The 144,179-nt window shown below is 42.5% G+C and overlaps 1 protein-coding gene across 1 annotated transcript; it reads left to right on the top strand.

Annotated features, from left to right (window-relative positions):
* The first annotated feature begins 26,355 nt into the window (after nucleotides 1-26,355).
* Nucleotides 26,356-142,519, top strand: PAK5 (p21 (RAC1) activated kinase 5). The gene is made up of 8 exons (XM_052651091.1): nucleotides 26,356-26,559; nucleotides 99,903-100,688; nucleotides 118,826-119,317; nucleotides 120,512-120,645; nucleotides 122,922-123,048; nucleotides 137,720-137,845; nucleotides 139,853-139,987; nucleotides 142,364-142,519. The coding sequence occupies exons 1-8, from the start codon at nucleotides 26,356-26,358 to the stop codon at nucleotides 142,517-142,519; spliced, it is 2,160 nt and encodes a 719-aa protein (XP_052507051.1).
* Nucleotides 142,520-144,179: the final 1,660 nt, after the last annotated feature.

Raw genomic sequence — 144,179 nt, 5'->3', positions numbered from 1 at the left:
CTAGACTAAAATCAAGACAGTAAAAAACAAAACATTGCCCCAACCACTGCAGATTTTACTGTTGCAATGTTTTTCCTTTATAGATCTGTGTATTTAAAGAAGCAAAACTGTATCTATATTACAATAGAGTCCATCTTTCAAAATACGCAATAATTTTGTCAACAACATCATTGGGCAGTCTTCCTTGGGATATAAATGCTGAAATTTTGCCAAGTGGTAAATAATCATTGTTGTTACTGTTTCATATTTGTGTGTCATCCTTTGGCACATTAAACATAATGTAAAAATCATACATTAAAAGCCAGAAAAGTTTGACATGGGTCCTATATCTGCTGCCAGCTAGCCAAAGCACTTTAGGCAAGTGATTTCATTCTAATACTCAATTTTTTCCTCTTTGATATGAGGTTAAAGCTATATGCTAACAGCATAGTGTTGATATCAGAGAAAAGTGACATGCATATTATGGCATTGCTCATGATTATTACAGTTAACCCCTGGAATTTCATTCGCTTACCCAATAGAATTTGATTTCTCTCTTGGATGAAGTCAAATGCTGGTGCCCCTGGTCAGCAGGTGGGTCTCCTCCAGGCAATAGCTCAGAGACCCAGACTCCTTCTGCCCTGAAGTGTTACCATCTTCTTGCATGTCATCTTTGTCATCTTTCTCTGCATCCAGCCAAAATGAAAGCTCTCATTGGGAACTGACTGACTGCACTTCTGCACACATTCTATTGGCCAGGATAAATAACATGGTAATATTTAGATACAATGGCCACTGGGAATGTAGTCTGGTAGGCTGGGCACCCACCCCTAGGTGGTGAGCTCCACAGTATAGAGGGGGAGCATGTGAAATCTATACATATTGTGAATCACTTCACAACATAGTGAAGTGACATTTTAGGCACTCTTCTCTGTAGCATCACCATTCTGTTCCAGCATCCCATAGTCAAATGGAATGTCACTGTGTTATTTTAGGAAAGATAACCAAGGAGTCATCCCAGTAAGAAATACAGTTGCTGGTAACACCCAATGCAGGGTTTACACCATTACAACATTTGCTGAGTTAACAGATGGATCCCCATCAGGTAAGGGATTCCCCAAATTAGGTTCAATCTTAAGATTAGGCTCAATCGTTTGTATACAGAAAAATTTCTATGTTGCAGGAATTCAAGAGTTGTGATGAGAGAGACCTGCGACTAAACCCAGGTTTCCTTTGCAGTGTGTTGATATCAGACGAACATCCTTTCTTCTCTGACCTGCCACTGCCCAGAGAGGCTGAAGAGAACCCCTGGGAGGCCATACTAAGAAATCAGACTCTATATAACCATCTCTCTATCGTTCTATTTTGCATTCAGGAAAGTGAATGTACCTAGCATACATCCAACCAGATAAACACATCTTTACCAAAATCAGATATAATTTCAGATCAAGTCACCAAACATTCATTATCACCTCTTATTCTACTCAGATTTTTCTTTAAAGTCCTGCCATGGCAGATGATGCCCTAAATCTTGGCTTCTCAAACTACAGTGTGAATCGGAATCATGTGGAGAATTTGGTAAAACACACAGATTTCTAGGTTCCACCCCTAAGAGTTGCTGGTACAATACGCTTAGGGTGAGGATCCCACATTTTCATTTTAACAAGATAATGCTGATACTGCTGTTCTGGGACACTTCAAGAAGTCTATCCTCCTCATCTCTGTCCTCATGTGTCTCTGTCCCCATTCACGCTTCTCCAGCTTATGAGCCACCTTTTGTCGGTCCACTAAGCATATCTACATGTCCATGCCTTTGCCTCAGACTAGAACCCTTTGCCCCAGACTAGAACCCTTTGCCCAAATGTTCTCATGGTTTCCATCCTTACTGCCTTCAGATTTTTGCCCAAATATCATCTTCTTAGAGACATCTTCTCTTCCTTGAACTGAAATTTAATCTATTTTTTCCTTACTCAGTACTCACTAGCCCCCTTCTCTGCCTTTTTATTTACTCTCAAGCCTTTATTGTTGTTGTTCAGACACTAAATCGTGTCTGACTCTTGGCAACCTCATGGACTGTAGCATACCAGGCTCCTCTGTGCTCCACTGTCTCCCTGAGTTTTCTCAAATACACATCCACTGAAGCAGTAATGCTATCTAACCATTTCATCCTCTGCTACCCTCATTTCCTTTTGCCTCCAACCTTCCCCAGCATCAGGGTCTTTTCCAATGAGTTGGCTCTTCACATCAGGTGGTCAAAGTATTGGAGCTTCAGCATCAGTCCTTCCAATTAACATTCTGGGTTGATATCCTTTAGGATTGACTGGGTTGTTCTTGCAGTCCAAGGGACTCTCAAGAGTCTTCTCCAGCACCACAACTCCAAAGCATCAATTCTTCGGTGCTCAGCTTTCTTTATGGTCCAACTCTCACATCAATACATGACTACTGGACAAATCATACCTTTGACTATATAGACCTTTGTCAGCAAAGTGATGTCTCTACCTTTTAGGTTTAATACACTGTCTAGGTTTTTCTCAAGTCTCACCATAGTCTAAAGCACTAAGTAATGTACTTATTAATCTGTGATTGTTTCTCCCTGCTGACTGGAATGAGTCCCAAGGATCACAGTGGTCTTTGTCTGTTTCTCTCTTAATCTTCCACACCCGTAGCAGTGCCAGCTGTTTTGTAAGTTCGCAATAAAATACTTGTGGAAGAAAAGACAGGGAGGGTGAAGGGAGACAGACTGGAGAAGCAAGTTAAAACAGTCTTATTCAACTATAGATTTGGTCCACCTGGAATACACATCACACCACACCTCAAAAGCACATAGCCCGTTTGCTTGCAGTACCTCTGCTTCCTTGTGTGTTCCCAAAAGCCTTTAGTGCACTGGATACCTTTATGCCCCTGCTGCCAGCATCATCCTCAGGTCTTCTGGGGTTTGAGGGCCTTGGGTGGATGACAGTCATACAATAAGATGCTCTGGACAGTCTCCACTGGGAGTGGGCGCCTTAAGGTTGGGAGGGAGCTGTGGAATCAGAGGCAGGTTATTGATGATGATGGTGATATTATTGAGGCCCCTCGGCTGATCCGACTTGGGCTGCATAAACTAAACCCATCCTGACCCTTGCTCTTCAGTCTGCTTGCTGTCGTGGAGGAGCCAGCATGAGGAGGAGAGCCAGACGGTGCATGTTGTGTCCCAAGGCAGGCGTTTCTATGCATGGAAACCTCAGTTTGAAGCTAACACATCAGTAGGACTATAGCTCCTGTTTATTTAGGATTTTGGATGGCTTGAAGACATAACAATAGTCAGTGATAAACCCAATGGTCTAAAGCAAAAAAAAAAAAAGACCCACCCCCTACCCACCACAAACTCAATGATTCTTTGTCCAGAACTGTACTGTGAGTTTGGAGTATTTAATTAGCAGGGAGACTTCTTTCTTTACCCATAGCAGCAAAATCCCCTTTTGCTGTTTTGACCAATATTCTTCAACAGGGAAGAGTTTCTTACACCCAATACTCTGTGAAACTACACATGATTAAAGACTTTAGAAGTGGACAGCTTGCCAACTTCTTCCCATCAGTTCAGTTCAGTTCAGTTGCTCAGTCATGTCCAACTCTTTGCGACCCCATGGACTGCAGCACACCAGGCCTCCCTGTCCATCATCAACTCCCAGAGCTTACTCAAACTCATGTCCATTGAGTCAGTGATGACATCCAACCACCTCACCCTCTGTCTTTCCCTTCTCCTTCCACTCTCAATCTTTCCCAGCATCAGGGTCTCTTCAAATGAGTCAGCTCTTTGCATCAGGTGGCCAAAGTATTAGAGCTTCAGCTTCAACATCAGTCCTTCCAATGAACACCCAGGACCGATCTCCTTTAGGATGGGCTGGTTGGATCTCCTTGCTGCCCAAGGGACTCTCAAGAGTCTTCTCCATAACCATAGTTCAAAAGCATCAATTCTTCAACACTCAGCTTTCTTTATAGTCCAACTCTCACATCCGTATATAACTACTGGAAAAACCATAGCCTTGACTACATGGATCTTTGTTGGCAAAGTAATGTCTCTGCCTTTTAATATGCTATCTAGGTTGGTCATAACTTTTCTTCCAAGGAGCAAGTGTCTTTTAATTTCATGGCTGCAATCACCATCTGTACTGAATTTGGAGCCCCCCAAAAATAAAACCTGCCACTGTTTCCAATGTTTCCCCATCTATTTGCCGTGAAGTAATGGGACCAGATGCCGTGATCTTAGTTTTCTGAATGTTGAGCTTTAAACCAACTTTTTACTCTCCTCTTTCACTTTCATCAAGAGGCTCTTTAGTTCCTCTTCACTTTCTGCCATAAGGGTGGTATCATCTGCATATCTGAGGTTATTGTTATTTCTCCCAGCAATCTTGATTCCACCTTGTGCTTCATCCAGCCCAGCGTTTCTCATGATGTACTCTGCATATAAATTAAATAAGCGGGGTGATAATATACGGCCTTGACGTACTCCTTTTCCTATTAGGAACCAGTCTTCTTCCCATTAGCTCCAACAGAAGTCCAACTCTATGAGGTTTTTCAAACTTTTGGCAAAAAGGCTAATGACTTATTTTTGAAAATAAGATAGATACCATTACCACTGCCTAGGAAAAGCCCATGTACTCATTGGAGGTGGTATTAGCATCTGACCTCAGATGAGATGGAGCAAAAAAATTAGGCAAGTATTTGTGTAGCACATCTGACCAATCTAAATAAAGAAAAATTAAGGTTATTTTGCTCTATGTGAAATTCTGATACATCAATTTTTGTCTTCTTGGAGACTGAAGGAAAGAAAGCAGTCATTAATATTCCTGAACTTGACAGTGTTTCCAATTATGATTTATAGATCTCTTTTGATTGCCAACCATACACACATAATCCTATCTTCAGTCACCTGGGAAGTTGGAGAATTAGACGATAATGACACGTGCCATTTATTTCATAGTTTCTGTTGCAAAGACCTCTAAAATCTTTGTACCTAATATGGGAATTTGGAGGACTTCATTCCTATTGTTGGGGAATGTAGCTCCCTGCAGTGGACTTTTTAAAGAGAGAACAAGGGTCTTAGTATGCCATCCTGATTGGTGAATGCCAGAAATTGGAGCATTCTGCTGCCAGTTTCCATATTTAGAGGTCACTCTCAGTTCTATGGACTTCACTGGTGGCTCAAATGGTAAAGAATCTGCCTGCACAGCAGGAGACCTGGGTTCACTCCCTGGCTTGAAAAGATCCCCTGAAGGAGGACATGGCAACCCACTCCAGTATTCTTGCTTGCAGAATCCCCATGGAAAGAGGAGCCTGGTGGGGTATAGTCCATGGGGTTCACAAAGAGTTGGACATGATTGAGCAACTAAGCACACACTCAGTGCTATGCTGGAGCTGGCTTACATGACTGTTGAGAGCCAACATGTGCTTCTTTGTTCAACAGTGTCACATGGTAGCTTGGAGTCAGCCATGATGAAACTATTTGCACCACGGAAGCTGGCAAACACAACAATAAGGGCTGTTTGCTCCTTTCTAACCTCCTTGAAAGAGCCAATCATTCACCATTTACCAGTATACCACTGTTATTAACTGTGGTCCTAATTCACTACCTGTCCTGATCGCCACACCCTTTGTAACGTGACTTTACAGTTCTTCTCTTCAGGAGGTAGACTCTGTCTCCTGCACCTGGAACCTGGGCTGGTCCTATGACTTGCACTGATTATAGATTATAACAGAACCAGTGGTATGCCTGTCTCTAGCCTAGGTCTCAAGAGGCCTCACTCTCCTAGAACCCTGATATCATCATAACAAGCCTGTGCTATTCTACTGAAAGAAGAGAGTCCATGTGGCCATCCTAGGCCAGTCAGTGTCTAGCCAGCCACAGTTGACCACAGATCATAGAAGCTAGCGTGGACAAGACCAGAAGTGACACCTAACTGAGCTTAGCACAGATTGCCAGCCCACAGTGTTGTGAGCTAAATAAATGGTTGTCATTTTAAGTCACTAATTATTGGGATTGTTTGTTATGCAAAAAAGCCAACTGATATACTAATTTTGTAATTTACATTAAGTTTTAAACAAATGGGTATATTGCCAGGACTAGCACATCATTCAGTGTCTATTTGGGAATTTCTGCTCCACTTAAAGAATCACTTTGAAAATACTTTCTGTCTTAAGTTTTCCTACCTATTGCCCTCAGAGAAAGTAGACAAGGATATTTGGGCATTAGTATCAATGGAGTAGAATGAAAAAGGAAAGTAGAGAATCTAGAGTTATGTAAATATTGTCTACCTCAAGATGGTGGGCCATGCCATTCCCCCTTCAATCAATACTGCTTCTACTATACAGGCTATTTCAGTTTCCTGAACATGGCAAGTTCTTTTCTCTTTGGGGGCCATTATCTTTAGTCTTCTTTCTTTCTGGACTGTTCTGTCTCAACTTTTCAAGAACTATACCTTCTCATTTATGAAGGCTGAAATCTAAACATTCTTCACCAATATCCACATTACAAGTAGCCACAAAACTACTTCCTTCAAAAGTTACTCTATCACAGTGATAGTCAATAGAAATAAATGAGGTATATTTAATTTTAAATATTCTAGTAACTGTATTTTAAAATGCAAGAAGTGAAATTAACTTAAATGATGTATCTTCCTTAATTCCAAGTATTATTATTTAAATACATGATATAAAAAATTAGTAAGTCTCATGACTACATTAGACCTATGCAGTAATGTTCATACTAGCCTTATTTATAATAGTCAAAAATTGGAGACAATCAAACTGTCAATCAATAGGTAAATGGTTAAACAGATCATAATGGTACAACATATCACAGAATATTACTCCACAATAAAAAGAAACAAACTATTAAAACACAAATCAGCTTGGTGGATCTCAAGGGCATCATGCTGCATGCAAAAAAAAGCCAATCTCAAATGATCATATCTGTGTGATGCCATTAATATAACAGTATCAAAATTACAAATTTATAGAAATAAAAAACAAGATTAGCAGTTGCCAGGGCTGAGGAAGGTAGGTGTGACAGGAGAGAGAGCTTTGTGCAATGCGACAGTTTTGTGTCTTGATTGTGCTAGTGGTTACATGAATCTACACACGTGAATGATGTTGTACAAAGTACACACACTTTACCAATGTCAAATTCCTGGTTTTGATTTTATACTGCTGCTGCTGCTGCTAAGTCGCATCAGTCGTGTCCAACTGTGTGCAACCCCATAAACGGCAGCCTACCAGGCTCTTCTATCCCTGGGATTCTTCAGGCAAGAATACTAGAGTGGGTTGCCATGCTCTCCTCCATGGGATCTTCCCAGTCCAGGGATCGAACCCAGTTCTCCTACATTGCAGGCAAATTCTTTACTGTCTGAGCCACCAGGGAAACTGGAATTGGCAGTCAGATTCTTTACCACAGAGGCAGCAGACGGTTCAGTGGTAAAGAATCTCCCTTTAATGCAGGAGACACAGATTCTGTCCCTGGGTCAGGAAGATCCCCTGGAGAAGGAAATGACAACCCATTGCAGTATTCATGCCGGGAAAATTGCATGAACAGAGGAGCCTGGCAGGCTATAGCCCATGGGGTCACAAAAGAGTCAGATACTACTTTAGCAAATAAATGACAACAGCTCTATTGATGCTATTCTACAAAGCATAATTTTCTTCTTGCTCCTATTTTAACACTATCTATCACTATGGACACTGTGAAAATGATTAGGATTTAAATATTTTCCTCAAAGCATGCCTTTTGTCAGCCCTGGATATTGGATGATAGATAAAATGAGTTGGATGAATTGAAGCCAGGATGGAGAACTGAGTTAGATCAGAGTGGTCTTGCAATGTGGATGGTCTAGACAGTGTGGAGTTGGATAAATAGATATGATAAATCCAACTTCAGTCACAGCCTACAATCAGGACAGTAACCGAAAGGTAAGATGAGAAGGAACCAGCAGATATGTGAGATCCAAACAGCTTGATCAATGAGAGGTACCTGGGCGATTCACACAAAGAAAAAGCAAGGAGTTACAGATGGAGACTGAGTTCAAATTCGAAGGATAAAAATTATAAGTCAGATGCTTCTAAAGAGGTTGAGAGGGAGAGAGTGGGATGATTTGGGAGAATGGCATTGAAACATGTATACAATCATGTAAGAAATGAATCACCAGTCTATGTTCAATACAGGATACAGGATGCTTGGGGCTGTGCACGGGGATGATCCAGAGAGACGATATGGGGTGGGAGGTGGAAGGGGGGTTCGGGATGGGGAACTCATGTACATCCGTGGCTGATTCATGTCAATTTATGGCAAAACCAATACAGTATTGTAAAGCAAAAATAAAGTAAAAATAAAAATTAAAAAAAAATGAAGAGGTTGAGAAGGCAGGTGTTGGATCAGGGAGCAAGTCAGAAGAGTACACAGAGCAGGAGGGGGCATCTGGATTATGAGTATATGTGCATACAAATGAAGGCCAGGTACAAAAATAGTCCCTTTGTTGACACACCATGCTTTGAAACAGTTTTTCTGGAATGGGAAGCACCCAGTAGAACAGTAGGCTGCTCCATGGGTGATGTCCAGGAGACATTCTGCATTAAAAGAATCCAAGGAAAGGAAAGCATGTTATTTACCCCTTTTTGTATATGATATGAAATTTTTTCTTAGGAAACAGCTTTATTTTAGGTGATATTATAAACCCATCCCAAGTATTAATATTTCTTCTGAATCCCAAATTATATACATGTTCTATTTTACCTAAAGCAACTTAATTAAAAGTCTGGTGAATCTTCCATTCCTGAATCTGCAGGTATGCCAAATATGTGTCTGAGCAATGAAATCTCAACAGGGCAATGGTGTGTCTGTGCCATCCCCCTGAAGTGCAGTTTCTCAGACAGCCATCTTTCTTCTACCACTGACAGGCCAGTCATTAAACCTAAATTATCTGAACACAGGTTGGTATTCAGAAGTGCTTAAATATCCATTACTGCATTTACCAATTTCTTCAAATGAGATCTGAGGCTAAAAGGAGAAAATTCTCTTCATGAGGTCAATGAGCAAAGATTCCCTTTTGAGATGTATATCCAAGGCACCATCATTCAATTCTGTGGTTGTCCGGTAGCCATCCAGCTGTCTGTCCAGCTGAAAACCTTAATAGTCCAGTAATTACACTGACTCCTCAGTTCTGCTGTAGGGCCTGAAAACACAGTCTAGGCAGTTGTCAGAGCCAAAGCTTAGACCAATGCCATCTTGATGGTGAGAGAGGTAAGAACAAAAAGATTGTCTAATAAGTTGGCTCTAATAAGTCGGCTCCAGCTCTGCCTTCTTACTGCTGCGTCACTCCATCTTCAACGTGGCCCCTCTCTGCTAACTACTTCCTTGCAGGCCAGAGTTCCTGGAGCATGTCTATACCATTATTACTTATTATTGTTATCATAAAATATATATAACATAAAGTTCACCATTTTTTTCATTCTGCCTTATTTTTATTTTTTATGATTTTTATTTGGGGGAAAATTGCTTTACAATGTTGTGTTGGTTTCTGCTGTACAACAACACAAATCAACCATAATTATACATGCATCACCTCCTGCTTGAGCCTCCATTACCTCCCCAAGTCCCACCCCTGTAGGTCATCAGATGTCAGGCTGGGCTCCCTGTGTTATATAATAACTTTTCACCAGCTATCTATTTTACAAAGGGTAGTGTATATGTTGATGCCACTTCCTCCATTCATCCCACTCTATTCTTCCCCCATTGTGTCCATAAGCCTATTCTCTATAACTAGGTTTCCATTCCTTCCGTGCAAACAGGTTCATCAATACCATTTTTCTAGATTCCATATATATGCATTAATGTATGATATTTGTTTTTCTCTTCCTGACTTGCATCACTCTGTATGACAGGCTCTAGGTTAATCTACCACAGTGGAACTGATTCAAATGCATTATTTTTTATGGCTGAGTAATATTCCAATGCTTACTTCTTGAAAGAAAAGTTATAACCAACCTAGATAGCATATTCAAAAGCAGAGACATTACTTTGCCAACAAAGGTCCATCTAGTCAAGGCTATGGTTTTTCCTGTGGTCATGTATGGATGTGAGAGTAGGACTGTGAAGAAAGCTGAGAGCTGAAGAACTGATGCTTTTGAACTGTGGTGTTGGAGAAGACTCTTGAGAGTCCCTTGGACTGTATGGAGATCCAACCAGTCCATTCTGAAGGAGATCAGCCCTGGAATTTCTTTGGACGGAATGATGCCAAAGCTGAAACTCCAGTACTTTGGCCACCTCATGCGAAGAGTTGACTCATTGGAAAAGATTCTGATGCTGGGAGAGATTGGGGGCAGGAGGAGAAGGGGATGACAGAGGATGAGATGGCTGGATGGCATCACTGACTCGATGGACATGAGTCTGAGTGAACTCCGGGAGTTGGTGATGGACAGGGAGGCCTGGAGTGCTGCGATTCATGGGGTCGCACAGAGTCAAACACGACTGAGTGACTGAACTGACCTGAACTGAATATTCCATTGTGTATACGTGCCACATCTTCTTTATCCATTCATCTGTCAATGGACATCCAGGTTGTTTCCATGTCCTAGCTGTTGTAAATAGTGCTTCAGTGAACATTGGGGTACATATGTCTTTTTCAATTATGGTTTTCTCAGGTCATATGCCCAGTAGAGGGATTTCTGGGTCATATGGTAACTTTATTCCTAATTTTTCAGGAATCTCCATTCTGTTTTTTTCATAGTTATATCAATTTACATTCCCTCCAACTGTGCAAGATGTTTCCTTTTTCTCCACATCCTCACAGAATTTATTGTTTGCAGATTTTTTTTTTTTTTTGATGATGGCCATTCTGATAGGTGTGAGATGATACCTAATTTTATGTGTACAGTTTTAAGGACATGAACATCATTGTGCAACTATCAATACCATCCATCTTCAGAACCTTTTCATTTACTCAAACTCTGTGCCCATTAAATAGTAAGTTCCCATTCTCCCATCTTTCCAGCCCCTGACAACACCATTATAGCCTCTGTCCCTATCAGTTTGTTTCCTTTAGTACCTCATACATGTGAAATCATACAATATTTGGCCCTCTGGGTCTGGCTTATTTCAGTTAATATCTTCAAGGTTTATCCACACTGTTGCATGTGTTTCAAATACTTTTCAATGATTTTGAAAATGCTAGAAAAATAATACTTTGTGAATGTTTATACTGTGGCCCTAACTCAATTCAGAGCACCTTATGAGCATGCCAGTGTTTCGGAAACTACAGGTATTTTACATCAGTATAACACTGCTCTTTTGATTATTCCAACTCTACTTATTAATAAAGAATGGCATAAGTTGCAAAAATATAAAATTACTTAGCATATATAAATATATATATATAAAACAAATCACACTTTGAGCAAGAAAATTAAAATAGAATTCATAGTCCTAAAATGGACTTTTTGAAGCAAAAATATTCAGGAGAATAAAAAAAATGTTAATGGCCAGTAGTTGTGTGTTTTCTAGGCCAGTGGGCATGCTTGCCATCAAATAGAGGTTTAAAATCTATCTACAAGATTACTTCATTTTCTACATAAACAGGAAGAATGTCCTTATAAGTTTTTCCCTACATGCTTGTGATGGTTAACACTATGTGTCAACTTGACTGGGCCAAGGAATGTCCAGATAGTTGGTATATATTGTTTCTGGGAATGTTTCTGGAAGAGATTAGCATTTGAACTGGTGAACTGAATAATGCAGATGACCCTACCCAATGGGGGTAGGCATCATCGAACTTCCAGAGGGCCCCATTGGAACAAAAAGATTGAGGAAGGGTGAACTCACTCTTTCCCAACTTGAGCTGAGACCTCTGTCTTCTCCTGCCCTTGGACATTGGTGCCTCTAGTTATTATGTTTTCATAGTCAGACTGGGTCCTACACAACCAGCCCCTGATTTTCAGGGCTGTTGACATGGACGGAATTACACAGCTAGGTTTCCTGGTTGCCCAGCTTGTAGACAGTGTATCATGGGGCATCCTGGCCAACATAACCACGCTAGCCAATCTATAATATCTCCTCTTATATACATCTATATAAATCCTACTGTTTCTGTTTCTCAGGAGATCTCCTGACTAATACAGTGATTGTTTCATAAGCCAAGAACCTGTGAGCTAAGAGACATTAGAGAGGCTAGAAGTAGGAGGCATTAGTTTTATCTATCATATGTAGTTTCTTAAAATATCTCCACCTGCTCATCCAGTTGTAAATGTTCAATTCAACAGTCAAAAAAAAAATTTCATTCCCAACCTACATGTCACTTTCAGTCGATACTGCTACCACAGAACTGGGTAGCTTTTGCCAATATTCAAAAACTTCAGCAAGTAATGTATTAATAGAACAATAGAAACAAAGGTGAAAGGGCCCAAGGTTATAAATCTACTCATGATTCAAATACCTTGCTGAATACTCCTTCTATAGGAACTGCCACTTCTCGGGCAAGATGAGAATCTAAACACCTGGAACCATTGGGAAGACTAAGTTGTGATTATTTCTCCAAAGGAGAGCAGTTTCTTGAATCACTTGTGAATGGCTGCCCTAGTTATAATTTGAAAATGATGGTCAGTAGCCCTGAACACTGGGGTGCGTGTATCCTTTTGGATCATGTCTTCTTCAGATATATGCCCAAGTATGAAATTATAGTGAGGCTTAAAATTCTCCAAGTGAGGCTTCAGCAATACTTGAACCATGAACCTCCAGATGTTCAAGCTGGTTTTAGAAAAGGCAGAGGAACCATACGTCAAATTGCCAGCATCCACTGAATCATCGAAAAAGCAAGAGCATTCCAGAAAAACATCTATTTCTGCTTTATTGACTATGCCGAAGCCTTTGATTGTGTGGTTCACAATAAACTGTGGAAACTTCTGAAGGAGATGGGAATATCAGACCACCTGACCTGCCTCTTGAGAAACCTGTATGCAAGTCAGGACGCAAACAGTTAGAAGTGGACATGGAACAACAGAAGCTCAACATTCAGGAAACGAAGATCATGGCATCTGGTCCCATCACTTCATGGGAAATAGATGGGGAAACAATGGAAACAGTGGCTGACTTTATTTTGGGGGGCTCCAAAATCACTGCAGATGGTGATTTCAGCCAACCTAGACAACATATTAAAAACCAGAGACATTACTTTGTCAACAAAGGTCCATCTAGTCAAGGCTATGGTTTTCCCAGTGGTCATGTATGGATGTGAGAGTTGGACTGTAACGAAGGCTGAGCGCTGAAGAATTGATGCTTTTGAACTGTGGTGTTGGAGAAGACTCTTGAGAGTCCCTTGGACGGCAAGGAGATCCAGCCAGTCCATCCTAAAAGAGATCAGTCCTAAACTCCAATACTTTGGCCACCTTCATTTGAAAAGACCCTGATGCTGGGAAAGATTGAGGGCAGGAGAAGGGGATGACAGAGGATGAGATGGTTGGATGGCATCATGACTCAGTGGACATGGGTTTGGGTGGACTCTGGTAGTTGGTGATGGACAAGGAGGCCTGGCGTGCTGCGGTTCATCGGGTCGCAAAGAGTCGGATGTGACTGAGAGACTGAACTGAACTGAATTGATGGAATTAAATAGTAATATAGTAGCTCTATTTTTAGTTTTTTAAGGAACCTCCATACCGTTCTCCATAGTGGCCGTACCAATTTACATTCCCACCAATAGTGTAGGAGGGTCCCCTTCTGTCCACACCCTCTTGAGACAGCATTTGCTGTTTTAGGATTTTTTCTTCCCTAGGCGCACTATTTATTAATACAATAGAAAAAATATGGAAGTAGCCTAAATGTCCATTGACTAGATGAATGGGTAAAGAAGATATGGTTCACATATACAATGGAGTATTACTCAGCCATTAAAAAGAATGAAATAATGTCGTTTGCAACACGTGGATGGACCTAGCAATGATCAGATGGTGTTAGTGGTAAAGAACCTGCCTGCCAATACAGGTTAGGCATAAGAGACGCAGGTTCTAACCTTGGGTCAGGAAGATCCCCTGGAGGAGAACATGGCAACCCATTCCAGTATTCTTGCCTGGAGAATACCATGGACAGAGGAGTCTGGCAGGCTGCAGTCCATAGGGTCACAAAGAGTTGGACACGAATGAAGTGACTTAGCATGCATACAGAGATTATCATACTAAGTGAAGTAAGTCAAAGACAAATATCACTTAAGTCAAATATCACTTAAGTATGGATTCTAAAAAAAAAAATGATGCAAATGAACTTATATATAAAACAGAAGTAAACTCAGAGACATAGAAAACAAATTCATGGTTACTAAAGGGGAAAAAGGCAGGGAGGGATAAATTAGGAGTTTGGGATTAACAGACACCACCATGTATAAAACAAACAAGAAGGATCTATGTATAACACAGTGAACTATATTCAACATCCTGCAACAACCTACAGTGGAAAAGAATGCAAAAAGAATATATATATATATACACACACATATGTACACATGTATGTATATATGTAGATGTATACAACTGTGTACGTATGTAGATATATATATTTATATATATACAACTGAATCACCCTGCCATACACCAGAAAATTATACAACATTGTAAATTAGTCATACTCCAATTTTAATTTATAAAAAGCCTGTTTCATGTTGATCTAGAGCAGAGATTTTTTTTTTATGCCTAAGATTTTTTCCCATTTTAACATATATATTTTATTAAAATATAGTTGACTTAACAATGTTTCAGGTGCACAACAAGGTGATTCTGCCATATACATACACATCTATTACTCTTCAGATTGTTTTCCATCACAAGTTACTATAAGACACTGACTATAGCCCTGTGCCATACAGCAAACCTTTGTTGCTTGTTACATATCTATTTTTAAATTAGAAATCTAGCATTCTATTAACACTAAGTCAAACAAGAGGAAGCAAATGTCATAAAGTTTTTAGCTAGGCAAAAATTCATAAGTTTTCTAAAATATATATATTATACACTTTATTTATATATACATAAGTTTTTCTATTATGCTTGGTAGAAGTCTGAGAAAGGACATCAAAAAAGAAAAAAAAGAGATAGAGAAATTGGATAAATAAAATAAATGAAATTGGAGCAGTGAATATGAAATAGAAAAAATGAAATAAACTAGATAAAAGATCATAATATAATCCAGTTGGGGTTTTTTTTTTTTTTTTTATTTTACTTTACAATACTGTATTGCTTTTGCCATACATTGACATGAATCCGCCATGGCTGTACATGAGTTCCCAATCCTGAACCCCCCTCCCACCTCTCTCCCCATATCATCTCTCTGGGTCATCCCTGGTCATCCCAGTGCCCCAGCCCCTAGCATCCTGTATCCTGCATCAAACCTAGACTGGCGGTTCATTTCTTACATGATAGTATACATGTTTCAATGCCATTCTCCCAAATCATTCCACCTGCTCCCTCTCCCACAGAGTCCAAAAGTCTGTTCTATTTTTAAACATGAGTGCTCATTAGAAACATATCTGGTGCTCTGGAGAAAAAAGCAATGCCTGGGCATTTGTATTTTTCAAAACATTCCAAGATAATTTTGATATGCATCTGGATTTTAAGTGATTACAGGTTTTTCTATTAAATGGTAGTTTTTAATGCTCAAAATTCTCCAAGCCAGGCTTCAGCAATATGTGAACCATGAACTTCCAGATGTTCAAGTGTTCAAGCTGGTTTTAGAAAAGACAGAGGAACCAGAGATCAAATTGCCAACATACGCTGGATCATGGAAAAAGCAAGAGAGTTCCAGAAAAACATCTATTTCTGCTTTATTGACTATGCCAAAGCCTTTGACTGTGTGGATCACAATAAACTGTGGAAAATTCTGAAAGAGATGGGAATACCAGACCACCTAACCTGCCTCTTGAGAAATCTGTATGCAGGTAAGGAAGCAACAGTTAGAGCTGGACATGGAACAACAGGCTGGTTCCAAATAGGAAAAGGAGTACGTCAAGGCTGTATATCGTCACCCTGCTTATTTAACTTATATGAGGAGTACATCATGAGAAACGCTGGACTGGAAGAAACACAAGCTGGAATCAAGATTGCCAGGAGAAATATCAATAACCTCAGATATGCAGATGATACCACCCTGATGGCGGAAAGTGAAGAGGAACTAAAAAGCCTCTTGATGAAAGTGAAAGTGGAGAGTGAAAAAGTTGGCTTAAATCTCACATTCAGAAAACAAAGATCATGGCATCTGGTCCCATCACTTGATGGGAAATAGATGGGAAAACAGTGGAAACAGTGTCAGACTTTATGTTTTGGGGCTCCAAAATCACTGCAGATGGTGACTGCAGCCATGAAATTAAAAGACGCTTACTCCTTGGAAGAAAAGTTATGACCAACCTAGATAGCATATTCAAAAGCAGAGACATTACTTTGCCAATTAAGATCCGTCTAGTCAAGGCTATGGTTTTCCCAGTGGTCATGTATGGATGTGAGAGTTGGACTGTGAAGAAGGCTGAATGCCGAAAAATTGATGCTTTTGAACTGTGGTGTTGGAGAAGACTCTTGAGAGTCCCTTGGACTGCAAGGAGATCCAACCAATCCATTCTGAAGGAGATCAGCCCTGGGATTTCTTTGGAAGGAATGATGCTAAAGCTGAAGCTCCAGTACTTTGGACACCTCATGCGAACAGTTGACTCATTGGAAAAGACTCTGATGCTGGGAGGGATTGGGGGCAGGAGGAGAAGGGTATGACAGAGGATGAGATGGCTGGATGGCATCACCGACTTGATGGCCGTGAGTCTGGGTGAACTCCGGGAGATGGTGATAGACAGGTAGGCCTGGCGTGCTGTGATTCATAGAGTCGCAAAGAGTCAGACACGACTGAGTGCCTGAACTGAACTAAACTGCATTTTGGACTCTTTTGTTGACTATGATGGCTGCTCTAACTCTTCTAAAGGATTCTTGCCCACAGTAGTAGACATAATCTGAGTTAAATTCACGCATTCCAGTCCAGTTTTCACTGATTCTTAAAATGCCAATGTTCACTCTTGCCATCTCCTGTTTGACCACTTCAAATTTGCCTTGACTCATGGAAAAAGAAATGCAAAACAGTAAAATGGCTGTCTAAGGAGGCCTTAAAAATAGCTGTGAAAAGAAGAGAAGTGAAAAACAAAGGAGAAAAGGAACGATACACCCATTTGAATGCAGAGTTCCAAAGAATAGCAAGGCGAGATAAGAAAGCCTTTTTCAGTGATCAGTGCAAAGAAATAGAGGAAAACAATAGAATGGGAAAGACTAGAGATCTCTTCAAGGAAATTAGAGATACCAAGGGAATATTTCATTCAAAGATGGGCACAAAAAAGAACAGAAATGTTATGGACCTAAGACAAAAAGAAGATATTAAGAAGAGGTGGTGAGAATACACAGAAGTTCAATTCTTAATAAATATTTGCTGTCCTTATTTTCTAAAAAAAAGAATATACAGAAGAACTGTACAAAAAAGATCTTCATGACCCATTTAATCATGATGGTATGATGACTCACCTAGAGCCAGACATCCTCGAATGTGAAGTCAACTGGGCCTTAGGAAACATCACTATGAACAAAACTAGTGGGGGTGATGAAATTCCAGTTGAACTATTTCAAATCCTAAAAAAATGATGCGGTGAAAGTGCTGCACTCAATATGCCAGCAAATTTGGAAAACTCAGCAGTGGCCACAGGACTGGAAAAGGTCAGTTTTCATTCCAATCCCAAAGAAATGCAATGCCAAAGAATACTCAAACTACTGCACAATTGCACTCATCTCACATGCTAGTAAAGTAATGCTCAAAATTCTGCAAGCCAGGCTTCAGCAATACATGAACTGTGAACTTCCAGATGTTCAAGATAGATTTAGAAAAGGCAGAGGAACCAGAGATCAAATTGCCAACATCCACTGGATCATCAAAAAAGCATGTTCAGTTCAGTTCAGTTCAGATCAGTCGCTCAGTCGTGTCCGACTCTTTGCGACCCCATGAATCACAGCACTCCAGGCCTCCCTGTCCATCACCATCTCCCGGAGGTCACTCAGGCTCACGTCCATCGAGTCCGTGATGCCATCCAGCCATCTCATCCTCGGTCGTCCCCTTCTTCTCCTGCCCTCAATCTCTCCCAGCATCAGAGTCTTTTCCAATGAGTCAACTCTTTGCATGAGGTGGCCAAAGTATTGGAGTTTCAGCTTTAGCATCAATCCTTCCAAAGAAATCCCAGGGCTGATCTCCTTCAGAATGGACTGGTTGGGTCTCCTTGCAGTCCAAGGGACCCTCAAGAGTCTTCTCCAACACCGCAGTTCAAATGCATCAATTCTTCAGCACTCAGCCTTCTTCACAGTCCAACTCTCACATCCATACATGACCACTGGGAAAACCATAGCCTTGACTAGACGGACCTTAGTGGGAAAAGTAATGTCTCTGCTTTTGAATATGCTATCTAGGTTGGTCATAAATTTCTTCCAAAGAGTAAGCGTCTTTTAATTTCATGGCTGCAGTGACCATCTGCAGTGATTTTGGAGCCCCCAAAAATAAAGTCTGACACTGTTTCTACTGTTTCCCCATCTATTTCCCATCAAGTGATGGGACCAGATGCCACGACGTTCGTTTTCTGAATGTTGAGCTTGAAGACAACTTTTTCACTCTCCTCTTTCACTTTCATCAAGAGGCTTTTTAGCTCCTCTTCACTTTCTGCCATAAGGGTGGTGTCATCTGCATATCTGAGGTTATTGATATTTCTCACAGCAATCTTGATTCCAGCTTGTGTTTCTTCCAGTCCAGCGTTTCTCATGATGTACTCTTCATATAAGTTAAATAAGCAGGGTGACGATATACAGCCTTGACGTACTCCTTTTCCTATTAGGAACCAGTCTGTTGTTCCATGTCCAGTTCTAACTGTTGCTTCCTTACCTGCATACAGATTTCTCAAGAGGCAGGTCAGGTGGTCTGGTATTCCCATCTCTTTCAGAATTTTCCCCAGTTTATTGTGATCCACACAGTCAAAGGCTTTGGCATAGTCAGTAAAGCAGAAATAGATGTTTTTCTGGAACTCTCTTGCTTTTTCCATGAGCCAGTGTATGTTGGCAATTTGATGTATGGTTCCTCTGCCTTTTCTAAAACCAGCTTGAACATCAGGGAGTTCACGGTTCACGTATTGCTAAAGCCTGACTTGGAGAATTTTGAGCATTACTTTACTAGCATATGAGATGAGTGCAATTGTGCAGTAGTTTGAGCGTTATTTGGCAAGCAAGAGAGTTCCAGAAAAATATGAGCTCCTAATTTATTGACAATGCCAAAGCCTTTGACTGTGTGGATCACAATAAACTGTGGAAAATTCATCAAAGATGGGAATGCCAAACCAGCGGACCTGCATCTTGAGAAACCTGTATGCAGGTCAGAGTGCAACAGTTAGAACTGGACATGGAACAACAGACTGGTTCCAAATCGGGAAAGGAGTACATCAGTCTGTATTTTGTCACTCTGCTTATTTAACTTATATGCAGAGGACATCATGAGAAATGCTGGGCTTGATGAAGCACAAGCTGGAATCAATATTGCTGGGAGAAATAATAACCTCAGATATGCAGATGACATCGCCCTTATGGCAGAAAGTGAAGAAGAACTAAAGAGCCTGTTTGTGAAAGTGAAAGAGGAGAGTGAAAAGTTGGCTTAAAACAACATTCAGAAAACAAAGATCATGGCATTTGGTCCCATCACTTCATGGCAAATAGATGGGGAAACAGTGGAAACAGTGACAGACTTTATAATGGGGAGCTCAAAAATCTTTGCAGATGGTGACTGCAGCCATGAAATTGAAAGACACTTCTTCCTTGGAAGCAAAGTTATGACCAACCTAGACAGTATATTAAAAAGCAGAGACAGTACTTTGCCAACAAATGTCCATCTAGTCAAAGCTAAGGTTTTTCTAGTAGTCATGTATGGATGTGAAAGTTGGACTATAAAAAAAATCTAAGCATCAAAGAATTGATGCTTTTGAGCTGTGGTGTTGGAAAAGACTCTTTATTTTTTTATTTTTTTTACTGTACAATATTGTATTGGTTTTGCCATACATCAACATGAATCTGCCACGAGTGTACATGTGTTCCCAATCCTGAACCCCCCTCCCGCCTCCCTCCCCATACCATCCCTCTGGGTCATCCCAGTGCACCAGCCCCAAGCATTCTGTTTCCTGCATTGAATCTAGACTGGTGATTCGTTTCTTATATGATATTATACATGTTTCAATACCATTCTCCCAGATCATCCCACCCTCGCCCTCTCCCACAGAGTCCAAAGACTGTTCTATACATCTGTGTCTCTTTTGCTATTTCACATACAGGGTTATCGATACCATCTTTCTAAATTCCATATATATGTGTTAGTATACTGTATTGATGTTTTTCTTTCTGGCTTACTTCACTCTGTATAATCGGCTCCAGAGAGTCCCTTGGAAAGGGACTGCAAGGAGATCCAACCAGTCCATCCTAAAGGAAATTAGCCCTGAATATTCATTTGAAGGACTGATGTTGAAGCTGAAACTCCAGTACTTTGGCCACCTGATGTGAAGAGCTGACTCATTTGAAAAGACCCTGATTTGGGTAAAGTTTGAAGGCGGGATGAGAAGGGGATGACAGAGGATGAGATGGCTGGATGGCATCACCAACTCAGTGGACATGAGTTTGAGTAAACTCCGGGAGTTGGTGATGGACAGGGAGGCCTGGTGGGCTGCAGTCCATGGGGTTGCAAATAGTTGGAGACAACTGAGGGACTGGACTGAACTGAACTGAGTAAACTCCAAATTCTGCTTCTTTGGAGGGCACCATGACATGACATTTCTTTGGTTTCAACAATTTTTTTTTTTCAGTTTTTTCCATATCACCAAAAATATATGTGTGCAACTATGTCAATTTTAGGCATCTCAATACTTTTTCTGCTATGGTAAATAGAATTTAGCTTTATTATACAATCTTTCATCTGATCAAAAGAATGTGCTTTGAGTTTCTGAGTCTCCAGTTTTGTCAATTTCTTACCTCTTAGCTTCTATTTTTTACTTCTGTAGAATAGAGGTATGATGATATCACCCCTTGTGCTATAACACCCCTTATCTGAAGGAGTTCACACAGCAGGCCCAAGACTCTGTCTTTGAGAAACCTAATTACAGGATTGGTCCTTTGCTGGCATCTAGAAACTTGGGTTTTAGGAGAGTTCCCGCTGTTCCCTGATAATAATGGCTCACTGCGACTAAACTGTTTATCCAGACTGTTTTAGTCTCTGCTGAACCCATGTTTCCTTCTGGAGTTTGGAATTTTTGCAGGGACCAGGCAGAGGTGCCCATGTGACAGGTACTGAGTAAAATTCTCAGTCACTGAGTCTTTCCCAAGCTTCCCTGTGTAGACAGCATTTCACGTGTATTGTCACAATTTAGTGCTTAGGGGAACTGGTTACCTCCTACGTGAGTCTGCTGGGAGAGAACTACTGGGGGCTCATGCCTGCAGACGTCGCCCATACTCCTTTCTCCTTTGCTGATTCTGCATTGTGTTCTTTCACTGCAATAATCATCGCCATGTGTATTGCTCTGTGCTGAGTCCTGTGAGTTCTCCTAATATGTCAAACCAAGGGGTAGTCTTGAGGACCCTGCACCAGAGGATTATCGTGCATTTTAAGTGAGCTCAGACACACTGAACAGTTAGCACTTTTTCAGACTAAGCAGGTGCTCATCTGAGAGAAGTCCTTTACCAAGCAGGTCTGGAGTTGAGGAGGATTTCCATACTATCTTTGGCCTGAATGTGAGATTCCTCAGTGCTATCAGGGGAAGGGACATCACTCATGGAGTGTCACTGTACACTTTGGAGATTCCCTCTCTGCTTTTAGTCATGTATGAGCATCACAGGAACATGACTGTAGGGCTTACAGCTTCATTTTCTTTTTAAGTTGTTTCTTCTTTAACTCAAACTTACTAGACAACCTAGAACTATGTTTACTACCATTTAAACTACAGTTGTATCACATGATGAAATGTAGGCAAATTAATTCAGCTGTGGGTGTCCTCTGTCTTATTTTACAACAAGAATAGTATTAGTTCATTAATATTTTCTTTTTTTATATTCTCACTTGAATGCCATAGCAACCAGTGAGAAATTCCCAGTCAGGAAGGAAATAGTAAGACATTTCTATTCTGGTTCTAAAAATGTTTGATCTAACATTCTCAGTTCTTATTCAAGTATGAATATATGCAAATCTTCAAATGATTTTTCTATAACAATTTTCACCTTGTTTCTAAAAATGATCATGAAGTTTTTTTAAAATGTCAAGTGGACTCAGCCAATGCATGACCAAATTATGTTTCAAATTTATTTATATTTTCATAAAATAATACTGAGAGATGGTGTATAGAGTCACTTACTTATTTGGCAAAATTTCTTGGCCATTAAAAACCTTCTAGGCCCTTGACAAACCAGACAATAGCATCACAATTAAGACTCCAATGAGTGGACACAATGTAACAGCTAATATGGTTACCCAGATTGGGCACTGTGCTTGAGACTATGAAGCAACTAAAAGAGAGAAAAGTGATGGGCATCTGAAGAGGCAGGGGATGGGATCATATCAGTTAGCATTTTATGTGCAAAGATCTGCTCCAAAATGTAATGGCTTAAAGCAACAGCCATTTTATTTATGTTCTGATTCTGTAGGTTGATACTGTGGGTCCAGCTCAGCTGTTTGTTTGTTTGTTTTCCTGCTTGTTTTGACTGGGCTCACTAGTGGACAGCTGCCGATCAGCGAGACAGCTGTTTCCAGGGCTCATTGCCTGGACTGATGAGTGTCTTGGTTACATGATCTGTCACCCCCTAACTAGATGGCCTGGCCTCGTTCTCACACTGGCTCTTTCCAAAAGCAGCATGGAGGCATGCCCCCCAGGGGGCAAGCACGTTCCAGGCTTGTGTCATAATTTCTGTAGTCCTTTTGTGGATTACATATCCTAGTCCAGAGTCAGTGCTGGAGAGACCCACCCAAGGGCTGGACACTGGCAGGCACGAGACATCGGGGCCATTCCTGTAACAGTCTACCGCCGCTGCGTCCATTACTTCTTTATGCTCTGCCTGAGATGTTCTCAAATGTTTGAAATCAACTGGCCTGTACTTATTAACCTAATTATGGTAAGGTACTTAAAGAGTTTGTTTTTTTTTTTTAATGTCATTATGTTTTCCAAGACAGACAACGTGCCAAGGTATTTCTGAGCCCTTCCTATCTTTCTTAGTTTTTCATTGTCACCTTATGTGAGTTTGCTAAATGAGTCTGAAGTAACAACCAGGATGGATGCAAAAATGGGTTTTGATAAAGTCAGGGGAGTTAATGCTATGAAGACTCTGATCCCTGTCAAGAGACTATATATGCTGTGCTGTGGTCTGAATGTGTCTCTCCAAAATCCATGTGTGGACATTCTAATCCAAACGTCGTTTAGTCATTAAGTTGTGACTTAATGAGTTGAGTCTTTTGTGACTCCATGGACTGTAACCAGGCTCCTCTGTCCATGGGATTCTCCAGGCAGGAATACTGGAGTGGGCTGCCATTCCCTTCTCCAGGGGATCTTCCCAACTCAGGAATCGAACCTGCATCTTCTGCATTTGCAGGTGAATTCTTTACTGCTGAGCCATCCCCAAAGCCCCAGTGTGATGGCAGTAGGAAGCGAGGCCTTTGGGAGGTGATTGTTGCTTGAGGTCGGAACCTCATGAATGGTATTAGTGCCCTTGGTGGCGCAGAGGTTAAAGCATCTGCCTGCAATGTGGGAGACCTGGGTTCGATCCCTGGGTCGGGAAGATCCCCTGGAGAAGGAAATGGTAACCCACTCCAGTATTCTTGCCTGGAGAATCCCATGGACAGAGGAGCTTGGTGCGCTACAGTCCACGGGTCGCAAAGAGTCGGACATGACTGAGCAACTTCACTTTCTTTCACTTTATTAGAAGAGATCAATGCGAGCTCCTTTGTCCCTTCCAACATGTGAAATTACAGCAAAAAGACAGCCAACCAGAAAGCAGGTTCTCACCAGGCAGTGAAAGAACAGAAGCATTAGAAAACTAGAAGGAAGTCGGAAACCCCTGCTGGCTGAGCAGGGATAAACAGTTAAAAAAAACAACAACAACAGAAGTTCCAAAGGAGGATGAAGGGAAGGGAGGGAGGGAGAGTGAAAAAGACGATGTTAACATCTGTGGAGCTCTAATCCTAAGTGTTCTTCACTAAAAGTTCTGTTCTGGGTGATGTTAGTCTCTCAGCAAATATTTCTTGACCCCTACCATGTGCCAGATATTGGCCAACAGTAATGAACAAGTGGACAGCATCCCTGCTCTTATGGATCTTATATTCTAGAAGGGAAGACAGATAATAAGCATGCCACTGTTTAACTGACAGCAAGTGAATAAGCATGGAGAAAAATATGTACGTGACTGTAGCAATGTATGTATAACCCACCTACTCAAGTCTGAGGGCTGGGACAAGGTTTCCCCCACAAAGTAACATTGAAGTCAATGCACCATGTTTTGTAAAAGGTGCAACAGGGTCCTTGGGATTCCCCAAATGATTGTGATTGTCCTGTTCACAATAAATTCAGAGAGGGAAAAGCAGTCACCTGCAATCACAGTGAATACTAAGTGGCATTCAAGCCCAGGGTACCTTACGTGTTTTCAATAAATGTAAAGCATAACGTGACTATTTTACATATTTTCTATGTGTATCTTTGTCCTTTGTTGTTGTTTAGTGGCAAAGTCATGTCCAACTCTTTTGGAAAGTCATGGCCTGTAGCCCACCAGGCTGTGCTGTCCATGGGATTTCCCAGGCAAGAATACTGGAGTGGGCTGCCCTTTCCTTCTTCAGGGATCTTCCCAACCCAGGGATTGAACCTGTGTTTCCTGTATTGGCAGACAGGTTGTCACTGAGCCACCAGGGAAACCATAGGAGGTTTTAAATAGGTAAACTGCATTGTTTCAAACAAGTGAAATACGTTGTATAAAATTCTAAATATCCAATATAAAGTAGATATTGTTCCCTGCTTCCTCCTGGCTCCCTTCTCTGCAGGCAATACCAGTCAATCTCTGGTCTATTCGTCCAGAGGTATGTTTCATACTTGTAGCACTTGGCACTCACTTTGTGCCAGGTGCTTTTCAGACCTTTTTTTTGCACTTTTTTACTTGTTTAATCCTAATAAAATTTTTGTGGTAAATATAATTATTAACCCCATTCCTCATGTTTACACACATTTTTCCATACACATGTTTTAGATTTTAAGTGCACATCAGACTTTGAGATGCTTCTCCATGTGTGCTAGTCACCTTTTGCTTTGGTAACGCCACATAGCAAACAAATACAAGGTCTTAATGGCTCCATGACAAACATTTATTTCATACTCACAAGTCAGTTGTTGGTCTGACTCCAGGCTGGAGGTCAGATTTGTGTCTGCTTCATGCATCTCTCCTTCCAGAATCTTGGCTGAGGGAGCATCGCCCACTAGAGAGATGTGCATGCCAAGTGGCAGAAGTGTAAGAGGGAAGTGGAAACACAATGCCTTCAAAAACCTCCACCCTGGAGACTTCCCTGGTGGCCCGGTGGCTAAGACTTTGCCTTCCAGTGCAAGGGGTGCAGGTTTGATCCCACCCGCCTTAGGGCCAAGAAAACAAAACAAAACATAACAGAGAAGCAGTTTTGTAACAAATCCAGTAAAGATAATAAAAATTGTCCACATCAAAAAAATCTTAAAACTTTTCCACCTTGAACTGAAGGACTTTTTCTTCCTCCACAGTCCATTAGTTAAAGTGAGTCACATGACCAAACTCAGCGAGTCAGGAAACCTTACTCCACGTGGCAAATATAAGGAAAAAGCAAAATTTCTGAATGAAGTTGCCTCATCTACCGGAGAAGGCAATGGCACCCCACTCCAGTACTCTTGCCTGGAAAATCCCATGGACGGAGGAGCCTGGTGGGCTGCAGTCCATGGGGTCACTAAGAGTAGGACATGACTGAGCAACTTCACTTTCACTTTTCACTTTCATGCATTGGGGAAGGAAATGGCAACCCATTTCAGTGTTCTTTCCTTGAGAATCCCAGGGATGGGGGAGCCTGGTGGGCTGCCATCTATGGGGTCGCACAGAGTCGGACACGACTGAAGCGACTTAGCAGTAGCAGCCTCATCTACAGACTCTGAAAGTACAACTTGCATTGTCTGCAACTAATAGTGGAAAAGCTGAAAAGATAGAATGATGAGTGAATTACTGATTTTCCTGTGTCTTCTGGCTGGCAAGATAATCAACCACTTCCTTTTCTGTTTTCATTTCTCAGGTTTTTGCATCATGTTTGGAAAAAAAAAGAAAAAGATTGAAATATCGGGCCCATCCAACTTTGAACACAGGGTTCACACTGGGTTTGATCCACAGGAACAGAAATTTACTGGCCTCCCACAGCAGTGGCACAGCCTGCTAGCAGACACTGCCAACAGGCCGAAGCCCATGGTGGACCCTTCCTGCATCACGCCCATCCAGCTGGCGCCCATGAAGGTATGGCCAGGACTTGCTCTTTAAGTTGGCTTGAAAAGCGTGACCTCATTTGATGCAGGGTGAGCTCTCAAATGCCTAAATCATGTATTTGTTGTTAAATATCCACATATTATCCACAGTTATTCTTCAGTGATTATAATGTTCACCACTTATTGTAAATTGCAGAACATGAAAAGCAACCTCAACTTTCAGATGTGAGTCATTTTTACTCATATTCATACAATGCAATCACAAAATAGGAAATGTTTATTTCTACTTTAAATGGTGTTTGTGTCAGTAACCTCTGAGTAGATATTATATTAGGCAGCCTTGTGTTGTTATGCATTTGCCCTCAGAATGTCTAAACTTTTATATAAAGTTTAGTAAGAACAGGTTTTAACTATACTAAATGATTTTTATGTATTATACACACATATATACATATGCATATATATTTTGTATATAATAAAATATATTTTAAGTGTATACATACTTATAAATTATACATATATAGTCTTCATAGTCTAAGAGAGAGAGAGATTTCAAATAAAAATGAATTATGAGATTCCTAAAATAAGATATAACTTACCTTAAACAAATAGCTAGTAGATTTTTAAAAGGACTGTTCATCAGGATCATTGCATTAAAGTGGAAATCAGACTCAAAACATTTCAGATAGGTCAAGAGACTACCAAAAACTTAGCCTTTGCAGTTTCCTTCTGTACATCAGGATGATAAGAATTCCCTGGGCCATCACATTGCCCAAAGGCTTCCTATGGGAATTAAACATCACTGAAGCTTATCATCATGTTATCCAATAGGTCAAATTCTGTCTTCACTTCTTATATCAGTAGGCATCTGAGCTATGTAAATACCTTATTCTGTATTAACATGCATATTGAATACACTGGGCTTAAATGATATGTAAAACAACAATGGATGCATTTTTAAAGGGTGTAAAGAAGGAACCTAACTGATAAATTACAAGAAATGCTTGTAAGAGATCACTTGCACTGAGTAACTTGGAATTGTGATTCTGTCATTTATTCATGTCTTATTAGTCAATTTATTCTAGTACTGAACATGTGGGTCTGTCCTGCCCAAAGATTGATACAGAGTGTTTTAATCTTGCATCTTGTAAATTTTATGTTCTGATAAGATTTTGAAACTTTTCAGGCCAGCTGAAATATAAAAAAGAGGTGGATATTCAAGAAGATAAATCTTTAGGGACAAAAAGGAACCTCTCATCTTAAACAGTTATTGATCAACATTTAATAGAAGCTGACCAGTTAACCAACTCTACTTGTTAATATTAGGCAGTATCCTGGACAAGGAGGCCTGGAGTGTTGCAGTCCAAAGGGTCAGACACGACTGAGCAACTGAACTGAACTGAACTGATCCTTCTATTGAAGATGATTTTCTCTGGAAAAAAAGATAAATGCCTCACTAATGACTAAATAATAGGCTGGAACTTATCTAAAAAGAAATTGAGATTGGAAAGAATTTGCTTTATCGTTTCATTATTTTTTGCAATATTCCAAGTTTTTATAAAACCCAGAAAAGGAAGATGAAGTATGCCCCAAAAAGTTGTCTGCTATTGATCATCATGGCAAAGGAGAATGTCCAAATGAAACAAGGGCTATTTGCTTAACTTTAAGAAATTGCCATTTGATGAGGAGTATTCTGGAAGGGAGCTGTTTTAGTGTATCATCCTAGCTAAAGGCCAGGGTGTGCTCTCTTGTCAGGGAGTGTGGAATGTTCTTATTATGGGATGAGGTTAGAGTAACATCTATTGCACCATGGCTTTTCACTTGTGCTAGTCCTAGCAGGTCCTGGCTGGCAGAAAAGTAGGAAGCTCCCATCTCAGTGATAATGCATCATGTGCAGTGGCTGTTGGACATAAGAGAATCTTCTAGCTCATTTCTTCCATCTCCTGGGTGAGCTGGCTACCTTTCTTCTTTGACAGAATTTATCAGCCCCACAGAGAATTGGAGCAAAGTTACCTAACTGAGCCCCATGTTTCTCTTACTCACATAATGGGCTTCCCAACTTGGATGCCAAATGTGTGAGAATCCAGTCTGTATGGGGGAATGTCGGTTATAGACATTTAAATGCTAACAGAGAAATGACTGGAAAATAAATCTCAAGTGTGAATCCAGTCCTGGATTTCTGCACATTTCAGGCACAGTAATGTCTGTGAAAAAAATAAATAAGTACAGACAAGGAACGACAAGAGTCAGTTCAGTTCAGTTCAGTCGCTCATTCATGTCCGACTCTTTGTGACCCCATGAACTGCAGCACGCCAGGCCTCGCTGTCCATCAGTTCAGTTCAGTTCAGTTCAGTTCAGTTCAGTCACTCAGTCGCGATTCTTTGCGACCCCGTGAATCACAGCACTCCAGGCCTCCCTGTCTATCACCAACTCCTGGAGTTCACTCAGACTCATGTCCATCGAGTCAGTGATCCCATCCAGCCATCTCATCCTTGGTTGTTCCCTTCTTCTCCTGCCCTCAATCCCTCCCAGCATCAAAGTCTTTTCCAATGAGTCAACTGTTCGCATGAGGCGGCCAAAAGAGTTTCAGCTTTAGCATCATTCCTTCCAAAGAAATCCCAGGGTTGATCTCCTGCAGAATGGACTGGATGGATCTCTTTGCAATCCAAGGGACCTTCAAGAGTCTTCTCCAACACCGCAGTTCAAAAGCATCAATTCTTCAGCAGTCAGCCTTCTTCACAGTCCAACTCTCACATCCATACCTGACTACTGGAAAAACCATAGCCTTGACTAGGCGGACCTTAGTCGGCAAAGTAATATCTCCGCTTTTCAATATGCTATCTAGGTTGGTATAACTTTTCTTCCAAGGAGTAAGCATCTTTTAATTTCATGGCTGCAATCAGCATCTGCAGTGATTTTGGACCCCCCAAAAATAAAGTCTGACACTGTTTCCACTGTTTCTCCATCTATTTCCCATGGAGTGATGGGACTGGATGCCATGATCTTTGTTTTCTGAATGTTGAGCTTGAAGACAACTTTTTCACTCTCCTCTTTTACTTTCATCAAGAGGCTTTTTAGTTCCTCTTCACTTTCTGCCATAAGGGTGGTGTCATCTGCATATCTGAGCTTATTGATATTTCTCCTGGCAATCTTGATTCCAGCTTGTGCTTCTTCCAGTCCAGCGTTTCTCGTGATGTACTCTGCATACAAGTTAAGTAAGCAGGGTGACAATATACAGCCTTGACGTACTCCTTTTACTATTTGGAACCTGTCTGTTGTTCCATGTCCAGTTCTAACTGTTGCTTCCTGACCTACATACAGAATTCTCAAGAGGCAGGTTAGGTGGTCTGGTATTTCCATCTCTTTCAATATTTTCCACAGTTTATTGTGATCCACACAGTCAAAGGCTTTGGCATAGTCAATAAAGCAGAAATAGATGTTTTTCTGGAACTCTCTTGCTTTTCCATGATCCAGCGTATGTTGGCAATTGGATCTCTGGTTCCTCTGCCTTTTCTAAAACCAGCTTGAACATCAGGAAGTTCACAGTTCACGTATTGCTGAAGCCTGGCTTGGAGAATTTTGAGCATTACTTTACTAGCGTGTGAAATGAGTGCAGTTGTGTGGTAGTTGGATCATTCTTTGGCATTGCCTTTCTTTGGAGTTGGAATGAAAACTGACCTTATCCAGTCCTGTGGCCACTGCTGAGTTTTCCAAATTGGCTGGCATACTGAGTGCAGCACTTTCACAGCATCATCTTTCAGGATTTGAAATAGCTCTACTGGAATTCCATCACCTCCACTAGCTTTGTTCATAGTGATGCTTTCTAAGGCCCACTTCACTTCACATTCCAAGATATCTGGTTCTAGATGAGTGATCACACCATCGTGATTATCCGGGTCATAAAGATCCTTTTTGTACAGTTCTTCTGTGTATTCTTGCCATCTGTTCTTAATGTCTTCTGCTTCTGTTAGGTCCATACCACTTCTGTCCTTTATCGAACCCATCTTTGCATGAAACGTTCCCTTAATATCTCTAATTTTCTTGAAGAGATCTCTAGTCTTTCCCATTCTGTTGTTTTCCTCTATTTCTTTGCAATGATCACTAAAGAAGGCTTTCTTATCTCTTCTTGCTATTCTTTGGAACTCTGCATTCAGATGCTTATATCTTTCCTTTTCTCCTTTGCTTTTCACCTCTCTTCTTTTCACAGCTATTCATAAGGCTTCCCCAGACAGCCATTTTGCTTTTTTGCATTTCTTTTCCATGGGGATGGTCTGTCCATCACGAACTTCCAACTCAAATTCATGTCCATCGAGTTGGTGATGCCATCAAATGATGTCATCCTCTGTCATCCCCATCTCCTCCTGCCCTCAATCTTTCCCAGCATCAGGGTCTTTTCAAATGAGTCAGCTCTTCGCATCAGCTAGCCAAAGTATTGGAGTTTCAGCTTCAACATCAGTCCTTCCAATGAACACCCAGGACTGATCTCCTTTAGAATGGAATGGTTGGATGTCCTTGCAGTCCAAGGGACTCTTAAGAGTTTTTTCCAACATCACAGTTGAAAAGCATCAATTCTTCGGTGCTCAACTTTCTTTATAGTCCAACTCTCACATCCATACATGACCACTGGAAAAATCATAGCCTTGACTAGATGGACCTTGGTTGGTAAAATAATGTCTCTGCTTTTTAATATGCTGTCTAGGTTGGTCACAACTTTCCTTCCAAGGAGAAAGCCTCTTTTAATTTCATGGCTGCAATCACCATCTGCAGTGATTTTGGAGCCCAAAAATAAGGTCAGCCACTGTTTCCACTTTTTCCCCATCTATTTCCCGTGAAGTGATGGGACCAGATGCCATGATCTTAGTTTTCTGAATGTTGACCTTTAAGCCAACTTTTTCACTCTCCTCTTTCACTTTCATCAAGAGGCTCTTTAGTTCTTCTTCACTTTCTGCCATAAGGGTGGTGTCATCTGCATATCTGAGCTTATTGATATTTCTCCTGGCAATCTTGATTCCAGTTTGTGCTTCATCCAGCCCAGTGTTTCTCATGATGTTCTCTGCATATAAGTTAAATAAGCAGGGTGACAATATACAGCCTTAATGTACTCCTTTCCCTATTTGGAACCAGTCTGTTGTTCCATGTCTAGTTCTAACTGTTGCTTCCTTACCTGCATGCAGGTTTCTCAAGAGGCAGGTCAGGTGGTCTGGTATTCCCATCTCTTTCAGAATTTTCCACAGTTTATTGTGATCCACACAGTCAAAGGCTTTGGCATACTCAATAAAGCAGAAATAGATGTTTTTCTGGAACTCTCTTGCCTTTTTGATGATCCAGCAGATGTTGGCAATTTGATCTCTGGTTCCTCTGCCTTTTCTAAAACCAGCTTGAACATCTGGAAGTCTGGGTTGAATTTTCCCCAGAAAGACCAGTTAATTAAATGCTTCCTAACTGAAAGACACCCAAGAAATCCATCCTTCATACTCTCACCAAACCCCTTTAGATGAAGCTTCTCCTTCTTCAGACCCTATGAATGCAGTTGGTGCTGTCAGCACTTTTGTATCATAGTGAATCTGCTGACTGTACCAGCTCCTCAAATTAGGAAAATAATAGGTTCAAGGGGCAAGAGTGCACCACGAAGTTTGAATGATTTCTTTAGATAAGACTCCTCTGGCGAAATCTTGCAAATGACCTGAGAAGGACCAGAGATAAACTATGCAGAATACGTTGCAGAAGTCAGAACAGTCTTTGGAATAAGAAGCCTTGAATGAATTGATAGAAAGTAATGAATAGGTAGAGTTGTACATGTTTAAAGCCCATTTTGGCAAAGTTTTTTTTTTTTTTTTTTTAAAGTAGAACTGACAATTCTAATTTGGAGTCAAATTGTCCTTTAAAATAGACAAAGGAAAATGAGAAAAGAGATTGCGATATAAAAGCAGTAGTGGAAGAGGTATACAGTTCCTTAGGTTGTGGCAAAGTACTATTTCTTCAGAACTGTAAACTTTAGGCTGGCTGGTTTTGAATGTAACTTCACCATTACAACCAACACTGTCTTCTCTGATTGGTTGTGTCAGCTGCTTCGGTCCAAACCTTATTTAAATCACATGTCAAAGTCACTCGGATATACTCTTCTACGTAGATTCTTGCAGATCAGTATTTCTCAAGCTATAGTCCAACAGTATCACTTGGAGGGCTTGATAAGCACAGATTGCCAGGCCTATCCCCAGAGTTTCTGATTGAGCAGGGCTAGGATGGAGCCTGAGAATTTGCAATTCTGAAAAGATTCCAGGTAACACTGATGCTGCTGGTGTGGGGACCTGCTTTGAGAACCTTGATTTAGATCATTGCAAAGGAATTTGTCCACATAATATAGCAGTGCAAGTTTACACCGGCCAACATTTCCAAATCTCAGAAACCAAGAGCCAAAGGTTAGCTTAGAATTGTGTCAAAAGTTAAACTTCAGGTACCCAAGCCAAAGGCCTGTCAGCAAGGTGAGGGTGGGGTGGGGAGCACCCTGTAAAACATAAAACTTTTGGAAAATAACTTTGAGAAACTCCTTTTTTATGTGACATTGTTTTGTCTGCAAGAATGTCATAAGCATGTCATTACCAAAATTCCTGCTGAATTAGATATTTTATATAAAGGGTCTTCATGGTCTGGTGGTTAGGAATGTGCCTTGCTGCTGGCTCAGATGATAAAGAATCTGCCTGCAATTCAGGAGACCTGGGTTCAATCTGTAGGTCAGGAAGAGCCCCTGGAGAAGGAAATGGCAACCTACTCCACTTTTCTTGCCTGGAGAATTCCATGGGCAGAGGAGACTGGTGGGCTATAGTCCATGTGGTCTCTAAGAGTCAGGTATGACTGAGCAGCTAACACTTTCATATAAAGGGCTGGCTAAATGGTCATGTTTGTTCTTGCCTAGTGGTTCTCTTGGACTTTCAGCCGAGTCTCCTAAGGATTTTATTAAATCCAAGATTCCTGGCCCCACCCTGGAGATTCTGATTCACTCATTCTGGGTGGATGGTTTGCCTGTCTAGCAAACTCTCAGATGCTGCTGATGCCACTGATGGGTGGAGGACACACTTTAAGAACCACTCTTTTAGGTGGACTGAAGCTTGAACTTAATGATCACCCTTTTTAATAGCCTAGAAATCATTTTAAAATGTTAATACACACAGAGAGAATAATGTTAAAAAAGCCTTTATATCACAACATTGTAAATCAACTATACTCCAATAAAAAAATAAAAAGAATGGCCATTTTATTTGGGGGGGGTACTTTTTATTTATTTATTTATTTATTTATTTTTAATATAAATTTATTTTAAAAGCATTTAGAAATAGGAAGAGGAGATCCCAGGAGTGAGCACATGATGTGTAAGGCCAAGATCAGCCAACTACAAACTGGGCGGCCTTAGATAAGTCACCTGCCTGCTGCTTTAGACAGGAGTTTCCTTGTCTATAAAAGGAGGGTGCTAGTATTCCCCTTGCGATGCTTCAGTGGCCAGATCCCAACTGTCTAAGGAGCTTTGGTGTATGGAGAATACCTTCTACTATTTGTACTTAGTTTAACAATGTGATAAAAATTATGGATCTCTTAAATATTTTTGAAAAATACCAGTACCTAATATTAAATTAGTAACATTAATCAAACTATGCATTTAAGTATTAAGTAGTCACATGCTCCCAAATATTTCAAGAACATCACAGGTGAAATATTTTAAGTTTTCTTCGCTGGTTCAAACATTAACACAAGAAAGTAAATGTGTTCAAAGAGAAATAGTAAAGACACATCAAATATCATAATTGTCATAATGGCTATAAAATATGTTGTTTCACCAACACTTAACCTCTTACTAAAATATTAATACTTTGGTTATTACAAAAATATTAATAATTTGGTTTTTCTTCCTTTCTTCATTATTTCAATAGACATTATATAATTTCTTGGCTCATGCTGCAGTACTTATTTTTAAACCTTCTTAGGGTTACAAAGTCCTACCAAATCTGAAAGATACCATCTCAGGACTTCCCTGGTGATAAAGAATTTGCCTCACAGTTTATGTCTTCCTATTTACCCAGTCAAAACTTGTTTGTTACCTCAGAGTCAATTCTGAGATCTGTATCTTTAAAACCCCCAGAATGCAGAAAATTTTACATTAATATCACCCATTCATTCAACAGGTATTTACTGGAGCCTCACTCTAGGTGAGTGGGATGTCCATAAGTGCTAGGTCCCTGTCCTGAGGAGCTGTAATCTCACAGAAAGACGACTATGATCTAAATAAACAAACAGCACACCTATGTAGCAATAAATATGATGAAGAAAAGAAAGTATCATCATAATATAAAGTATCTGAGGGTGAAGCCATGCAGAGCCCTTGAGGAGAGTCTTCAAGAAGGTGATGAGGGAACCAGGAAGAAGACCTAGGAGGGGGAGGAATTCAGAGGAGGAAGGAAGAACATGTGCAAAGACCCTGGGGGTGGGAACAGGCATGGGGAATCAGCCTGGGGCCGGGGGAGCTGGGAAAAAGTGGGCAGGGAAGGGGTGGGGAAGTCCATTCAGACACTGGATGGTGGGGCCTTTGTGAGCCACAGTCAGGCCGTTGGTTAAATTCCTGTCCATGAAGGACACAGGTCTCAGATCAAGAAATTGTTCTATTGCAAAATAAATTTATTCATATAAAGGTCAGATTCAATTTTATAATGTGCTGGCAATATTGATTTGATATGCAATCCTGCAGATTTTCAGGGCATGTTAATTAAATGGATATGAACAGTTAAGATTTAGGAAGTCCTTCTGACTCTGAGCTTATCAAAAGATATTTAAGAGAAGCACAAACCTCTTACAGAAGAAGTAATGTGTGTCTTGCAGCAATCATTAATTTTTTTAAAAGAAAAAGTTAATTATAAATGAAATTTTGGGGGCAGATTGCATATATGCCAAAACTTCTCATCAAAAACATCACTTTAAGGTGAAAAGACAGCCTTCAGAATGGGAGAAAATAATAGCAAATGAAGCAACTGACAAACAACTAATCTCAAAAATATACAAGCAACTTATGCAGCTCAATTCCAGAAAAATAAACGACCCAATCAAAAAATGGGCCAAAGAAATAAATAGACATTTCTCCAAAGAAGACATACACATGAAAAGATGCCCAACATCACTCATTATTAGAGAAATGCAAATCTAAACCACAATGAGGTACCACTTCACACCAGTCAGAATGGCTGCAATCCAAAAGTCTGCAAGTAATAAATGCTGGAGAGGGTGTGGAGAAAAGGGAACCCTCTTACACTGTTGGTGGGAATGCACACTAGTACAGCCACTATGGAGAACAGTGTGGAGATTCCTTAAAAAATTGCAAATAGAACTGCCATATGACCCAGCAATCCCACTGCTGGGCATCCACACCGAGGAAACCAGAATAGAAAAAGACACATGTACCCCAATGTTCATCGCAGCACTGTTTATAATAGCCAGGACATGGAAACAACCTAGATGTCCATCAGCAGATGAATGGATAACAAAGCTGTGGTACATATACACAATGGAGTATTACTCAGCCATTAAAAAGAATACATTTGAATCAGTTCTAATGAGATGGATGAAACTGGAGCGGATTATACAGAGTGAAGTAAGCCAGAAAGAAAAACACCAATACAGTATACTAACACATATATATGGAATTTAGAAAGATGGTAATGATGACCCTGTATGCAAGACAGCAAAAGAGACACAGATGTGTATAGCAGACATTTGGACTCTGTGGGAGAGGGAGAGGGTGGGATGATTTGGGAGAATGGCATTGAAACATGTATACTATCATGTAAGAAATGAATCGCCAGTCTATGTCTGATGCAGGATACAGGATGCTTGGGGCTGGTGCACGGGGATGACCCAGAGGGATGTTATGGGGAGGGATGTGGGAGGGGGGTTCATGTTTGGGAACACAGGTACACCCGTGGTGGATTCATGTCAATGTATGGCAAAACCAATACAGTATTGTAAAATAAAGTAAAAATAAAATTTTTTTTAATGTTTAAAAAAAAAAACCACCTACAGCAGGGTCTTTCCTGGGGGTCCAGCAGTTAAGAATCTGCCTTGCAGTACGGGGGTGCAGGTTCAATCCCTGGTAGGGGAATTAAGCTCCATGTGTTGGGGAGCAAGTAAGCTCCCATGTCCCACAGTTACCAAAGCCCACATGTGCTGGACCCCACACGCCACAGCTCATCTGTGTGCTGCAACAAAAGATTCTGTGTGACGCAGCAAAGATCCTGCATGCTACACCCACGGCTCAACACAGCCAAGCAATAAGGAAATACATAAATAAATTTAAAAAGGAAAACAAGTCACAAAAATTTACAAATCAATTTAAAAAAAAAAAAGAAATACCCACAGCAGTGTCTATTAGGTTGATTAGAATGCAGACTTTCACTGGCAGAACAGGTGATTAACCTTCACTAAAGTTTTAGTATTTCTGCACTTTTTTTAATATAAATTTATTTGTCCTAATTGAAGGCTAATTACTTTACAATATTGTATTGGTTTTGCCATACATCAACATGAATCCACCATGGGTATACACGTGTTCCCCATCCTGAGCCCCCTCCCACCTCTCTCCCCATCCCATCCCTCTGGGTCATCCCAGTGTAACAGCCCCAAGCATTTCTGCACTTTTAAAATCAGTGAGGACAACAGACTTGGAGTCTCACAGCTCTCTTGGTGCCCATTGCTTTCTGGAACCTCCTTCCATTTTCACTGTGCCTTCTCAACCTTCCCAGCACCAGAGACTGTGGAAAGAAAACGTTACACCTGACCCATTCTCTCCCTTACCTAAATTCAGGAGATTGGGGCAAGTGAGCTCAGTCCCAGAGTAGTGGGTAAGGCCAAAGCCAAAGCCAGGTTTATTGTCCGTCTTCATTTCTATGATCCAACCAAATCTGGAAACTTCTGAAAAGCGTTTTCTGTTGTGTAAGTGAGGCATGCCCCACACACACCCACCACTCCCCACCCCACCTCCGCTCCCCACCACCCACACAGCCACCTTTGAAAGTCAAAAAAAAAAAAAAGTAAAAGTTGACCCCCTCTGCTTATCGTTACCATCTTTCCTCTTTTAGAGCAGTGCTTCACCTAAGCTACCTTGACATTTCCTTTCACAGTTGGAGCAGCCTTCAGCACCTATGGCCTAGATGTTACTCCAAAAAGCAAAAGCAAAAACTGATATTTTCAGGGCAGAAGGAATTATCCCAGGAGAGTGAGCCCTGCCGGTACTCACCCCTTCTTTTATTCTGAGGAGAGCTAGGCATTAAACAAACACCTCCTCTGGGTTCTCTGGCCAACACTGAACATCCACGTGACGTTTCTGTATCACAAATGACTGGATCTCACAACTTCAGCTCAGAGAACAAGTAGAGAACAGCCTGACGTTCGTGTTCCATGATGCTAGAACACAGAAGATCCTAGGCTTCCAGTGAAAATTGGACCACTAAGGCCTCATGAACAAATGCTCCCAGACACTCCCTCTCAAGAGTTCGGTATCTGTAGTCACCCTGAAGGTAAACATAAATAGGATGTACCATTTTAAAGCAATTGTCAGTCATCGTTTGTACTGGGAAGTAACTTATGACAATTTGATAGTTGGGTCTATTTCCGAGAAAATCCCTCTCCCAGCATTCCTGTAGTGACTCTGTCCCCAGCTGTCATTCCAAGGAGAAGATGGACAGATCCCACACGGTGACAGAATCAAGCACCAAGGAGCAAGTGAGTAAGCCTTCAAAGGCTCTTGCCCCTCCTCTGTCCACGGTGGCCTCCCTGCCCCCCGAGCTGATCACATCAGAGGTCAAACAGCGAGCACTCAGATCACAGGCATGCCTCCAGATTTGTGTGGCTTCCCCGTGGAGTGGCCTGCTCTGAACTCCTGACAGCTGAACTCGCCCAGGGAGAATGGCTGTGCTTTGATAGCTGGGAAACTCTATATTCAGAGACTCTGTTTTCAGAGATGCCTTATTTGCCCCAACTCTTCTCTCCTGGCAGGGGTGACCTAACTGAAAATAGTCCTTCTAAATCCAGAGGAAAAAGCATGGACTCCCTGTGACTCCCACACATACTCAGAACTTGAAAGATTTAATTTTATCTTGATTTAGCATCTCACAGAAATTGGGGCACAAAGATGGCAGCTATATGTTTCTTGGGGCTACTGTCAAATCCTACAGTCCTTATCATTTTGTCATGTGATTTTAACTATGAGCATTATGTTGTTGACTCTAAATTAGGACTAGAGAAGTTGATCAATTCTTTGATCATTTCGAAGCCACACATCACCATCCACCTGATTGGATGCTACTATTGTTACCTATAGGGCTTCCCTGATAGCTCAGTTGGCAAAGAATCTGCCTGCAATACAGGAGATCCCAGTCCGATTCCTGAGTCGGGAAGATCTGCTAGAAATGGGATAGGCTACCCACTGCAGTATTCTTGGGCTTCCCCTGTGGCTCAGCTAATAAAGGATCCACCTGCAATGCAGAAGACCTGGGTTCGATTCCTGAGTTTGGAAGATCCCCTGGAGAAGGGAAAGGCTACCCACTCCAGTATTCTGGCCTAGAGAATTCCATGGAGTCCATGGGGTTGCAAAGAGCTGGACACAACTGAGTGCCTTTCACTTTCACCTATAAGGTGAAAATTGCGATGCAAATGCTAAACCCAGGAGGGCGCTAGTCTAAGTTTGCTGCACTCACACAATGCATTGCCTATTGAGAATCTTTGTATTAGTTTTCTGTTGCTGTATAATAAGTTACCACACATGCCATGGCTCACAAGAACACACATTTATTATCTCACAATTTCTGTGAATATGGAATCAGTGTTCTGTGCTTAATCTCTCACAGGACTACAGTCGGAGATCAGTTGAGTTTCATGGTTATCCAGAAGCTTGACTGGGGAAGAATCCACATCCAGGCTCATTTAGGTTGTTGACAGAACTCACCTCCTTGCTTCTGTAGAGCTCGTGGTGGTTTGCTTCATCATAGCCAGCAGGAGAGTGAGAGCTACCTACTTAGGGTTTCTGTATTTGGCATTACATAAACATGACCCTGATAGCTCAGTTGGTAAAGAATCCACCTGCAATGCAGGAGACCCCAGTTGGATTCCTGGGTCAGGAAGATCCGCTGGAGAAGGGATAGGCTATCCACTCCAGTATTCTTGGGCTTCCCTTGTGGCTCAGTTGATAAAGAATCCGCCTGCAATGTGGGAGACCTGGGTTCAGTCCCAGGGTTGGGAAGATCCCTTAGAGAAGGGAAAGGCTACCCACTCCAGTATTCTGGCCTGGAGAATTCCATGGACTGTATAGACCATGGGGTTGCAAAGAGTCAGACACAACTGAGTGACTTTCACTTTCAGTCATGAAGTAATGCCCCATCATGGTTGCCAAATCATGTAACATAACCATGGGACAGGTGACATCCCATGACCTTTGCCATATAACATAACACTGAAGTGTGAACACGGCATCCTATCACCTCTGTCAAGTTCTGTCGGTTAGAAGCAAGGCACAGGTCCTGCCAAGGCTCATGGCGAGCAGACCACACAGAGCCATGAGCACCAGGAGGCCAGAGGCACTGAGGAGCCACTTGAAGGTCTGTCCACTCTGATCCTCACTGTCCCCCCGGCTGCAGAATGTGTTTACTCCAGCCCAGGGGTTCCCATCTCATCCTGTTAGAGCATCATCTCAAGTTAAATTGGGGTCAGGTGTAGACAAAGCTCTTGGGGGGCTATCTATTAGGCACAGCTGCAAGGGCACAGCTCCACTCCATCTGTGCAGCTGTGAACCTACAGAGATGAACTGTGTGCCCCCAGCCCTCCCAACACTTGCTTGTGGACCAGGCATAGGATAATCGCCATAGCCATTTGGGTTCAAAACAGGAGAAACAGAAGGTTAAAAGGAGTCCCTAGTCCAATACTGCTGAGAAATCCAGCCTGGTAGATGGTGGGAGTTCCTTGATTAGGCTTCAAGCTTGGGAATACTCCTCTGTGGCTCAGGCCCCGCTCTCTCAGAGTCTTGATTCGGCCCTCTTTTCCCATGAAAAGTAACCCGTATTTGCAGTTGAGAGTTTTATCAGCCTGTTTCCTACTGGGGCCTCTGAAAGTGTACTTTCAAAGAAACTGCTCTGGCAGTTTGCTTCTTCAAAGCCAGCAGGAGAGTGCAAGCTACCTGCTTGGAGTCATATATTTATCATAACACAATTATGAAGTGATGGTTATGTTATGATTATTCACGTTTCTCTGAAAGCTTCCTATCATAATATCTCAGTCTCTTGCAGTTCAAGCTGCCAGGGTTGTTTTTATTTTTTTTTTAAATGTGGACCATTTTTAAAGTCTTGATTGAATTTGTTACAATATGCTTCTGTTTTATATTTGGATTTTTGGCCATGAGGCATACAAGATCTTAGCTCCTAGACCAGGAATAGAACCCTTGTCTCCTGCATTGGAAAACAAAGTCTTAACCACTGGACCACCAGGAAAGTCCCAGCAGTGTTTCTATTGAAACAATTTTTGAATTGTAGACCTTGTGTGGTTGTCACTGTGGTTGCCTCCATTGGGCACATATATAAAGCTATATCCACAGATACTGTTATGATAAACCATCCCATACCTCAGCCTCTCCTGAAATGACTGAGGGGCGCTGCCTTTACGTTTTCTAGAAGTTCTGTCGTTTGACCGAGAAACTCTGTGGGGCACACCTTTAATTTCCTCAGAAGGCCTTCTGCGTGACTGCATCTTTCTGATTTGTAGCTAAGTGTTGGTGGTACAACTTTTCTCACCTTGGCCATATAAAGAGGCTCAGAATCTTTTAAGTCATGAAATTCTTTTTCCCTTTTTTTAAAGAAAGTTCTTCCTTCAATGCATCTCTCTCCTCTTGCATTTTACCATAAGCAGAAAGAAGAAACCAGGCGGCACTTACCACACTTGCCTTGAAAATCTCTGTAGATACATCATGAGATTTATCACATAGTTTCTGCTTTCCACATAACTCCAAAAGACATTTTTTCTGAACTTTCCACCAGTAACACAGCAAGAATTCCCTTCATCCAATTTCCAATAACATGTTCCTCTGGAGGTGATGGAACTCTAGCTGAGCTATTTTAAATCCTAAAAGATGATGCTGTTAAAGTGCTGCAGTCAATATGTCAGCAAATTTGGAAAACTCAGCAGTGGCCACAGGACTGGAAAAGGTCAGTTTTCACTCCAATCCCAAAGAAAGGCAATGCCCAAGAATGTTCAAACTACTTCACAATTGCATTCATCTCTCACACTAGCAAAGTAATGCTCAAAATTCTCCAAGTCAGGCTTCAACAGTACATGAACCATGAACTTCCAGATACTCAAGCTGGATTTAGAAAAAGCAGAGAGGAACCAGAGATCAAATTGCCAACATCCACTGAATCATCAAAAAAGCAAGAGAATTCCAGAAAAACATCTACTTCTGCTTTATTGACTATGCCAAAGCCTTTGACTGTGTGGAACAACAATCTGTGGAAAATTCTTCAAGAATTTTGGAATACCAGACTACCTGACCTTCTCCTGAGAAATATGTATTCAGGTCAAGAAGAAACAGTTAAAACGAGACATGGAACAACAGACTGGTTCCAAATCAGGAAAGGAGTACATCAAGGCTGTATATTGTCACCCTGTTTATTTAACTTATATGCAGAGTACATCATGAGAAACACTGGGCTGGATGAAGCACAAGCTGGAATCATAATTGCTGGGAGAAATATCAATAACCTCACATTGGCAGATGACACCACCCTTATGGCAGAAAGTGAAGAGGAACTAAAAAGCCTCTTGATGAAAGTGAAAGAGGAGAGTGAAAAAGCTGGCTTAAAGCTCAACATTCAGAAAACGAAGATCATAGCATCCAGTCCCATCACTTCATGGCAAATAGACGGGGAAACAGTGGCTGACTTTATTTTTTGGGCTCCAAAATCACCACAGATGGTGACTGCAGCCATGAAATTAAAAGACGCTGAGTTCTTGGAAGAAAAGCTATGACAAACCTAGACAGCATATTTAAAAGAAGAGACATTACTTTGCCGACAAATGTCCGTTTGGTCAAAGCAATGGTTTCTCCAGTAGTCATGCCTGGATGTGAGAGCTGGACCATGAAGAAAGCTGAGTGCCGAAGAATTAACCCTTTTGAACTGTGGTGTTGAAGATTTTTTAGGGTCCCTTGGACTAAAAGGATATCCAACCAGTCCATCCTAAAGGAAATCAGTCCTGAATATTCATTGGAAGGACTGATGCTGAAGCTGAAGCTCCAATATTTTGGCCACCTGATGCAAAAAACTGACTCATTTGAAAAGACCCTGGTGCTGGGAAAGATTGAGGGAAGGAGGAGAAGGGGAAGCCAGAGGATGAGATGGTTGGATTGCATCTCCAACTCGGACTTGACTCTGAGCAAGATCTAGGAGTTGGTGATAGACAGGAAAGCCTGGCATGCTGCAGTCCATGGGGCTGCAAAGATTCAGACACAACTGAGCGACTGAACTGAATTGTTCCTCATTTGTTTCTGTGCCCTCACCATCCACCTTGTCCAAGTCCAGATTCTAGTAAGAATTCATGGCAAGTTAGACTATTTTCTACCGTATTCCTCAACATCCCTCCAGCCTCCACCCACTTCTGGTTGCAAAATCCCTGTGTTGTTATGGATTGCTACTGCTAAGTCACCTCAGTCATGTCTGATTCTGTGCGACCCCAGAGACGGCAGCCCACCAGGCTCCCGTGTCCCTGGGATTCTCCAGGCAAGAACACTGGAGTGGGTTGCCATTTCCTTCTCCAGTGCATGAAAGTGAAAAGTAAAAGTGAAGTCGCTCAGTCGTGAATCCCCTCCAAAAGCTACATGCTGAAGCCCCTACCCACAGTGTGATTTTATTTGGTAATAGGATCTTTCAGGGAGGTAGTCAAGATTAAATGAGGTTGTCAGGATGCATCCTAATCAGATAGAACTAGTGTCCTTACAAAGAGAGGGAAGAGATGCCACAGATGCCTAAGTGCAAACGGTTGCAAGCCAAGGTCAGCAGCCTGAGAAGAAGCAACCCTGCATATTCCTGGATCTCAGACTTCCAGCTTCCAGAACTGTGGGAAATAAATGTCTGTTGGTTAAGCCACCAGCCTATGGTACCGTATTATGGCAGCCCTAGCAAACACTCAGGTTTTAGGTATTGTTACAGCAGCACCCAACTTCCAGGCACCAGAATTCATACTCATCTTCTATTGCTATGTAGTAAATTATCATAAACTTTCCAGCTTCCAATAGTACAAGAGAGAAGCCAAGAGAAGGTGTGTTAGTGAAGACACCAGTTGCTCGTGGGCAACTGGGGTTTAGACCCCCTGGGGCTGCCTGCCAGGGAAGTGACTTCGCAGGACACAGCTACAAGTGTGCCTCCATGGTGCAGGGAAGCTGGGCCATCTGTCCACCAACTCCATCCGCTCCCTGGTTGCAAGCTGCTCACAAGAGTCTACTGCTCTGCTAAGTCGCTTCAGTCGTGTCTGACTCTGTGCAACCCCATAGATGGCAGCCCACTAGGCTCCTCTGTCCCTGGGATTCTCCAGGCAAGAACACTGGAGTGGGTTGCCATTGCCTTCTCCAGCTCATAAGAGTCAATTCCTGGCAAAATCTAGCCTCCCCATGCGTGACCAAGCCTTCCCCAGCAGCCAGAATACCCCTTCAGGTAGAGACTCGAACAGCTGTCAGGCAATGGCTGCAGGGGGCCTCCGAGGTGGATTTTGTAACAGCGCAGCAGAGGAGGCAGCTGCTGTCAGCATTAACATCAGCTTTCACATCTTCAGCAAATGTTTTCTCTGGACCTACTGGGTTCTTGTCAGTGAAGTGCTAGAGAAAGACAATGTTCGGTCCCCATCTCTACAGGCACACACTCTAGTCAGGGATAGATTTATAAACACAGATAAAATAAAATAAATGTTACAATAGTATATCTAACTCTTAATGGAATATATAACACAATAGATTATGTAAACACTTTGTTATGAAATCTTTGAAAGTGGAATTACTTCCTAGAAAATGCAAGGAATGGGTGATTTGTGGATTTTGAAAGATTACAATCTTTTAGTCATGCTGAAAGTCCATGGGGTCACAAAGAGTCAGACACAACTTAGTGACTGAACAATAACAACATCAAATGAAAGGATGGGCTTCCCAGGTGACTCAGTGGTAAAGAATCCTCCTGCCAATGCAGGAGACATGCATTTGATCCCTGGGTTGGGAAGATGCCCTGAAAAAGGAAATGGAAACCCACTCCAGTATTGCCTGAGAAATCTCATGGACAGAAGAGCCTGGCAGCTACATAGAATTGCAAAGAGTCAGACACAGCTTAGCAACTGAACAACAACAACAAGGAAAGGATATACCTTACAGAAAAACAAATTTACAAACAGTCAGTGAGATCGTCTTGCTGAGGAGCCCTCTGGAGCCAGACTTTCCAAAATAAACCCCAGATCTTGGTTCTGCCCATTCTAGATGCTTGACCTTGTGCAAGTTACTTGCCTTCTGTGTACCTCAGTTAAAAGTAGATATAATACTACTGCCTCATAAAGCCAAAGGGTCGAAAGCATTTAAAATATTAGCATGAGGGCTGAAGAGTTGAATACATTGAAAATATTAGTGATGAATAAATTTTAAAATAAAACAAACCCAGTGATCTCAAGTACAAAGTATAATGACAGTTGCCTTTTTAGGATAAAAAAAATATTGTATATTGTTTTCTTTTTTGAATTTTTAATTTTATTTTTATTTTATATTGGAGTGTGGTTGATGTGCTTCCCTGGTGGCTCAGAGGTTAAAGCATCGGCTTCCAATGAGGGAGACCCGGGTTCGATCCCTGGGTCGGGAAGATCCCCTGGAGAAGGAAGTGGCAACCCACTGCAGTATTCGTGCCTGGAGAATCCCATGGACTGAGGAGCCTGGTGGGCTGCAGTCCACGGGGTGACAAAGAGTCGGACACGACTGAGTGACTTTACTTACTTATAGTTGATGAACAATGTTCTGTTAGTTTTGGGTGCACAGCAAAGTTATTCCGTCTTTCATATACATCTATCCATCTTTTTCAGATTATTTTCCCGTACAGATTATCACAGAATACTGAGGACAGCTACCTGTGCTGTGCAGTCGGTCCTTGTTGACTTCTCTGCACACAGTAGTGTGTAAATATCAATCTCCAACTCCTAATCTATCCCTCTCCTCCCACGTTTCCCCTTTGGTCACCAAAGTTAGTAGGAGAGAAATAACTTTGAGTTCGATTTCTCTCACAATCAAAAAATCAAGGGCTACCTGTGTATGTTTCAACTGTACAGATAACTCAGTAGCTTTATAAACTGTGAGTTTTCAGGAGTTGGTCGGTTTTAACAGCAAAGCACTCCAGATCTCTGTCACTCAGGGGTGCTTTCACATGTGCAATCCTCAGGGCAGGCTCCTAATGGCATCTTCCATCTAAGAGCTGCAGGATGCTGTGGGGCCTTGCACAGGAAGCAGGAGGTGGAGAAGCGATGGTCCCCCAGGGCATCTGTAATATCAGCCGGCACCGCCACCATCTTTGATAGATTGTCAACCTTTAGGCTGAGAGGCCCCATCTGCTAGTGACTCCAAGCCACAGTCACTTCCTGTGGGCTGCAGAGGTGGGAAATGGGTGGGTTTTCTTTTTAACAGCAAAAAAGAAGAGAGACGCAAAAAAACAGGTTTCTCCAAAGCTTCAGTGTCCTAAAACCAGATCCTGTATGTATGGAGCAGGAAGCTGGAGGAGTTAGCAGAGTGGAATAGAATCTTCTCCAAAAATGAAACTTTCTGGTGTTATTTTATTCAAAGGAGCAAATGTGATCCCCTGGGAAGTAATCTTTAATAACCTTTCATTATTTTCAGCCTGTTAGAGTTAATCCTTACTCATCACAAGTAGATTAGTAAATTTAAAAAACTACAGAAATAAAGTCCTACCATGTCGCCACTGCTGAATTCGGATGTACTTTCTTCCATTATCTTAAAACACACAGGCACGCATGGAAACGCGAGATTGATTACAGTGTTTCAGTTCAGTTCAGTCGCTCAGTCGTGTATGACTCTTTGCGACCCCATGAACTGCACCACTCCAGGACTCCCTGTCCATCACCAGCTCCTGGAGTTAACCCAAACCCATATCCATTGTGTCGGTGATGCCATCCAACCACCTCATCCTCCGTCGTCCCCTTCTCCTCCTGCCCTCAATCTTTCCCAGCATCAGGGTCTTTTCCAATGGGTCAGCTCTTTGCATCAGGTGGCCAAAATATTGAAGTTTCAGCTTCAACATCAGTCCTTCCACTGAACACCCAGGGCTGATCTCCTTTAGGATGGACTGGATCTCCTTGCAATCCAAGGGACTCTCAAGAGTCTTCTCCAACACCACAGTTCAAAAGCATCAATTCTTCGGCACTCAGCTTTCTTTACAGTCCAACTCTCACATCCATATGTGATTACTGGAAAAACCATAGCCTTGGCTAGACGGACCTTTGTTGACAAAGTAATGTCTCTGCTTTTTAATATGCTGACTAGATTAGTCATAACTTTCCTTCCAAGGAGAAAGCCTCTTTTAATTTCATGGCTGCAATCACCATCTGCAGTGATTTTGGAGACCAATAAAATAAAGTCAGCCACTGTTTCCCCATCTATTTGCCATGAAGTGATCGGACCAGATGCCATGATCTTAGTTTTCTGAATGTTGAGCTTTAAGCCAACTTTTTCACTCTTCTCTTTCTGCCAGAGTCCAACTCCAGCAGCCAGGGATTCAACCTGAAGAGTTGAACGGTGTCAGCGAATGAGACAGCCTCTCATTTTTCTATGGACTGCCTGTTTATTCCAAGGTTAACATTCTCTTTTATACCTTTACAAAAACATTAGGCCAGAGGTTTGACATTTTCAGATCCCCCTCTCCCAGATTTATTATCTCCATAAATCATTGTTGCTCTTCAAACAGAGTTCCTGCTTCAGTGATTCTCTCGGAATCAGCCTTATCATCTCTTATCTACCTTTTCTAATGTGTCCTATAGTTAACTTGTGATTACATTGTAACTCATGCTACATTCCTCAGTTTACCACTTATCTTCCTAACTCCTGTTTGCCCGTTACATCCTGAGCTCACTATCTCTTAAAAAGGCTTCTAGCTATAGTGTCTCTAAAAATTCCTAACTTCTATAAGCGATAGTAAAATATGCTAACTTTACAACATTCCTTAAATCTTTAACTTCTAACTATTTAATTATTTCTAAACTCTAAATTCTGGAGAAGGCAATGGCACCCCACTCCAGTACTCTTGCCTGGAAAATCCCGTGGATGGAGGAGCCTGGTGGGCTACACAGTCCATGGGGTCGCTAAGAGTTGGACACAACTGAGTGACTTCACTTTCACTTTTCACTTTCATGCATTGGAGAAGGAAATGGCAACCCACTCCAGTGTTCTTGTCTGGAGAATCCCAGGGATGGGGGAGCCTGGTGGGCTGCCGTCTATGGAGTCACGCAGAGTCGGACACGACTGAAGTGACTTAGCAGCAGCAAACCCTAAATTCAGTAAACTCCTTTACCATAAACATTCTCCTCACAAATAGGCTTCAGATATCAATCCCTCCCATGGCCTCAAGTTACAGCCTATGTGCTAATCCTGGAACACTCTTTTGTAAAAGTCCTTGAACAAATGTCAGTGATTAACTTTATGAATTATTTTCTGAGCAATGCTGCAGAAGGCTTTGTGCCTTCTCATGCTCCTCTCAAGAGCAATAAGCACCTTAATATTCCTTTTCAGTCAACTCAGCTGAGGAGAGGAAAAAGACAAGTCAGAATTACAAGGCCTAACTCCTTCATCCCAGGATCTGTACCTGCTAAATGAGAGGGGACTGGGGACCATGCCTCCATTTTGTCAGTAATGCCTAACACGGCTCCCAACATCTTTCACTTTCATCAAGAGGCTCTTTAGTTCTTCTTCACTTTCTGCCATAAGGGTGTTGTCATCTGCATATCTGAGGTTATTGGTATTTCTCCAAGCAATCTTGATTCCAGCTTGTGCTTCCTCCAGCCCAACATTTCTCATTATGTACTCTCGATATAAGTTAAATAAGCAGGGTGACAATATACAGCCTTGGTGTACTCCTTTTCCTATTTGGAACCAGTCTGTTGTTCCATGTCCAGTTCTAACTGTTGCTTCCTGACCTGCATTCAGCTTTCTCAAGAGGCAGGTGAGGTAGTCTGGTATGCCCATCCCTTTCAGAATTTTCCATAGTTTATTGTGATCCACACACTCAAAGACTTTGGCATAGTCAATAAAGCAGAAATAAATGTTTTTCTGGAACTCTCTTGCTTTTTTGATGATCCAGTGGATGTTGGCAATTGGATTTCTGGTTCCTCTGCCTTTTCTAAAACCACCTTGAACATCTGGAAGTTCATGGTTCATGTATTGCTGAAATCTGGCTTGGAGAATCTTTAGCATTTCTTTACTAGTGTGTGAGATGAGTGCAATTGTGCAGTAGTTCGAGCATTCTTTGGCATTGCCTTTCTTTGGGATTGGAATGAAAACTGACCTTTTCCAGTCCTGTGGCCACTGCTGAGTTTTCCAAATATACTGGCATATTGAGTGCAGCACTTTCACAGCATCATCTTTTAGGATTTCAAATAGCTCAAATTCCATCACCTCCACTAGCTTTGTTTGTAGTGATGTTTCCTAAGGCCCACTTGACTTCACATTCCAGGATGTCTGGCTCTAGGTGAGTGATCACACCATCGTGATTATCTGGGTTGTGAAGATCTTTTTGTACAGTTCTTCTGTGTATTCTTGCCACCTCTTCTTAATATCTTCTGCTTCTATTAGGTCCATACCATTTCTGTCCTTTATTGAGTGCAGTGATTATGCAGCTTTTATTTTATTTTTTTCACCTAATGCAGCAGTTTGCAAACTTTCTTGGTTCACAGCACCAATGACTCTAGCATCTCAGTAATTTTGTCACAGTGCCCTTAGGCAAAAAGCAATCATTAATCATTTATTTATTAAATACATAGTTCAGTCCAAACAGCTTAAGTATTTATGTCCTAACAAATAGTGGGCTTGCTGGTGGCTCAGACTGTAAAGAATCCACCTGCAATGTGGATGAAAACAAGTAGTACACAAAGTTAGCACACTTTATGTGTTCTTTTTGAAACCATTTAATTTAATGGCTGTGCTGAGTCTTCTCTGCAGAGTGCAGGCTTTCTCTAGTTGTGGTGCGTGAGTTCCTCACTGTGGTGGCTTCTCTTGTTTTGGAGCATGGACTCTAGAGCACAGGAATCTTCCCAGACCAGGAATCGAACCTGTGTCCCCTGCATTGGCAGGCAGACTCTTAACCAGTGGACTGCCCAGAAAGGCCTTCTGCCATTCTTAAAGAAGCACTGATGCAAACACGCAGGTCTGCTGGGCACTGTGTGGTCTTCAGCCTCGGAAGCAGGTTGTAGCCCTCAGTCTCTCACCCTCCCTTCCTCTTCCATGGTAATTTCACACAGAGTCTGCTGTTTGTGTTGTGACAACTGCCAGACGTGCAGCTTTACATTCAGTGATGTCATCAACAGGCTTGTAGCCCAATCAAGTGTTACAAGGCATCATATCATATATACAGTATTTGGATGAATGGTGAAAAATATATTTGTTATTACAGCCATGCACAAATAAAAACTATTATAATAAAAAGTCTTGTTAACTATTTTTTTAAAAAAAGGTTAAGCGTTACTGATACCTTTGAAATTTTAAAATATCTTACCACACTCGTGAGAGTTCACAGTCTCTGAGACACTTGGATATACAGTTTGGGAACCATGAACCTGACATATTGTTACGTTTTCTGCAATATTATTTTCAGTGCCACATTAGGACAGATACGGCAAGATTTGAAAACCTGCCTGTTGTTGGAAATTTATGTTGATTGCTATTTTATTTTTTTTATTGATAAGTTCACTATCTTCAAAAGGGTAGGAAGTTCTGTACAAGTGAAATTTCTGAGTGCACAGTTAACACCTAGAGTTACTTGGCTTGTTCACACTCTCACCTTGCAGTTTCAGAGCCTAATTAACTGGTAGCACCTGCAGTCTTGAGTGCTGTGATTTTCTGTCTTCCACATCCTATGATCTTCATGGTTTGTCGGTGATTTGGCTTTAGGAACATCGAGCCTAAAACAGGAAGCAGTTTTGTAACCCATCAGCCCTGCTTCACGTTTCCAAGTTGACGACTAAAAATAAAGCTAAGACTTTGTGGATTAGTGACAACTGGAGAGAAGTTAACCTAGAACACCGAAAATAATGCAGGCAAGTTAAAAAAAAAAGTGGTCAAATTCCAAAAACTGATTTTTGGTAGCTTCACACCAAAAACCTGGGCTCACAGTATCTCCTACCCCATTGGTGAGCTTGTCTCAACAAGAAACACATTAATGAGCTACTCAGCTTTCTGCTTCTCTCCTTGGCATAGTTTTATTGGCAATAGTTCAGGTTGGGAATCTGAACTCCCCGTGTCAGGTTAATAGATCCCTGCCCTATGCTGGGTTAACGTTCCCTAAGCTCCAAACTACATATTTCCGCCTTTTAAAGTTATTATGTGGGTCAAGTCAAAGAAGAAAGAAAGAAAAGCAAAAAGGTGGTGATGGTTGGGGTAATAATTGTAGAGGTGATTGGTGGAGGTGGGGGTAGAGGTGGGGACAAGTAATAATCCTTTGACTGTTTTATTGTTTTTAACCTTTATTTACTTGGCTGCACCAGGCCTTAATTGCAGCCTGTGGGATCCAGTTCCCTGACCAGGGCTCAAACCAGACCCCTGCACTGGGAGCAAGGAGCCTTAGCCACTGGGCCATCAGGGGAATCCCAGTAATATTTTTTAAAACATTGATGAAAGGCTCCATGTAAATAGAAGAGGCCCACAACTAATTTAAGCCCAGTTAGAAAGTTTGGTGTATACAAACCAGTATGGATATTGGGCACATGTGTTCCTTGCTTCCAGATCTGTTGCTAACATGGTTTTCTCTGTGGCATATGAACTTCTGGGGATCAGGGCTGGAGTTCATTGTACTAACACATTTGAAAAGACATGACCTCATCTGAGCCTTTGTGAGGGCAGGTACGTCTGTCTTGGTTTACAGATGGGAAATCTGGGCTCAGAGCACAAAGCACTCCACACTGGCCACACAATCATCACGTGGTAGAGCTGGAACTTGAAAACTTGGTTTAGGGCAATGGTTAATTGCTGAGGGTATAGCTGCACTGATAGCATATTACAAGGCAGAGATGTGTGGAGAAGCAGAGACTTCAATCATCAAGGAAACAGATAAGTTGAAAGAAGCTCTCTTTGCTTTATCTCTATAGAATTTCCACCCAGTCAGTCCTCGGCATTGCATGAAAAACCTTCCTGTAAACACCTTCCAAGTGTTCACATGCTCTTGATTTTTTCGCTGTGGCAATGCCTTTATTAGGTTTTCAATGTTTCATTTGTTCGTCGAGCTGGGTGTTGCATGGTACTTGCTGAGATGTGAAATGTGTACTCATGGCTGCGATATGGGTAACTTCTAAAGCTAAAATTTTTATAGAATTGGACCAAATTTTAATTTCCTGATATAATTCTCCTATGCCTTATTTCTTTTTAATAGCAAAAATTCCCTATTTCTGCCAAATCACAAGAGAGGTATATTTAAGTGTCTCTCTGATTGTGACTTTTAATATACTTTCTTGTAACATTTTATTCTCTGATGCTAGACTTCAGATGCAGAGTTGAGTTAAACTTTTTCTTGACTACAGGACATGGGAGAAGGAAATGGCAGCCCACTCCAGTATTCTTGCCTGGAGAATCCCATAGACAGAGGAGCCTGGACAACTACAGTGCATGGGGTTGCAAAGAGGTGGACACGACTGAGTGACTAACATACACAAGATGTACTCTGGAGTGGGATTGCTGGGTCATAAGCTTATGGAACAATAGACTGGTTCCAAATAGGAAAAGGAGTACGTCAAGCCTGTATACTGTCACCCTGCTTATTTAACCTATATGCAGAATACATCATGAGAAACGCTGGGCTGGAAGAAGTACAAGCTGCAATCAAGATTGCCAGGAGAAATATCAATAACCTCACATTGGCAGATGACACCACCCTTATGGCAGAAAGTGAAGAGGAACTAAAAAGCCTCTTGATGAAAGTGAAAGAGGAGAGTGAAAAGTTGGCTTAAAGCTCAACATTCAGAAAATGAAGATCATGGCCTCCGGTCCCATCACTTCATGGGAAATAGATGGGGAAACAGTGGAAACAGTGTCAGACTTTATTTTTCTGGGCTCCAAAATCACTGCAGATGGTGATTGCAGCCATGAAATTAAAAGACACTTATTCCTTGGAAGGAAAATTATGACCAACCTAGATAGCATATTCAAAAGCAGAGACATTACTTTGCCCAACAAAGGTCCATCTAGTCAAGGCTATGGTTTTCCCAGTAGTCATGTATGGATGTGAGAGCTGGATTGTGAAGAAAGCTGAGCACCGAAGAATTGATGCTTTTGAACTGTGGTGTTGGAGAAGACTCTTGAGAGTCCCTTGGACTGCAAGGAGATCCAACCAGTCCATTCTGAAGGAGATCAGCCCTGGGTGTTCTTTGGAAGGAATGATGCTAAAGCTGAAACTCCAGTACTTTGGCCACCTCATGCGAAGAGTTAATTCATTGGAAAAGACCCTGATGCTGGGAGGGATTGGGGGCAGGAGGAGAAGGGGACGACTGAGGATGAGATGGCTGAATGGCATCACGGACTCGATAGACATGAGTTTGAGGCATGCTGCAATTCATGGGGTTGCTAAGTCAGACATGACTGAGTGACTGAACTGAACTGAACTGAACTGAAGGGCTTTCCATATGGCCCTACTGGTAAAGAACCCACCTGCCAATTCAGGAGACATAAGAGACATGGGTTTGATCCCCAGGTCAGGAAGATCCCCTGCAGGAGGGCATGGTGATCCACTTCAGTATTTTTGTCTGGAGAATCCCATGGACAGAGGAGCTTGGCAGGCTATAGTCCATGGGGGTCACAAAAGTGTCAGACATGACTGAACAATAACACTTTCACATTTTTTTCACTTTTCATCATGACTCATATGCTTGATTTTATTTCTCCCATATTGGTGTTTTATTTAATGTACATTTTTATCTTCTTCTTTCACTTATTTTCTGGCTAATTGACATCACTGCTTTTCATTTATTAATTTGAAGTCCCATAACTGAATTCTCCCCTTTCTCTGCTTTCGGAATCAGATACCTCCCTTCTTACTATACTGTGTAAGTCAAATCCCAAACAATTCCTCCAATAAGATATACTGTGTCCCCTCAAAGATGCTATATTGGCTGCCTATCCTGTTCTCTCATAGGATATGTAGAAAACTTCCACCTCTTCCTCTCCTTCCCCCTTATCCATTCGATAAGGATTTGCATCACTAGGCAACCCACCAGTTTCTCCACTGAGACATCCTAAATATGCAGCCTTGCTTGGCCAGCTGCCCACGGCCCTCAGGAGCCATTTAGAGGGGAAGCAGGCTGGCACTGAACATGGGGAGGAAGGGGGCAGTGTCTGGGTCCTCCTGCTGCCAGAGTCCCCCTCCATGCTCCTCCACTCTGTCCTTCCAGAGAGACTTGAATGCAAGTCTCCATTCTCCCATTTCAGGTTATCTTGTTTCAACAAATGCCTGCCATGTGCCAAGCTGCATGCGCCTTGCTGGGGACACAGCAGTGGGTAACTTAGGCATGAGCCCTTCCAAGAATGTTTACTCCAGAGGGGAAATAATTGCAGATGTGTCCAGAGGTGGAGCTGTAGAGGGCTGCCTGCAGCACCAGTGTGTCCTTCCCACATTTCTGCTCTCCGCGTCCACCTCAGTGTCACGACAAACACCCTGCCCTGTTAGGTTCACTCAGAAGGTATCCATTTCACTCCAGTTCATCTTGGACAGAGTTTACCAAGGGCATCCAAACAAAGGTGGCCAAGATGATGGAGAGTCTAGGATGGAAGTTGTTTGACAGCTGCTCGGTAAAGAATCCGCCTGCAATGCGGGAGACCCAAGTTCGATCCCTAGGTCAGGAAGATTCCCCTGGAGAAGGACATGGCAATCCACTCCAGGATTCTTGCCTGGAGAATCCCCTGGGCAGAGGAGCCTGGTGGGCGACAGTCCATGGGGTCACAAAGAGTCAGACATAACTGAAGTGACTAACACTTTCACTTTTCGAGAACACTGGTGATCTTCAGTCAAAGACTCCAGGGAGGCAGGACATGATGGCTTTCTTCAATTGCCAAGTGGCTGCCCCACAAGAGGAGAATTCAGGATCCTCTAAAATCCCCAGGAACGAAATGTGGGAGGAGCTAAGGAGAGCAGGCAGAGTGGACTCAGTGCTGTAGTCCTCTGTTGGTGGACGGAGCTGCCTTGGAGAGTGCTGGCCCAACTACAGACCTGCATGCAGACAGGCAGCGATGAGACCAGGAGGACTGGAGGAGAGGCGTGCTGGGACCTGGTGTCTCAGAGGCTGAGGATGCCCGGAACAGGAGAGTGGGGAGGGTGGAAAGGGAAGGGCAGGAGGTCTGAGAAGTATGACCGCGGTTCAAGGACAAGTCAGCAAGAGTGGAATTGCTTTTCAATTATATCTTTACAAACCCTGGGGCACATCTAAATTGCCTAAGGTTGGATACAGCCATGCTTTCTTTTTCCCATTTTTTTTTTCCTTCTTCTCTCTGGTCCACCTACAGTAAAACAATAATTAAGAATAGAGTTTAGCTGCTTACCTCTTTTCAAAACCTTAGTCCTAAAACATATGCTATGTCATGAAATATTCATTCATCTGAACTTTCTTTAATTTACTTGTAACATTCTCCTTATAGAACTGAGCCTGTCACCAGGCAGGTGCTTGATAAATATTTAATGATTGAATTCATCCTCTCAAGCCCATAATGGTTTGTCATATGTATCAACATATGCCCCAGCAATAACACTTGATCCTGGATCTTATAGAAAATGCTGCAGCCCCGTGGGGTAGAGCTGTTTCTTCAATCAGATTATAATGTAGGCTAATAAAATTTGGGAAACTAATGATTTGTTTTATCCATCTACAAGAGGTAACTTTAAACTTTACACATTAAGCATTTAGCTCATCTGTTGAACTTGTATTTACTGCATTACGCAAAGCTTCACGCTTGATGGGCCCAAGCTCTGGGCATTCCTAAGAGTACGCTGCCATCTGCTGGGACTGGGTTCACATTACAAGCCCACCTGTTTTGTATCCTTACAAAAAGCTTGTTTTTCATTATATTATTAATATGAAGCTCAACTGAAGGCTACTTGCATAATTTCTTTCGATGGCCTTGACCTTTTCTTCCATGGTGCAGCTTCAATTTCAGGACCCAGTTTAGAGGTTTAACAGTCTCTCTGATACTTTGACCATAAAACTTTAAAATTTTCACTTTTTGTTTTCCGTGATTTGGTAGAAAAGCCATTGAAACAAGCTAGATTCACTAAAACAATCTGGATTCCTGGCTCCTAGTCTGGTCCCTGAAAATTGAATAAATAGCCTAAGTTTCCTTCTAGGTGTGGTTCAGTCACCAAGTCCTGTCTGACTCCTTGCAACCCCATGTACTGTGGCAGTTTCCTTATTTTTCAGCAAAGGGTTTAATCATTTGTTGTGTTTAATGCCACCTCATGCCAGCACGCCAACTGACAATGTAGAAAAATCATCTGAGAAGAGTTACTTAAAATACTATTTTTCAAGTTCCAGTCTCCAGAGTTCAATTCAGTGTCTTTAAGAACCACTGAACTAACAGATGTTTTCTGTTGATTCCAGGTTTAAATTCTGGTTTTATAAAGAAAGATGCTATGGCACCATCTAGTGGTTCCAAACAGTTTGTACAGCCTCACATTGAGAGTTAGGCTGAAGGGTGAAGCAGTGGAGGCCCCTGGAATTTCATCTTGCTACATCTAATATGGATATACTGAAGCATTAACTTGTCAGTGTTCCCAGCTAAAAATGCAATAAAATTTGCATTGAATTAGTGAAGTCAATGCTGTCACAAGATAAGTCAGTGTTATCTTGGAACTCACTTGGAATAGTTGGGCAGCTATCCCATTGATTTATGAGTTAGGCTTTTTTTCTGAACTCAGTTATGCCTCTCAACCTTGTTGTATCTGAATCACACACAGTTGAGGTGGTCCAACGTTTTGCAAATATCTGTATTTTTACACACAACTATGGGGGCCTTCCTAGGTGCTGCAGTGGTAAACCATCCACCTGCTAATGCAGGAGACTCAAGAGATGCAGGTTTGATCCCTGGGTCAGGAAGATCCTCTGGAGTAGGAAATGGCAACCCATTCCTGTATTCTTGCCTAGAAAATCCCATGAACAGTGGAGCTGGTGGGCTGAAGTCCACGGGGTCACAAAGAGTCGGACACAACTTGGCAACTGAGCAAGCACACACAGTTGGAAGACCAGAATGAAGGAACAGAAGACTTCTGCAGAGGAAAATGCAGTTCCTCACCCCACCCTATTCCTGTTGGTGGTGAGCAGCAGACTGCCAAGGAATCCAGCAGCTTTCCTGCACCACCTGCCACCCACCCTGGACTTCTAGCCTTAGTTTCTAACTGCCCACAGAAAGCTAAGTTTATCAGGCTCATTGGAGAAGAAGACATACTTTTCTTGCATCACAGGCCTTGTCTGGGCAGTGAATCCTTTTTGTACCATAAAGCCCTACTTCCCAGAGTGCAGGCCACAGACAAGCAGCTTTGGATCCCCTGGGAGCTTGTCTGATGCAGAATCTCAGGCTCAACCCAGACCTGCTGAACCAGAATCTGTATTTCAACAAGATGCCCAGGTGATGCACACACACGATAAAGTTTAAAGAGCACTGGAGAACACAGAGGTTTTAGCCAGAGGATTCCGATTCACTTCTCAATGTGCTGCTTTTCTTTGCTGCATTCCCAGAGGCATCAGCTAGTCTGGAAGGGTGGGCGCCAGGCCGCTGTGGCTTTTCCATCAGAATCTGCCACTGATGGCCACCGTTATGGGCAGCTCCTTCATCACTCTGCCTCCAGTCCCTGGGTGTTGTGTGGGGGCTGTGATTCCTGCTTCAAGAGTCGCAGGCTGAGGTTAAAGCACCTGGCCCAGCATCTTCCTCACAGTCTCCCTTGAATATCCGTTCCTTTCTCCACCGACCCAGCCCTGCTCCTGGTGAAAATGTACTCGAGTGTAGTTTCATCATGGCGTTGTTCTTTGATACTTTTCCTGAAGAGGTGGTGTCTAACTTCCCTCCCCTCCACTCAGGCTGGGTTCTGATTCCCTGGTACCCAGGAGAATTTGGGGAAAGTGCCACCACGGGACTCTCAGGGTGGATGAGGACAGGCCTTGCAGCTCCCACCTGGTTCTCTCAGAATGCTGTCTCTGGGAGGAGCCAGGCAAGGTGTGAGAAACCTCCATACTGGCGAGACTTAATGTGGGTTCTCAGGGAGCCTGCAGAGCTCCACGCCCGGAGTTGCCCCCAGCTGCCTCATGAGTGAGCCTCTTGGATGCTCAGTCCCAGGCCTGCAGCCCCAGCCAGTGTCTGACCTCAGTTACAGGCTCCTGCCCAGCCACGCCCTTCCAGATTCCTGACCCTCATGATGATGAGCAAAGAAACAGTTGTTTGAGGATCATTCATTACGTGGTTTGGGGATTGTTTCATTTATTTCTTCAAAAACATACCTAAGTCAGGAGTCAATAAACTAAATCTACTGGCCAAATATAACCTGCCATATCTTACAGGGGTTTTATTGTTGTTGTTAACAGACTCTGTTTTTTAGAGCAGTATTAGGCTCACAGCACAGCTGAGCAGAAAAGAGGGGGATGTCTCACCTAACCCATTGCCTCGGGTATGCATCTCCCGTGTCAGCATCTCATATCAGTGTGGACATCTGTTACAGTGGGTGAGCCTGCACTGACACATCGTTACCACCCAAACTCCGTACCTGAGGTGACAGTTCACTCTCAGTGTTATACTAGCTCTGGATTCTGACATGTATCCATTATTATTACATTGTGCAGAATGGCTTCACTGCCCTAAAAGTCCTTGTGCTCCGCCTGTTCATCCCTCTCTCCTCCCCAACTCCCAGCAACCACTGATCCTTTTGCTGTCTCTGTAGTGTTGCTTTTTCCAGAATGTCGTATGTTCAAAGAATGTTCAACTACCACACAATTGTACTCATCTCACATGCTAGCAAAGTAATGCTCAAAATTCTCCAAGCCAGATTTCAACAGTACACAAACCATAAACTTTCAGATGTTCAAGCTAAATTTAGAAAAGGCAGAGGAACCAGAGATCAAATTGCCAACATCCATTGGATCATCAAAAAAGCCAGAGAGTTCCAGAAAAGCATCTACTTCTGCTTTATTGACTATGCCAAAGCCTTTGACTGTGTCATAGTCACATAGTGTTGTGTTTCACAAAAAACTGAAAAATTCAAGAGATGGGAATGCCAGACCACCTAACTTGCCTCCTGAGGCGTCTGTATGCAGGTCAAGAAGCAACAGTTAGAACCAGACGTGGAACAAAAGACTGGTTCCAAATTGGGAAAGGAGCATGTCAAAGCTGTATATTGTCACCCTGCTTATTTAATAGCTTATATGCAGAGTGCATCATGCAAAACGCTGAGTTGGAAGAAGCACAAGCTGGAATCAAGATTGCCAGGAGAAATATCAATAAGCTCAGATATGCAGATGACACCACCCTTATGGCAGAAGAGCCTCTTGATGAAAGTGAAAGAGGAGAGTGAAAAAGTTGGCTTAAAGCTCAACATTCAGAAAACAAAGATCATGGCATCCAGTGCCATCACTTCCTGGCAAATAGATGGGGAAACAATGGAAATAGTGACAGACTTTATTTTCTTGGGCTCCAAAATCACTGCAGATGGTAACTGCAGGCATGAAATTAAAAGATGCTTGCTCTTTAGAAGAAAAGCTATGACCAACATAGACAGCATATTAAAAAGAAGAGACAATACTTTGCTAAAAGTCTGTCTTTTTCCAGTAGTCGTGTATGGATGTGAGAGTTGGACTATAAAGAAAGCTGAGCACCAAAAAATTTATGCTTTGAACTGTGGTGTTGGAAGAGACCCTTGAGAGTCCCTTGGACAGTGAGGAGATCTAACCAGTCAATCCTAAAGGAAATCAGTCCTGAATATTCATTGGAAGGACTGATACTGAAGCTGAAATTCCAATACTTTGGCCACCTGATGTGAAGAACTGACTCCTTTGAAAAGACCCTGATGCTGGGAAAGATTGAAGGCGGGAGGAGAAAGGGATGACAGAGGATGACATGGTTGGATGACAACACCGACTCGATGGACATGAGTTTGAGCAAGCTCCAGGAGTTGGAGATGGACAGGGAAGCTTGGCGTGCGGCAGTCAGTGGGGTCACAAGGACCTGGACATGACTGAAAAACTGAACTGAACTGAACTGAGAATATCATATAGTTGGAAGCATACAGTGTGTAGTGTTTTCAAGTTGATTTCTTTCACTTAGTAATTTACATTTAAGATTCCTCTGTGTCCTTTCATGGCTTGATAGCTGATTTGTTTTTAGCACTGAATAGTGCTCCATTGTCTGGATGTACCACAGTTTATTTATCCATTCACTTACTGAAGGATGTCTTGTTTATTTCCAGTTTTGGCAGTTATAAATAAAAGTCACTGTAAACACTCATGTGCAGGATTCTGTGTAACACAAGTTTTCAAATCATTCACATAAATACCAAGGAGCACAATTGCTGGATCATATAGTAGGAATACGTTCACTTTTATAAGAAACCACTAAACTGTCTTGCAAAGTGGCTGTTATTACTTTGCATTCCTACCAGCAATGAATGTGAGTTCCTGTTGCTCCACATCCTCTCCAGCATTTGGTATTGCCAGTGTTTTGAAGTTTGGCCATTCTAATAGGTGTGTAGTAGTATCCCATTGTTGTTTTATTTTGTAGTTCTCTACTGACAAATGGTGCTGAGCATCTTTTCATACCGTTATTTGCCATCTGTATATCATCTTTGGTGAAGTGGCCATCAGGTCTTTTGCCCACTTTTTAATTAGATGGTTCATTTTCATAGCGTTGAGTTTAAAATTTTTTGTATGTTTTGGTTAATAGTCTTTGGTCAAAAATATCATTTTCAAATATTTTCACCTAGTTTGTGCCTTGTCTTCTTATTCTCTTGACAGTGTCTTTGACAGAGCAGAAATTTTTAATTTTAATGAAACCTAGTTTATCAAGTGTTTCTTTAATGGATCCTGCCTTTTGTGTTGAATCTAAGTAGTTTTTGCCATGCCCAAGGTTATATATCTAAATTATCTTCTGGAATTTTAAGTTACTTGTTTTATATGTTGTTCTATGATCTATTTTTAGTTAGTTTTGTGAAGAGTATAAGGTCTGGGTCTAAATTCTTTTTTTTTTTTTTTTTTTGCATATGGATGTCTAATTATTCCAGCACCATTTGTTGAAGAGCTTATCTTTGCTCTATTATATTTACTCTTTATCAAAGATCAGATGACTATATTTATGCAGATCTATTTTTATATACTCTATTCACTTCCATTGGTCTCTTTCTCTCTTCTTTCACCAATACCAAACTGACTTGATTACTGTAGCTTTATAATAAGTCTTAAAGTCAGATAGGGTTTCCCTGTGGTTCAGACAGTAAAGAATCTACCTGCAATGCAGGAGACCTGGGTCCAAGCCCTGAGTTGGGAAGATCCCCTGGAGGAGGGCATGGCAACCCACTCCAGTATTCTTGCCTGGAGAATCCCCAAGGACAGAGGAGCCTGGCAAAGAGTCAGGCACGACTGAGCAACTAAGCACAGCACAGTGCAAAGTCAGATGGCGTCGGCCTTCCAACTTCGTTCTTCTTTTTCATTATTAGGTTGGCTGTTTGGGGTCTTTGCTTCTCATATAATTTTTAGGGTCAGTTTGTCAATATCTACAAAATAACATGCTGGGGTTTTAATTGGGATTGCACTGAATTTATAGATCAAGTTGAGAAGAACTGACATCTTTATAATATTGAACCTTCCTATCCATCCTAAGTATTTCATTTTAAGGGATACAAAGGTAAATTGCATTATGTTTTGATATCAAATTCCAGTTGCTCATTACTGGTGTAAAGGAAGGTGGTTGACTTTTTATATTAATTTTTTATCCTATAACCTGGATATAACTGCTTATTAGTTTCAGGAGACGGTCAGTTCTCTCAGATTTTCTGCATAGACAGACAATCACATCATCTGCAAGAAACCAGTGTAATTCCCTCCTTCCAAATCAGGGCACCTTTTATTTCCTTTTCTTATCTCATTGTATTATCTGGGACTTACAGTACAGTGCTTAAAGGAGTGGAAAGGAGAAACATCTTTCATTGCTTCTGATCTAAGCAGTAACGCTTCTGGTTTCTCACAACTAAGTATGGTGTTGACTATAGGTTTCCTATAGATGTTCTCGTCAAGTTGAGGAAGTTTTCCCTAATCCTAGTTTGCTGAAAATTTTTGATCATGAATAAGAATTAGATTTTGTCAAATGCTATTTTGGAATCTATTGATATGATCATGTGATTTTTTTCTTCTGTTGATGTAATGCATGCTTTTGTGCTAAAGCACTTCAGTCGTGTCTGACTCTTTGCAACCCAATGGACCATAGCCTGGTAGCTCAGCTGGTAAAGAATCTACCTGCAATGCATGAGACCTGTGTTCAATCCCTGGGTTGGGAAGATCCCCTGGAGGAGGGCATGGCAACCCACTCCAGTATCCTTGCCTGATGAATCCCCATGGACAGAGGAGCCTGGCTGGCAGTCCATGGGGTCACTGAGAGGGTCTTGACTGAGAAACTAAGCATGCTTGGACTGTAGCCCGCCAGGCTCCTCCGTCCATGGCATTCTCCAGGCAAGAATATTGGAGTGGGTTGCCATGCCCTCCTCCAGGGGAGCTTCCCGACCCAGGGATCGAACCTGCCTCTCTTACGTCTCCAGCATTGGCAGGCGGGTTCTTTACCACTAGTGCCACCTGGGAAGCTCTACGGATTGCATTATTTTTGAATGTTTAACCCACCTTGTAGACCTGGGATAAATCTGTGGTTATGGTGTATAATTCTTTTTATACCTTGCCAGATTCAGCTCGTTAATATTATATTGAGGACTTTTGCATCTCTGTTCATGAGGGGTGTTGACCTGTGGTTTCCTTTTCTTGTGATATCTTCGTCTGATTTTGGTATGAGAGAAATGCCAGTCTCAGAGTATGAATTAGGAAGAATCCCCTCTTCTTCTATATTCTGGAAAAGATTGTAGGAAATTGGTATAATTTCATCCTTAAATATTAGGCTCTTAAATTAAAAAAAAGTACTTTAACTCTGGTAAGATAGTTTCCCTTGAAGGCAGACCTTCTTAAGAAAAACAGAGTGTTCTGACATTTTTCAAAATGGTTCCTTTTCTTGTCCTCTGTGGGAATCAGGAGTGGATTTTTCTCCGATATTTGCTATGAGAACCTGGTTGAACCCTTAGAGGTAAAACACAAAAGCGGGGGACCCCGCCCCTCCACACCCCACCCCCACCCCCAATGACTGAGCCTCCAGCAGTTTGTCAGTTATAGTCCAAGATTTCCTACCAGGGCACTAGCTCCCATGGAAGTTTCTGTTCTGATAAGCTGTATTCATCTGTTTCTCCAATTTAGGGGGCAGAAGTTTGGCTTGAGACCTCACTTCTCTGACAGAGCTAAGAAAAGCTATTGGACTTCTTCAGTTTGTTTAGCATGTTACTTGCTGCTAGGACTGGCAACTTCCAAGCTTCTTACATGCTGGACTAGAAACCAGAAGTCTGGTTTTTTTACAAATAAAGATTTATTAGAACATAGCCACACGCATTCATTTCCATGCCGTCTCTGGCTGCCTGAGTGCTCCAGCTGCTGAGTTGAGTAGTTGCCACAGACTGGCCCACGGAGCTGAGAAGACTTACTATGTGGGCATTTGCAGAGAAATTGTGCCGACCCCTTCTCTAGATGATAGGGACCCAATGATACGTGAATTAAGTTCCTGGTTTTGTGGAGTTTGTCCTGTAATGAGGGAAGAATAAGGAAAAGCTAATAACTATCAGGTGGTAATAGTGCCAAGAGGAAAAGTAAAGGGGACAGGAAGTGCGGGGGAATAGACAGGTGGTGAGGGATGAGCCAGCACGGAAGGGAGAGGGTGAGGGAGCAAGTCTGGGGGTGCGCTCTCCAGGCAGACAAGGCAGGCTGACGATGAGTGTCCCAGCGAGGCACTCAGGGGGAACAGCAGCCTGCAGGCAGGGAGCCGGAGGGCCCAGAGGTGGCACCTCAGAGGACACTGTGGGTTCGGATGTTCACTATCCATCCTGCCTCAGAGTCTGATCAACACATACCACTGCGCCATTTTTCCGTAATGGACCAGGCATCTTGGATTTCCATAATGCAGCAGGATAACATTTTTCATACCTGTTTAAAGAATTTAGAGCACCTCAATTTTTAAAATATTTTTTAAGAGGAGAACGGAGCTGTCTCAGGATGGATTCCTTAAGGCAAAGATTCATGTGTGAAGGATTTCTAAAGGGCATGATTCCAGGAGAAACTGGTCAGAGAGCCAGGAAAACAGGCTAGAAGAGAAATTACAAGAAGAAAGAGGAAACAGCGTAGGATCTTGTAAATATGTCTGCACCTTATACTTGCCTATTTGTAGTTCAAATGTTAGGTACATCTCCTATATCTGATTCAGTCAACTCTATTAAATATATGATTCTGGTTAAGGATGTGATAAACACACTGTGAACACACTCACTCTCCACTCAAGGAATGTGACCCCATGCCCAAGCAATTTTGTTTTAGAAAGTCAGAAAGGAAAGCAGAGATAGCTGATAGTACCAGCCCTATGTTCAAAGCCACATGCAAACTCTACCTGGGGCAGCAAATCGGGAAATGTTTAGTGACAGTCTGACTATCTAGAAGACACAGGCGAATTCTTCCATTCTTTGACATCCTTCTTAGTAGCTAGTCTGCTTTAGAATTATTCAATGCAAAAACCATCGTGGACTTCGATAGCCCCGCTTACATACTACAGTTTTTGTATAGCAGAGTGATTTTAGCCTTATTCTTTATTATACTTATATATATATAAGGTATTATGTCTTTTAGGCGCCTCAAGTAGCTGCTGCAGCCCATGGGGTCACAAAGAGTCAGACACCACCGAGCCACTGAACTGAACTGAACAGAACAGAACTGAAGTAGCTTCAGTTGCTTTTACTATCTTCAACACCAGGGGGTAGACTTGAGTCTGAAATGCGTTGTGTCTCCTGAAAAAACAATAGCTGAGTGTAATTTTAAAAGAAAATAAAACCAAAACCAAAACCCACTACACTTGGCTACCTGCAAGGAAAATTACCATCCGGCATTTTACTCCTTTCACTGTCATGGGCCGGTTACAAACCTTCTGTGGACTAGGTTTAAACGTGTTTCTCTCCGTCTGTCCAGTCTGTGTTTTCTTTCTACTCCATTTGGGACAATTTTTAAGGATACATTTGAGTTTTACACAGGAGGATATATTATCTGTTGTAAAGACCCACCAGATAATATGGGGTCACAGTTTACAAGTCCCTAAAATAGGAAATTTACCAATATTAGTCATTAAAAAATTGTTGTTGTTGTTTTCCTGTGCTGGATCTTGGTTGCAGCCCGCAGGACCCTGGGTCTTTGCTGGGGCATGTGGGATCTTCAGGCACAGCATGCAGGATCTGGTTCTCTGACCAGGGATCGGATCCAGGCCTCCTGCCTTGGGAGTGTGGCTTCTTAGCTACTAAACCACCAAGGAAGCCCCCCAGTATTAGTCATTTTTAGTGTGTTCTTGCTCTGCTAGTGTAAAATCTTCCAGTAAAATATGCCTAGTGACCAAATGCACACAAGCCCTCATGGCCCTGCCTTTAGTGGCCTTGACCACTGGTGGCGGAGGCTTGGCCACGGAGTTGAGAACCGTGGGCTCGTATGCCCTGTGTGACCCCTCACCGTGAATGCCAGCCTCACAGAGGGGAGGGAAGGGTTTGCATCTGTGCCTGCTCATATCCTTGGTGTCTGCCCTCAGCTGGCTGTGTGGGCTCCTGTGCAGGATAAAACTGTGATGTGTCTGGTCCTCATCTGTCTAGAAGGTGATGGTTCTAGCTCAGTCGCTTAGGGCAGCACAAATGGGCTCCAAAGGCAGGTGACCTGGTCATTCATGCTCACAGCTCAGATGCTATCTGAAGACCAGCTAACCACCTGGCAGGTGAGAGCCACCAGCCTGGGCCTAAGGAAGTGAAGGAAAGTCGCTCTTTACTGCTAAGGAGAGGGCCTGGAGGATGCTCTGCATAAATATTCACACACATGTGTATACACACACACACACACACACCAGCATCACAGGGCCACCGATTCCCTGTTACACAAAGCCTGGTGTCTGGCTGTAAAGGGAAGCCCTTCTTTGATCCTGGGAAGGTGGTTGAATTCAGAGGTTCCAGATGAGGAGTATCACTTGGTGAAACGGCATCAGTACTTTGTTCATTCAGGAGATGCTTTGCTCTTTTCTTAATCACACTGAATAGCTTCCGGTACTTGAGATTTGCCTCTCTCCTCTTTCAGTCTCATTGCTGTGACCAGTGGCATCCGATGAAGGCGCAGCAGCCGGACTGTTTAATTTATTAGTGTTGTCATGCCAATCTACCACTGATAATAGAGGATGGTGGGAGTGGACTCATCCAGCAAAGCAGATTTAATTTGAATGATTATAGTGTTTCAGCAGCTTCCAATACATTAATTCATTTTAGAGTCTTCCTATTGATTTTGTTTTAATTTGAAAATATGTGTACATTATACAGGCACTTCTCTTTAAAAAAAAAAAAAACATGTCAGATTTTGAAGAGAAGATATTGGATATTTAAATTGTTTCCCTCTGGCTTCGAATATAAGTATAAAAATCAAAGAAGAAGATGTTATACAGGATTAAGGGTGTCTGAACACCTTGTCTAGACAGGAATAACTGAAACTCACTCATCAGCTTAAGTCCACTCTAGGAAGAAACACTTGTACATCGTGTTCTTGAACTGCGTGGCTGCCCTCTGAGATCAGAAATCTTGGTTAAAGCATTTGTGGACACTCCTTTATGCTTCACTTTTATTTCAAATAGTCTCAAATTTATGCAAAGGTCACAAGCACCATGTAAAGAACTCTTTGTCCTGAATCTCCAGAGAGTAAGTTGTCAACCCAATGCTCCGTCACCTCCAAATCCCACAGTGCATTTTTCCTACTAAAAAATAGCATCTTCAGAAGAGCCACATGCCACCACCTATACAGAACATTAATGCTGAGACTTTACAGCCATTTCACCCTTAGGCCCCAGTAAGATTCTCCAGGGTCCCAGTAACAGCCATTATAGCAGAAAGATCCAGCTGAAATGAACTCCTTGTTGTGGAGTGGTTCAGGGGTTAGGACTCAGCACTTTCACTGCCAAGGCCAGATTTCAGTCCCCAGTCAGAAAACTAGGATCCCACAAGCCACATGGTGTAACCCCACCGCCACCGCCCACCCCACCCAACCCTGCCGCCAAAAGAGAGAGAGAGAGAGAATGAAACAAAGTCACATGTTGCATTTGCTTGTCATGTCTCTTTGGTCTCACTGAGTCTGGACTAGGCCCTCAGCCTTACTTTGTCTTTCTTGGCCATGGCACTTCTTAACCTAGGCCACTCACTTCATGGAATGTTCCTTGGCTTGGTTCTGTCTGTCACTTCCTTGTAATGGGGTTCAGGTGAATCACCTCTGAAATGCTGTCAGAAATGATGCTGGGCCTGCCTCTTGTGTCTGGTCAGTTTCCAGGTGTCCCCTTGCTGCTGGGCTCACTCAGTGAAGGTAGTGTGTGCCAGGCCTCTTCCACTGTAAGGTTACTCTTTTCCCCTTTGTAATTCACAGTAAGTATTGGAGGGGGAGGTAGTTCAAGAAGATGAAATGTGATCCTTCATTTTAAAAACAGCCATCGGTAAAAGGTTTTCTGACTCTAAATGTTAGTTACTTTTCTAAAAATCTTGGCTTTCTGAAGTTGTTTTAGAACTTCCCTCAATGCACCCAGAGGGAAATTAACCCTGAGTGTCTCTGTGTTTCTCATTTGGTGGGGACACAAGCCCTAAAAACATTTAAAAGCCAAGCCTGCATGGCCCCACTTCCACTTTTCAAAGTCTTGATGTTTAACTTTATACAGAAAAGTGCACAAATTATAAATGAACAGCCCAACACATCTAACAAAGGGCCAACTGGAGTCAGCTTATTGTATCACCTGCCCCCGCCCCAGCAGATGCCCCTCCGGGCCCACTTCCATCCCCAGTCACGCCCAGAGGTAACCACTGTCCATCATAGGGTTGGCCAGTTCGAGGATTTGACTATGATTGAATTAGGCAGGATCTGCTATCTTGTTTCTAACTTTGGTGGGGGGGAGGGGGGTACTTTTTTTAATTGAAGTATAGTTGACTTGCAGTGTTTCAGATGTATAGCAAAGTGATTCCGTTTAATATATGCATATGTGTATGTATGTGTACATATATATATATTCTGTTTTGAATTCTTTTTTGTTGTAGGTTATTATAAGATTTTGAATATGGTTCTTTGTGCTATACAGTAGGTCCTTGTTTATTTTATATATAGTAGTATGTATCTGTTGGGGCTTTCCTGGTGGCTCAGATGTTAAAGAATCTGCCTGTCATGCTGGAGACCCGAGTTCAGTTCCTGGGCTGGGAAGAAGATCCCTGGAGAAGGGAATGCAGCCCACTGCAGTATTCTTGCCTGGAGAATTCCATGGGCAGAGGAACCTGGCAGGCTACAGTCTATGGGGTCACGAAGGGTCAGACACAACTGAGCGACTAACACACAATTATATATCTGTTAACCCCAAAATTTCAATGTATCCCTCCCTTTCCCTCACCCCTTAGTAACCAAACATTTGTTTTCTATGTCTGTGAGTCTATTTCTGTTTCGTAAATAAGTTCCTTTGTATCATTTTTTAGATGCCACATGTAATTGATAGCATATGATTTTTGTTTTTCTGTCTGACTTACTTCACTTTAGTGTGACAACCTCTAGATCCATCCATGTTGCTCTAAAGTGCATTACTTCATTCCTGTTTATGACTGAGTTGTATTCCATTTTATATATAAACATACGTATATACCACATCTTATGTATCCATTCATCTGTCAGTGGATATTTATGTTATTTCCATGTCTTGGCTATTATAAATAGTGTCGCTGTGAACATTGTGGTGTATGTATCTTTTTGAATTAAAGTTTTCATCTTTTATGCCACACAAAAAAAAAACTACAGGCAAATATTACTGATAAATATAGATGCAAAAATCCTCAACAAAATTCTACCAAACAGAATCCAACAGCATATTAAAAAGATCATACATCATGACCAAGTGGGCTTTATTCCAGGTATGTAAGGATTCTCCAGTATTCACAAATCAATCAATATGATATACCATATTAACAAATTGAAAGATAAAAGCCATATGATTATCTCAGTAGATGCAGAGAAAGCCTCTGACAAAATTTAATACCCATTTATGATAAAAAACTCTCCAGAAAGCAAGAATAGAAAGAACATACCTAAAAATAATAAAAGCTATATACAACAAACCCACAGCAAACATTATCCTCAATGGCAAAAAATTGAAAGCATTTCCTCTAAAATCAGGAACAAGACAAGGGTACCCACTCTCACCACTACTATTCAACATAGTTTTGGAAGTCCTACCCATAGCAATCAGAGAATAAAAGGAAATAAAAGGGATACAGATTGGAAAAGAAGAAGTAAAACTCTCACTGTTTTTAGATGACATGATCTTCTACATAGAAAAACCCAAAGATACCACAAATTACCATAGCTAATCAATGAATGTATTACAGTTGCAAGACATAAAATTAAACACAGAAATCCCTTGCGTTCCTATACACTAACAATGAAAAAGAATTCACCATTGCAATGAAAAGAATACTTAGGAATAAGTTTACCTAAAGAAACAAAAGATTCATATATAAAAAACTAAAAAGCACTGATGAAAGAAATCAAAGATGACAGAAATAGATGGAGAAATATATCATGTTCGTAAATTGGAAGAATCAATATAGTGAAAATAAGTATACTATCTCAAAGCAATCTATAGATTCAACACTGCTGCTAAGTCACTTCAGTCGTGTCCGACTCTGTGCAACCCCATAGATGGCAGCCCACCAGGCTCCCCCACCCCTGGGATTCTCCAGGCAAGAACACTGGAGTGGGTTGCCATTTCCTTCTCCAATGCATGAAAGTGAGAAGTGAGAGTGAAGTCGCTCAGTCGTGTCCAACTCTTAGCGACCCCATGGACAGCAGCCCACCAGGCTCCTCCGTCCTTGGGATTTTCCAGGCAAGAGTACACACAATCCGTATCAATCTATCAATGGTATATTTCACAGAACTAGAATAATTTCACAATTTGTATGGAAACACAAAAAAACCTCGAATAGCCAAAGCAATCTTGAGAAAGAAGAATGAAACTGGAGGAATCACTCTTCCTGACCTCAGACTATACTACAAAGCTACAGTCATCAAGACAGTATGGTACTGGCACAAAGACAGATCCATGCACCTATGGACAAAGGAAGCAAAAATAGACAGTGGGGAAAAGACAATCTCTTTAACAAGTGGTGCTGAGAAAACTGGTCAACCACTTGTCAAAGAATGAAACTAGAACACTTTCTAACACCAAACACAAAAATAAACTCAAAATGGATTAAAGATCTAAACATAAGACCAGAAACTATAAAACTCCTAGAAGAAAACATAGGCAAAACACTCTGAAATAAATCGCAGCAGGATCCTCTATGACCCACCCCTCAGAGTAATGGAAATAAAAACAAAAATAAACAAATGGGGCCAGTTAAGCTTCAAAGCTTTTGCACAACGAAGGAAACTATAAGCAAGGTGAAAAGGTAGCCTTCAGAATGAGAGAAAATAATAGCAAAGAAGCAACTGACAAAGAATTAATCTCCAAAACATACAAGCAGCTCATGCAGCTGAATAGCAGAAAAAAGGAACAACCCAATCAAAAAGTGGGCCAAAGCACGAAACAGACATTTCTCCAAAGGAGACATATATATGGTAATAAACATATGAAAAGATACTCAACATATACTCATTATTAGAGAAACGGAAATCAAAACCACAATGAGGTATCTTCTCATGCTGGTCAGAATGGCCACCATCAAAAAATCTGTAAACAATAAATGCTAGAGAGGGTGTGGAGAAAAGGGAACCCTCTTATACTGCTGGTGGGAATGCAAACTGGTACAGCCACTATGGAGAACAGTTTGGATATTCCTTAAAAAAACTGGAACTAGAATAGCCATATGACCCAGCAATCCCACTGCTGGCCATACACACCGAGGAAACCAGAATTGAAAGAGACACATCTACCCCAATATTCATCACAGCACTGTTTACAATAGCTAGAAAGTGGAAGCAACCTAGATATCCATCGGCAGATGAATGGATGAGGAAGTTGTGATACATACACACAGTGGAATATTACTCACCTGTAAAAAAAGAACTCACTTGAGTCAGTTATAATGAGATGAATGAAACTGGAGCCTATTATACAGAGTGAAGTAAGTCAGAAAGAGAAACACCAATGTAGTATATTAATGCATATATATGGAATTTAGAAAGATGGTAATGACGATCCTATATGAAAGGCAGCAAAAGAGACACAGATGTAAAGAACAGACTTTTGGACTATGTGGGAGAAGGCAAGGGTGTGATGATTTAGAGCATAGCATTGAAACATGTATATTATTGTATGTACAATAGGTGACCAGTGGAAGTTTGATGAATGAAGCAGGGCACTCAATGCTGGTGCACTGGGACCACCCAGAGGGATGGGGTATGGAGGGAGGTGGGCAGGGTGTCAGGATGGGGCGGCACATGGGCACCCATGGGTGCTTCATGTCAACGTATGGCAAAAACCACCACAGTATTGTAAGGAAATCATCCTCCAATTAAAATAAATTAATTAGTTTTGTATAAAAGTTTTCTTCTTTTCCAGGTATATGCCCAGGAGTGGGTTTTCTGGATCATAGGATAGCTTTGTTTTTAGTTTTTTAAGGAACCTCCACACTGTTCCCCATAGTGGCTGCACCAGTTTACATTCCCGCCAAGAGTGTAGGAGGGTTCCTCTTCTCCACACCTTCTCCAGCATTTGTTTTTTGCAGACTTGACGATCTGCCTTACATCTTTCACTCTTCATTATGAGCTTCACTCTCATCTGTGCCATCTTATTCAGTTTTCATTACTGTTCCCCCCAGGCCACTGTCCAGAATTGGGTTTTTTTATTTCTTCTTTTGTTTCACAAAATCCTGCAGAACATCTGGAACATTAGGCAGAGACTGGCACTGAGAGACACACTTTGACTGCAGTCCTTTCACTTGGGAGTTAATTCTGACGTGCCTTCTGCTTGCATCCTTAGAAGAGCCACTGCAGCCCTGACCCCCAGTCACGCATGCTGGTAACCAACTCTCTCATGCTCCCTCTCTGGATTTCTCTCATTTCCTTTGCACTTTCCTCAGTCTCTCCATGGCTTCCTGGAATCTCCTCCCATGTAAAGAACCTGCACTAAAGTCCCTTGTCAGGGTCCATTTTCAGGAGAACCCAGATTAGGACACCAGTTCTAATGCAGTTCCCTAACGAGGCATCAAATGCCTCTGATAGAGTAGCATCCCCAATAACAGCACGTGGCTGCTGTATGAGCCCTGGGTTATTCCCTCCCTCCCATGGGATGCCTGGTTTCAGCATTCAGTGGCACCTCTGAGGGAAGAAAATAGTGTCAAGACCATCAGGCATCTTTCTCTTCTGTCCAGAGCGTGTCTAAGGAGAGAGGAGAAAGGCTGGTATTGGTGTGTGGGTGGCAAATCGGCACAACTTCCCAAGCTTAGATGAAACTATTTTGAGTAGACATTTAAAACTGTTTACAAACAAAAGCTTTGCATCTAAAGAAATCTGATTTCAAACCTTGACTCCTCCACTGAAACTGGCCATGACCTTTACTGAGTCAGCTAGTCTTCTCCATACCTGCCTTTCCTCATGCCAAAGGGTGATAATAACTCCGCCAATTTTGCGGGGTTGTTGAGTGGATTAAATTTGGAAATGTAGGTAAAGCTCTAAATACAACTCCCAGGAGACAATATTTAAAAAAAAAAAAAATCTTGCTCAACATCACTCATTATCAAAGAAATGCAAATCAAAACCACAATGAGGTACCGTCTCACCCCAGTCAGAATGGCTGTTTTAAAAAATCTACAAACAATAAATGCTAGAGAGGTTGTGGAGAAAAGGGAAACCTCTTATACTGTTGGTGGGAACACAAACTAGTACAGCCACTATGGAGAACAGTGTGGAGATTCCTTCAAAAACTGGAAATAGAACTGTCATATGACCCAGCAATCCCCCTGCTGGGCATACACACCGAGGAAACCAGAACTGAAAGAGACATGTGTACCCCAATGTTAATCACAGCACTGTTTATAATAGCCAGGACATGGAAGCAACCTAGATGTCCATCAGCAGACGAATGGATAAGAAAGCTGGGGTACATATACACAATAGAGTGTTACTCAGCCATTAAAAAGAATACATTTGAATCAGTTCTAATGAGGTGGATGAAACTGGAGCCTATTATACAGAGTGAAGTACGCCAGAAAGAAAAATACCAATACAGTATACTAATGCATATATATGGAATTAAAAAGATGGTAATGATGAGAGGCAGTATGTATATGTGAGACAGCAAGAGACACAGATGTGAAACATAGACTTTTGGACTCTGTGGGAGAGGGCGAGGGTGGGATGATTTGAGAGAATGGCATTGAAACATGTATATTACCATATGTTACATAGATTGCCAGTCCATGTTTGATGCGTGAGACAGGGTACTCATGTTCGGTGCACCAGGATGACCCTGCGGGATGGGATGGGGAGGGAGGTGGGAATGGGGTTCAGGATGGGGAACACATGTACACCCATGGCTGATTCATGTCAATATATGGCAAAAATACACCACAATATTGTAAAGTAATTAGCCTCCAATTTAAAAAAATAATTTTTTTTGCAATTTTTTGAGGAATCTCCACACTGTTCTCCATAGTGGCTGTACCAGTTTGCATTCCCACCAACAGTGTAGGAGGGTTCCCTTTTCTCCACACCCTCTCCAGCATTTATTGCTTGCAGATTTTTGGATCGCAGACATTCTGACTGGTGTGAAGTGGTACCTCACTGAGGTGTTGATTTCCATTTCTCTAATAATGAGTAATGTTGAGCATCTTTTCATGTGTTTGTTAGCCATCCGTATGTCTTCTTTGGAGAAATGTCTATTTAGTTCTTTGGCCCATTTTTGACTGGGTCATTTATTTTTCTGGAATTGAGCTACATAAGTTGCTTGTATATTTTTGAGATTAGTTGTTTGTCAGTTGCTTCATTTGCTATTATTTTCTCCCACTCAGAAGGCTGTCTTTTCACCTTGCTTATATTTTCCTTTGTTGTGCAGAAGCTTTTAATTTTAATTAGATCCCATTTGTTTACTTTTGCTTTTATTTCCAGAATTCTGGGAGGTGGGTCATAGAGGATCCTGCTGTGATTTATGTCTGAGAGTGTTTTGCCTATGTTCTCCTCTAGGAGTTTTATAGTTTCTGGTCTTACATTTAGATCTTTAATCCATTTTGAGTTTATTTTTGTGTGCGATGTTAGAAAGTGATCTAGTTTCATTCTTTTACAAGTGGTTGACCAGTTTTCCAAGTACCACTTGTTAAAGAGATTATCTTTACTCCATCGTATATTCTTGCCTCCTTTGTCAAAGATAAGGTGTCCATATATGTGCAGATTTATCTCTGGTGTTCATCACAGCACTGTTTATAATAGCCAGGACATGGAAACAACCTAGATGTACATCAGCAGACGAATGGATAAGAAAGCTGTGGTACATATACACAATGGAGTATTACTCAGCCGTTAAAAAGAATACATTTGAATCGGTTCTGATGAGATGGATGAAACTGGAGCCGATTATACAGAGTGAAGTAAGCCAGAAAGAAAAACACCAATACAGTATACTAACACATATATATGGAATTTAGAAAGATGGCAATGATGACCCTGTATGCAAGACAGCAAAAGAGACACAGATGTGTAGAGCGGACTTTTGGACTCAGAGGGAGAGGGAGAGGTTGGGATGATTTGGGAGAATGGCATTGAAACATGTATACTATCAGGTAAGAAACGAATCGCCAGTCTATGTCTGATGCCGGATACAGCATCCTTGGGGCTGGTGCACAGGGATGACCCAGAGAGATGTTATGGGGAGGGAGGTGGGAGAGGGGTTCATGTTTGGGAACACATGTACACCCGTGGTGGATTCATGTCAATGTATGGCAAAACCAATACAGTATTGTAAAGTAAAATAAAGTAAAAATAAAAATTTAAAAAAAATAAAAATAAAGTAAATCTGTATTAAATATAGCAAAATGTTAAAAATAAAATAAAAATAATAAAAAAATATTTTTTTTAAAGGAAAAGAAATCTTAACCATGTGGGTGTGCTGGCTGGAAGGCTGGGTTCAGATGCACAGCTTTCCTACTTACTGCGTCAAGCCTCAGTTCCACATCTGTAAAATGGGGATGATAAGAGTATAGACCTCATAGAGTTGTTATGAAGATTAAATACAGAGAGAAACAGAGAAGGGTGGAGAGAGGGACAGTGTAAGGTAAGGGAGTTAAAGAAGGCGAGGTTCAGGGAAATAAAAACAAGACCAGCACTTTACAGGAACAGATCACCTTTAATGAAATGAGAAGGGGCAGCAGTTAGATCAGTGGGCTGCTGCGCTAGGTCAAGAAGAGAGTAGGTATATATAGAAAACATATATATGCGGAGATACATTGTTTTGAGGGGGTCTGTTTTTCCTCATGATTATTTTTGATTAGTTAGCTGTCAACAACAGCAGCAAGGAATTCCTGAGACCGGCTGGAGACTGGGATCGGCTGGGAGCTGAACGTAATCAATCTTAATATCCATTCCTTTCTTCAGGGGAGCAAGTTCTTTATTCTGTGTAGAATGGTGGGGAGGACCTGGAGGGGAGTTTTAACTCCAGGCTATTTTGAGCCGTGCATCTTTCCTTCAGAGAGGGACCTTTAAACCATGTGTAATGCATCAAAAATACTAGAAAATCTAGACAAACAACTTGGAGACAGTGTCTCGGAAGATGGTCGTGGAGTGTAGGACCATAGGGTGTGGGCTGACCACGTGCAGGAGGAACATTGGCCAGTCACAGAGATCAGTGTAGAAAGTCAGGCTTGACTCTCCCTCTGGGAAGAAGCCCTTTATGCACTGGAGATGAGCTGGGGGAGACCAAATCCCCAGGAGCTATGAGGTGCTGATTCTCTGATTAGGATGGAACTTGAAGGCTTTGGGCAATGAGGTGGCATAAGGAGAAGGGATTCACAGAAACGGGAGGAAGAACAGAGGAGAAGGAGCGAATGGAGCTCAAGAAAATGGGTGGCTGCTTCCTCCCTACCAGGTAAAGCCAGCTGCTGCTCACCTGTCCCCACCTCCCCACCTACAGGCACTTCCCAGGAGAAGCCACGGGGGGTCCCTCCCTAGGGGCTCCATCTACCCAGAAAGCCATTATGTCATTGGCCAGGTAGCTGTCCAGGCTTTTGGCTACTTTTGTATTAATATCTAGAGGTGACTGTGATTTTTTTCTCTCCAGGTCACTATACCTGCCACCCTTCTATGTTTTGTGATGCTTCTGTGTTGAAAGTGGTCCCATCCAGCTTGTCTTTCCCATCAAAGACACTTCTGTCTCAACCACGATTGGGTTGAGAGGAATAGGAAATAAAGTGCATACGTGTTATTTTTCTTTAGATCATTCGCTTTCTTGCTTTGTTTTGTTTTGTTGTTTTGTTTTCTGGTTAAAGACTAGATTAAGTCAATGCTTATTTTTGCCTGTAAAGTGAAAGTGAAAGTAAAGTTGCTTAGTCGTGTCTGACTCTTTGTGACCCCTTGGACTATACAGTCCATGGAATTCTCCAGGCCAGAATACTGGAGTGGGTAGCCGTTCCCTTCTCCAGGGGCTCTTCCCAACTCAGAGATCTAACCCATGTCTCCCACATTGCAGGTGGATTCTTTACCAGCTGAGCCACCAAGGAATCCTAAGAATACTGGAGTGGGTAGCCTATCCTTTCTCCAGTGGATCTTCCTGACCCAGGAATCGAACCAGGGTATCGTGCATTGCAGGTGGATTCTTCACTAGCTGAGCTAGCAGGGAAGCCCCACCCCCACCCCAGTTTTTGGCCTGGAAAAGCTCTATTACATATCAATTCAGGCAAGATGAGAAATTTCTTGGATTAAGTTCAAATTATTCCCCAAGAGGAAAGCAAACTTTGGTTGATAAAGTGGATCTTTTCTGTATTTTGCTCAGATGTTGTGGTCATGTTTGACCGATTTGAAGCAGCTCTGAAATCTCAGCTCTGTCAAATGTTGGATGTAAATCAAGCTTTTTACTAGCTACCAATCTAGCATGGAAAAGTCTTCCAGTGCAAAATGATTAGAATGAACTGCAAAAGAAATCTTTAGATTCTGAGGAGCTGATTGACAAGGCAACCTGAAGATGATTAAACTATGGCAGGTGAGCATCTGTACTAGGCTTATCCCAGATACCCAGAGGCTCTGTTCCACCTGAATACAATGGGGCTAGCCATGGGCAGCATGATTCCCTAGATCCTATATTAAGTAGTTGTGGAGCAAAGCCTTTGAATTCAGATATTCCTGGAATTTAATACTGACTTGACCGCTGTATTAGTCAACTATGATTTCAAAAATGCTGCTTAACAACCCCCAAAATGTAATGGGTTATAATTGCAAACACTTCTTTTTCTTTCTTCTGTGTCTACAGCCTGGTAAGGTTATTCTGCTTCAAGTTCAGGATACCTAAAGTTGGCTTCAGGCTTTAGGTTGTGTTCAAGTCTGCTTTGGATGCCTCTTGGTATCCTTGGATGAACAAGTGCCCAGGTCAGGTTCTTTTTAGGGAAGATGGCAAGGACTCAGGAACCAAGCCAAATCATGCAGACACATTAAAGCCTCTGCCTGCGTGCATTCAGCAACATTCCAATGGCCAAAGCAAGCCCCGTGACCAAGGTCAAAGTCCATGGACTGGGGATATGTCTTCCACATACTGTACTAATAGACACTAAAAAGTCATATACAAAGGGTTGACTTTATAATCATTACAAGTTCAGTTCATTTCAGTTCAGTCACTCAGTCGTGTCCAACTCTTTGCGACCCCATGAATCGCAGCACGCCCGGCCTTCTTGTCCATCACCAACTCCCGGAGTTCACTCAGACTCACATCCATCGAGTCAGTGATAACCATCCAGCCATCTCATCCTGGGTCGTCCCCTTCTCCTCCTGCCCTCAATCCCTCCCAGCATCAAAGTCTTCTCCAATGAGTCAACTCTTCGCATGAGGTGGCCAAAGTACTGGAGTTTCAGCTTTAGCATCATTCCTTCCAAAGAAATCCCCGGGTTGATCTCCTTTAGAATGGACTGGTTGGATCTCCTTGTAGTCCAAGGGACTCTCAAGAGTTTCCTCCAACACCACAGTTCAAAATTACAAGTAGGGGGGTGAAGAATTGAAACAGTATTTCATCTATCACCACCATTAACAAGCTGAAAACCTTGATTATTTCTCTTCTGTCATTTGTAAGGCAAGTGCTTGCTACCTAGAGCTGCTGACAAGATAAAAGCAGAAGGTAGAGGATAGCACATAGTGAGTGATTAACGAAGGGACCTTGATTGTAGCAGAATCTGCCCTTTCCCTTTAAACTGTTTTTCTCTCCTGATCTCTTCTCCACCACCCCAACAGCATCATGTCGCTTCTTCAATTCTTGAATTCTCCTGCCTGACCTCTTCTCATTTCCAGAACTGATTCAAATATTATAGTCGTGCATGAGGTGAGGGAAATGCGAGCTTCTTTGCAGACTCTCCCTTATGTTTCTGTTGCAGAAACCAGTACTCAAGAAACTAAGAGTTGGAGAACTCAGGTTTATTATGCCAGCGGGCCCAGAGGAGTTAACACTCCAAGCTCTGAGCCCTGAACAAAGGGGTTACAGAGTTTTTATAGACAGACTGTAGTGAGCGACACTAGCTGCTGCTGCTAAGTCACTTCAGTCGTGTCCAACTCTGTGCGACCCCATAGACGGCAGCCCACCAGGCTCCCCCATCCCTGGGATTCTCCAGGCAAGAATACTGGAGTGGGTTACCATTTCCTTCTCCAATGCATGAGAGTGAAAATTGAAATTGAAGTTGCTCAGTCGTGTCCGACTCCTAGCAACCCCATGGACTGCAGCCTACCATGCTCCTCCATCCATGGGATTTTCCAGGCAAGAGTACTGGAGTGGGGTGCCATTGCCTTCTCCTGTACTAGCTGCTAATAGGCTGGTTTAAACTAAGGGGTTTCGAATGCGCACGAACAGTGGTCAATATGGGGAGGGAGATGTCTGACCTTTACACAGACAGGCACGATTAAGCAGGTTTGCAGGGGCTGGGCAATTGCAAAGAGCAGGACAAGGGTGAGTGAGATAATCTCCAGTTCCTAGTATTGCAAGTCACCACTTTCTGAGACTACGTGACCTACATGATCCAGACTTTGCAAGGAGCAAACTGAGTTACAGAAGCAAAAGAAGGAGGTTATGTAAAATTTTAACTTTTTCTCTTCGACTATGGGAAAGATCGATTGAGATCCAGATATCAGCTTTATGATTGTGAAGCCCCATTTACTAGCGAGGCCTCATACACTGATCAGATTAGGACTGCTGACCTATAGACAAGACATCCTGGGTCCTTACCACATGGAAGCAGAAGAATATCCATGGCAGGCAGACAGAAGATTGTCCAGAACAATAAAGAGAAGGGCCCTGGAGCCATGCATGCTCCCTAACCCTTCCCCTTTACCCTCAGTCAGATAAGCCATGCTCCCAGTCACATGCAGACAAGAGCTTAGCAAAAGCGAGAGAAGGAAAGTATTGTTACAGTGGTAGACCCATCATGGAAACAGGAGGACAGGGGATAAGCAGTTTCCCTGACAACTTGTTTAACAAATGAGGAAGATTAATCCCTTGCTGGGAGCCTTCTCAGTAGTCATCTATTATCACAAATAAGGTTGTGTAACAAAGCACTCCAAAACCAAAGAGCTTAAAACACACTGAAACTACAACATATTCCTGAAAGAAATTAAAGAAGACATAAATAAATGGATAGATGTCCTGCGTTATGGGTGGGAGGACTCAGTATTGTCAAGGTAACAATACTACACAAAGTGATCTGTAGATCAATACAGTCCCTATCTAAATCTCATTAGTGTTTTTTGCAGAAATAGAAAAACCTATCCTGAAATTCATATGGAGTCTTAAAGGCACCCCAAATAACTGAACAAAGTTGGGGAGTTTACACTTAGTTATTTCAAAACTTACAAAGCAATAAAAATTGCAATAATGAAAGCTAAAGTATAGAGCTGGCATCAGCATAGACATCTAAACCAATGGAATAGAATATAGAACTCAGAAACAAACCCTCACATTTTTGGCTAAGTGATTTTTAATAAGGGTATCAAGATCTTTGGATGGGGAAAGAACAATTTTTTAGCAAACGGTACTGAGAAAACTGGATATCCACAAGTAAGAGAAGGAACTTGGAGGTTTACCTTATACCGTATAGAGAAATTAATTCAAAATTAATGAAAGACATAAACATAAGAGCTAAAACTATAAAACACTTAGAAGAAAATATAGCAGAAAAGCTTTATCACTTTGTATTTGGCACTGACTTCTTGGATATGACACAAAAAAACATGTGTACTAAAATCAAAAAATAAAAATAAAAAACTGAATTTATAAAAACCTTGTATGTCAATAGACACTACCAAGAGAGTGAAAACACAAGCCAGAAATGTGAAAAAATATTTGAAAAGCATTTGTCCACTAAGGAAATAATATCTGGAATATACAAATCAACAACAAAACAGCGTAAAAATGGGCAAAGGTCCATCCATGTCTCTACAAATCACTCAGTTTTGTTCTTTTTTATATATACCACATCTTCTTTATCCTGTCATGCAGAGTAAAACAAGTCAGAAAGAAAAAAACAAATATCATGTATTAACATATATATGTGGAATCTAGAAAATGTAAAACAGAAATTAAACAGATGTAGAGAGCAAACTCATGGACACCAAGAGAAAGGGAGAGTGGGATGAATTGGGATATTGGGATTGACATATATACACTATTGATACTATGTATAAAATAGATAAATAATGAGAATCTATTGTATATTTCAGGAAACTCTACTTAGTGCCCTGTAGTGACCTAAATGGGAAGGAAATCCCAAAAAGAGGATGTATATATATATACACACATGTATACATATATGTGTATGTACATATAGCTGATTCACTTCACTTTACAGTAGAAATGAACACAATACTGCAAAACAACTATACTCCAATAAAATTAATTTTTAAAAAGAATGAGGAAGAATGGGCAAAAGGACTTGAATAGACATTCTCCAAAGTAGATATACAAACAGCTGAGTGCATAAAAAACTGTTCAACATCATTAGTCATCACTGGGGAAACGCAAATCAAAACCACAGTGAGGGACTTCCCTGGCAGTTCAGTGGTTAAGACTGTGCCTTCCAATGTACAGGGTGCAAGTTCAATCCCTGGTCAGGGAACTAAGCTTCCACACGCCTCCTAGGCAAAAGGCCAAAACATTAGAAAAAAAAAAAAAAAAAGCCAGAATGATATTGTTCAATAAAGACTTCAAAATATGTCCATGTGAAAAAAATTTTTTAAATCACAATGAGATATGACTTCATATTCTTTAGGATGACTATTATAAAATTTTAAAAATAAGTAATACAGAAACTTGCCAGGATGTGGAGAAATTGGAACCATCATACATTGCTAGTGAGAATGTAAAATGAGGTAGCTGCTCTGGAAAAGAGTTTGGGGGTTATTCAAAAGTTAAAACTAGACTTACCATGTGAAAGAGCAATTCTTTTTTTTTTATTATTTATTTTCAATTGAAGGATAATTGCTTTATACTACTGTGAAACAGCAATTGTCAATGTTCAGTTCACTTCAGTCACTCAGTCATGTCTGACTCCTTGCGACTCCATGGACTGCAGCACCCAGGCCTCCCTGTCCATCACCAACTCCCGGAGCCTACTCAAACTCATGTCCATCTAGTTGGTGATGCTATCCAACCATTTCATCCTCTGTCATCCCCTTCTTCTACCACCTTCAATCTTTCCCAGCATCAGGGTCTTCTCCAATGAGTTGGTTCTTCACATCAGGTGGCCAAAGTATTGGAGTTTCAGTCTCAGCATCAGTCCTTCCAATGAATAGTCAACACTGATTTCCTTCAGAATGGACTGGTTGGATCTCCTTGCAGTCCAAGGGATTCTCAAGAGTCTTCTCCAACACCATAGTTCCAAAGCATCAATTCTTCGGCACTCAGCTTTCTTCACAGTCCAGCTCTCACATCCATACATGACTACTGGAAAAACCATAGCTTTGAATAGACAGACCACAGTAATGTCTCTGCTTTTTAATATGCTGTCTAGGTTGGTCATAGATTTTCTCCCAAGGAGCAAGTGTATTTTAATTTCATGACTGCAGTGATTCTGGAGACTGAAAACTAAAGTCTGTTACTGTTTCCATTGTTTCCCCATCTATTTGCCATGAAGTGATGGGACCAGAAGCCATGATCTTAGTTTTCTGAATGTTGAGTTTTAAGCCAGCTTTTTCACCCTCCTCTTTCACTTTCATCAAGAGGCTCTTTAGTTCTTCACTTTCTGCCATAAGGGTGGTGTCATCTGCGTATCTGAGGTTATTGATATTTCTCCTGGCAATCTTGATTTCATCTTGTGCTTCATCCAGCCCAGCATTTCGCATAATGTACTTTGCATATAAGTTAAATAAGCAAGGTGACAATATACATCCTTGACATACTCCTTTCCCTATTTGGAGCCAGTCTGGTTGTTCCATGTCCAGTTCTAACTGTTGCTTCCTGACCTGCATACAGATTTCTCAGGAGGCAGGTCAGGAGGTCTGGCATTCCCATCTCTTTAAGGATTTTCCACAGTTTGTTGTGGTCCACACAGTGAAAGGCTTTGGGATAGTCAATAAAGCAGAAGTAGATGTTTTTTTGGAACTCTCATTTTTTTTGATGATCCAGCAGATGTTGGGAATTTAACCTCTGGTTCCTCTGCCTTTTCTAAATCTAGCTTCAACATCTGGAAGTTTATAGTTCATGTACTATTGAAACCTGGCTTGGAGAATTTTGAGCATTACTTTGCTAGCATGTGAGATGAGTGCAATTATGTGATATTTTGAACATTCTTTGGCATTGTGTTTCTTTGGCATTGGAATGAAAACTGACCTTTTCCAGTCCTGTGGCCACTGCTGAGTTTTCCAGATTTGCTGGCATATTGAGTGCAGCACTTTCACAGCAGCATCTTTTAAGATTTGAAATAGTTCAACTGGAATTCCATCACCTCCACTAGCTTTGTTCTTAGTGATGCTTCCTAAGGCCCACTTGACTTCGCATTCCAGGATGTCTGGCTGGCTCTAGGTGAGTGATCACACCATCATGGTTATCTGGGTCACGAAGATCCTTTTTGTACAGTTCTTCTGTGTATTCTTGCCACCTCTTCTTAATATCTTCTGCTTCTGTCAGGTCTATGCCATTTCTGTCTTTTATTGTGCTCATCTTTCCATGAAATGTTCCCTTGGTATGTCTAATTTTCTTGAAAATTTTTATTTGCAAAAAGGCAAAATGGCTGTCTGATGAGGCCTTACAAATAGCTGAGAAAAGAAGAGAAGCTAAAAGCAAAGGAGAAAAGGAAATATATACCCATCTGAATGCAGAGTTCCAAAGAATAGCAAAGAGAGATAAGAAAGCCTTCCTCAGCAATCAATTTAAAGAAATAGAGGAAAACAATAGAATGGGAAAGACTATAGATTCTTATTGTTATATACCCTCAAAGATATTCAAAGTAGGAACTCAGATATTTATACACTGACGTTCACAATAGCATTATTTGAAAGCCAAAAGGTGATCCATCAATAGGTGGATGGATAAGCAAAATGGTATATACGTATAATAGAATATTATTCAGCCTTAAAAAAATGAAATTCTGACACATGCTACAACATGAGCCTTGAAATCATTATGCTAAGTGAAATAAGCCGGACACAAACAGACAAATATTATATGATTCCAGTTATTTGAGAGACAAAGAATAGGTGAATTTGTGGAGACAGAAAGTAGATTCAAAGTTACCAGAGACTCGGGGGGACGCAGGCAAGGAGTTATGTTTTAAGGGGCACAGTCTCAGTTTGGGATGATGAAAAAATTCTGGAAATGCATAGTGGTGATGGTTGCATAACAATGTGAATATAGCTAATACCACTGAATTATACACTTAAACATGGTTAAAATGGTAAATTTTATATTTTATGTGTTTTTTTAAGAGCTAAGAACAGCAAGCATTTGTTGTTCCTCACAATTCTGCAAGTTGGCAGTTTGAGCTGTGCTCAGCTGGCAGGTCTTCCGGTCTCATCTGGATTTACCCATGCAGTTGAGTGGGCTGTAGGCTGGCTGGCCTAGGATGCCCTCAGCTGGGATCACCCATCTTTGCTCCATAAGTCTCATGCTCCCGGCTATCTCAGGCTTGTTCTCATGGTAAGTGGACAGGGTCCAAAGCTGCACAGCCTCTACACATATAGGCTTGCATAGGCATAACATCACTTTCTCTGCACCCTTTTGGCCAAAGCAAGTCATGTGGGCAAAGAGGCAGAGAAACAGATGCCACCTTCTGATGGGAGGAACTGCCGAGTCACATTGAAAAGGGCTTGGTACATTCAGGAGAGGAGAATTAGCATCATTGTGCATCAACCTACCACAGTCTGACATTGTTGATACAGAACATGTCAGGACACCAAACGGTTTGGGGCTCATGTATCTAACCTAGGAGTTGTTTAAAATAGAGGGTCAGTGCCTATTCTAGGAATTTAAATGTGTAGGGAAGTATACATACTCACTGTTAGCACACATAATTTTCTCTCCGAGACATTAAGCATCTGTCAGGTTATTTTTCAATCAAGGCAATTCCTTTGCAAACTTGGTGCTTTGTATTAGCTGTAAGTCTTGAGAGCAGCTGGAATGTGGAGAGAGTCTTCAAAGCAACAGAATTTTTGAGCTGGAAGGGAGCCAGGCGAATCTCAGCACAAAGGGAATGGTAGACCCAGCAAAGTAAAGTAGCTTGACAAAGGCTTCATAATTGCCCATGACAGAATTTGAATTCAACCCAGGTTGCTGAACTCGTCTCCCACACTCTCTCTACGATATAGTGGTGATCTCATTTTTCTTAGAATATACAGACCTCATCAGCTCAGTCATCTAAGGAACTTGATCTGTTCTTTAGGACTTTGCAACTTAAAATTGTCTTTCAGACCATCAGCCTTACCGAAGAGCTTGTTCGAAAGTCAGGATTTTGTGCCCAATATAAGACCTGCTGAATTAGAGTCTGCAAGCTAACAGTTTTGCAAGCTCTTGATGAAAGTGAAAGAGGAGCGTGAAAAAGTTGACTTAAAACTCAACATTCAGAAAACTAATGTCATGGCATTGGGTCCCATCACTTCATGGCAAATAGATGGGGAATCAGTGAAACCGTGACAGACTTTATTTTCTTGGGCTCTAAAATCACTGCAGATGGTGACTGCAGCCATGAAATGAAAAGATGTTTGCTCCTTGGAAGAAAAGCTATGACCAACCTAGACAACATATTAAAAAGCAGAGACATTACCAACAAAGGTCCGTATAGTCAAAGCTATGTTTTTGTAGTCATGTATGCATGTGAGAGTTGGACTATAAAGAAAGCTAAGCACCAAAGAATTGATGCTTTTGAGCTGTGGTGTTGGAGAAGACTCTTGAGAGTCCCTTGGACTGCAAGGAGATCTAACCAGTCCTTCCTAAAGGAAATCAGTCATGAATATTCATTGGAAGGACTGATGCTGAAGCTGAAACTCCAACACTTTGGCCACCTGATGTGAAGAACTGACTTATTGGAAAAGAAGACCCTGATGCTGGGAAAGATTAAAAGCAGTAGGAAAAGGGGACAATAAAGGATGAGATGGTTGAATGGCATCACCAACTCGATGGACATGAGTTTAAGTAGGCTCCAGGAGTTGGAGATGGACAGGGAAGCCTGGCGTGCTGCAGTCCATGGGGTCGCAAAGAGTCGGACACGACTGAGCGACTGAACTGAACTGAACTTATACAATGTGCAACTTTCTGTCCAGAGCCTGCCAAAGCACGTGGTCACTGGGCATTGTAGGTTCCATCATGTGGCTCTGGCATCTCCTGGCAACTTCTGAGAGTATCCTGTTAGATCTTCTCTGTCCACCTGACAGACAAGAAAATAAAGAGAAGAAAAGATATTTGTTTGTAAATATGGCTTGGACGGACACACATCAAAACCTGCTCATGTTCCATGGGTGACGGTTGGTCTGATGGTCCATTTAGGTGCAAAGGATGCTGGGAAATGTGGCCCCTGGTTGGGGACAGCCTTGCAACAGTAAGGTCACCCTGCGGAAAGGGAGCATGTATCTTTGGTGGTTACCTAGCATGTCTGTTAATACCACATTAGTCAAGAATACCAATATCCAAGCTCATTGGTTTGTGAGAAGGGGACTCCACCTTCATTTGAAATTTACTTACAAACTTTTATTTTCAAATTTTTTTAATTTTCTCTTTTGGCTGTGCCACATGGCATGCAGAATCTTAGTTCACCTACCAGGGATCAAACCTGTGTATCCTTCAGTGGCAACATGGAGTCTTAACCACTGGACTGCCAGGGAAGTCCTTAAATTTTTACTGTGAAATATTTTTCTTAAAAAAGGGTACTGAACACCTCTTTTGTCCCATCTCACAGCTTTTAGGTCAACCTTTCTTCCTCCGGCCATTGCTAAGGCATACTACCGCCAACTCGGTTGAACCACTTACCTCTGCTTTTGAACCTGGTAATTTTTTACTGCTGAGGATTGAGCCCTAACACTCCACAGACAACCAGCTTGAAAGCATGTCTTACCCCTTTCCCTGTTTACTCACCACGCTATTCCTTCACCTCACTTTCCAAAATAAAGTGCTCACATGCTGGTCATTGTCTCAGCTCTGTGTGTCAGGAAACCAAGCTAAGATGAGAATATAGAACATGGAGAACTTAAAGAAAATAATACTCAATTCTCACATCTCTTGCTCAAGAAATAGATTGTGGAATATTGTCTCATTAATCTCCAAGTGCTCCCTGTACCTAGAAATAATTTTTGGTTTAATTCAATGCATAAATTAATGAGCAGAGATACTTCCATAAACTAAACTGCTACCTAGACACTAGAACCAAAAAATGGCTAGCAAATAGCAGTAAAGTTCTCAACTATGGTACTCAAAGTCTCAAACTGTCTTAAATACAAACATAAAACCCTTCTAACTATTAACTCTGGGCAAACTGACTTCAGTTGACTTCAGCCTGGCTGCCCTGCATGTTGCAAGCAGCAAAAACTAGGGCTATAAACTATACATTTGTTTTGCCAAGTTAACAATAAATAGGAAATCACCTTTGGGGGTTATCCTTGTATGAACTGATGACTAAATGTGTCAGATTTACTGCGCTTTCAAAGGCAGAGAAAATCCAACTACTCTAATGATGAAATCTTGATCTCTACAAAATTCAAGAACCTTCCTTAGATGCATTCTGTTAATTTTTTTTATTTTCTGTTGAACATAATATTTTTAGTAAAGGAATTTGTTTATTTGGATTTTGCATGATTAAGACTGTTGCATAATTTATTTAAAATGGCTTTAATGGTTAGAAACCCTCATCACCTCCTCCACTCTGAGATACCCTGCCCTCATTCTCATATTTTTCAGGAGTATGTGATTCTCGACTAACTCACCTAATTGGCCTCACTTTCTGTGGTTACCAAAAAAAAAGTGTGTGTAGAAAACTGAAAGAAGTTAGAAGATCTGAGTTCTTTTGATGTTAAAAAAATAAAAAGCCAACATTTCTTCCCATAAGGAAGAAAGTATATTAGATCTCTTTGTTTGTTGGGATTATGTACCCAGCTGTTTCTAGCCATATTCCTTAGTGAAAAAAAAGGGAATTGGTTCTCTGCAAAGAGGGTATAAGTTTAGATGGATTGTTTGAAAGTCAGTTATTTTCTAAGAGGTCCTGGCTTTTTCCTCGACTCAGAGGACTGTCTAGCTTATTGACCTCCTGAGAAGTGTTTACCAGAAAGACAAAATGAAACACATTCTTGAGGAGAATAAAAGTCATTGTTTTGAAAAGAAATGTGAGGTCTTATTAGGGCAAAGCTGTTAATTACACACTTTATTATTGTCAGGGTTAATATAGTTTGTGAGAGCAGAGGCACTTTTTCATCTTTTCCTGGGATCAAGGGGAGACAGCTGTTCTTAGGGACAGATCCATTATAGCTTATCACCGGCCAGCAGCCTCAGAAAGAAGGACCATGAAATATGGCCCCTGTCACTGACAGCCAGAGCTGACGGCGAGCTGGTCCAGGCACAGAGGAGAGACAATGAGAACCATGGTGTCAAACTCAAGTAGATTGGGTTGCATTGATTTTTAATGCCTGACTGGTCTGCAGCATGAGATTTACTGGAACTCTTGCAGTTATTGTATTATTGATCTCTGCACAACTGCACAATCTTGCTTTCATAAACATCAGATGCTGAAAGTAATAAATAGTAGTTCTTACCATTTGAAGCCTGGTTAAGCTGTGTTGTAAAATTCTCCATGTTTGGATTTCATTATCATCCCTTTGCCAATTAGGAGTCCTTTAAAGTGAAACCCATGTCATGGAAACACAGATTGCCTCAGGTTAAATTTTTTTTTCTGATTAAATAAAGTTATTATACCCTTCTTTAAAAAAAAAAATTGGAGGATGAGTCAGCAATTTATTTTTAATGTTGACATTTTGTTAGCCCCTTCTTGATAACACTGATTTAATAGTTTTCACTGAAGGAAAGAAAATTAAGAGGGATTCGAGTATACCATCAGTAAACATTTTCAAATGCTATAAAGGAGATCCAAGAAAATGCCTCAAGTAGACTGTGCTTTCAGTTCTTGGAGTTTTGTTTGTTTTTACTATAGATGAAAATTTCTTCTTTCCAAATATTTGCAACCACACCTTCATTTCTGTGGTACTCAGCTTTTATGTATCAATAACTCCAAGGCTTGGAATTTTATGGTAAGATAATGATACTATTGAATATGTTCTCAAATGTTGAGATCTATTAAAGTCTTCATTTCGGTTAAACATAAATACTTCACTTCATAGGAAAGGCAGAAATATTGACCAACTATAGCAATAACCAACCACAACATCGAAAAATGTACATAATAGGTACATAGCTAACATTACTTATGTATTAATATATATGATATATTTAACACTATGCTATATATAATAATAAAAATGCTATTATTAAATGCTATATATAATAATAAAATATGCATTGTATATTTAATAGTGTATATATATATTGCTGAATCCTATTATACTGAAAAGCATATCTCAGTCTAACTTTTATTTTTATAAAAGTAACTCTGATTATAGGAGAATCTGGAAAATACATAACGCCATGTGTATGTCACCAAGTCCAAACTCAGTTCTGCTTGCCACACAACAGGCCAATAAATCAGGAGACCAGTTGTTTGGAAGAAGAAGAATGACTTTATTCAGAAAGCCAGCAAGCAGAGAAGATGATGACCTAGTGTCCCAAAGCAACATTTTACCCACTCAGAGTTCAGGCTTCTTGTATATTGAAAGGGGAGGGGGTGTGGTCGATTGTTGCAAACTTCTTGTCCAGGTAGGTCAGGTCATGATATTCCTAAAAGCCTCCATAAGACAAATGTTATTCTCTGTTCTGCAACTTTTTATCTCTATATAAGTAGAAGAGTGTTATACTTTTAAAGGTCAAAGCCTCCAGAGTGGGTTGTCCTGTATATTTCTGGCTACAGGCAACATTCTTTTACAGAAGGTGCAGAGCCAGCATGACTAAGCACAGGCAACAGAGCACAGAGGCTCAAAGTAGAAGACCAACAAGGAGTCAGGTTCGTTCTTCTCTATTACAAGCAGACAGCGGGAACCACAGACTAGCAGCAGCAGCAGCATCTGAGATCCAGAGTCTCAGACCCCTCCTCACACCTGCTAAGTCATAATGTTCTTTAACAGCGGTTTTGGTGATTTGAGTGCACCGTAACCTTTGAGAAGCACTGGTCTACAAACCACCCTTCAGTTCAGTTCAGTTCAGTCGCTCAGTCGTGTCTGGCTCTTTGCGACCCCGTGAATTGCAGCACCCCAGGCCTCCCTGTCCATCACCAACCCCCGGAGTTCACTCAGACTCACGTCCATCGAGTCCGTGATGCCGTCCAGCCGTCTCATCCTCGGTCGTCCCCTTCTCCTCCTGCCCCCAATCCCTCCCAGCATCAGAGTCTTTTCCAATGAGTCAGCTCTTCACATGAGGTGGCCAAAGTACTGGAGCTTCAGCTTTAGCATCATTCCTTCCAAAGAAATCCCAGGGCTGATCTCCTTCAGAATGGACTGGTTGGATCTCCTTGCAGTCCAAGGGACTCTCAGGAGTCTTCTCCAGCACCACAGCTCAAACGCATCAATTCTTCGGTGCTCAGCCTTCTTCACAGTCCAACTCTCACATCCATACATGACTACTGGAAAAACCATAGCCTTGACTAGACGGACCTTTGTTGGCAAAGTAATGTCCCTGCTTTTGAATATGCTATCTAGTTTAAATTCAAGACATTCATAATTGATAGCTTTTTTAAAGTCTACTACATCAATTATCCTTTTTATCCAAGTATACAAAGCCGAGATTTATTTCGTCTATATGTTATTTGCAGCTTCTTTTTTCCCTAAATTATTTTCAGCCTAATTTAAAAGTAAATTCTACCCATAAAACAGTGATGTAACTACCTTTATTAGTACTTACTATATGCCAGGAATCATGCCAACTGCTCCACACATGTTGTTTCATTAAATCATCACATTAACCCTATGAGGCAAGGATTTATTCTTGCCATTCTATGAATTAAGAAACTGTGACTTAAAAGGTTATAGGGTAAACTAACTTGCCCAATATCACAAGGCTGACAAGTGGTTTGAGCCTAAGATTCAAAACAGGGATAATAAATATGCGCTACTTGGTTTTAAAAATATATGTATTTCTTCAGTTCAGTTCAGTCGCTCAGTCGTGTCCGACTCTTTGTGACCCCATGAGCCGCACCGCTCCAGGCCTCCCTGTCCATCACCAACTCCCGGAGTCCACCCAGACTCATGTCCATTGAGTCAGTGGTGCCATCCAGCCATCTCATCCTCTGTCGTCCCCTTCTCCTCCCGCCGTCAGTCTTTCCCAGCTTCAGGGTCTTTTCAAACGAGTCAGCTCTCTGCATCAGGTGGCCAAAGTATTGGAGTTTCAGCTTCAGCATCAGTCCTCCCAATGAATTTCAGGACTGATCTCCTTTAGGATGGACTGGTTGGATCTCCTTGCAGTCCCAGTGTTGGGGTCCTTCAATGGACCGAAACCTGGTGATGTGGAGTAGACGGTAAGAAAATGAAAGAGAGAGCCAGAGGCGGGGAGAGAGAGAGAGAGAGAGAGACACGGGGACCCAAGCTCTGATGGAGCAAACGTATTTTATTAGCAGAAACGCAGGCTTATATATCTTTAGTAAGACGATTACTCAGCTATTACACAGGATGAAACTTTATCAATAGAGACAATATGGATAATCTAATACGTACAAGGCCACTGATGCTGAAAAGGGCCACTGAAGGGAGTTACTGAAAGGAATCCAAGCAGATAACGTTTCTCATGGCCTCAGTCCTGAGAGGTGCGTGCAGCTCTGCTCGTTCTCGGAACAGGAACTGATAAGGGACAGAGGACTTAGGAGAAACAGCACATAGGAATCCTCCTGCTAAACATTCCCTGACATCCAAGGGACTCTCCAGAGTCTTCCCCAACACCACAGCTCAAAAGCACCAATTCTTCTGCACTCAGCCTTCTTCACAGTCCAACACTCACATGCATACCTGACCACTGGAAAAACCACAGCCTTGACTAGACGGACCATTGCTGGCAAAGTAATGTCTCTGCTTTTGAATATGCTGTCTAGGTTGGTCATAACTTTCCTTCCAAGGAGTAAGCGTCTTTTAATTTCATGGCTGCAGTCACCATCTGCAGTGATTTTGGAGCCCAAAGAAATAAAGTCTGACACTGTTTCCACTGTTTCCCCATGTATTTGCAATGAAGTGATGGGACCAGATGCCATGATCTTCGTTTTCTGAATGTTGAGCTTTAAGCCAACTTTTTCGCTCTCTGCTTTCACTTTCATCAAGAGGCTTTTTAGTTCCTCTTCACTTTCTGCCATAAGGGTGGTGTCATCTGCATATCTGAGGTTATTGATATTTCTCCCAGCAATCTTGATTCCAGCTTGTGTTTCTTCCAGTCCAGCATTTCTCATGATGTTCTCTGCATAGAAGTTAAATAAGCAGGGTGACAATATACAGCCTTGACGTACTCCTTTTCCTATTTGGCACCAGTCTGTTGTTCCATGTCCAGTTCTAACTGCTGCTTCCTGACCTGCATACAGATTTCTCAAGAGCAGGTCAGGTGGTCAGGTATTCCCATCTCTCTCAGAATTTTCCCCAGTTTGTTGTGATCCACACAGTCAAAGGCTTTGGCATGATCAATAAAGCAGAAATAGATGTTTTTCTGGAACTCTCTTGCTTTTTTGATGTTCCAGTGAATGTTGGCAATTTGATCTCTAGTTCCTCTGCCTTTTCTAACACCAGCTTGAACATCTGGAAGTTCATTTATCACATATTGCTGAAACCTGACTTGGAGAATTTTGAGCATTACTTTACCAGCGTGTGAGATGAGCACAACTGTGTGGTAGTTTGAGCATTCTTTGCCATTCCCTTTCTTTAGGATTGGAATGAAAACTGGCTTTTTCCAGTCCATGGCCACTGCTGAGTTTTCCAAATTTGCTGGCATATGGAGTGCAGCACTTTCACAGCATCATCTTTAAGGATCTGAAATAGCTCAACTGACATTCCATCACCTCCACTGGCTTTGTTCGTAGTGATGCTTCCTAAGGCCCACTTGGCTTTACATTCCAGGGTGTCTGGCTTTAGGTGAGTGATCACACCATCATGATTATCTGGGTCGTGAAGCTCTTTTTTGTATAGTTCATCTGTATATTCTTGCCACCTCCTCTTAATATCTTCTGCTTCTGTTAGGTCCATACCATATCTGTCCTTTTTTGAGCCCATCTTTGCATGAAATGTTCCCCTGGTATCTCTAATTTTCTTGAAGAGATCTCTAGTCTTTCCTATTCTATTGTTCTCCTCTTTTACTTTGCATTGAACGCTGAGGAAGGCTTTCTTATCTCTCCATTTCTATTCTTTGCAACTCTGCATTCAAATGGGTATATCTTTCCTTTTCGCCTTTGCTTTTTGCTTCTCTTCTTTTCACAGTTGTTGTAAGGCCTCCTCAGACAGCCAGTTTGCTTTTTTGCATTTCTTTTTCTCAGGGATAGTCTTGATCCCTGTGTCCTGGACAATGTCATGAACCTCTGTCGCAGGTCCTCAGGCACTCTGTCTATCAGATCTAGTCCCTTAAATCTATTTCTCCCTTCTACTGTATAATCATAAGTGATTTGATTTAGGTCATACCTGAATGGTCTACTCAGTGAATAGTCTTTTTTTTTCTTTTAATTAGCATTTAGCTCATAGCAATATTAATATTTCTTCTTCCATATTAACAAATGCATAGAATTCTGTTTATTGGATTCACACTATAATTTTGCATGTAAAATGAACATACTTAGACCATTCAATGACGAATGCACAGAAACAGTGGACTTCCCAATTCTAAGGCCATAGATTAATCTGTATGCTGAAATGGCGACCCTCTAATTCCCACAGAAATCTAATCTACACATACTGAGTGATAAAAATCTGTGGAATAGTTGTTTGTCATGGTTTGGTTTTTACTTTTTCAAATGTAAGATTTTTATAGTACAAGTAATGAGAGAAAAATCTATCCCAAATTATGTTATTGCTTTCAGTTCAGTTCAGTTCCTCAGTAATCACTTAAAAAAAGATCCTTACAGAGAGTTAGGATTTAGATATTACAGATATCTATTATACCTATCTATAGATATCACTCTCCAGATAGGTGGAAGAATGGGTGGATAGGTGGATGAATGGCTGGATGGATGGATAAGATAGATGCTTCTTTTTGTCAGTTACATTATTTTCTTTCAGTATTCTCCAGAACTGGGGTTAATTTCAAGTCTGCCCACTCAAATCATTAATTAGCTTGTAAGGGTATTGGTGGGGAAATAGTGAGATTTGAGGACCCAGCAATTTCAAAGGAAGTGTTCAGTAATGTTCTGATCTTAAAGGAGTCACATCATACAGAGAAGGCTCTTCTTCTTCTTCCTCTTCTCCTCCTCCTCCTTCTCCTTCTCCTTCTTCTCCTTCTCCTTTTTCTTCTTCTCCTTCTTCTTCTTCTCCTTCTTCTTCTTCTTCTTCCCCTTCCTCTTCTCCTTCTCCTCCTCCTTCTTCTTCTTCTCCTTCTCCTTCTTCTTCTTCTCCTTCTCCTCCTCCTTCTCCTTCTTCTTCTTCTTCTTCCCCTTCCTCTTCTCCTCCTCCTCCTTCTCCTTCTCCTCCTCCTCCTTCTCCTTCTCCTTCTTCTCCTTCTCCTTCTCCTTCTTCTTCTTCTCCTTCTCCTCCTCCTTCTCCTTCTTCTTCTTCTTCTTCCCCTCCCTCTTCTTCTTCTTCTCCTTCTCCTTCTTCTTCTTCCCCTTCTTCTTCTTCTCCTTCCCCTTCTTCTTCTTCTCCTTCTCCTTCTTCTTCTTCTTCTTCCCCTTCCTCTTCTTCTTCCCCTTCCTCTTCTTCTTCTTCTCCTTCTCCTTCTCCTTTTTCTTCTTCTCCTTCTTCTTCTTCTCCTTCTTCTTTTTCTCCTTCTTCTCCTTCTCCTCCTCCTTCTCCTTCTTCTTCTTCTTCTTCCCCTTCCTCTTCTCCTCCTCCTTCTCCTTCTTCTCCTTCCCCTTCCTCTTCTTCTTCTTCTTTTCTTAAGAAGAACAAGAACAAGAAAATATTCTTCTAAATGTCTGTGTCCTGGTAGGGAATTTCCAAGTCTAGCCCTCAATATAGTCATTTATTAATTTGCTGAAGATGAACCAAGAGGTTTCCTGTGTATACATTCCAGAGGCAAGAGACTGTGATGCAAGTTGGAGCAGGGAGTGTCTCTTCTGTGATCGCACTGCATCCTGATGGCCTTGTATATGTGGCACTGTAACACATCCTGATCATCTCAGTGACAGTCACTCAGTAAGTCACTCAGTCAGTGACAGTTGACACATGTTGTTCTCTCTTGGACCTAGCTTACAAATTCTCCTCTTCCTGAAAACTTTCCAAGATTTTTCATTTGTTTTTCTCTGATCTTTCCTTTACTCTATAACCTTCACCTTTTTTTTTTTTTTTTTTTTTGGCAGCTGTAGTCCATTTTATTGCCACTATTGCCTTTCTAGGTATAAATCTTTTTAAATTTATTTATTTATTTTAATTGGAGGCTAATTACTTTACAATATTGTAGTGGTTTTCGCCACACATTGATATGAGTCTGCCACGGGTGCACATGTGTCCCCATCCTGAACCCCCCTCCCTCCTCCCTCCCCATCCCATCCCTCAGGGTCATCCCGTGCACCAGCCCTGAGCACCCTGGCTCACGCATCAAACCCGGACTGGACAAATAGAAAGCCCAGAGATAAATCCATGCACCTATGGACACCTTATCTTTGGCAAAGGAGGCAAAAATAGACAATGGAGAGAAGACAATCTCTTTAACAAGTGGTGCTGGGGAAACTGGCCTACCACTTGTAAAAGAATGAAACTTGAACCCTTTCTAACACCATACACAAAAACAAACTCAAAATGGATTACAGATCTAAAGGCGAGACCAGAAACTATAAAACTCCTAGAGGAAGACATAGGCAGAACACTCTCTGACATAAATCACAGCAGGATCCTCTATGACCCACCTCCCAGAGTAATGGAAATAAAAGCAAAAATAAACAAATGGGACATAATTAAACTTAAAAGCTTTTGCATAATGAAGGAAACTATAAGCAAGGTGAAAAGACAGCCTTCAGAATGGGAGAAAATAATAACCTTCACCTTTTAACTTACCTTCACTGATGAGTTGTATTTAAACATTCTAAATTCATTTTCTATTTGCGCATTTGTGTCCACCCGAAGGCAGTCTGTTTAATGAGAGTATCACTGTGTTTTAAAGCTGCTTTTTAATCCCTCACACCCTCCATCACCGTCTACACTTCCAGGGGCATCAGAGAAGTAAATCATAAGGGGGGAAACTAGAATGAACCACATGGTACTAGATTAGATTCAGAGACATCCATCCGAGTGCGTGTTAAGTTTGCTACAGATAGAGATGAACGGGGAGAATTATAGACGTGTGTGTGTACATGGGTCACTTTACATGTGACAGTTTCATGGCCCTCATCACTGGAGGGGCTTGGAGGCAGTGACAGCCCGGTAGCAGTGTGCACACCCAGCAGCCAGACACTGGCTTCTAACAGCACCCTCCACTAAAAGGGGCCAGGGCACCATGGAGAGATGGCCGGTTTTAGGGCAGGGGCAGAGAAAATACAAGCTAAGCTCAGGGTGTTCCAGCAAGTGATCAAAAAATGAAAGGATTGGGCCTTGTCATAGGGGCACAGCAGCCAGTCTCAAAGAACTCTTAATAACCAAAGCTGAAACAGTCTGAGCAGCAAAACAACAAAGTACAGGAAAGCTTCAGAGATATTGCAAGTTCAACTCCAGACCACGACGATTAAGCAAATACGGCAGTAAGTCAAGACCTACACATTTGTTGATTTCCCAGTGCATATAAAAATGGTGTTTATGCTATACTGTAGCCTACTGAGTGTACAATAGCATGAGGTCTAAGCACAGTTGTGTCTAAAAGTATTTTAATTTTAAAATACTTTACTGCTGAAAAATGCTAATGATCATCTGAGCTATCAGTGAATTATAATCCTTTTTGCTGGTGGAGAGTTTGAAATATTTCGAGAATTACCAGAACGTAACACAAAGGCAAGAAGTGAGAAAATGCTGTTGGAAAAATGGTGCCAGTAGACTGGCTTGAGGCAGGGTTGCCATAAACCTTCAATTTGTCTAAAAAAAAAAAAAAAAGGAAAGAAATCTGCCAAGCACAACAAAAATGAAGTATGCCTGTATCGAACTATAACCCAAAGTATTATTCAGTTGCTAAGTTGTGTCCAGCTCTTTGAGACCCCACGGACTGCAGCATGCCAGGCTTCTCTGTCCTTCGCTGTCTCAGAGTTTGCTCAAATTCATGTCCGCTGAGTCAGTGGTGCTATTTCACGATCTCATCCTCTGCTGCCCCCTTCTCCTTTCGCCTTCAGTCTTTCCCAGCATCAGGGTGTCATTCAATGAGTTGGCTCTTCGCATCAGGTGGCCAAAGTACTGGAGCTTCATCTTCAACAACAGCCTTTCCAATGAGTATTCAAGGTTGACTTACTTTAGGATGGGCTGGTTGGATCTCCTTGCAGTCCAAGGGACTCTTAAAGAGTCTTCTGCAGCTCCACAGTTCAAAAGCATCAATTCTTTGGTGCTCAGCCTTTCTTATGGCCCAATTCTCACATCTGGTATATGACTGCTGAAAAAACCATAGCTCTGACTATATACAGACCCTTGTTGGCAAAGTGATGTCTCTGCTTTTTAATACACTGTCTAGGTTTGTCACAGCTTTCCTTCCAAGCAGCAAGCATCTTTTAATTTCATGGCTGCAGTCACTGTCCACCATGATTCTGGAGCCCAAGAAAATAAAATCTGTCCCTGTTTCCACTTTTTCCCCATGTATTTGCCATGAAGTGATGGAACCAGATGCCATATCTTAGTTTTTTAAATGTTGAGTTTGAAGCCAGCTTTTACACGCTCCTCTTTCACCCTCATCAAAAAAACTCTTTACTTCCTCTTCACTTTCTGTCAAAGTCATGATTCTATCCCTACTGATTCACATAAATGATATAAAACTAAAAATAAATAAATAGGGAAAGTGGGCAAGTGTCCTATGCAAAAGAATTCCAAGTACTTTATGCAGATACACCCCACCAGGAAGGTAGATCTTGACTGGACACCGCTTGAGTATGGGCTGCACTTAGTGACTTGCTTCCAAAGAGTGCAGTGAGAGGGGAGCAGGAGGGAAGCAAAACTTTACAGTGTGAAAACTTGGCCACTATTACCATGGCCAGGTGATCAAGGTCAATACCATCAGCGATAGCCATGCTGATGGTGTGTATCCTGGATATGATGTAATGAAATTGGTATATTACTCTGTGATCTTCCTTCCGTAAACCAATAACCTCAATGTAAACATGAGAAAAATACCAGATACACCCAGCTGAGGGACATTCTGCACAATAACTGACAAGTACTCGTTAAAATTGTCAAGGTCATCAAGGAAAGTCTGAGAATTATCTCATGTCTAAGGAGACATGACAAATAAAGGTAGTGAGGTAGGCTGGACAGGACTCTGAAACACTAAGAAAAAAATCTAATGAAATCTACATAAGCTGTGGTAAACAGTTTGTGCTAATAGTATTGCAAGATGTTAGCAACGGCACTAGCAACTTCCCTGAAGTTTCAGTGGAGAATGGATACATCTGTACGCATGGCTGGGTCACTTTGCTATGCACCTGAAACCATCACAACGTTGTTAATCAACTATACTCCAATATAAAGTAGAAAGTTTAAATTTAAAAATGTGATTAATAAAAAACATTGGGACTAATGAGACATATATGAGACCTCTTTTTGCAGCTTCTGTGTTAATCTGAAAGTATTCCAGACTTAAATATTTATTTAAAAGAAAAGGTGAAGACCAAGGCTTAAGTCCAGGAACAGACTGAGGTGGAAAAAAAAACAACTTGTCTTTCACTGTGGTAGTTGGAGAAGCACTGATCTATAAACACAGGTCTAGGAGGACTTTGACTTTTTCTTCCAGTTTGAAATCTCTCGCACTAACTGAGATGGCTTTGAACTCCTTGCTGCTTCCTCCACGGACTTTTCCTCTTGCATTCCTGGAAGTCTGAAGTCACGCTTTGTTCTTTTAGCCACCCTTGTCATATTCTACTGAAAACCTTTTCATTATCAAGGTGCAGCTGATTAGCTTTGTAAGTAGTTTCTGATTTCTTTCCGCTCCTGCTGTTCATCCTGGTGTTATTTAGGTTCATTAAAGGGAACATTTGGGCTTGGCAGTTTGTCACGAAGGTTCAGGTACAACCACATCATTACCAAGCCATGCAAAGTTTGGCAATGATGATACTGATGATACACCTACAGTCAAGAAACCATTACAGTTATATCACGTTTGATCACAAATTAAATCATACAAGTAATCTTCATGCAATTCCCTATTTACAGCTTAGAAAGTTTCCTATTCTATGAAATCTGATCACTTCAATTATTATGTGTCTTTCGTAAAAAGGTTAAAAAAAACGTGCACCTCTTTCTAAGTATAAGTAACAACTGTTTTACCTTTGGAAGTAATCTGGATAATGAATGTAAAAAGATAGTAAGTATAGTTTTATATGCAAAGAGTTATGACCTTAAAATTATAATCATCAGCTTATTGTTAGATAGCTAGAGTTTAGTGAAGAAGCAATTCACTGGCACATAAAAGAGTGATACCCTATAAATAGCCTTCTAAATGGCTTTTTGATATTTGATATCTCTATTGAGACAGGTAAGGAAGAATTTGCAGTTTGAGACTGCTGTTTAATATTTGATTTATTTCACTAGTCAAGAAATCAAACAACCAACAGGCTTTTTTCTTTATCTTTTTTCAATGAAATACCCCTGGGGCCTATTTTCCTCTGTGGTTTAAACCGGATGGAATCAGGATAGGATTCTTCCATCAGTTTGAAAGTGTGAAATGTTTTCTTTAAACAGTGTTCCCTTTATTATTCCCAGACAATCGTTAGAGGAAACAAACCCTGCAAAGAGACCTCCATCAACGGCCTGCTGGAGGATTTTGACAACATCTCCGTGACCCGCTCCAACTCCCTGAGGAAGGAAAGCCCACCCACCCCAGACCAGGGCGCCTCCAGCCGTGGTCCAGGCCATCGAGAAGAAAACGGGTTTCTCACCTTCTCGCAGTATTCCAGCGAATCTGACACCACTGCTGACTATGCATCTGAAAAGTACAGAGAAAAGAGTCTCTATGGAGATGACCTGGAGCCGTTTTATAAAGGCAGCCACTCTGCCAGGCAAAATGGGCACGTATTGAAGATGCAACACGGGGAGGCCTATTATCCTGAGGTGCAGCCTTTGCAGTCCGACAGAGCCCGGTTTCCTGCAGATTATCACGCACACTTGGACTCACTGAGCAAACCCAGCGAGTACAGTGACCTCAAGTGGGGCTTCCAGAGAGCCTCGGGCAGCTCCCCTCCGGATTATCCATTCCAGTTCATGCCTTCTAGAACTGCAGGGACCAGTGGGTGCTCAAAGGAGAGCCTGGCGTACAGCGAAAGTGAATGGGGACCGAGCCTGGATGACTATGACAGGAGGCCCAAGTCATCGTACCTGTGTCAGACGAGCCCTCAGCCCGCCATGCGGCAGAGGTCCCGGTCAGGCTCCGGGCTCCAGGAGCCCATGATGCCCTTCGGAGAAAGTGCATTTAAAACCCACCCCCAAGGACACTCCTACAGCTCCTACACGTACCCGCGCCTGTCTGAGCCCACAGTGTGCGTTCCAAAGGTAACGTTCACTGCCTCCCTCCCTCCAGCATGCGGGACCTCCATAAGGTGCGCTCCACCACCCTCTCATTTGGATTCTGGAGCGCTGGTTAGTCTCTAAGTGAGAATCCGTATCAAAATTCTGCCTGGTTTCCATCCTCAAGCCCCTAGAGCAGAGAATTTAGGGCAAGACACATTTATTCATTAAAATTAAATCCTCTGTGGAGTTCCGACAGGCTATCTAGGTTAAAAGGCAAAAGAAAATTTTTTGTCAAAAGATATTCTGCTATACTAGTGATAAATGTTCTGTGCTGGCACGGCAGTGTCTTGTGTTACGGAGTATAGAGTTATAGACTGCCAGAGCGAGTGATACAGTAGTTCCTCCACTCTGGTAAAGGGTACCCAGAACTGCCAACAAGGGGAAAAAGTCAGGATAATGTGGTAAGTTTTTAATAAAGTTAATCGTATTCAATTCAAGGGATTGTTGGTATTTTGAGAGTATGTTCTTTCTACTAGGTTAGTTTTGACATGTCGTGTGTGTGTGTGTGTGTGTGTGTGTGTGTGTGTGCAACTTTAGGATAGATGGAATCTGGTTGCTAGGCCTTCCTTGGTGTGCTTTTTATTTTGTTTTGTCTTATTGTAATTTCTCTTTTAATATTTTTTTCTTAATGTTAACTGTTGTAAATTTGCTTTAAAATGTAGCTGGGCCATGATATCCCAAAGTTTGGGAACCACTATTGGAGGAGTTACTGGCTTTGCAAAATACCTTGGAAAGTGTGCCAGCAGTTTATTTTCCCAGTTAACTTAGAAATGTTTTTGCTACCTCCCTGCTACAGCTAAGTGAAGATGGGCCATTTGGCTGTGAGCTCTAGATTACAGAGGTCTCAGACCAGTTGAGGGAGACTTGGCTTCTAGAAGCATGATCGTGGACATTTGCAACCCAATACTGTCTCTTCAACAGCTTGGTGAGCCGCACAGCAGATCTTGGAGGGCAGGGCTGCCTGCATTGTCTGATTGGTTATCAGTGCCCAATATTTTCCCTTTGTTTATTATTTCTCATAAACATAATCCAAGATATTGAAGTCTTTTAGAGACATATTGAGAGTGACTTAAGCCATACTCTAGAAAAAGCAAAATAACTATCACTTTAGTTCCCAATATATAAAAATAAATCCTAAGGAAATAAAGACCTGAAATATATACTGCCAATTAAAATGTAAATATTGAGAGTGCTTTCCATCTCCCTGTGTTATCTATTTGAACTCCCATGATGAAGGTATCATGACTGCCTTTTCCTGTGTTCTCCCCAGGGATATGGTTGGAAAGAGGTCTGTCTAACTGACAGACAAAAGCTCTAGGAAGCCATATGCATGCGTCATGATGCAGGAGATCATTTATGTAATTTCCTGTGCACATCACCCAACCCAAGGTTGCAGAGCATCACAGCTATAGAATGAACTAAGCAAATTAACACATTCTGAAGCTAAATCTAGTTACAGTCTCCAGTTTGTGAACATCGGTGCTTACTTTAGGAATAAATAATGTGATTTCTTTCAGCTTTACCAAGTTTATACCTGACAAAATTTTAAGATATTTGAAGTGTACAAGATGGTGATCTGATCTACATATACACTGTGAAGGGATTTCCCTCGCTGAGTTGACATTCATCACCTCACATATTTACCTTTTTGCTTATGTATGAGAAATTTAGGTTCTCCTCTTTTAGCAGATTTCAATTCTACAATATAGTACTGTCAACTACAATCACCATGTGATACAATCCATCCTCAGAAATTTGAGCTGAAAGTTTGTATCCTTTAACCAGCTTCCTTTTCCTTTCTTCCTAGACCCTGGCAACTACTTTTCTGTTCTCTGTTTCCACGAGTTTGACTTCTTCCTTTACTTTCAAAAATTCACATATAAACGATACCATTTGCAGTATTTGTCATTCTCTGTATGGCTTATTTCACTTAGCATAATGCCCTTCAGTTTCCTCCATGTTATTACGGATGACAAGGTTCAAGATTTCCTTCTCTTGCAAGGCTGAAAAATATTCCTTTATATATACATTTCTCTGAGTCACATTTTCTTGATCCATTCATTTGTTGATGGACACATAGATTGTTTCCACATCTTGCCTATGCTAATAACGTGGCAATGTGCATGGGAGTACAGATATCTTTTCCAGATAATGATTTTGTGGCCTCTGGATATATACCTGGAAGCAGGATTGCTATATCGTGTAGTAGTTCTACTTTCCATTTCTTGTACACTTCCTCACTGTTTTCCATTGTGACTGTGCCAGTACACGTGCCCACCAACAGCACACAAGGGTTCTCCTTTCTCCACATCCTCATTGGTGGCACTAGTGGCAAAGAACTCTCCTGCCAGTGCCGGTGACATAAAGAGAGGCAGGTTTGATCCCTGGGTCATGAAGATTCCCTGTAGAAAGAAATGGCAACCCACTCCAGTATTCTTGCCTGGAGAATCCCTTGGGCTACAGTCCATAGGGTCACAAAGAGTTGGACACAACTGAAACAACTTAGCACACACACCTCTTTAATAATAGCTATCCTAACAGGTTGAGGTAGTATCTCATTGTGCTCTTAATTTGCATTTCCCAGATGATTAGTGATGTTGAGCCCTTTTTATATACCTGTTGGTATTCAGGTCCTTTACCCATTTTTAAATTATGATATATGGTAATATGGTATTTTTGCTATTGAATTCCTTGCTATGAGTTTCCAGCATACTTGATATTAACTCCGTATCAAATATGTGATCTGAAAATATTTTCCCCTTTTCTGTAGGTTACTTTTTTCTGTAGGTTATTTTGTTGGTGTTTGTTTTTTTTTTTTTTACTGTACAACTGAAGGTATCACATTTCCTCATTGCAAACTACATTACAAAGTTATAGTAATCAAAACAGGATGGTTTTGGCATAAAACACACTTCAGTGGAACAGAATACACAACCCAAAAATAAACCTCACATACATGTAGTCAGTTATTGAAGAAAGAGCCAAGAATGTACAATGGGGAAAGGGTAGTCTCTTTAATAAATAGTGTTGGGAAAACTGGACAGCCGTGTGTAAAAGAGTGAAACTGGACTCCTACCTTAAACCAATGGAACAGAATAACAGAATGCAGAATACAAAGAAACTGGACCCCTATCTTAAACCAATGGAACTGAGAATTCCAGCTATCCATGGAATTCTCCAGGCCAGAATACTGGAGTGGTTAGCCTTTCCCTTCTCCAGGGAATCTTCCCAACCCAGGCATTGAACCAGGATCTCCTGTACTGCAGGCAGATTCTTTACCAACTGAGCTATCAGAGAAGCCCCTTTCTTTGCTCAGCAGGAGTTTTTTAGTCTAATTTAGTCCTACTTGTTTATTTTTGCTTTTGTTGCCTTTGCTTTTAGTGTCAAGTCTAAAAAGGTCATCGCAAAGAATAATGTCAAAGAGCTTTCTTCTAGAAACCTTATGGTTTCAAGGCTTTAATCCATCTGAGTTGAATTTGTGTGTGATTGGTTAAGATAGGGGTCAAATTTCATTCTTTGACACACAGCTGTCCAGTTTTCCCAGCACCATTTATTGAAGAGACTACCCTTTCCCCATTGTACATTCTTGGCTCCTTTTTCAATAATTGACTACATGTGTGGGGTTTATTTCTGGGTTGTGTATTCTGTTCCACTGATCTAAGCGTGTTTTATGCCAAAACCATCCTGTTTTGATTACTCTAACTTTGTAATATAGTTTGCAGTGAGGAAATATGATACCTCCAGTTGTATGTATTCTCTTTCCTCAGAATTGTTTTGGCTATACATGGTTGAATATGATTTGTCTGTGCAGTATATTTGAATGCTTGTGTTGAGAGCTGTTTTAGGTCATTGTTGTTGAGGAAATTGTGTTCCAAGGCTTTAACCTTTCAGTCATGGAACTGTATTTTGCCCATTAACATGTTTAGTCATCCAGCAGTCATTTTCAACATCTGAAAAGCCAAGATATTTCACTTAGAATGCTCAGCTTTTGAGTCTCAGGTTTCCCTTGTGATAGATGGAACCATTTGTTGTCCCTGGGCCCACGTTTCCACGTAGCATTGGAAACAGAACTGTCTGGAGATAAAAGCTAGCCCAATTAGAAAAGAAGCTCTGCCTAGCTCACTTCACTCATTTTTCCCATTAGCCTAATCCCTTGGGGCATTTAAGATTTAATATAACCACCAACATCCCCTGCCTATTCATTTCACAGAAAGGGACACTGAGGTCCAGAAAGGCACATGGCACACTTAAGGTTTCATTTGCTCATTACAAAACAAGAACAAGAATCCAGGCCTGGAGTTTCTCCCAATTCAACATTCTTCCCATTATATTGGTATATGTAATTTTAGGAGTTCAGCTGCATTTGCCAGTAAAACCCACGAGAGGTCCTGGTGGCCACCAGAACTTTAGGTTCACTGGAGGAATAGAGAGGAGATGGAGCAAAGCATCAAGGCAGGGAGGGAGGAGGCAGCAGGGAGGGGATAAATGCCCCATCCTTACCGTGCCCTCTTCTTGCAGACTCCCAAACATAAGGCAGAGCAGAGCTGCCCTGACATCTGGTTTTCTCAAACCCAGAAACAATGTAGAAACTATTATGGCTCAGGAAAAAACCACATAACACTCCTACCAAGTCGTTTTCATCCCTTATAATCAGAACTCCAAGCTGTTGTTCCATGTTTCATAGGGGACCCATGAGAAATTCATGAGCAGGTCTTGTGGGAGGGTAGGAGGTGAGGGGCCTGTTAGTAATTAAAATGTTTGCTTAAAAATATAACATCATTCTAAAAATAGTTAGGTGTTTGTGTCCTTAGAACTAAACTCTTGAAAATCTACCAAAGACTTTTGGATTTTCTGCTGAGAGAAGAAATGACGATCACAACTCAGATAATTTGATTTTGCCTCATGGAAAATTCTAGAAACCGGTGGGTAATGTTCACAATAATGAGAGAAAGCGTGAAACTTGGTTTCCAGATAGAGCAGAATGAGGAGGGTGTGTGTGTGTGTGTGTATGAGAGAGAGAGAGAGAGAGAGAGAGAGAGAAAGAGAGAGAGACCAGTTTTACATTTTGGCTTAAATTGAAAAAAATAAAATTACACATAACTTATAGTAAAAAAAAAAAAAATCCTGCAATGTTATCTACCTACCTAATTTTCCCATTAGAGTGACAAGAATTAAGGTTGTTATGAATATGTAGATACTGGTATCCGTCTCTCTACTTCTAAATGGTTTTTCTGCTGGGGCTAAGCAGATGAATCCTTAGGAGGAAGATAAGGTCAAACCAAATCCATACAGGACTTACAGAACTACAAAAGTGTGGAAAGACACTGTTTTCCACCCTGCCCTGCAGACATGCCTGCATTAGAGGGAGGGAAGCTGGCTGGAGCTCCTGGCCATGCATGTGACTGTGCTTATTCCGACACTCTCCAGGGACCAGGTGGCTGCTGGCTCAGGTGTCTGGTGCTGGCCTGGGACATCCATCCCTTGTTCTGGCTCCAGCTGCTGAGAAGCCCCTAGTATCATCCCTGATCTGCCAGTTGACTAGGCACTGGCTGGGTGTCGGATCCATGGGTTGCCTTGTTGAGCATCATGTCCTGTAAATTCTTGCCCCCTTTGAACAGATGAGCCCACCAGGGCTTTGAGAGGCTCAGTAAACAGCCTGGTCAGCCTGCTCATAGGAGAGCTGGGACCCAGCTTTCTGGGCTCAGCCCCTCACTAGACACTGGCTACAGCCCCAGTGGCACAGGAATAGCTTTTGTGGGTGCCAAGCCTTAACCTGGCTTCTTACAATCTCCTCCGACACCTGCAGCAGTGGAGGGTTGGGTTGTGTCACCCTGTTCTACTCTATAGCGGGATTTCTCAGCCTGGACACTGTCGATGTTTGGGGTCTGGTAACTGTTTGTTGTGGGGGTGCCTCCTGCACTGTAGGATATTTAGCAGCATCCTTGTTGTCTGCTCACTACAGGCCAATAGCACCCCTCCCTCACTTACAACAACCAAAATATCTCTAGAAACAGCCCAGTGTCACATGGGAGCAGAAGCAGCTCCAGCTGGGAACCCTTTCCCCCTCACTGTCGTTTCTCAAGTGCTTTCCGGTAGTCAGGACTGTAGGTCAGGAAGATACACTCCCTGGCTTGAGTCTTGATGTCACCGCTTACAACTGAGCAAACTGCTAAACTGCGCCTTTACTTCTTTATCTGTGAAATAGGCATAAAGACACCTTATGATGCAGAGTGAGGTTAAATAAGTTAATACTTAGAGTAGCATAATTATTAATATGTATCTCTACGTACATCAGTCTGTGTGTATAGCTTCTATTAGATGGATGACTGCTGTGATGTGATGCTGGGGTTTACCGTGTGGCAGGTGCTATGCTAAGCCTTTTGCAAACATGACCTGATTTCATCCTCATGACAACTCCTGAAGAATTCAAGATCATTTCCCTTTTTACAGTGAAGGACTGAGACTCAAAGGGACTAAATATTTCTAGACGTCCAAGGATGTGAGACAAACAGCTGAGCCAAGATCCAAAGTTAGGTCCATTTGACTCCAAAGTCTATCGATTCCAGGATGTTTCTGTTTCTACAGGGAAAAAAAAAAAAAGATGAGGCACATAAGGCTTTGGAGAATGGATGCAAGCCCTCGGGGCCCAGATACTCACACCACGGGCAGCCCTCACCCTGCTGACAAGGAATGGGTGCTGCCTCACAGATGGATTTGGTGCACAGGAGCGCACTTGATTCTGTCTGTTCTTGGTAGGCTGGACTCCTTTGACAGGCTTCTTAGAGTCACCAGACTGTGATCTATAGGTAAAGCGTTAAGAGTAGGGATCCCTGGAGCCTCCCATATCCACTCCCTCAACCTTGAGCGATGGTCTTATTTAATTTTGCAGAAGAGAGTTCAGATTGTCTCACCCATTACAGAAGACATTGAAGAGTACACGTTCTAGAGTCAGATCCCCAAGATTCGAGCACTGTCCAGCTGTGTGATCTCGTCTGTGCCTCAGTTCCTTCATCTGCAAATAGGGCATCTCAGTACCTGCTTCCAGCTTGTCCTGTGGCTGGAAAAAGGTTGATGAAGGTAAAGGAGTTATCACTTGGCACATCCTCAGTATCAGACCTTATACTTGGGAATGTTTCTGGTTGGAAAACATGTCGCCACATCTCTTGTCCCAGTCACAGGAGCATCCTATCGATATAAACTTTCATATATTTTCAAAATATGGTAACAAGTTCTATCTGACTCAGCCCTCACAGTCACTCTGTGCAGTCTCATAATTACAACTGTCCTCACTTTAGAGATCTGGGTCACAGAAGGCCAGAGTAGTTGTGTGACTTCCTCAAGGTCATGCAAAGCTCTAGGTCATGACTGAGCTGGCCTAAGGACCCCAATCCTGCCACCCCAATTCTTTCTCTGGTCTCCAAAATGGAAATGAAATTCTCAGGCCTCCTATGAAAGCCAGATGCTAAGAGAGAACAGAAAATTTAGCAGCATGAAAGCAAGAACCATCACCACTGTAGATGGATAGCTGTGATGACTCCTTGCCAACCAACCCTTCCACGTTGCCCACTTCATCTCCACTGCACAGAGCAGCAAAGTGAGCCATGCTGGGCCCACGTCATTCCAGACAGACAGTGAAGTAAGGAGTTCTGAGAGAAGATAGAGGACGCAAGGAAAACAGTGGCATGGTTCCCCAGACCCTCCTTCTGGAGTCACCAGTGCAATGACTTTTCATTGCTCAGCTATCACTTTGCTTTCCCTGGAAGGAAAGAGCGGTTGAACCAGTGTGCTCAGTCTTCCTGAATCAAGTTTAGTGACTCACCATTCTCTGTGGTACTGGCATACCCAGATTCAACCAAGGCTCCAGGAACAAAACTGCAGCTCCTGATCTCCTAAGGGTCCCAGCAGAACACTTTTCAGAAAGACTTTAGGGGCCTTATGGGTAATGAAATGACTAGGCTGGTGAAATCTGATAGACTGCACCAACAACGTGAGAAGGGGAAGGGCTGGGAGGGAGAGAGAGAAAGAAAGAAGTGCTTAATCGCCTAATAGAATAACGGAGAGTGCTGCCTGTAGACGTTTTTCCTTTACATATGGTCTCCTGTAGGCTGTTCATTAAGGCTCATAAAACACACAAAGAGGTGACTGAGAGCAATAGCTCTGACATCTGTCCCTTCTGATGGAGACTTGAGGCGTCTTTTGCATATGAATGAACTCATCTCCCCGTGAATGTTATTATGGTTCAAAGTAAATTGTATTTGGTCATTATAAGTGGGTTTTCCCATTACCAAATTAAAACTGAACTGAATCTAACCTGGCCTTGTCTGCCCCAGCGCTCTCGGAGGCCCTGACATTGTTGAACCATGTTCTTCAGCAGTGAACTAATCCCCAGAGGTCCACCCCCACCCCCACCCCACAACATGCCTGCAGCTGGCGACAGAGGACAGGTCGGGGTAATCTGCTCTTGAATACAGGATGCATCTGCAGAGTTTGGAGCAGCAACTGTGGGGGGTTAATTGGATATACTGACTCCAAGGTGGGAGGACAGCCTGCTGATCAGAGATTGCTTCACTTCTTCATGTAACTCAAGGTTTGCCTCTTTGTACAGGTCATGAGCCATTTGTCAGACTCTCAGTGTGTATTTACCATCCATTTTGTGGATGCATGGGAAAGGCAAGCAGGGAAATGCATGACTCTTCAAACTTCATGGCACAATGTGTAAGTTCCTACACGCCTAGATGGGTATCCAGCATCACAGATGGGAGATTTTCCTGCAAAAAAAGTTAAATATGGTGAATAGCTTTCTGCTACATGCAGTTTGGAAACCCAGAAAGTGTCTGACAGTCCAGAACTTCACATACTTCCCAAATTCCCTGAACAAGGATCTTAAGGAGATACCTTGATCCCTGAGGTCCTAGGGGGTCCAGCTCATGACCCCTGCTTCCTGCTGTGATTTATGTGCCTCTTTCACCAAAATTGAATGCCATCTCAAAGTGTGTGCTATATCTCTGTGTCATCCGGCCAGTGTCACAGACTCTGAAACAGGGCCACTCCATTTTGTAAATGAACATAAGTAATTCGGAGGAAACTGACCATGGCTCAGCACGTGTCAAGGTTTTGCCTCAAGCTGTGGGAACAGTAGCTATTGATTACTAAAATGCCATTGGAGGTGGAAAAACTCCCCACCATCCTGTAATAATAGCACTGGTGTCAGCAGCCACCTTGGTGGCTAGAAAGTCAAGGGCGGAGACACAGAAGCCCATCAGCCCCCTTAGCAGCACCTCTGCCCCACAGCAGGAAGGCCTGGGGTTGCAGAGCATAACCAAGGGATGCAGGTCACGGGATTTAGTGAATCCCCTTCCCCTGCTTATCCGTCTCTGAAATGTCCCTGCAGAGAAAACCAGCTCCAGATTCTCTCCCAGGTCCTTACGAGCAAATGTCTTCCTTTTCCCAAGCCAAGCCTGGCCCTGTTACATTTCCCTTTGAGTCAAGTAAGGACAGGGTAAGATGTCCTTTTCTTATTTAGAGCCCTGTGGTTCACTCTTATCCTGTATTTGATTTATAGAGAACAAGCAGCACGCAGTCTGGCTTTTTTCATTCTGGGCACGAGCAGTGTCTTTGCTTTGTTGTACTTTGGAAAGGTGTATTAAAGCATCACACTCAGGCACTGGAAACAGCTGCCTCTGCATTCTCTGTAACTGCAGGGCGTGGAGAGAGAGACTCTATCCTTCATGGAAGCTTCTGCAGTCCCCATTATGTGGGTGCAGACTTATACCACGCACACACGCATGCACACACACACACACACACACACACACACACACACACACACACACACCCATCCAGCACAATCCAGCCGCAGCCTGCCTGTCACCAGCATGGGAGGCCATGATGACAAATAGATGCTGCCGCAGGAGTTTTTCCCTTCTTTTCTTTCTCTCTCCCTCCTCCCACTGAGCCTTTTTTCCCCAGCCTTGGCATAAAATGGCCAAATGATGTTCCACTGCAGAATTCAATTTCACAGTTCAGTTAGGTCCTTGATTACACTGCCAAATTCAGATTAATGTGCATTTAACTAACATGGATCACAGGAATTCTGGCTGACAGCCAGCTGTAATCAGAGCAATTGATAGCTGTGTGGAGTTTTATGTCCTGTCCACCCCAGGACACCACTGGTGAAATTGATTGATTAAATGAATTCATTGCTATAATTATTTATAATTTTGATACATCCCAAGCCTGTGTCTGACCCTATCTTTGAAGATGTTGTGCTTATTGTGCAAAGGCAGTCTGGCTGAGTTGTTAGCTGAGAATTATTTATTCCCTTATAATACTGCTTTTTTGTGTGTGGCCTTTCTTAATTCTTGACAGGGTTTGAATAAAGCCATGAAAAAGCAAGATTTAATTTATATGGAATTCTGAAAGTCACTGGGAAACTAAAAAATGAATGTTATTAGCCATTTCAAAAAAGAAGGAAACTGAGACATTTTCTGTTATTTGTTTTCAGTATTTTTAAAGATTCCTGTAGAGAGAGTTCCTTTTCAGAATGTATCTGATTTTTAGTGACAGTTAGTCATCCTGTGACCTCAGCTGAGCAATTTGGCAGTCTGGTGACATCAGCCTAGGTAATATTTTACAAATTGATCTGGTCTTCTCTATTATTGCTGCACCTTGCCATATGGAAACCCACATTCAGTGCATGTAGAACACGGTCTTATTTGTATGAAGCTACTTTTCCACAAAATCGCAGGACTTTTTTCTTGGTGGCTCTTCACTGCTTTCTCTCCTGCCTTCTGCCTTCCCACCCCTGTGCCCTTGAAATAAGGTCTTTCTGCAATAAGGTCTTAGAGCATACACTAGATGCATAGATCTTTTGGAAATGGTTTGAGACATGGGTGGTGAGAGGCACATTGGATTCTCTTTTTAAATATCTATACCTTTCCCTAGTCTAATTTTACTCCATTGTGGTTTTACTAAATGATAAAATCTTACCTTCATCTCAAGATACTGTAGGCCTGCCCACATGGACTGCAAACGTACTTCTTTTTTCCCTAGAATATATTTGTAAGTCAGGCTGTAGAAAAGGTTGCCAGTTCAAGCTGTACTCCTTTAAAAATCTTTCTTATAGGCACAAGTGTGTATGTATGTATGTACAAAATAGTATATATGGATAAATTCATCATTTTTGTTTCACCCATTTATGATTTTAAGGTATCATGGGAAAGATTATTTAGAGTAGGAAAATTAAATAGTTATAACAGTTTAAGAGCCATGTAAAAAGGTCAGGAGACCTTGTTATAGAAGAAAGCTTAGACAAACACCTAGAAGAAAGTTTGAGCCTAGTAGATGAACACAAAATTCTGCTGTGGCCACAGACAAATGAAAGTGATGCATTCATTTTCCTGTAACGATCAACTCATTTTGCTATAACGATTGATTATCCCTTTTTAATATATTTTGAGCTGATTTATATAAGCCAAGACTATTAAAAAACACAGTTAATTTTTCTCCCATCCCCCTCCCTCAGGCGTTATCACCCATCATTTTCTGGCCGCGTTCTTGCATCCTGCCCCAGGCTGCTTAGACATCTGGGCCCCTAGTGAAACACCCCAGGCTGCTTAGACATCTGGGCCCCTAGTGAAACACCCAACCAGGCTTTAGCGCTGTAGCTGTCTCTCTATACTGTGTTTGCCTCAGTCCTGACCCCGGCTATCTCTTACCGTTGAAGAATACCTTGAGAAGCTATCACAAATTCTGAGGTGATGCTGTCTAGATTTGAATCCCAGCTCAATTTCTTAGGAGCTATGAGACTTTTCGCTGACCTACTTAAACCCATGGTGTCTCAGTTTCCTTATCTGTAAAATGGAAGAGTTTCAGGACTTTATCTCATTGTGTTACGTGGGATTTAAACACAGGCACATATATGAAATGCTTAAAATGGTCCCTGGCACGTAGAAAGCACTCAGCAAATGTCAGGTATCATTATTAACATCAGTGTGAGTTACTCCTACAGGACAGGCTTCTAACAAAGCAGTTGGTTAAAGGAAGGAACCCGACTTTGGCTCCCAGTAAAACATTCCAACTTTTATCAAAAAAAGAATGTTAAGCCTTGATTTGTAGAGGTGACAATGAATATAAAATTGCCAGGGCGGGCAGTAAACCATGCTGTGGTGCTGGTGTGCCCATCAGCTGGGACATGGACACTGTCCCACTGGGGGTGACCTGACCTGAACCAAAGAAACAGATGGTAGATTGCAGTTTGGGGCACTTGACCTTGGATTGCTTGGGGAGAGTTTCACCTCCCAGAGCTCCAGTTTTATCAACCATACAGTGGGATTGTCTACCTTCTGCTTGTCTGTTACCGTGAAAAATCATGAGGCTAGCCAGTGTTTGAGCCAGTGACAGTCACCCTCATGGAACCCTTGGGTCATGAAGATTACCTGGGGACCATGGTTCAGCAACACAGTCAGTAGAACAGGTTGCTTATGAATTTCTCCTTTACATAGCCAGCCGTTTGTCCACCATCATCTCTTTGAGTGGATGGAGCGTGGAGAGAGGAACACGCATTCTCTCCCACTAGCCAAATGTCCATTGTCCTTTGACCCATATCCCTTGAGTCTGGTACCAAAACCTGACTCTGATGATGGCATTTGTGCCTCATCCATTGCTTTTTTAAGGGTCTGCACCTCCTCTTAGCAGCCATTGAAAGACAATGGCACTCTTTTATCTCTAAGACTTAATTTCAAAGACCTTTAGCTCACATTGAACTCTGCAGTCTGTCTAACTGGAAATCCTCCCATATATGAAGACAAGCATCCTTTTCTTTTCTTTTTTGGTATTTATTTTTTTTAATTTATTTTTTATTCTATATTGGAGAATAGTTGATTTGCAAGACAAAAGGAGGTAAGAATATACAATGGAGAAAAGATAGTCTCGTTCATAAGTCGTGCTGGGAAAACTGGATAGCTACATGGTAAAGAATGAAATTAGAACATTCTCTAACACCATACACAAAACTAAATGTAAGATCAGATTCAAATGGTGTTTTCTTGATGTCACATGACAGTCATAGACAGTATCAGACAAGCAGAGTCTGATAAAGAAGAGCAGTGGAGGAATGTGATTCCTACCAGAGACACCTTTTACTTCTAACATTTCTTCAGAGATCAGATACCTGCTTGCAGAGAAGGAATTCTGTTTCAAAGTACAGGAGGAAATACTGTCATAAAGACAGCAGGAGATAATGGCATGTTATGGCTCCCAGGACATGCTTTCAAGAGTAAGAGTCATAGACCCCGCTTCCCCTCACGTGATGGCCTTGTAACTAGCCTGGGCTTTGCTAATCTGAGCTTAATTTGCAGGAAGAACTTAATTATTTAATTTACACCAACATTTGTCATCCCCTAACCCTAGCACATACACAGACCAGTTTTGTGTATGGCACAAATCCAGGGCCTTAGACAAAAACCAACTTGATCTCAAATACAGCATTTCAATGATGTTCACTATATTATAATGAGCCACTTTGTTTTAGAAGAAGCGTGTAATAGGAGTATATATACAAGTACATTGCAAGTATTCAATAAATGCTGACTAGTTTTATTACCATTGTAGTTACTATTTATTATTTTCTTTTACATTCCTTCTATTTTGCTAAGCTCTTTATATAATAGCACTACCTAGAATGAATTACTAGGTTGTATGGAATAGTCTCTGTTCAAATTCTTTAATTTGTATTCAGTTCTATAGCATTTGCAGTGACTAAAGGAGGTAGGTATTATTATTATTATTAGGCAGGTCCATTATTATTCTGTAGGTATTATTATTATTACTCCCATTTTAAAGATGAAAAAACTGAAGCACAGGAGTTTAAATAACTTGCCCAATGTCACACAACTTGTAAATGGCAAATAAAGGCTTTGAGTCCAGAGTCTTTTCTTAAACAGTAGGCTGCTCTAGGGGGCCCTTAGGCTTTTACCTTAAGCCTCATAAAAACTCTCAGAGAAAGGTATGATGACCCTGATTTTACTAAGTGATTTGACTCAAGTCACCAGAATCAAAATTCAGCTTTCAATACATCCTTAAATACGTTCTCTCCACTCTGCAACCAGGCCAGGGCTCAGACTGCGCAACACCCCAGCCCTGGCTGGCGCGAGGCTCGCGAGTGCAGCAAGGCAGGAGGCCCGCAGTGTGATCTGGAGCCAGAGGGTGGTGCGTAGACCAGGACCATGAGAGCACCTGTCAGGGGCCCACTGTGTGCAGACCTTGTTCCCTGACTTGGGGAGGCGGCCCTGGTCACGTGGTGTGAGGGCCAGCGCCTCTGACCGTGCCTGGCTCCGATGACCACCATGTGGCCAGGTGCAGCGGGCACCCTGCTGCACCCTGCTTCACTTCTCCATGGCCTGTGACAGTCCCTCACTCCTTCCTTCCTGAAACACTGTCCTTCTGGGCCTCAGGACACCTGAGGCCCTTCGTGCCTTTCCTGCCAAATTGGCTTCTTCTCCTCAGCTCCTATGCAGCTTCCCCCTTCTCTTTATAGACTCCACACACTGGAGTCCTTGGACTTTCTCTTACACATTCAATGCCGTGGCTTTTAATGCAAGCTAAATATTGACAGCTCTCAGATTCATGTCGTCAGCCTCAGCTCTTCCCTGGACTGGAGGCATGCCTGTCACCTAAGAGACATCTCTGAGTGGATGATTAATAACTGTCTCACACTTAATATGGCCATGATAGAACTCTGGGTTTTCCCCCATGTGTAGCTATTTGTGTGTAATGAAGAATCCCGGGCTACTGCCATCTGAAGGCTTGACTGGGGCCAGAGGATCACCTCCAAGATGACACACTTGGCTGTTAGTGGGAGGCTTCTGTTTCTAGCTGGCTCTTGGCAGGAAGACCTCTCCATAGATTTTTGAGTGCCCCACAACATGGCAACCAGAGAAAGCCAGAGCAGTAGGAGAGAATGGAGGGAAGCCACGGTGTCCATACTGACCACAGAGGGCACTTGCGATCACTTCCACCATATTCTTTTCCCCACACAAATCCACCTGATACCGTGGAGAAGACTGCACATTCCTGTCGAGAAGCAGGGATCCCTGGGAGCCGTCTTGGAGGCTGGTTCACTGCCCACAATCCTGCTTCTGCACTTGCGCTCCTCATATTACTAAGTGGCCTGTTCCTCAAGCCAAAATCCTGGGAATTCCCTCTGATTCTTCTGCTTCATATTCTAATCCCATCCGTCAGAAAATCCTGCCAGCTCTGCCTTTAGACTTGACCCCCGATCCCACCCTTCCTCACGCCATGTAGAGAACCCACTCTAATCTCTGCCCACACTAGCTGCAGTAAGCTCACTGGCATCCCTGCCACCAGAGCTGCTCCTTCAGCACCGAGAGTCAGGACCCCACCACTCCTCTCTGCACAGCAACCTCCGGCGTCCTTGCCATGGGTCCGTACGAGCTGCCTGAGCGCTGCTTCTCCGTCCGTCTTCCCCAGGCGTCTGCCCTCAGCTCTGTGCTGCGCAAGCTTCTATGTGTTCAGAGCTCTGTGCATGCTGTGCCCCTGCCTGGACTGCCCCCCTCCCCACAGGCCAGCGCTCGCTCCCTCACCTCAGCCAGGCTTCTACTCGTGCGGCACCTCTCAGAAAGCCTTCCTTGGCCCACCCATCCAAAACAGCATCGTGTTACTCTCAACCCCCTTCCTCTGTCTTATTTTTCATGTCACCCATTGCTACTAGACCTTATACTGCATAGTTATTGACTTTCTTGTCTATCATCCATCTTCTTCTCTAGTAAACTCCAGGAAGACAGAAATGACATCCATTTCGATTATTGCTGGACCTTCCCACGGCACCTGAGATGGTGCCTAACAGATAATAGTTGCTCAAATATTAATTTGCATGCTAAATGAATGGGGCTTCCCTGGTGGCTCAGACAGTAAAGAATCCACCTGCAATGTGAGAGACCTGGGTTTGATCCCTAGGTTGGGAAAATCCCCAGGAGCAGGGTATGGGCACCCCCCCCTCCTCAGTATTCTTGCCTGGAGAATCCCACGGACAGAGGAGCTTGACAAGCTACAGTCATTGGGGTCACAAAGAGTTGGACATGACTAAGCAATTCAGCACAGCAGTAAATGAATGAATGAATGGACCACACAGGACCAGTGAATTCAACAGTGAATAGAACAGTGCAACCCTGTAGAATATTCTGCAGTAGTGGAAATGTTTTCTTACCTGTGCTGTTTGATATGTCGACTCATTAAATACCTAACATATGACTAATGTGAATGAGGAATGGAATTTTTAACTTTGGTTTCTATTGATTTTAATTAGATAGACACATGTAGCCAGTAACCATCATTTAGAGCAAATCTAGATCCTTGTGGTAGATGAGGGTCAGCATGAAGATGTCATTCCATGTACATCCCAGTAGAGTAGTAGAGATTTCCTGGGATGCTATGTTAAGAAGGAGGCTGAGGTCCCATCAACAAATCTTTTTCAAGCACCTTCTGTTTACCCAACACTGTTATTATCAGGATCTTGCACAAAGGAGTGCATTGATCTACTAACACTTCCTGCTTTGGGCAAGGAGGTGAGGGTAGTGTGCTGTGCATAGTCACCGTCCTTGACCTCAGTCATTCCAGGGGTGGCTAGAGCTCCTTCTTCGTCTTTTCCAGAGTGTGATTGCTGAAATCTACCTCTACTGTCTTAGAAACCCCTCACTGGCTCTCCCACCCCTCTCCTATCTGTCCTCCCCATCCGCTCTGCTGAGTCTCTCAATCCACTCTTCACAATCAGAGTAGAATGTTCTTGGCTATAATCCTTTTGAGGGCTGAGTAGATTTCTCTTTTACACACATACACAGCCCTGCAAATATGTTTTCTCTCATTACATTTGTACTGTTAGTGCCTCAGACATATCCCTTCACCGCTGACTGTTTCTATCTGCAAGCACTGCTTTCCTTTGTCTAAAACAGTAGTCCTTAATCAAGGGTGATTTTGTCCATATCCTGGGAACATTTGACAACATCTTATGAAAATTTTTGGCCATAAATGGGAGGAGAACCTGCTACAGCATCTAGTGGGTAGAATCCAGGGATGCTGCTAAATATCCTTGAACGTGTAGGACAGCTATCCACATCAAAGAATTATCTGACCTAGAACATCATGGGTACCAAGGCTAAAAAATCCTGGTCTTAGACCTTCCTCTGACTGTCAGAGCCTGCTCAGTCCAGGACACAGAAGGCCAAAGAATTCGTATCCCAAGGAGCTGATGGTAAGCAGATTTGGTACCTGAATACCTTAACTCTCTGCTCTGAGATGGGACAGTTTTAAAGTGTGTGTCCTAATAGTCTTCCAGGGTTTAGACTTGCCTAGTGGGATTAAGTTCCAGTTCCATCAGTGGTATCTTGCTGTGTATGTTAGAGTTCACCAGAGAAACATAACCAGCAGGGTATGCGTGTGTGTGCATGCATGCATACAGAAAGAGGAAGAGACGAAGAAACTGACGCATGCAATTGTGGGGGCTAGAAATTCCAGCAAGAACTGATAGAGACTTGAGCCCAAGGGCAGTGTAAGTGCAAAAATCTTCCTCTTTGTGTAAACTCAATCTTTTCTCTTCAAACCTTCAACTGATTTGATATGGCCCACCCACATTTTGTAGGGTAATCTGTTCTACTCGAAGTCTACTGAGTGAAGTGTTAATCACATCTGAAAATTGCCTCCACAGTGATATCTAGACTGATGTTTGAGCAAGTAATGGGGCTCCATGTATAGCCAAGTTGACACCTAAAACTAACCATCATACTTTATGATTCACACTTTATTGACTTTTTCCCCATTCCTGTCTCATTTCATAAGTCCAGGGATCACCTCCTATTACTTGCATTCTAATCCAGGTCTCAGAGTCTGCTTCTGGGGATTTTAATAGGGAAGGAGAAAGAAAGAGGCTGAATTGGGAAGTTGGAGGGCAGATAAAGGGTGGGAGCAGACATCCCAGGACTTCATGAGGTAAGACTTTCCCTCAGGCAGGTTGTGAAAAGTGGTGCTCATCATTTGGACCAGCTGTGTGATGGCTGTGATGTTCAGATAGAGCATGTGAATTTCTCCATCTATGTCTGTCTTTCCAGGTGGATTATGATCGAGCACAGATGATCCTCAGCCCTCCACTGTCAGGGTCCGACACCTACCCCAGGGGTCCCAGCAAACTACCTCAGAGTCAAAGCAAAGCAGGCTATTCCTCAAGCAGCCACCAGTACCCATCTGGGTACCACAAAGCCACCCTGTACCACCACCCCTCCCTGCAGACCAGTTCACAGTACATCTCCACAGCTTCTTACCTGAGCTCTCTCAGCATCTCATCTAGCACCTACCCTCCACCCAGCTGGGGCTCCTCCTCAGACCAGCAGCCCTCCAGGGTGTCCCACGAACAGTTCCGGGCTGCCTTGCAGCTGGTGGTCAGCCCAGGAGACCCCAGGGAATACTTGGACCACTTTATCAAAATTGGGGAGGGGTCGACCGGCATTGTGTGCATCGCCACGGAGAAACACACAGGGAAGCAAGTCGCAGTGAAGAAAATGGACCTCCGGAAGCAGCAGAGGCGAGAGCTGCTTTTCAATGAGGTAGATGGTGTGTTTGGGTCAATCCTTCCGTCCTCTGTAACATTTCTTTCCCATTTTAGAAATAGCCCTTGTGCATGTTGTGACATTAGAGAATGCTAAAAACGTAAATACAGAGCAGAATCCTTTTTTCTGTGCCTATATGGCTCCCTCTTTATGAAGTCCCTCCTGTGGGTCACCCTCTGTGCTAAGCATTGGTCAAGTGACAGAAAGATGTTATCTCCACTTTAGCAGCAAGAAAACCTGGACTCTGCTTATGTGACTAGCCCCGGTCAGACAGCAGGTTCATACAGCTGCAACCGTGCCCTCAGCTGTGACTGTGAACCTTCTGTGGTGGGGCTTTATGCGAAGCCACCAGTAGCTCCGTGCATTTCTACCTCCCGTAGGCATTCATTTCTTTCCCACCCTCCTGACCTCACAGACAGCACCAGGTCAGTGGGACTCAGCTTCTTCCCGATCCACAGCTCCTGATTTCTGGAACTTATTTCCAAATTGCAACGCCGGAATAGACAGGACAAATGAACTTAGATAAATAACTGTATCATTTATTATTCAATACTGATTCTGAAAGTGTCACCACAAGCAGCCCCAGGACAGGAATTCCTGGATGCTCTCCCTAGCAAGCAGACACAAGTTGACATTTTATGCTTAAATGCTAATGTTTTTACCTTCAAGACCTGTCCTTTGTATTCAGCCCAAACTCTTTCAGACTCAACACAGACCTCCCAAGAAGTTAAATTGGTCTCATGCGGCCCAAACCCTAATGACTATTAATTTCGTTCACTTATGAGACTCGGTTACTTTGCGTTGGTGACCCTTTTGCCCAGTTAACCAACAGCAGACCATGCACAGTGGGTTTTAAGAGCAACCTATGAGAAATCTGATCACATCCCCCAGAATAGTCAACTAAGCTCACTCTTGAGAATGGAGACCCTTCTGTGGTTCTGCCTGTCTTTATTCTTGATTCTTCCCAAGTCTCACTGACCTGCTGTTTTCTCTGACTTTGCTAACGTCATCTCTATTCCTACCAGCAATTCTCAGCACTGCCCCTTTATCTGTAATAGACTTCTGAATCTATCTCTCCCTCACCATCATTACTTCTCCATCATTAAACTCACAGCCCAGATGTAGTCACAAGAAGACAAAAAGCTTAATTTCACCTTCCTAAATCAAATAGTGTCTTTCCATTTTGCCCAGGTTGTGATAATGCGGGATTATCACCATGACAACGTGGTTGACATGTACAACAGCTACCTTGTTAGTGATGAGCTCTGGGTGGTCATGGAATTCCTAGAAGGTGGTGCCTTGACAGACATCGTTACTCATACCAGGTAAGTTTCTTATTATCCAGACAAATAATTCAAGATGCTTATTATTCTTCCCCAGGGTAAGACCTTAGTAACTACTTCTATGAACTCTTCATAAGTTGTAAGCACTTTGAAGGCAGAGAAATGACTGCCCTTACTTCTGTATTCCCAGGTGCCTATTACAATATCATGTATGTATAGCTCAGTCATTCAATTCACATTCTCCCTGCCCTCTAGGAGTTCACTGATACTGATTTTAAATCAGCAAGCTGCTGAGAATTGACTTTAAGTGACAAATAATAGAATTTCCCATCCCAATGAAGATTTCTAAAACTGAATTTGATTCTTCTGAGTTGCTAGGCCATTTGCTATGTGTTGATACTACCAAAGGTATCTGGGAGAGGCAGGGGCAGGTAAAAGAGCAAAGTTTTATGTAGTTTAACAATAAACTACATAAAAGAGAGAGAGAGAGAGAGAGATTCTTCAATTCTGTTTCAAATCACCTTGCAAGTAACAATGGTTAATTGCCCCTGTTGCCTCAGCTACTTGCTTCTCTGATATGCCACTTGTGGTCATTTCATCAAGTATATATTAATCACTTTTTATGTGCCAGACTCTTCCCTAAATGCTGGGGGTACAAAATAAATAAATTATAACACCTGTGCAGAATCAGAAAGATGTACATGAGTAGCATAGAAGATCACCTGAATATCTTCATTAGAGTCAAGAAATATTTTTGAAAAACAGCAATGTCCAAGATGGGTTTTGAGAGATGCATAGGAGTTTACTAAGAAGGCAAGTGGGAAGAAAAGGGCATGGAAAGCAAATAAAGAGTACGTGCTAAAACAGTGCTTCTCAAATTTTAATATGCATACAAATTACCCATGGATCTTATTAAAATGCAGATCCTGATTCAATAGTGAATAGAGTGATACTTTGCATTCTAAGGAGCCCCCAGGCAATGCTAATGCTGTTAGTTCATAGACCATGCTTGGAAAAGCAAGGTTCAAAGGAACACATATGTTAAAAAAAAAAAAATCATGTACATTTAGGAAACTTTAAATTTGCTCTTCTGGTAGGTAAAATGCCAAAGAATTGAAAGGATTGTCATGAAGCAGTTATATCAGATGTCACTGAAATGGCATCCAAATCATAAGTGAGCAACAATAGAGGGGAAGCAAGATAGCAAGAAAGCACTGGGAACCCATGCGAGGGCAGAGTTTCTGCTGTTTCCCCGCTGTAATGAGGCAGTGTTTCAGTCACGACCCCCTACAGCTCTGAGTCAGCGGTAGACCAGCTGAAAACAAAACGATGCTAGGGAAGACACTGAGCATTTATCACCAGCATTTCAGCTGGCAGATTCCTATTAGTATAGCCAGAGGCCACAGCAACCCTACATGGATATAGATACAGACAGATAGTGTGTGTGCGCGCGTGCGTGTGTGCATGCAAGTGTGCTTGGTCACTCTGCAGCCCTATGGACTGTAGTCACCAGGCTCCTCTGTCCATGGAATTCTCCAGGCCAAAATACAGGAGTGGGTTGCCATGCCCTCCTCCAGGGCTCTTCCCAACCCAGGGATCGAACCCAGGTTTACCCACATTGCAGGTGGATTCTTTACCGTCTGAGCCACCAGGGAAGCCTGAAGAGAACTGTGAAAGTGAAAGTCACTCAGTTGTGTCCAACTCTTTGCAACCACACGGACTATATAGCCCACGGAATTCTCCAGGCCAGAACACTGAAATGGGTAGCCTTTCCCTTCTCCTGGGGATCTTCCCAACCCAGGGATCAAACCCAGGTCTCCCACATTGCAGGCAGATTCTTTACCAGCTGAGCCACAAGGGAAGTCCAAGAGGAGAACCATGGTCATGCCCATGTCCAAGATGAGGAAAAAGAGACCCAAGGACATTAGAGGACTTCCTCAAGATCACCTAGGAACCGTTCCTGGAACTAATATAGCTCCATTCAATGTGTCCTCTCTACAAGACCCTGGCGTTGTGTCAGTACCTGGGGAATTACCTGTAAAAGTCCAAGGAAGTGCATTTGCTCTAATGACCCAAAGACCAGCCAGTGGGGCTCCCTTTCCTTTAGTTTATACTTGGCCCCCTGTCATAGTTAGGGTTAAGCCTTAGGTTTTGGGAATCAGGTCCCAAAGACTTCCTTTTCCTTCCCTGTAGGTTTTCCAGACATGGACTGGGGAGCATGGACTGGTTCACTGGAACCCAAGGGAGCTACCTCTCTTAATCATTTCAAAGATGGCCTTAAACCTGACCTACCTCCTTCAATGTGATTTCCTTTCTAGAATGAATGAAGAGCAGATAGCTACTGTCTGTCTGTCCGTTCTGAGAGCTCTCTCCTACCTTCACAACCAAGGAGTGATCCACAGGGACATAAAGAGTGACTCCATCCTGCTGACAAGCGATGGCCGGGTAAGGTTTTCATGTTTGGTCCCTCCCCAGTTTGCTCTGTCACTTCTTCTGTCACTGGTATTATCTTCCCAGGAGCACTTTCTCATAACTCTGACTTTCCAAAAGTCACCTACAACATTTCCCAGAGGGCTTACAAAAAGGAAATCACCATCCTCTGTGTCATCCTGTTAGTTAAAATTATCTGTGAACTGAATTTGAAGGATAATTTTCCACTTTAACAAGAAGCATGGGAAGTAATAATATGGAAAGTTCTTTTATTTTCCTGCTACATGGATATTTTTGTCGGTGGGGAAAAAATGACTTTTCTAGGACGTGTCCACCCTATTCATGTCTGCAGTATCACTAAGAGTCCCTGCAGATGACAAATTCCAGTACTTTGTGTGTGTGTGTGTGTGTTAAGTCTCTTCAGTCTTGTTTGGCTCTTTGTGACCCCGTGGACTGTAGCCCAGCAGGCTCCTCCATCCATGGGGTTCTCCAGGCAAGAAAACTGGAGTGGGTTGCCATGCCCTCCTCCAGGGAATCTCCCTTACCCAGGGTTCAAGCCTGTGTCTCTTATGTCTCCTGCATTGGCAGGTGGGTTCTTTACCACTAGTGCCACCTGGGAAGTCCTTTGGGAGAGTTTAATAAAGGTATTGGTAGATCAGTCAAGAGGAAGTGTCATGAGGACCAGGGCAGTTCTCTAGGATGGAACACTGATCTTGCTACCCCATGCCTGAAGAGGTAAGGTGTAGAACTCGGGACTGGAATCTGGAAGTAGAGATTGTTGCAGGAAGAGGCTGCCTGGCAGGAGCTCTGAGCCTCATTGGAAGCCAGACCCACAGTGAACCTGCAGGTTGGGAGCTGGGCCAAAAACAACCCAGCCTCACTCTGCTCCTTCCTTCCAGGCTCCCACCAGAGCCCTGCATTGACTGAGTCCAGTTGGAAGCCATCAGCAGGTCAACAGAAGTTAACCTCCCAGGGCTCAGAGAAGGGAGGACCTAGATCTAGAAGGATGAAGGGAAGATATCCGCTGCACTGATGTATCTCTAGGCTCAGATTTCTGCATGTCCCATCACTGCAACCTACCCAGAGAATTCCCTTGAAACTTACCAGCCACACCAGGGTACAAAACACCGTAGAACAACAGCCATGAAAGGAATGAGTTGATGTTCCCTGGAAGACTTAGTTAGAAAGAGTTTTGAAGTTTTGCTATTTAGGCCCTTTCCATGGAGTCACAAAAAGAATGGAACACAACTTAGCGACTAAAAAATAATCTCCCTAAACTCCCACCAGATGTAATAGCCCCTGGATGAATGGAGCCAGTGTCCCTTTAATGCACCTGTCTTTTACCACCCAGCATCCTCACTCACATGGAAAACATCCATGTCACATCAGAATTGCCCAGGAATGATCAGAGGGTAGCCAGAAAGAGCTTCCCAAGCACTTCAGCTTTTCTTCACTAAAAAAAAAAAAAAAAAAAAATGTTGATTTTATTGCAGAAAATCCAGCAAATTCAGAAAAGTATAAAGGATAAAACAAAGATCACCCATAATCTCATTTTCCATATTTCCATGTATATATGTGTATTTTATATAAGCATGCATGCATGTTAAATCACTTCAGTCATGTCCAACTCTGTGCAAGGTCCTAAGGATGAGTAAAGCAAAATCACTAATTTCATTCAGTTTATTCTAAGCATCTAGGGGTGTGATCATAAAGTGAAAGTCGCTCGTCATGTCTGACTCTTTATGACCCCATGGACCATACAGTCCACGGAATTCTCCAGGCCAGGATACTGGAGTGGGTAGCCTTTCCGTGCTCCAGAGGATCTTCCCAACCCAGGGATCGAACCCAGGTCTCCTGCATTGCAGGCGGATTCTTTATCAGCTGAGCCACCAGGGAAGCCTGAGAATACTGAAGTGGGTAGCCTCTCCCTTCTCCAGGGGATCTTCCTGACCCACGAATCAAACCAGGGTCTCTAGCATTGCAGGCAGATTCTTTTCCAACTGAGCTATCAGGGAAGCCCTGATATCAGGGTGTGATCATAAACAGATAGATAAACATATAAATAAAATCACCACCAGACAGGCAAGGTGATACATTCTAAGTTTTCTATGAGTCACTGATTTAAGCCGGTAAAGAGGGTAGACAGTAAAGACTCTGCAGAGGCTGTCAGAGAGGGCCCCTCTGTAGGGGGTGGTGACAACAGAGACTCAGGGAGCGGGGCCTGTGGCCGTCAGGACTGAGTGCAGTCCCGGAAGAGGAAGCGCAGCATGTGGGGCGGAGCCTGGCTCTGTGTGTTGGCCAGAGTGAGCTCATCCACATTTCAGAACAGGGCTCCCTATTGACTCCACTTACTACAGAGAAAGGAAGCTTTGTTTCTTAAAAAGAGAGCAGAGAGGGAGTGTGACTACTCCAAGAAAAGGCTGAGAGTATCATTTATACTAACATATCGGAGTTTTTATAGCATTCTATAGTGCAGGAGACATATTTGTTAATTGTCATAATAATGAATCACGTGATTTTAACTCAAAGGTCATTTTAGCATTCTCACTTGGCTCTGAGAGTTGGCTGGCCTCAGTGTAGGGACTTGTCAGATGAGACATCTGTACATTCTCTTCGGGCACACGTCAGGTACACGCACTGACTGCTGACTGCACGCTTCGCTGGGACTGTCCTCTGGCACCCTACCATTGGGCCTCTCCACGTGGCCTTCCTCACAGCATGGGGGCTGGGGTCTGCGAGTGTCCCAAGCAAACAGGGTGGGAGTACGGCATTTTTATGACCTCAGAGTCTCACAGTGTCTCTTCCTCCAGATTCTGGGGGAAGAAACATAAAACCCTCCTGAGGAGGAGGAGAATTGAATCACATGATAAGAAGATCTCAGGGGCAGTATTGTTGTTGGCAATTTTGGAAATATTGTCTATCACACAGGTATGCTGGATTCTCATCCTGTTGGGAGATATTCAGCATCATCAGTCCTGAGAGAACTGCAAGTTAAAACTATGAGATATCATTACACACCTCTAAGAGCAGCTAAAATGAAAAGTAGTGAGAACACCACTGATTCATACACTGCTGGTACAGATGTAACATGTAGAGCCACTCTTGACAAATGGCAAAGCAGTTCCTTTCAAAACTAAAAATGGACTTGCTACTATGTGGCAGCAGTCTCACTCTTAGGCATGTATTCCAAAGAAACGGAAACTTATTTCCACATATAAGCTTGCACGCAAATGTTTATGGCACTTTTAGTCATCATAGCCCCAAACCAGAAAATATCCAAATGTCCTTCTGAAGGTGAATGATGGCTAAATAACCTGTGGTGTGTTTATACCAGGGAATACTACCCAAAGGAAAAAGAGGAATGAACGAGTGATGCATTCATGAATTTGGATGAACCGCAAGGAAATTACACTGAGTGAAACAAAGTCAAACTCAAAAGGATACACAGTGCATAATTCCACTTATGTAACACTTTTGAAATAGCGTAAATATGGAGATGTACAGCAAGTTAGTGGTTGCCGGGGTTACAGATTGGGAGTGTGTGCTATAAAGAGGGCGCATCATCATTTTATGGTGATGTTACTGTTGGTTATCAATTTGTGATAGTAGTTGTATAAAACTACAATGTGAAAAAATTGCAGAGTACACACACAGACACACACACACAACATACACAAGTGAGTTCATATATAACTAATGAAATCTGAGCAAGCTCTATCGACTGTCCATCAATTTCTTGGTGTTGATATTGTGCCATAGTGTATGTGAAATGAGTGAGTGAAGTCACTCAGTCATCTCCGACTCTTTGCGACCCCGTGGACTGTAGCCTACCAGGCTCCTCCGTCCATGGGATACTCCAGGCAAGAATACTGGAGTGGGTTGCCATTTCCTTCTCCAGGGGATCTTCCTGATCCAGGGATCGAACCCGGGGCTCCCGCATTGCAGGCAGACGCTTTAACCTCTGAGCCACCAGGGAAGCCCTCCATAGTGTATAAGATGCTGATATATAGGGAGAACCGGATGCACCTTTCTTTGCAACCTCTGATGAACCTATATACATTTCAAAATGTGGGCCAAATTGAGAGAAGAGCATGGAAACATATATGTGACCATATGTAAAATAGATAGCAAGTGAGAATTTGCTGTGGGACACGGGAAGCCCAACCCAGTGCTCTGTGACAACACTGAGGGGTGGGGTGGGGAAGGAGATGGGTGGGAGATTCAGAAGGGAGAGGCCATGTGTACCCTGTGGCTGATTCACATTGAGGTATGGCAGAATCCAACAGAATATTATAAAGCAGTTATCCGCCAATAAAGAAAGTAAAAAAAAAAAAAATAGTGAATTGCTCACGTTTAAGAGGATGAATCCTTTCTGGCCTCCTCAGAGACTACAAGGGAAATTATTTGTTATCAACTGATAATAAATTGTTCACTATTTGTCCATGATAGAAATAATATCTAGTGAGTCACTAATTTGTGTTAGGCAGGGGTGTTTAAAGAGTGATGTTGGAGGTTTGAAAAGGAAAATAAATAACATGTTATAGAGTGGTTGTAAGAATTACATGAAGTAATTAGTATAAAGCCATGAGAGGTAAACAAGGTGCAAGGTAGATGCCCAAAATGAAGGCTATCCCGACCCCCAACCCTTGCAGTTAAAAGTTGAGTAAATTCATCCATGATTTTTCCTTGGCCTGGGGTTTGCATTTAAGAGATGATACTTAGGGGCCACTAGATAGTGAGTGACTAACTCTTATCAAATTCATTGGCTGAAATGGAAATCAAACACATATCTTCCTAAGCCCAATGAATGCATCTATTAAAAAGAGACATTTACTAGTGATCTTTATAGTCTTTTTACTATAAATTGGCTGCCACACTTTAAGAATTAGGAAATTTCACACGAAATTTCAGATTCCTCTCTCACTTAAAAACACCGTTTCCGACTTCACAGAATGGAGGTGGTATGATGGGGATGAATAGCATCATGGCGCAAATGTTGCTGGTGCCCCACTCACATGATGCCAGGTCAGCCCTCACTAACTCCACCTTCAAATGCCACCACTTGCATCACTTTGCTTGGGGACTTTCTCTGGACACTGTAGTCTGCTCTTGCAGTACAAGGCAGACTAGAAATTCCAAAGGAATTAGCCTGCACACTCCCCAGAGGCAGCCCTGAAAAAGTGATGGGAACTGATGTATGAATACCTGAGTTGTCTCGCCTTTGGATGGAACAGCCCTGAGGACACCTTATGCGCAGTCTCCCAGACATCCTCGACAGGGTTGAGCTCTCGTTCCCAAGGTGGTAGCTTGCTTGCTGATTAGTCCTTGAATGGCTGCCTTCCCTTTCCTGTTCTAGTTCTCCATTTCACTGCGAGTGATTCTTGTGTCTCCCCAGTACATGACTTACACTGAATCCTTATCTCAGCGTTTGCTTCTGGGGGAGGAGGGGCCCAAGCTAACATAGTGCCAGAAAGAGCAAATATGTTTGTCCCCTTTCTCCTATAGGATTTGAAGTGAGGGTCAAAGGATAAGTAAGGGGGGCTAGACTGGCAACCAGAACCTGTGGATGCTCCACAAGTCCTCTGCGGGGGCCCCTGACAGTCGGCTGGATGTCAGTGTCTCTTCACCAAGGGCGTATGCTCCTCGTCTTACAGTGTCTCCACCAGCTCACTTAATTCTTTGGTATTATTTTCCTGGATCCTCAAATTGTTAGAATTTTACCTTTAGAAGAAGACCTGAATATGATCTCCCAAAAGCTCTTCTTAAATAGAGGCTCAGGCATGTTAGATAGCTTGCTTACATTCATTTCTTTCCAATAGTCTCTGAGACAGATGCAAACACTCCCATTTTCTAATGCAGGGAGCACAGCATGAAAAGTCAGGAGACCCCAGGGCTGAGTTTTCACTATTACTGTTGTACAGTTTGGGGCAAATTACTACCATGCTCTGAGCTCCATCAGAAGGCAGAGGGGCTGCCTGGGGCTTCCAGGCCTTTGCAGCTCCGCTGCCGCAATGCCTTCCCTCTCCTCTAGGCTTTGGCTGCTGAGAAAGTGGTCCTTCAGCTGTAGGCTTCATCATCAGTCTGGCCCTTCTATTACTTCTCTCAGTTCCTTTGTTCGGGGATCATTGCTCTTTTTAAAACAGGTTCTCAGACTTCAGTGACCATTAAAACCCCTGGAGACCTTGGCAAAAATATTCCTGGGCCCTTGTCTCAGATATTCTGATTCAGTCAGGTAGGGTCCATCTCTGAGAAATCTCCAGCTGATGATATCAGTACCATTGCCTTGTAGGAAGTGCCCAGGAACAAAGGCACAGAAGCATCCATCTTTCTGCCTTAGCAAAAACCTGGAGCAGATGTAGCAGTTCTTTAGACCCCATACAATTCACAAAACAAGGGTTTTACACTCTGTTTTAAACTTATCTTATGGGTAGAGTCTCTTTTGCTCCCCCTCTTGCAAGTTTTTGTGGGGCCCTGATAGGTGTCTCAGACAGTAAAGAATCTGCCTGCATTATAGGACACCTGGGTTTGATCCCTAGGTCAGGAAGATCCCCTGGAGAAGGGCATGGCAACCCACTCCAGCATTCTTGCCTGGTGAATCCCATGGACAGACAGCCTGGCAGGTTAGAGTTCATGGGGTCCCGAAGAGTCAGACATGACTGAGCGACTAACACTTTCTGACTCCTAGCCGGAATGCGTTGACATGGATAAGAGCTCAGGTTTAACTAGCAGCTTTGTCTGAGTTCTAAGCTCCAGTTCCTTGTCTGGCCCCTGTGGAACCAGCTACATCTCCTGATTGGGTGTGGGCAACATGCTCACTTCAGTTCTCTTCGTAAGGTTTATGTGGTTTCCTAAGTACCTGCATTGTACAATCCTATCTAAACTAAGGCTCAGCCTAAAGTCTGTGATTTGCTTTTAAGAACTGCCTACAGTGTTTTATTATACTCATTACTTGAATTTTCATTATCTACTTGCAGATTTATTTGGATGAATGTTGTGCAATTATGTTCTGTCAGAAAATTGTCTCTTTTATGTACTTGGATGAGTAAAAAAAAATCATGCAAAAGCACTTATACTCCTACAACAGAAGATCAGGACTGGCTCCCAAGTGTTGAGTTTCAATTTCTGATCTTACATTTTGTCAGGGAGATAATTATTAGTCTCTCAGGCTTGGTATCTTCTTTTAATGTCTGTGAAAAGAAAACCACACTAGAGATACTGAAATTAAAACTGCCAATACCAAAATGTTGATATGTTCACCTCCTTAATCATTCAGGTTTCTTAAATTTACAGGCAAACAAAACATATTGGCAAAATTGTCCCTGCTCTCCTATCTGTGTAATAGAGTTGCAAATTTACTCATGCCTGAGCTTTGGAAATAACTATACACACACACACACACACACACACACACACACACACACAATCATATAGCTTCTCTCTTTCTTAAAATTAATCATGACTTCTGCATAAAGCCCCAGTGGCTAGAAAATTTTTTAACTCTATTTTAATTCAGTCTATTAAATTTAGCCTGCTTATACAATGTAAACATTGTCTATCAAGTTGAACTGATTCCTTTAAAACCTGTCTTTCAGATTTGGCTTCCACCTTTTCCTTCTTTCCACCTCCCACCCCTATCCTCCTCAGAATGGAGACAAATGTGGGACCTTGGGGTGAAGGAGACACAATCCATCTTCTTGTGTCAGGGACCATCTGATGGTCCCTGCCTTATCGTAACAGCCTCTTCTGCTACCTGGGCCAGTGACCAGTGAGCGTTAAATGGTCCCATCAGCTGCTGGACTTTCCAGGAAGGCTTCTCTGCAAAATTTCACTCCAGCCTCTTTCCTCAAGTCTTCTTTTAATGTGTATTTGTTTGCATAGGTCTTAGTTGTAGCACTCGGGATCTTCTATCTTCACTGCAGCCTGAGGTATCCTTTTAAGTTGTAGCACATGGAATGTTTCTCAGTTGTGGTGTGTGGGATCTAGTTCCCTGACCAGGGATGGAATCCAGGCCCCTCCTCCCCCCATTAGGAGCTTGTAGTCCTAGCCACTGGATCACCAGGGAAGTCTCTCTTCCCTCAAGTCTTGAAAACTGTCCTTGGGACTGGCCCTCCTGTCAACCATAGGCTTGTGCTGGCCGCTTCCCCATTCCTTCACTAAGATCTGGAGGAGAGAAGCTTCTAGACCCCTGCACACCACACAAAGGCCATGATGGAAGCCAGTAGCATTGCCTCAAGTTCATTTCCACCCACTCTACTGTGCCATCTCTCCATCAAGGCCATGTTGGGTGCACCCAAGGCTGGTGTGCAATGGGGTTTCATCGCTGTATCTATGCACGCATGCTCAGGCGCTCAGTTGTTTCTGACTCTCTGTGACCCCATGGCCTGTAGCCCACCAGGCTCCTCCGTCCATGGGATTTTCCTGGCAAGAATACTGGAGTGGGGTGCCATTTCCCTCTCCAGGGGACCTTCCCGACCCAGGGACTGAACCCGCTTTCGCATCTCCTGCATTGGCAGGCGGGTTCTTTACCCCTGAGCCCCCTTACTTCTGTTGTGCTTAGTTGCTCAGTCGTGTCCAGCTCTTTGTGACCCATGGACTGTAGCCCACCAGGTTCCTCTGTCCGTGGGGATTCTCCAGGCGAGAACACTGGACTGGGTTGCCATGCCCTCCTCCAGGGCATCTTCCCAACCCAGGGATCTAACCCAGGTCTCCCACATTGCAGGCAATTCTTTACCGTCTGAGCCACAAGGGAAGCCCAAGAATACTGGAGTGAGTAACCTATCCCTTCTCCAGGGGATCTTCCCAACCCAGGAATCAAACCAGAGTCTCCTGCATGCAGGTGGATTCTTTACCAGCTGAGATACCAAGGAAGCCCCTTATCTATACCCATTGTTAAAATGTTTCAATTTTCTCATGCTTGTTGGTTAATAGCCACTGTTTCCATTCACTGAAGTGTTATCCCCCTTGAGCCCAACCCTGTACCAAGACTGCTTTTGCCTCACTAAAGATGGTAATGGCCTAAGGATAACTCCACAAATGTGCTCAGCTTAATGTCTAGATTCTGAATGGTCTAGATGTATCTGGTTATTGAATATGTTTACTGTTACCTCTGAACATAGATGCATGTGCCTTCTCTCCCTTGTTTGTGTGGGGGTGTGTGCTACTTAGATATTTTTAAAGCTTGAAATGGTTAGAAGTGATGTATAACAAAGAATTGGGGCCTGATATAAGTCACTGCTCTTTGTCCTGTTCTGCAAATAATCCTAGGCTAAAAGTGATGGGCTATAAGGGTTTTCACTTCTCAGAACTGTAGATGCCTTTTACAATCGGGCAACAAGAATTATGGACCAGCTGCCGTGTCCACAGGCCACTCTTTCTGTTTTTGCCACACCATGTGGCTTGCAGGATCTTAGTTCCCTGAGGAGTGGTTGAACCCAGGCCCCAGCGATGAAAGTGCCAAGTCCAAACCACTGGACTGTGAGGGAATTCCCAGGGCACTCTTCTTGATACCACATGGAAATTATATGGTCTGAAGCATCTGGGTATGACTCTTGATATGCCAAAGCGATTGAGAAAAATCATCTCTCTGTTAAACCAGCTTTCTCTAACATTCCATCTGGAGCAATCCAATTTGATGGAGTCCCACCCCAAACCACACTCCCCAAGTCTTGGCCTGATTGGTGAGAAGATCATGAATAAGGAAATGGAAAAAGAAAAAAAAAAAACACTGATAATTTCCAAAACATTATCTCCATTTCATCTGTGTTACAGCTTTGATTCTAGAAGCAGTTGTATTTGGTAAGTCAGTGCTGATTTTAGAAGGAAAAACAATGTATCTTTGTCGTGTAATCTCCTGTCTCATGTATGTGTGCATATTGGATATGCACAATCCTGTGTGACTCTTTGCAAGTCTTTGAACTGTAGCCCTCCAGGTTCTGTTGTCCATGGGACTTTCCAGACAAGAATATTGGCGTGAGTGGCCGTTTCCTCCTCCAGGGGATCTTCCCAACCTGGGGATCAAACCCATGTCTCCTGTGTCTCTCTCCTGCATTGCAGGCAGATTCTTTACCCACTCAGCCATTGGAGAAGCCACATTCTGTATATAAAAACTCATATATATGTCAGTATCAAATAAAGTCAATCAATAGCATGCATTTTGTGAGTACCGACTGCTTTCCCCGATCTTAACAAACACAGTATGGCTTCACAATTAAAAGACAGATCTATTGCCCCTGAGCAATGTCATTCCTAGCTGGAGTGACAAAATCAGCACTGGAAAACAGTTCAAAGTTAAATGAGTGCTAAATTCTCACAAATTTGGAGATCAGGTAGAATAAGGGCTCCTAAGAAAAATTCTAGAGAAGGTGAGAAGTGATCAGGGCCTTGAGGTATGCTTAAGTATTGAATATGCTTTCCCACCAAGTTTAGGAAAAAGGCAAAGATGTCCCCTTCCGCCATTCTTTTTCAACAGCATACTGGAAGCACTAGCTGATGCAATAAAAGAAGAAAAGGGATACAATGTATACAGATTGAGAAAGAAGAAATTGAAACTCTTTAATCATAGATGACATGATCACCTATGTAGAAAATGTGAAAGAATCAACCAGAAAAACTAGAACTAATAAGTGAGTCTAATAAGGTTGCAGGATAGGAAGGACTCAGTACTGTCAAGATGTTCTTTCCAACCTGACCCATAAAGTCAATATAATCTTCAGTCAAAATCTCAGTGAGTTGTTTTGTAGGTATTGACATGTTGATTCGAAAGTTTATCAGTTCAGTTCACTTGCTCAGTCATGTCCCACTCTTTGCAACGCCATGGACTGTGGCACATGAGGCTTCCCTGTCCATCATCAGACCAATAAAACAGACGAGACAGCCCAGGAATAGACCCACATAAACAGTCACCTGACCTTTGACGAGGGCGTAAGGGCAGCACAGGACTTCCTAGGCGGCACCAGTGCGAGAGAACACGCCCGGCAATGCAGGCGATGCCTGAGACGTGGGTGCGATCTCTGAGTCGGGAAGATCCCCTGGGGAAGGGCATGGCAAGCCACTCCAGTGTTCTTTCCTGAAGAATCCTATGGACAGAGGAGCCTGGCAGGGTCACAGTCCATAGGGTCACAGAGTTGGACCTGACTGAAGACAACACAATGGAGCAAAGACTGTCTTTTCAACAAATGCTACTGGAACAACTGGATATGCACATGCTCAGAAAATCAATCTAGACATGGGCCTTACGCCCTTCACAAGAATTAACTCCACGTTGAAACATATGCTGGATGGGTGTGTAGTTTTAGAATGAAGGAGGGAAATCTGCATTAAGCCTGAGAGGGATAAAACATAGCACATAAAAAGAGAAGAGGTGAGCGCTGGGACCTGAACTCCAGGAAGCCCCAGTATTAAGGTGTGGGCAGCAGAGACAGAGCCGGAGAAAAGACTGAAAACAGTTCAGAGATGTATAAAGAGAATCAAGGGAGAATTTGTACCTTAGAGACCATACTTTTGATTTATGGCAATTTTCACTTCAAATGACCATTCTGAACCATTGCCAAACAATGCCTGAAGCATTTTTCAATGCATTCGGTTATCACCAATAATCCTAAGTAACAATCCTCTCCAATCAGATCAGGTCATCGTGAGCAGGAATCAGGCCTCCCAGAAATAAACTAAATCCTGGTCACCTGGAATATGTAACCTGATGGGGTTCCTAACGATGCGATGTGTTCTTAAGAGTATTCTTAAAAGCTCTGGGCAAGAAATCTCAGGGGCTTCTTTTTGGATGACCTCTAAAATAAACAAATACGTGCATGCACTATGGGTAATTAAATTGAACACTTTGGACTCCTAATAACTAACTGTTAACATTCAGTTTCTTGAGTTATCCTGAGAGAGGAGGAAAACCAAAAGAAAAGGGGAGCCTGTGCCTACAGCGCTGTTCCAGCATCCTTTACAAGTGGGGTCTGGCAATAATCCAAAAATAGAAATGAGGTTGGTTATTTGAATCATCTCAGGGTACTTAGAAATCCAAATGTGTTCAGTGGGAAAAAACCTAAACTGTAGCAGTTTGTACAAAACTTGCTTTGTGACTAGCGGTTTATTTGCACTAAAGCATCATCAGTTCAGTTCAGTCTCTCAGTCGTGTCCAACCCTTTGCGACTCCATGAATTGCAGCACGCCAGGCCTCCCTGTCCATCAACAACTCCCGGAGTTCACCCAAACTCATGTGCATCGAGTCGGTGATGCCATCCAGCCATCTCATCCTCTGTCGTCCCCTTCTCCTCCTGCCCACAATCCCTCCCAGCATCAGAGTCTTTTCCAATGAGTCAACTCTTCGCATGAGGTGGCCAAAGTACTGGAGTTTCAGCTTTAGCATCATTCCTTCCAAAGAACACCCAGGACTGATCTCCTTCAGAATGGACTGGTGGATCTCCTTGCAGTCCAAGGGACTCTCAAGAGTCCTCTCCAACACCACAGTTCAAAAGCATCAATTCTTCGGTGCTCAGCTTTCTTCACAGTCCAACTCTCACATCCATACATGACCACTGGAAAAACCACAGCCTTGACTAGACGGACCTTTGTTGGCAAAGTAATGTCTCTGCTTTTGAATATGCTATCTAGGTTGGTCATAACTTTCCTTCCAAGGAGTAAGCGTCTTTTAATTTCATGGCTGCAATCACCATCTGCAGTGATTTTGGAGCCCAAAGAAATAAAGTCAGCCACTCTTTCCACTGTTTCCCCATCTATTTGCCATGAAGTGATGGAACCAGATGCCATGATCTTCTTTTTCTGAATGTTGAGCTTTAAGCCAACTTTTTCGCTCTCCTCTTTCACTTTCATCAAGAGGCTTTTTAGCTCCTCTTCACTTTCTGCCATAAGGGTGGTGTCATCTGCATATCTGAGGTTATTGATATTTCTCCTGGCAATCTTGATTCCAGCTTGTGTTTCTTCCAGTCCAGCATTTCTCATGATATACTCTGCATAGAAGTTAAATAAGCAGGGTGACAATATACAGCCTTGACGTACTCCTTTTCCTATTAGGAACCAGTCTGTTGTTCCATGTCCAGTTCTAACTGTTGCTTCCTGACCTGCATATAGGTTTCTCAAGAGGCAGGTCACGTGGTCTGGTATTCCCATCTCTTTCAGAATTTTCCACAGTTTATTGTCATCCACACAAAGGCTTTGGCATAGTCAATAAAGCAGAAATAGATGTTTTTCTGGAACTCTCTTGCTTTTTCCATGATCCAGCGGACATTGGCAATTTGATCTCTGGTTCCTCTACCTTTTCTAAAACAAGGTTGAACATCTGGAAGTTCACAGTTCACGTATTGCTGAAGCCTGGCTTGGAGAATTTTGAGCATTACCTTACTAGCGTGTGAGATGAGTGCAATTGTGCAGTAGTTTGAGCATTCTTTGGCATTGCCTTTCTTTGAGATTGGAATGAAAACTGACCTTTTCCAGTCCTGTGGCCACTGCTGAGTTTTCCAAATTTGCTGGCATATTGAGTGCAGCACTTTCACAGCATCATCTTTCAGGATTTGAAAGAGCTCAACTGGAATTCCACCACCTCCACTAGCTTTGTTCTTAGTGATGCTTTCTAAGGCCCACTTGACTTCACATTCCAGGATGTCTGGCTCTAGGTGAGTGATCATACCATCATGATTATCTGGGTTGTGAAGCTCTTTTTTGTACAGTTCTTCTGTGTATTCTTGCCACCTCTTCTTAATATCTTCTGCTTCTGTTAGGCCCATACCATTTCTGTCCTTTGTCGAGCCCATCTTTGCATGAAATATTCCCTTGGTATCTCTAATTTTCTTGAAGAGATCTCTAGTCTTTCCCATTCTGTTGTTGTCCTGTGTTTCTTTCCATTGATCACTGAGGAAGGCTTTCTTATCTCTCTTACATTAAATGGAAGTAGTGGCCTTGAATTTTGATGCGTTTCTTGTTTTGGGTGTATTATATTATTTCATGATTGTATAAAAAGATAGCAGCAGCTAAACATTTGAAAGTCAGTCCTGGTGGGGCCATGAGATTCTTTTTTCAGTAAAATCGGTTGTGCGTTTCCAATGAAAGGGTCTGAGAGCCCCTTCTCTGATATATCCAAGGCCTGTGAATGATAAGATGATTTTGCTTTGAAACTGAAACTTTTGTTATATTTCTACGTTTTGAAGCCAGTATATTTTTAAGATTTATTTTATCGAAATATAGTTGATTTACAATGTTGCCTTAATTTCTGTTATTTGGCCAAGTGGTTCAGTTGTACATGTGGGTATATATGTGTGTGTGTGTATTCTTTTTCATATTCTCTTCCATTGTGGTTTGTCACGATACTGAGTACAGTCCCCTGTGCCAACACAGCAGGACCTTGCTGTTTGTCCATCTTATACACACCCTTTGCATTTGCTGCTCCGAACCCCCCATCTGCCCTCCCCCCCAACCCCCCACCGCCCCCCACCTCCCCCACCCCGCCCTCCCCACAACTACAACTCTGAGTCTGTTTCTTTTTCATAGATAAGTTCATTTGTATCATTTGTTCTAGGTTCCACATATAAGTGATACCATATACGGTATTTGTCTCCCTCTTTCTGACTTACTCCATTAGTATGAAAATCTCTAGGTCCCTCCATCTTGCCCCAAATGTTGAAGCCAGTATTTTTACATGGTTAGTTTGCTGCATTCCTTTCCTTTTCAGATCAAGCTGTCTGACTTTGGTTTCTGTGCTCAAGTTTCCAAAGAGGTGCCGAAGAGGAAATCACTGGTTGGTACACCCTACTGGATGGCACCCGAGGTGATTTCTAGGCTGCCATATGGGACAGAGGTAAGGAGGTGATGGTGGTTGCTGGGGAGTGGGCAGGGTCTGGCTGAGATGCAAGGGTTCTGAGCTCGTTAATGACCCCCGGAGACCAGCTTGATGACTTTCAACTCCACATTCGATTGCCATTCACTAGGCTTTTCACAGAGCAAGCTGTGGCAGAAGAGAGTCTGTCCACCCTTGGGGTGTCACAACAGCATTTACTGAGCAATGTGCTTAGGTCCCAGATGGGCAGTGGGGAAGAGGCACTCCAGCTCTCATCTAACCCCCAGGGCCAGTGCAACCTGAAAAGTGGCTGGAGACTCACAGATGAGCAGGTGTGTTCAGAGGATACAGGGTCAGAGAAAGCTCCACAGATTGGGGTGAATATTTGGGTGAGAAATAATGTTTTCCTGTTGCAAAAAATTATATATGAATATTGAAACATATTTTAAAATATGGCACAATTTCTGTTTGTTCTGGAAAGGAAATAACCTCTTATAATCTATTTTTGTTGTTGCTGACTTTTAAATTTTTTAAAATTGTCTTTCTTATTGAATGATTCTTTAAACTCTACAATTTACAATTTTCAAAAAATTTCACACATATGATTCCATATAATCCCATAGTAACCTTCTGGGGTTTTTTTTAATTCTCCAGTCCCCTTATTGCCCCTCCCTCCTTCCCTCTTCCCACTTGTAACCATAAGTTTGTCCTCTATATCTATTAGTCTGGTTCTTTTTTGTTTTATTCACTGGTTAGTTGCATTTTTTAGATTCCGCACATAATTGATGTCATACAATATTTGTCTTTCTTTGTCTGACTTTCTTCACTTAACATAATACCTTCCAAGTCCATCTGTGTTATTTCAAATGGTAGCATTTCATTCCTTTTTACGACTAATGTTCCGTTGTATATATACCACGTCTTTTTTTATCCGTTCATCTGTTGATGGACACTTAAGCTGCTCCCATACCTGCTCCTAATCTATTAAGGGACAAGGTTTGGATACGTAAAATGAGGGGCAGAAGTGGAGGAGGGCCTTCGGGGGAGGGAACGGTGTGAATAAAGCTCTGAGACACGCACACACAGGGAGGCAAGGAGCACATTTGCCTGGGCACACGGCGTTTCCCCACCCTGTGGTGCAGGAGGCAGTCCTGGGGGGCAGCCAGAGGCGGGGTCATGGGCCAGTGAGCGGAGGACAGCAGCCGGACTGCCGGCAGACTCTCCTTCCCTGGTGTGCTGCCCTTGGATAAGTATGCCTCTTGCTTATCTCACCGTGGTCCCGAGAGCATCAGCTCTCAGTGGAGGTCACTTCTGGGCGAGAGCAGGAATGCAGCTAACTGATAAGAGGTGTAATGAGGAACGAGGGAGCTGCCAGGGTCTGGGAATTTATAGCAGCCCTGGCACCTCATTGCCCTGACTTCCCATTCTTTAACCGGGAAGGATTGCTTGTCATCTCTCTCTTTCCTTTCCTCTAGTCCCTGACAATGGTTTTACAGAATACAGTTTTGTGTACACTGCTTCAGAGTGATAAAACACAAAGGGAAAAACCTAAATACGGCAGCAAAGAACTTAAAAAATCAACTTAATAAAAGAATCAAGATATATTGTGTTGTGCAGCGCAGCTCTTTGGAGTTTGCTATGAATATGCCAAAACCTTTTCTTATTTTTGTATGGTTTAAATGTAATTTTCTTCTCTGTTTGTAACATAAAACTTTGAATGGTTTTCTCATCTGACCTGATGAAAAACAGGATTTTTTTTAAAGGTTCTGAACTTCAGAGTAGTAAGACATTCACATGTACCTAACTGTCAGAATCTTCGCGGAAGTTGCCTTTAAAAAGCAGGCAGGCAAAGACCAGTACCAAACACTCGGTCACTCAACCGTTCAGCCGATAAATCTGAATTGTAGATTTTGAGAAGTTACAAATACCGTATGAATTTATGAATGAGTATGAATCTACTGGGTTCCCTGGCCATCCTCAACCTTTCAGAAAGTTCTCTTTGCCTGAGATAATCACTGTGCCTAACAGGTGGACATCTGGTCCCTTGGGATCATGGTGATCGAGATGATTGATGGTGAGCCCCCCTACTTCAACGAGCCCCCGCTCCAGGCCATGCGGCGGATCCGGGACAGTTTACCTCCAAGAGTGAAGGACCTGCACAAGGTGAGAAGCAACATCCATTGCTGAAATTCTACATCGTTCTTTGATTTCTCCCTCACTCTGAAATGTTAAAGACTGGAAGGAGATCACATCTGGGAGTAGACTCTGGTTTCTAGGCATGGACCTTGTTTTGTTTTTTTTTTAATTTGCATTTTAGTCCCTTTAAAGTGCTCTGTTAGCTTCTGCTGTACAGCATCACGAATCAGCTGTAAGTGTACATGTATCCTCTTCCTCTTGATCGCCCCTCCCACCCCCCACTTGCCCCTCCGGTTCGTCACCGAGCACCAGACTGAGCTCTCTGTGCTGCAGCAGCTTCTCATTAGCTGCCTGTTATGGAATTAGAGTCACTGAGTTCAGGTCTCTGCTCTTCTTGCTCACTCCCTTGGGCAACTAACTCAGTCAGCCCCTCCCTCTCTGAAGCTGCTCTGTGAATGTGGGCACATGAGCTCCCCTCCCATGGGTGGGCGCCTCTCAGCACTGCTGCACTGGGAATTTAAGGCACGCTGGGGGGTGTTCTGATGACGAGGACATCCCAGCCCAAAGCCCCACACTTCCTGACTCTCAGAGGGGTTGCACTCTAGTTGGGGAAGCAGATAACAACCTATACACAATGGATGATCAAAATAATTTTAGAGAGTGGTACATGCCAGGAAATGAATAACATGCTGTGACGTGATTAAGTGGGGCAGGAAAGGATTTGGGAGTTCGTTTTGGCTGAGGGTTGGAGGGTGTCCTGTCAAGGGACTGGAGGCTGATTGGCAAAAAAGAGCAAGTCATGCAAAGATCTGGGATAAAAACATCCCATGTGTAGAGGAGAGCAGTTCGAAGACCCTCAGCCAGGGCAAAGTGAGCAAGGTGAAGGTTGAGGCATGTCAGAGGGTGGACAGGGGCTGGATAGTACAGGGCAGTGAGCAACATGGAGAAGGAAATGGCAACCCACTCCAGTATTCTTGCCTGGAAAATTCCATGGATGGAGGAGCCTGGCGGGCTACAGTCCATGGGGTCGCAAAGAGTCGGACACAACTGAGCGACTTCACCACCAGCGAGCAACATGCTGAGGGAACCAGCGAGGATCTTTCCTGGTTTCCAGGCATCATCAAGTGGAGCCAAGCTCAGAAAATACGATGCTAAGTCAGCAAACCACCACTGTGCGGCCACCAGTGGGCTAGGCTTGCTGAGAGAGCTGTTTCCGCAGATTAGCCCTAAAAATACCAACCATCCCACTACCCCCCAGATACTAAGAGGGAGAGAATTGTTTGTGACAGCATCCCCTCTTCCCTCATCCTTACCCCTTAGGGAAGAGCCCCTGGAGAATCACTCATGTAGCCTGGGTGGACCTGCAACAAAGCGGGGAAGCTGCTTGAATTGAACAAGAGCGTGAAAATTTTACAACATTGGACAGGTTAAATAATGCGCTGTTCTCAGTAGTGTCTGAATCTTTGTGACCCCCTGGATTGTAGCCCACCAGGCTCCTCTGTTCATGGGATTTCCCAGGCAAGAATGCTGGAGTGGGTTGCATACCCTCCTCCCGGAGATCTTCTCAACCCAGGGAAACTGGGTAGGAGTATGGAATATATAAGAGTGTGTGTGTGTGTGTGTGTGTGTGTGTGTGTGTGTGTGTGTGTGTGTGTTTTAAAGAACTACTGTAAAACATATGCTTTTTATGTACTTGAGTGTACACAAGCTATACTGCAAAAAAGTAAATTACGATAAACTAAAGGACAAATGCTATCTGTTGTCACATTCCTTAGGGAAATTTGTTTCCCTTCAAGAAAGGAATTCCAGGAACTTCCCTGGCAGTCCAGTGGTTAAGACTTCCCTTCCAGTGCAGGGATTGTGGGTTTGATCCCTGACCTGGGAGCTAAGATTCTATAAGCCTTGAGGCCAAAAAAATAAAAAGGCTTACGGCAGAAGCAATATTGTAACCAATTCAATAAAGACTTGAACACTGGTCCACATTTTTAAAAAAGTCTTTAAAAAAAAAAAAAAGGGATTGCACAAAGCCTAGATGGCTGCGTGGTTAGAAAAATGAACAAATAAAACTCATTCCATGTTTATAACACTGTTCATCAAATGTGTGTGGCCAGCATCTGCACATAGTGGGTGCACCGTAAGAGCTGCTGTTGTCTCTCATTTAGTACGTATCTTTGTTGTGCCATCATTTACCCCTAGTATTTCAGGTTTGAAAAAGATAAGGAAAACAGCGTGTGTTAAGAAAGGCGATGCCTGCGTTTGCTCGCATGGGCTCTTTCTTCAAGCTGACTTTCTGGACTTTGGCGTTGTGGGCAGAAGGGTTTCCCGGGAGTTTGCTGGGAGGCCACGCGGGGGGCCTGGGTCAGCCGGCTCGAGTCCTCAGGAGGCCGGCCTCTGTCTCCGCAGGTCTCCTCAGTACTGCGGGCCTTCCTAGACCTGATGCTGGTGCGGGAGCCCGCTCGGAGGGCCACAGCGGAGGAGCTCCTCAGACACCCGTTCCTGAAACTGGCGGGGCCGCCGTCCTGCATCGTGCCTCTCATGAGGCAGTACCGGCATCACTGAGCGGAAGAGTCACAGAGGTGACGATGCGAGAACAGGTCAGGAGAATGCAAGGACCCGGAGAACATGCAGCGGGCCTGCGAGCCCAGACCAGCTGACTGGTGGGACCGTGTGGCGACCGGCGGGGCTCGGCAGACCAGGGCGTCCTCTTGTGTCTTCAACAGGCGTCCCTCCACTGACAGCTGGCACGGTCGTTTGGGACATGGCTTTAATGAGTCATTATTATATTTTTCAGCCTTTCATCCAGCAAATCAGAAGGACTCCGTACAAACTCCGTTATGGTATATCCTAGCCACATGCAGGGTAACGCATAGGATTTTCTATATTGAAAGAATACTTTTCTGGCAAAAAAAAAAAGAAAGGAAAACAAAAAGCACTTTTTTCTTAATGGTAGCAGTGTAATGTATTTTGCAATGAATTTGTAATTTTTCTGTACGATAGTTTTGATAATTTATAGTACTTTGATGTCACGTAGCCATTGTATCAGTTGAAGTAATACCTGTTTACTAGCAAGAGTTTGAAAAAAGTCTTTCCTACTTTTTTATCCCTTTCAGAGAACCAACGATTCTTTAGGAACTTTGAATACTGAATGACTCTCAATCACCGTCAGCTTTAGTAGAATATCTTTCTTATCTTAACAAGTGTCTTATGTGATGGAAGAAGACTTCAGAGTGATGGTGATGGGGGTGGGTGCACATTTCATTTATCCAGCCAAAAATAATGCAGTGAAATTTGAGCCACGATATACCACCAAACAGAGAAGGCAATGGCACCCCACTCCAGTACTCTTGCCTGGAAAATCCTATGGACGGAAGAGCCTGGTAGGCTGCAGTCCATGGGGTCGCTAACGGATACGACTGAGCAACTTCATTTTCACTTTTCACTTTCATGCATTGGAGAAGGAAATGGCAACCCACTCCAGTAATCTTGCCTGGAGAATCCCAGGGACGGGGGAGCCTGGTGGGCTGCCATCTGTAGGGTTGCACAGAGTCAGCCATGACTGAAGTGACTTAGCATAGCATAGCATTAGCATACCACCAAAAATATTCCTTGGGAGAAAACTAAATATTTTGAAAAGTCACATTTTCCTTCAAACCTATTAGTAGTAGTAGTAAACCATCTTTTGCACGGCAGTATGTTCCCCCGGTACCTTCTCTTAAATGAATATGACATCCCCTTGTGGCCAAATTTCCCCTCCAAGGAGCAATTTCAGTTCTAGGATGGTTTGATGTATCTGTGGGAGGTGCTGAACTCCATATTTTGCTCCTTCGCCATCTTGATTCAGCACCCCAGGGCTAGGGTCATTTGGACTTCATTCCTGAATTGAATGTTTCAAGAAGACTGTGAGAATTCTAGTCTCACAGAAGGAAAAGAGAGAGAACAGGGCAAGATGTTTGGTTTTGTTTGTCACTGTTTTTAAAGCTCTGTATGCTAGCACACCAAACTCTTGTCTGTGCTTACCTTTGTACCGCAGTATTCATTGCTATTGTTTCTGTACCGTACTGGAAGTCTGGACTCTAGAGGATGCATTAGGAAAAGGGGATTTTTCCCAGGTGTGATCTGAATTCAGTTGTGACCATGTTATGTGTTTCTGACATAGGAGAGTTGTGCTGCTGACTAGATCTTCTTGAATGTTGATAAACATGAATGACTACTACAATAC

The sequence above is a fragment of the Budorcas taxicolor genome, chromosome 13 (genome assembly GCF_023091745.1).
Source record: "Budorcas taxicolor isolate Tak-1 chromosome 13, Takin1.1, whole genome shotgun sequence".
NCBI classification, from domain to species: Eukaryota; Metazoa; Chordata; class Mammalia; order Artiodactyla; family Bovidae; genus Budorcas; species Budorcas taxicolor.
The sequence above is the reverse complement of the archived record's forward strand: the minus strand, read 5'-3'. Positions and strand labels throughout refer to the sequence as shown.

Bases quoted from the DNA above. Each gene is read 5' to 3' on its own strand.
- PAK5 (XM_052651091.1), top strand. From the start codon at position 26,356: ATGTTTGGAAAAAAAAAGAAAAAGATTGAAATATCGGGCCCATCCAAC. The intron at 119,318-120,511 runs GTAGATGGTGTG...CATTTTGCCCAG, and splicing joins GAGAGCTGCTTTTCAATGAG to GTTGTGATAATGCGGGATTA. The intron at 120,646-122,921 runs GTAAGTTTCTTA...TTTCCTTTCTAG, and splicing joins GACATCGTTACTCATACCAG to AATGAATGAAGAGCAGATAG.